The sequence below is a fragment of the Cupressus sempervirens genome, chromosome 7 (genome assembly GCF_028749045.1).
Source record: "Cupressus sempervirens isolate cs-2001-9-10 chromosome 7, ASM2874904v1, whole genome shotgun sequence".
NCBI classification, from domain to species: Eukaryota; Viridiplantae; Streptophyta; class Pinopsida; order Cupressales; family Cupressaceae; genus Cupressus; species Cupressus sempervirens.
Window position 1 is genome coordinate 713807326 of NC_143124.1, and position 144179 is coordinate 713951504.

At 35.2% G+C, this 144179-nt stretch overlaps 1 protein-coding gene and 1 long non-coding RNA gene across 2 annotated transcripts; one reads left to right on the forward strand and one right to left on the reverse strand.

Annotated features, from left to right (window-relative positions):
* Window positions 1-7199: 7199 nt before the first annotated feature.
* On the reverse strand, window positions 7200-49601 carry LOC149549222 (uncharacterized). Its single transcript, XR_016354065.1, has 3 exons — window positions 49578-49601; window positions 22549-22604; window positions 7200-7269 (listed from the first exon to the last, which is right to left on the reverse strand). It is a non-coding gene; the product is annotated as an uncharacterized LOC149549222 (long non-coding RNA).
* On the forward strand, window positions 42665-65308 carry LOC149549223 (ABC transporter B family member 3-like). The gene is made up of 12 exons (XM_089794875.1): window positions 42665-42919; window positions 57796-57850; window positions 57969-58144; window positions 58371-58592; window positions 59498-59736; window positions 59881-60406; window positions 60594-60867; window positions 60951-61638; window positions 63226-63454; window positions 63588-63854; window positions 64118-64381; window positions 64549-65308. The coding sequence occupies exons 1-12, from the start codon at window positions 42665-42667 to the stop codon at window positions 65194-65196; spliced, it is 3843 nt and encodes a 1280-aa protein (XP_089651001.1). The 3' UTR covers window positions 65197-65308.
* Window positions 65309-144179: the final 78871 nt, after the last annotated feature.

The following is a 144179-nucleotide window of genomic DNA, read 5'->3' on the forward strand; positions in this document are numbered from 1 at the left end:
GTTGGATGGGGAATGTTGCTAAGTTTTTGGCCTAGAGTTGGTAAGGACAAAGCATTCTAGATAAGTCATAAGGATAAATCATGTAGGAGAATTCAAAATTGATATCTTTGAACCTTGTTGCTCTATTGTGTCAATTTCCTTGCCAAGCTCGGTGCATTTGTCTCCCTCAGAAGCCATGTACAAATTGCTGACAAAATATAGTTTACAGTTAAGTATTTAGTCAATATTATGGAGGGAAGTATAAAATTAAATTTGTAAAAAAGAGAGGGAATAAATATAGTACAAGTGTAGGAATCTAATGCTAGTACCTTTCTATTGTTGGGATGGTTTGTTTTGATGAATCCATTGTTGTTGTCACAATAGTACTGCTTTACAATAGGATAACATGATGAAACTAGAACAAACTAATTGTGGTTATAATGTATTTAGCATTATCATTATGAAATGTTTGTAATGCACAAGATTATTATACCAAAGTGAAATGACTTGTAGTATTCATGCTTTTTTTGCTGAATCATGCAAAGGAAACAAAAAAAGAGAATATAATGTGAAAAATCTATATGTGATTCCTAGCACATAACATAATTATGAATTTGAAATTATGAGCTAAGCATTTGTATAGTGTTGAATTCATTAAGACAATAGTGAGGAATAAGATATGAAGAATAAGATGAGATGTTTGATTTTCTTACTAAGGTTATCAAGCGTATTCAAATCTAGGGGTAGCATCCTAGAGGAATTGCATGGCAGGTGGAAAATGGAATGAGTAGTTACACCACCTACATTAAAGGTTGCTTTTCCCGTGGTGGCCACAATAAGTCCTTTCAATTTGAAAGGGTCATTATCTAATCATTTATCATTGATCTGAACAATTGCTTCAAATATGACTTTAGTTGTGAAGTTTTTGCCAGTACTTGCTCCACTATTAAGGAAAAAGTAAATTGGTTTCTCAAGATGTAGTCACTTTTTCATTAACAAATATTTTAGTATGGAATGTTGTTCTTTATTCAACTTCCATCACATGTTGAAGTATGCATCATTACTTTGTCATATTTTTAGTACATAGGTTTAGTATAGTTAATGTGTTTAAGATCGACCATAATGTCATATTTATCTTGCTCACTTTCTATTTTTCGTATCTTCAAAGTTTATTGTTGTGTAGTTGTTGCAAGGTTCTATTGTAGCATCATTGATATTTCCCCACTTGTTGTCAACATGCATGGTGAACAACTTCTCAATTTTGGAAATTTGTACTCTATATGCATCAAATGTTGCACTCCATGTTTCATGGCCAAGTAGAAGTGTATCTTCACTACTTTGGAATGGTATGTATAGTAGTAATTTCTCTCTATAGTAGTTTTCATGATCAATGTGTGGAATGTATCTGAAAAAGTGTATAACAAGTGGCTTTTTCCTTTTAAGTATGTTTGTGGACTTGGTGGAGTAGAATGATGTATACTTAGCCAATGATAGGAAATAGAAATGTTTTGGTCATTCTATGTATTTAACTATTGTGGATACATACATTATGTTTTCTAAGTTATCTTGTTCTTTTGCTAGTAGTTTAGGTCTTTTTAGCATAGAAATTATATTTTCAGGTGGAGAAATATTGATGAAAAGGGTCTTTCTTGAACTTCTGCACAATGGTAATGAGAGAACAATGTGGACAACTTGGCGACTGGATATTTGGTGGTAGTTGAGAAATGCATTGCCTAGTTTTTGTATGTAGTAAATTTTTCATTGAATGCATTAGTACATTGTTCTTGTATTTGGAAAAATGCAAGGGACAAGGTCCTATCTTGCTTAGTCATGTATGAGTTGCAATAAGATGCAGTAGCATATGTATCTAATATAAACTATATGTCTGTGTTTTTATACCATAGGAAGCGGACTTCTTTAGCAAATGCATTGATCCAAATGTCAGCAAGGTCTTGTTTGAGGAGGAAAATTTTGCAAGACAATGTTGCCTATAGCATTATTATATAGTTTGGTTCTTTTATGTGGAAGTCATTGAGGAAGTTATTGAAAGTTGATTCCTTTATGTAATGTTTACTTGCTAGTTCATTGAATAATTTTCTTGCCTTATCTTTAAGTTGAGAGTTAGCAGTTGGCATGGGCTCTAATATGGTTATTCTCCTCATAGGAGGCAAGGGGAAATTAAATTGATAGCTAGATGTTTTGTATTTTTTGCAAGTCCTTTTGTGATGACGTGTTTGCATTTTTTTTTTTCAGATTTTCATCAAGCAATGCGGAATCACAGGAGATGTTAGTATCTATGAAATGCTCTATTTCATAATTGTTACATTTTCCATATATAGGTACATCTTCTATCCAAAGCATGAAATGAACATGTTCATTACCTCAATTTTGGAACTCTGTGACAAAGAAATAGTCACATACTTTTCCAAACAATGTAGGATTTTTAAGCATCGTCTTTTGGAATGCATTCACCCTATGGTTGAAGTATCAACTACATAACACTAGATTTTTTCTAATTTAAAAATTTAGGTCTTTATCTTCTATTGTTTCATTGTGTTTAGTCAGTTTTAATGTTGATTTACATTGCAATGCTTTGCATAATGGCTCCCAAAAGTGTTCAACACTAGTTTTGGAGGACCTAGTTGTCTTATCATGGCAAATGTATTTGTTTGAGAATTTTCCAAATAGTCAGGAGATGTACGTATATTCTTTAGAGATTTGAAACCTAATGGTGATTGTAATATTCTTTCTAGATTAGCAGAGCCATGAACATCTCTTGCAAATAGCTTTCTACCTTTTAACTCAACTTTTCATGTGCAAACCAATGTGAGATCAGATATTTGTTGAATAATGATTTTAATGGCCTTAAATAAAATATCAGATATATGTGTTGTGAAGTCTTGGTCCTTGTGTGTGAGTTCCCACTTTGCTATTTTTTGAAAGGTAAATTTTCTAATTATGTCATCTAGGCGTGGGAAGCCATAAAAAAGAATTGGAAAATTCATTTCTTCTGAGTATACATCTTGGAATATCCCAAGAAGCTTAAACCCTTAAGATGGTGCAATATCAATAATGGTTGTATCTAGGTCCTTGATTGAATGAGGGTCATTAAACTAGTGTATAAGTGATTTAGTAATGGGTTCTTTGTTAAGGTCATTTGAGTTGTCATCTACTTCTATTTCTGAGTCAATTTCCATTTGGCTATGTTCCATTTGGCTAGCAAATAAAGTCTCCCAATCTTTGTTAATTGAAATGTTTTATTTTCTAGATAGGGGTGTTTTGGATAGAAGAGTTAAAGCATTCATTACACAAGCAGGTCTAACATTCCCTTATACATATGTATTGTAATATTTTAACTTCCATTTTAATCTAACAACTACTATTCTTGTTTCATCAATTTGTCTGGGAAGAGCTACTTGTACTTTGTTGAAATCCATGGGCACATTGATTATTGTTCCATTCAAGCCATATTGTGCTCTTTTGTATCCTAATTGTCCAATCTATGCAAAAGAAGTATGAAGAGAGATAAGTCTTTCTTCTAAAGTAGTTAAGGAATGTACTACATCGATATGGTTATTGTGCCTAATATTCCATGGCACTGCAAAAGAGGGAACGTTGTCAGCTATAGTATCTTTGACACACTTCTTGCAAATGGGTCAGCCTATTAAAAAAAATTTATGATTCCTATCAAGGGAAGCAAAGACAAGGAGTGGACAAATGCTTCATCCACTGTTAGGTATCTCTATGGAAGTGCAACATGTCACAAAGAGCACATGCTTCTGTTGGTGTGTCCTTGATGCTTCGCATGTATTGGTTAGTGAAGTTTGTGATTTTCTTGTATTTTTTATTTTCAAGCATGTGGTTGTTTGAACCATGACTTTGTTTACCAAGTTGTGACACATGTTTCCTCTTCCTTAGTGGGTGTGAACTTGTTTTTGTATTGGTTGTACTAGCATGACCATTTCCCATGGCCTTTTGGTGAGTTTTCCCATTATGTATTGCTTGTTTCAAGCTACGCAATGATTGACTTGTATTCATATTTACACCAAACATGTCCAAAGAATTTCTAGTACATGAACTAGATGAGGGTAAATTATGTAGGTTCTTCAATGCACATGTCTTTGACATTATTTGTAGTATGAAGGGTGGCTTCATATGTGTGTCAGCTACTAGATGTGGATTTCATTGGAGTGGTTTGTAATGATAGTACCCTCTGTTGGATGTGAAGCATAGTAAGTCAATGATTTTCAATGGTTCTTTACAAATGCAAAATTCCTATACATTATGTGATGTATCTACTTGCCATACATGTATAGTAGCATGAAATATGTGTGAAAGCCATAGAAGGAAAAATTTGGAGCCCTCTAGACCACTTTTAGCATGGGGCACTACAATTATGGAAGCTAGAAATTGTATTCATCAGAGAGTATTTTTATCTACTATAGTAGCTTCTTTGAATTTCTGAAAGCATGCCAGGGAAAATTTGTTGTGCACTTTAAGTACATTTATCAATGTCTAGGCTACAAATAAGCATACAAAAATCACATCAAATCTGCTCTTGAGTAAGAAAGTTGTGGCAATAAATATGCTTTCACCACATGAACTAGAAAATGAAGGAACCCAACTAAAGCCAATCTCACTAAATGAATGGGCAATCATATGCCAACTGTTTAATGCATTACAATCCATGTTCAATAATTCTAGTTGCATTTTTTGAAGTGCAATTTCTCTGCCTATCCTTGAAAAAATAGGATCATAATAGCCAAATGTTGGATTACTATCATGGAAGAAGATATATATCATAGGGTGTGATGGATCTTTGTTAAAATGTAAGTATGGCTTCTTTTGTGTTGAACACCGAACACATATTGAGATATTTAACCAATGTGCCAGCCATTGCATACAAAATATGTCACCTCAAAGTCCAACCTCACCATGTTTGTTTACTTCAATTGCTGAAATTCTCATTCTATGAAAATATGTGGTTTTCTCATGTACCCTATGCAAATTTTATAGTATTGATGGGTGTAGCTCATGTTGAGAACAATGGATAGCTTTGATGCAACCATTGTGAAGACTATGCAAGAAATGATTGACAAGTCCATTACATAGTTCATTAGGCATGTATTGACCATTAAGAAGAACATGGATTGTGTCAAATAAGCAAACACCTACTTTGAAAGTGAATAAGTCAATTTGAAAACAATGGACTTTGTTGAGAGCCTTATCAATTGACATTATTTGTGATTGATGATGTGACCTATATGTTTCAACCATAATCAGAGCTTGAGAAGTTTGGTTTGGGTTTGAAAAGTTGTCTTGCAACATATTTTTATATTGGGTGGGCATGCAAAGTAAACTTGTTTTGCAAATGGTTAAGCTTATGGAAGTGGAAGTATGGAAACTAAGGGAACATACCAAGGCACATGAGAGAGACAAAGACAAGAGATTTGAGGTCTTCATATGTGGCCATGTGACCTGTGGAATAGTATCATGTGAGAATAATATGAGAAGGTGATTATGATATTGACTATAGACCTTTGAGCTTCATGAACAGAGCTTTTGATTTTGACTTGAATTTATGGTAGCATCTGTAGAGGAGGGAAACTATCAAAGTCTAAACAGGAATGGTTTTATCAAGGTGTGTTAGACTTTGAAAAATATATAGGAATTGAATTTTTTTGGAAAATCAAGCAATCATGGACATTGTTATCTGTTGAAATGATATCTGTTGAATATAAGAATTGAAAAACATGTCAACATAGGCATTTGAAAATTCATTTACATTTAGAATGCATCCATTGGCATTTGAATAGAAATTATTGGAACTGTCCTATTTAATCTATAAGGTTATTGTTGAGGACTAATTCATAAGATCTTAGTTTATAGTTTTTGGGAAAATTTTAAGAAGCTTGTTGAGAATTTTGTAAAGTGATCACTTTTTTTACTCCTATCTACATAAGTAAACGTATACTATTATCATAGAGGAAGTAGAACTAGAGGTCTTAGTATACCGCAAAAAGTTTTAAATTTGTAAACCATTTAATCTAATACATGAATGAGGACTAGAAGAGAATAAATTGTGGCATTTTTATCTTAAATTAAGTATAAAAGGAGAACAATATATTTTCTAGACCTGAAGATAGAGAAATTTGTTTCATGTTGTTAATATGGGCCCTGATTTTGCTGCCCTCAGAAGCCATTGCTATAGTTTCTCCTACAATATAAAGCCCATCATTAGAATCTCATGATGAGAAATAGGAAAACAAATTCTAATCTATGTTCATAGTAGAGCACAAAAATGGCAAACAATATCTTACCAAAAATAGATACGGAAAATAATAGCATGCTATAAAGAGAAAAGGAATCAACTAAAATTTCTTAAATTTACAAAGTACATCCAAAGGTGTTATGAAAGATAAAGTTTATGAATATAGATTTAATTAGCACAAATTATTTTATGAATAATATTGCCTACATTTAAGATTTTTGCCAAACCCAAACTCAGCAGCCCTGGGTCTACTCTCGTGTCAATTCCAGATCCTCTACTTGTGTGTAGAAATACAATACAATACCATACTAGTTGAGCAATTCCAAAATGACAACCCATCACATTACCAAAATGGAAGCATAAGAGACTCATGTTAAAGAATATTTTGGTAAAAATATTAAATCTCGGTCAAACTATAATCTAAATTCATGTCATTTTTGTTCTTAAATTTCTCAAACACCAACCATGCATACCTTCATTCTACATCCAATAAACTTCAAGCCGGTATATAAGTCACTTCTAGATAATGCATATTATAATAAAGTAGGAAGCTCCAACATTCAATAAAATAATCATGTCCTTTGGTTGAATTTTATTTGGGTTGATAAGACCACTCAATGATAGAAGTATAATTTTGTGGGAAAAGTAATTGTAAAATAAAACCCTAAATCAAAAGAAACAATGCATGGTACAAGGAACAAATTGTGTGCAAGCAAAGAGTAGATATTGAACTTATGTATACAAAATTTTTTCAGCAAGTTAAAAAATAGATTGAACCCTTTAATTTAAAACAGAAGAATATTATAATAAAATATCATCTTACAAAAGTTGGAGTGATTGACCAAATGCATCTTCTACTAGCTTTAAAGTGCAGGAATCACAAAAAGTATTTGATTTTTTTGTTGCAGTTGGAAGTTTATACTTTATAGGCAATTGAAATCTAAGAAACATTTATATTAAACATGAAGAATACAGGCCATGTCTATGGATGCTCAATTCCTAATAATGTAGCTACTTTCCTGCAACCAATAGAATTAAGTTGGAGTTAGAAAATTAATAAGTCATTATTAAAAAATGTATAAATATCTATAATTGATAATTTTTTCACATTTCATTAGGTTAGAAATATCAAATATGATGATGTTAATCTTCAAAATTTTGATAACAAACAAATAAATACAATAACCTTACCCTCTATAAATTAGCATGATTTGTTTGAGCATGAAGAAAAGCTGGTGCAATCATGAGTGTATAAGTTGTATGGATGGGCAAGTTCCTATCAATTTGACTAAAATTTTGAAATGAATCAACCAACCACATGCCTTCATTCCTCACTCCTAATTGAAACACTAAGTCTTATACACTTTGCAATGCTCTCTCTTGTTCCATCCACCCCAAATTTCTTGGTTAAATATTTAAATATTAGAAATTAAATATTTAATTGTCAGCTTCAAATAAAATTTCCTTTTATTAAAATAATAATTGATTTCTTAGAATTTAGAACGTATTAATATAACTTTGAAAACATCTTAAATTGTGAGATTTATTTTAATCTTGTTGGTAAATAGATTTTTCACTGTAGAAATGGCCCAAAGAAGTGTATGTGGCAAACTATTCACAACAGTTGGATAGGCCCTTGATATCTTGCCTTCCTCTGCATTTAGAAGGGCAACTCCCTTGTAAGATAAATTTTTTGATTTTTCAATAAAGATGGATAGAACTTAGAAGATAAAAAGGAAACCATTGATAGCGAATGCACCACATGACTTCAATGTTTCCATAAAAACAATGTAAACTGTTAATGAAAGCAATCAAGAACTATGCTTGAGAGCTATCACTGACACAATGCTAATCCAGTGATTCACGAATACTCACACCATATCATGAAAATATTCATATGATGAATCAACACTTTAACAATTCAGATTCATTAGAAAGATAACACCAAATGTACTTTCTTTTATTTCTTTGCACCAAGAATGTAAGAAATGACTAATTACAAGAACAACAATTGTACACACTTTCCAAAAATTGCTTTCTTATCAGAACATAAGTGTTCCCTATCTTCAAGTCCAAAAATTCCCTTATTACATTGAGTTTCAAGAATTTATAGCTATTCTAGAATAACTAACCTTTCAGGTTCGTAACTACTCAAAAAGTTAGAGTTTGGGCTACTCCGAAGAGTTCGGAACCAACTCTAACTTTCAATGCTTAACTACAGTTAGAAAATGTTAAGACATTGACCAAAGCCAAAGTTAATTCTAAAGTTGACCCTTTTTACAAAATACATAAATAAAAGCTCGAGACAACCTTGCACTTCTAACTTTTAACCATGATCATTGATATTTCCCAAGCTTGCTCTTTGATCTGTAGGTGTTGTGAGTAGCTGAGTCAAGTTTTCCTTGTACACTCTAATATTCCTTTGTTACAAACTAATATTGTTGAGTTTGATTTGATTATTTAATCATTTGGGATGCATTCGAATTGAATCTCCAAGCTGGTTATTTTGAATATAATAATAAAAAGTTATAATGAATGATTTAATAATCAGTCCATGCATTGCTAACTTTTAATGATTTGATGATATCAAATTAAATAATTCATATGCCTATCTAAAGTTCCATTTGGTGGGAACTCATAAACTAGAAGCAACTAGTTGACTTGGTGGCACTATACCAAGAGTTGCACATCTATGACCAAACTCATGCATAAAGAGTGGGAAAAGATTAATGATTTCTTGTCATAGCTACCATATCATAAATATCAGCATGCATGTGGCTTGAAATTTTAACTTGGTAAATGCTCACATAGTTTCCAATGCATTAACACATTGTATCATACATTTTGGAAAATGGTTTATGCAGATGATATTGCTGAATTTCCTCTAGGTCATAGGTCACACAAGAGAAATAGTATACGTTCCTTGACTATGTTTCCATTGGAATGTCTTGGCTTAAGTCAATTATGCTATGAAAGTAAATTGAAGTCAAGATATTTGAATAGCTTCACCAATCATTTCCACTAGAGCTTAGTATAGCTTTGTTCATGTAGATTGTCCCACCATTCTGTAGATGTAGATGCCACTTCTTAAGATTTCATGTGAAATGATTAAGTTTCAGTTCTCAGTCTTTAGGATTCCTACAAGTAAATTAAAGTCCACTTTCCAAATAATTCTCATGCCTTGTTTGGTTCTCTGGAATACCATGGCTTGCCAAGAAATGCAATGGAGTTACATGCTTTGGTTGGGTTTTAATAGTCTCTCTTCATTTCTTTATTACTTCTCATTCCCAATAGGTGGTTGTTTAACAGCTAGGTTTTGTTTTGGGAAGTTTGGGTTAGAATTAGGTTAAAAAGTTAGAATACATAGAGAGAGAGTACTTTAGTATGTGGAGAGAGAAGATGCTTAAGAAGAGAAAGAAACTCAAACTCAAACCCCAAACTTCTTTTTAGAAGTTGGAGTACAAAGAGAAAGAAAATATGGAACTAGTAGAAAATAATTATTATTTCATTTTATCTCTCCATCTCTCTATTAGTTAACTCAATACACTCTCCCCCTCTCTCATAAAATTATCTGGGCAACAGTTGGCTCTATTTAGGGACAAGGATTGTATAGGACACTAAATGAACCCAGAGCTAAGAAAGAGCAGTGCTTTATCACAAGCGCTATAGAGTCACCCCGAAAGAAGATAAATCTAGGAAAAAGGGAGTAAGCACAATAAAATTAGGAACACAACCAAATAGAAAAGAAATGAAGGCACAACAAAAACTCCTAACTAAGATATGTACAATGCTGCGGACTGCTCACCTTACTGATGATAATGCTTCAAATGTTGCCCATTGTAAGGCAAGGGTAACTGAGTACCACTAAGATATGATAAGATGAAGGAATTTTTTCCACATACCTATTTAATCTAGAATGGACCTCTTCATAAGGAGTCAAACTTTCCATGTAAACCTTTTGGCTCTCTACGCTTGTCCCAAAGTAAGACAAGATCACCTTCTTGGAAGACCCTTTGTTTAGCTTTCTTATCAAACAACTTTTTAACTCAAGACTGATGTTCTCGTATCCTATCCACAACCACTTCTCTATCCTCTTCCATCTTGGTCAAATATAATATTCTCTTTTCAAGAGAATCTCTAAATTCATGGTTTTCAATAGCATTCTGTAACTTCAAAGTAGATAATTCTAGAGGAAGTGGGAAAACTGCTTCAGTACCATATAGGATTTCAAAGGGAGGTAACCCTATTGCTCTCTTCCTAGTAGTACAATCTGCCCAAAGTGCATCATACAAGTGTTTATGCCAAAACCTCTAATTAACATCTATCAATTTCTACACAATGGACATAATATTTATATTGATTGATTCTGCCTGACCATTTCCTTGTGTGAAATAATCTAAGGAGTGAGAGAGAATGATTCCATATTGATAGCAAAAGGTTGAAATCTCCTAGGAAGAGAAGTTTGTAGCATTATCGGTAACAATCTTGGTTGGAACCCTGAACCTAACTAAAATATTTTTCTTGATGAAACTGCACACCAGTTCTGAAGTTGTTTGTTTGATTGGGATGGCCTCTACCCACTTGGTAAAATAATCAATTCCCATTAAAATGTGAGTATGTCCAATAGTGGATGAAGGATGGATAGGATTGATGAAGTCCAAACCCCATTGTTGAAAGGGTTCTTTGATCACTACTGGTTTCAAGGGTAGTGTTGCTAATTGGAATCTTCCTTTGAAATATTGACAAGAGTCACATCTCTTGACCCATTCCTTTGTGTCTGTGAACATTTTGAGCCAATAGAAATAGTTTCTCAAGATTTTATAAGCTATTACCGATGCTGAGTAATGACCTTCACATGCTTCATTATGAAACAATTGAAGTAACTCCTTCATTTGCTTAGAATCTACACATCTTAGGAAGGTACCATCTATCCCCTTCTTGTACAACATGTCACCCAAGATAATGTACTTTGCAGATTTCAATTTTAAGGTCCTCTTTTCTTTGGGTGATAAATGAATTGGGCATTCTCCATATGTTAGAAAATAGGTAATATTGGAAAACCACTCATCAACATTACCAATGAATAAAACTAATGGCAACTCTTTCTTTATCTCTTCTTCATCTCTAGAAGATCCTTCTACAATAGCTTTGCACAAACCTTTTCTTGTGACAAGTTTTGTAGGTTTGATATCAAGATCATATTCTTGTACTTTAGTTATCTATGAGGCCCTTTTGTTCACACCAATCTATTGTTGTGTTAGAAGAGTCTTCACCACCAAATTAGGAACAAATGCCTTGGAGTGAGAGTTTCAGATGTAAAACCTAAATTGTTTCACTGCTCTGACCAGAGCATATGCATTCTTCTCAATCAAAGAATATTTCAATTCATGTTTCTTAAGAGGGATACTCATGAATGCTATCAAGGCCTCCGCATTGTCTTTGTCAAGTTGGGTAAGTATAGTAGATAAAGTGTTCTTAGATGCATAACAATACAAATTAAAATCTTTAGAAAATTTTGGATAAGAAAGGGTAGGGGCATTAGCAATCACATCCTTGATTTGTTCAAAAGAAGCCTTACCTTCCTTTGTCCATTTAAAAGTTGCATTCCCTTTCATCATATCCACAATTGACTTCATAATCTCAAAGAAGTCTAGTAAAAACCTCCTTATGAAGTTTATCTACCCAAAGAAAGACTTAACCACTGTTTTACTCATGGGAAGTGATAATTGTTGGATAGCTTTTACCCTTTCAGGGTCTATTCAAATGCCCTCTTTAGAAACTAAATGACCAAGTAGTTTTCCTTCTGTCACTCCAAATATAGACTTCTTAGGATTCAACGAGATGCCAAGGGTTTGACATCGATGCAAGATAGATTTTAGATGATGCACATGGTCTCTTCTATGTATGGAAAACACTATAAGATCATCAAGATACATGACAATGATCTTGTTCTTGAGATCTACAAATAATGATCCATTACTTGTTGAAAGGTGGCTCAAGCATTTATTAAACCAAAAGGCATACGATTGTAGGAAAACGTACCCCATAGATTTTATGTTGATCTTCAAGTGCAACACTGATCTAATTATAACTGAAGAAACCATCTAGCATTGACATGAGCTCAAAACCAGATACCAGCTACAAAATATGATCCATGACAAGGAGTCCGTAATTATCCTTAAGAGATGCCTGATTCAAATTTTAGAAGTCGATTCTTATCTCACCATTCTTCTTCCTAACTGGGACGATATTGGCTACCCATGTTGAATGGTGGATATGATAGATAATTCTTTCTTTAACCATTTTATCGACTTCATTAAATATAGCATCAGTGACCTTTGAATTGAATTGCCTTTGTTTTTGCTAGAAGGGAGTTGAACCAAGTTTCAAAGGAATCTGATGTTTAAATTTACCATTCATGAATTCATTTAGATCTTCATAACCCCAAGTGAAAATGTCTCGGTAAGCTTTCAACAAATTCATGAATTCTTCTTTCTCTTCTAATGAAAAATCTTTCCCTATTAGGACCATCTTTGGGATTTCTTCAGAACCAATGTTTACTTTCTCATAACCCAAAGAATTAGAAGATTTAGTATCTTCGACTTTCTCTTTTATCTTATCTTCTTTATCAAAAAGACTCTCAAGAGTGACTAATCCTCTTGGAATAACATTACTTTGTAGTTGAATAATCTCAGGATTATCTCCTAGTATTCCATCACGATTATGTGATCCTTCAAAATTCAAATATGAAAATGGAGGTCTTCCCTCAAGAAATTCAATGATTTTCCCATCATCATTAAAAACTTGCTAGTGTTGATCATTATCAGGCACACTGGGTCTATGAATCATTCCTACTATGTAAACATCTCTGTTGAACTCGGGATGAGGAATAAGGAGAGAGGTAGAGACTACAAGACAATCTACTTTAGAATTCTATTCATGAGGAATAGAAGATAAAGAAAAAGCATCAAAATGCTCAATCTCTTCCCACAGTCTATTTCTATATGCCTTCAATCTCATATTCTTTGTTTGATATTGCCTCCACACCTGGTTCAACTAATTTTGCATCTCTCGATACCTTGAGTTGTTTGATTCCTTTTTCTCTTGCATACTTGAGGCCAAGTAGAAGAGCTTAATATTCTATAGTATTATTAGTGGTTTCAAAAGCCAACTTATAAGCTTTTGGGAATTTCTCTCCTTTTGGTGATATCAAAACTATCCCAACACTTGAACTAGAAGAAGAAGAACTTCCATCAAACTGCATTGACCACAATTCATTGGTTATATCAGATATAAGAATTTTAGTTACATCTTCTTCAGTAGATGTCATCATATATGTGCCATGTCTAGTATCAACATACAATATTTCAGCTCATGGATCATCTGATTTCAAGACTGTATATTTAGCTTTAGGTTTAGGATTGAGTTTAACCTTTTTATCTCCAATCAGGATAAGGGCATGAGACACATCCATCTTGATTTCACCATCGAGATTTTTACAAAAACTTCTACTTAATAGCATCCCATAACTGGCTGGAATATCAGTGACCAAGATATTGAATTTTAACTTCTTCTCAAGATGTGCTACAAGTGCTACTTGAGCATATTTTAATTGGCCAACTAGAAAAACTTGTTTTGCCTCCATAGAATACACCTTTCTTGATGGTTTTTTTAATGAGAGACCTAGGGAATCGACCACCTTTGAAGGCATGACATTATCAGATGCACCTGAATCAATGATACAATTGCTTAACTTGCATCCAGCTATATAAAGGGAAACATAGAAGGGATCAGGTTTATCTAACAAAGAAGCTACAAAAAATGATTCTTTCTTAGTCATGAGCCCTTGCAAATTATCTTCCTCTTCTGAATAAATTCCTAACTCATGATTGATAGTGATCTTAGGTGAGCCTTTTCCTTTACCAACACATTGAATCAACCTTTCTAATTGATGTGGGTTGGCTTTTAGGTAGTCCAACTGAGAAATTTTTACTTTGGTCTTCTTACAATGATCAATAAAATCAAAAGAGTCTTCAATAATGGGAGAAGTTTTACCTTTATCTATCTCCTTGGCTTGTGAAGGCTCTTCCAGAGTGTGCTTATGAGATAGAATTCTCTTAGTAGTCTCATCAAAAGCTTTCTCCTTTGCCTCTTTACTCCACTTCTCTTCTAATCTCTGTCTCCAATTTGGTGTATCTGCATTACAAGAATGATTCTTAATATCTTCAGCTTTCTGATCATCAAATTCATATTCTAAAAAGTTTATAGAAGAGGTCCCAGTAGTAGGTTTTGTTACATCTTTAGGAGCCACATATTCTTCTATTTTCTTCACCATCAAATGCATTTGCATGAATTTGGCCATCTCAAGATAGCTTGCACCATCATGATCTATCATTAGGTGAAAATCACACATAGTAGTCTATTTACTAGATGATGTGGAATGTTCAATGGCTAATCTTAGTGTTGGTTGGGGTAGCCATTTAGTTTATCTATTTTGTCGATATGGCATATAATTCTTCCTTGGAATGTCTTGATACACAGGCAGAGGATTGTGGTACAACTACTTTTTTGATGTGTAACACATCATTAGCCAATTTTTGATATAAAGGACTAGTGGTAGTGACAAGAGCTTGCTAACCTTTCCCTCTTTGTAGATCATGACTCCATTTTCTTGAACTAAGCAAGCTATCCTCCACCTCGATAGCCAAATTTTGCGCGACTCTGCCAAATTAGGGGGTCTCGCCCTTTGTATTTGAAAGCTTACATTAGAAGGTTGAGCACTGATGAAGAAAGTCATCCGATTTTCTTTAGTGGGTCTTTTGTTGATAGGAATTCAATTTACTATTTGGTTAAAATGAGTAATGAATTCTCGCATGGGCTCATGAATTTCCTTCTTCATTTGAGTCAACTAAGAAAGGAGAAAATGTTCTTCTTCAATAGTTTTTAATCTCCTCTCAAAAGCTTGAATCAAGGTTGCCCATGAAGTCACTGATCTAGTTGGCAACTAACCAAACCATTCAGCTGCAACTTTTGTGAGTGTTTCAACAAAAAGACAAACAGAAACATCTTCATGTTGTATTGCAAGAACCCTGCTTGCTATAAAAAATGCACTAATGTGTTGATCAGTGGTAACTTTCCCATCCCCAGAAAACTTAGGAAGATTTTTTTGGCAGCCAATGGGCATATCATGTAATTGGTTCCCTAAAGCTAATGGACTAATAGCAGCTCCCCATGGGACCAATGGTTGCGGTGCTTGTTGTGCCATAGTCAGGAGAATGATGTTCAAAGGCTACAAATTTATAGCTAGAGGTACAAGGGTACCTTGCAAAATCAAAGCTTGAAAGGCTACAGGAGAAATAGTAGCCTTGGGTGGTGAAGATGACCTACTGATAGACTTAACCTTCTTCTTCTTCTTAGGAGTAATTGGCTCAAAATCTAACTTCTGAAGGGCTTCAAAATCCTTGTCTAGCAAACCCTTTTGTTTGTCTACTTAGGTGTATGGTTTTTCAGCTAGCTTATTGGTTATTATTTATTTGCCCTTAGATGTGACCAAGATTCTGCCTATTTCTCCTCAGGATAACTAGTATTCTTTTAATGACTATGACGTCTTGACCAATAGGAGCTCTTTGCAAGATTTCCCCGAACTCTTCTTCTTCTTCAAGAACTTGATTTACTTGATGGTATTACTATGCACTTCATCTACACCTCTAGGCTAGGGTGTTCAAGTCTGAAATAATATCCTCCTGGGTGTCCTGGAAACCAAGATTTGGTTGGAGAATAGGAAAAATGTTCTCATGTGGTATCACAATTATGCTTCATTATAGGCGATTGTCAATCTTTTCTCGTTCAATATTCCCCAATGGAGTCACCAAAAATCTATTGGTAAACATATTTGTCACTGTAGAAATGGCCCAACGAAGTGTATGTGGCAAACCATTCACAAAAATTGGATAGGTCCTTGATATCCAGCCTTCCTCTATGTTTAAAGGGGCAGCTCCCTCGTAAGATAAATTTTTTTATTTTTCAATAAAGATGAATAGAACTTAGAAGATAAAAAGGAAACTATTGATAGTGAATGCACCACATGACTTCAATGTTTCCATAAAAATAATGTAAACTATTAATGAAAGCAATCAAGAACTACACTTGAGAGCTATCACTGACACAATGCTAATCCAGTGATTCATGAATACTCACACCATACCATGAAAACACTCATATGGTGAATCAACACTTCAACAATTTAGATTCATTAGAAAGAGAACACCAAATGTATTTTCTTTTATTTATTTGCACCAAGAATGTAAGAAATGACTGATTACAAGAACAACAATTGTACACACTTTCTAAAAATTTCTTTTTTATTAGAACATAAGTGTTCCCTATCTTCAAGTCCAAAAATTCCCTTATTACATTGAGTTTTAGGAATTTATAGCTATTCTAGAATAACTAACCTTTTGGGTTCGTAACTACTCAAAAAGTTAGAGTTTGGGCTACTCTAAAAAGTTTGTAACCAACTCTAACTTTCAATGCTTAACTACAATTAGAAAAGGTTAAGACATTGACCAAAACCAAAGTTAATTCTAAAGTTGACCCTTTTTACAAAATACATAAATAAAAGCTTGAGACAACCTTGCACGTCTAATTTTTAACTATGATCACTGATGTTTCCTAAGCTTTCTCTTTGATTGGTAGGTGTTGTGAGTAGCTGAGTCAATATTTCCTTGTATGCTCTAATACACTTTTGTTACAAATTGATATTGCTAAGTTTGATTTGATTATTTAATCATTTGAAATGCATTCGAACTGAATCTCCAAGCTGGCTATATTGAATATAATAATACAAAGTTATAATCAATGATTTAATAATCAATCCATGCAATGCCAACTTTCAATGATTTGATGATATCAAATTAAACAATTCATATGCCTATCTAAAGTTCCATTTGATGGGAACTCATAAACCACAAGCAACTAGTTGACTTGGCAGCACTATACTAGGATTTGCACATCTATGACCAAACTCGTGCATAAAGAATGGGAAAAGATTAATGATTTCTTGCCATATCTACCATATCATAAATATCAACACACATGTGGCTTGAAATTTTGACTTGCCAAATGCTCACATAGTTTCCAATGCATTAATGCATTGTATCATACATTTTGGAAAATGGTTTATGTAGATGATATTGTCGAATTTCCTCTAGGCCGCAGGTCACACAAGAGAAACAATATACATTCCTTGACTATGTTTCCATCGGAATTTCTTGGCTGAAGTCAATTACACTATGAAAGTAAATTGAAGTCAAGACATTTGAACAACTTCACCAATCATTTCCACTGGAGCTTAGCACAGCTTTCTTCATGTAGAATGTCCAACCATTATGCAGATGTAGATGCCACTTCTTGGGATTTCATGTGAAATGATTAAGTTTTAGTTCCCAATCTTTAGGATTCTTGCAATTAAATTGAAGTCCACTTTCCAAATAATTCTCATGCCTTGTTTGGTTCTCTGGAATGCCATAGCTTGCCAAGAGATGCAATGGAGTTACATGTTTTGGCTAGGTTTTAATGGTCTCTCTCCATTTTTTTATTACTTCTCATTCCCAATAGGTGGTTGTTTAATAGCTAGGTTTTGTGTTGGGAAGTTTGGGTTAGGATTAGGTTAAAAAGTTAGAGTACATAGAGAGAGTACTTTAGTATGTGGAGAGAGAAGATGGTTGAGAAGAGAAAGAAACTCAAACTCAAACCCTGAACTTCTCTCTAGAAGTTGGAGTACGAAGAGAAAGAAAATATGGAAATAGTAGAAAATAATTATTATTTCATTTTCTCTCCATCTCTCTATTAGTTAACTCAATTAACTCTCCCCCTCTCTCATAAAATTATCCAAGCAACACATCTCTTGATAGAAAAGAAATTATTTTTATCAATTGTTTTACTTGAACTGTTCATCTCTATAAAAAGAGCATCTGTAATACATTTTAGCAATCTTAGTTTTGAAAAGAAATGCAAGTAATTCTCTTAATAAAAAATATTAGAATGGAAAAAATGCACTACACAAACAAGTTTTTAACATTAATGTTAATTAAAAAAGCTTCAATTTGATTTTATTAATAAGAAATATGAGATTTTTTTTTAACAATTTTTTTACTTAAAACTTGATACATCTAATTTTAAGGTGAATATTTTAGTCTTGGCCTTTTGCAATCATCTAACCAACCCCTCTAGAATTGAATATTCAACATGGGATACAAGAGTTTGAGTGATGTCATAAAATTTTAGTGAATTTGAATGAGCTATTGAAGGAAGCCAAAGAGATGATAGTGAAAATAATTGCACTATGAGGAAGAAAAGGATGACTATTGCTAATGATTTGAAGAAAGAAAATCAGCATATCATTGATACCATTACGAATCCCACCCTTTTATTTTGTAAAGAACAATATAAGAAGTTGGCCAAATGGATGTTATGCTAATGTGATGTGACAATCATTGCCAAACATTTATTGTTCAAACTAAAGAGATTAAGGAACAGAAGTCATTCAGAGATACAAATATGATCATTACACCCTAAAACATACAAGGAAAACCAAATAGCTCACTTGAGAAGGAAAGTGAATGGGAAGTTCACCATAACAAAGGGTAGTCAGTTCACTAATTTTTAGGCTTTCTTTTAGCGATAGGCTAATCTTTTTTTACTACAAACTATGTAGATCATGAAGATCAAATGATGAAATTTTCAAAAAAAATCCATGATGTTTTCAAGAGGATAGCCACGTCCTTTATTTAATGCTTTAACATCATATATTCTAAACATTAATTGATGTGTATTTAAAAGACATTTGTTAGGTATGAATGAACAGTTTCATCTTGGGAAGTTGAAAAGACTATTTATATGGAAATGAATGACAATAGAAAGGATTAGTAGTTTTTGCTTTGTTTTTTGTTCCTATGTTGAATTTTTTGTGTTTAATGATGCTAAATGAATTATAATTAGATAGAATTTTTTTTTTTTACTTTATTGATGTGATTAGTAGAAGAACCCTATTTACAATTTTGTAATCAGCATTATATTTTCCATCTTTGTGTGAAAATGTTAGTAATGGAAGTTAATTTTATACATATAGAAACCTTGTTAAGATTAATTCAATTTAGTGTTAACAATTATTCTATCATGATAGATAAGTTTTAGATTCTTTCCAGTTTTCTGATTAAAAGTATACCCTTTTTGTTAGTGAGTTGAATATTTAAATTGTACCTCTTAAAACTAGGAGAGGAACTATCATAGTTTACTCCATCGATGGTTGATAGATATTGATAAGCATTAAGGATAAAGAGTGAAAGAGTTTTATCAAAACCTAATCTATTCACCAACTAGTGCTATGGGGACGCAATTGGTCCATTGAACATGGGAGCACCGAACAAATAGATAAACATACTATAGAATCTTTGCTTCCTATGGTATCTTGTGTGCACAATATCAAGATATTGTGGTAGCTTATTTGAGGAAACCCTAGTGATTGTAGGTCAATCTGAATGAGAGCATAATTTGAAACAAGGTTTAAGAGTGCATATAAAGATGAATATTACTTGCTAGCTCAATGAACACAGATTAAGAAATAAATTAATGTACGTATGAGGGAGTGTGTTGTAAGATTATTTAATAATATTGTGAACAAAATTCTTGCCAACAAGCACCCAATAGGAGACAATTATAAATGACTCAATGCTACTTGATATTAGTTTCCAGCTGAGGAGAGTAAAGATTAGCTAATTTAGTCAATGTTTAAAAAATGGCTATAGAAGTCAAAGATGAGTTTTTTCTATAGAAGGAAAATGGAAGAAGGAACTACAAGAGAACAATCAGAATGCCACTAGTACCTCTTCAGAATCCATGATCCAAGTATTAACCAAGGATATCGTTACACTTAAGAGAGAAATGCTCGAGGATAAGACCTACCAAGATAATTCAAAAAGGAAATAAGATGGAAAGTAGTTACTTCTTCCCCTACCCCAACAGAGGCTAGCTAGCTACTTAGACTCTCACCTAGTGAAACAATTGAGGTTGATCATTTTAGTAGTAGAGATTCCAGACAACTAAAAAATGCTATTAAATAGGAGTTTCTACAAAGACTTCTAGGTGAAGAAATATGAACGGAAGCATGTTCTTATACTCATAGGAAACAAGAAGGTTAAGGTGGAGCCTTAAGATAAGGCCAGATTTAAATGGTCTTAAAATTAGAAACCCCAAACGTTAGATATTGTATGAGGAAATGGAGTTCAGGACTTACAATTTATTCTCACATCATGTACCAGTTGAGGAAGAGAATGGGTTGGAAACCTTTCATCCCAACTCTAAGCCATGTTATTCAATGGGGTCTCTTCTTCTTCAAGATCTAGAGTAGGGGTGGTACTAATCTCTCTGGATGGAATAATCACTCCTTAATATTACAAGCTAGAATTAAAAAATACTAGAACAATACTATAAATACAAATAATTATTCCTAAGTATTGTTCCAAAAAAGGGAGAAGATGAATTGCTAGTGGCAAAAAGAGATGCAGAATACATTGTAAAACAAGTGAGAGTTTTATTTTCCATTAAAAATCATAAGTTGAAATATTATCAGAATAGGGTTTGGGATGAGATTGAGACTTTGGAGGCTTTCTCTATTAGAGAAATTTAGAGGGAACATAATTTTAGCATGGATTCATTGGTGACATATGCTTCCTTGTTGCTGCCCCACCTAACTTCAAAGATGAACAATAAAAAAATCAATTGATCTACAAGCCCAATGTACTTGATAATGTACAATCATGGAAAGTCATTGACAATGACGATCATCTAAATCCCTTCTTAGGGAATGTTGAAGCATCTATGGACTAGAATTCCTTGAAGAATAATTATTTTCTCCTTATTATGGACCATATTTTGCAAACAATGACTGGTTTAGAACTAGTGTCCATGTTAAATGGACTTTTAGGATATAAATAAATTGAAGTTAAAGAAGAATACCAACTGAAAATAGTTTTTACAATATCTTGGAGTACATTTATATATAATAGGATTCCATTCAGAATGATTAGTGTTGGAAGGTTGTTGGGGGCAACTTTGACCTTTACTCGAACAACTTTAAAACCTCTTGGAATAGGCCACTATTTACATAGCCCACAACCAACAAATTTGAAGCCTTACCAACAATCAATTTCATTACATTTTCAATACGTCCATTATGTACATATGCTCTATGACTATCTAAGATTGATACGAATAAACTGTAAATAATTGAACTTCTTAAACATGTCTCATGAAAATAATTCATTTTCGGGCATCTGCCTTCTGAAACAATTGCTAGGTAGAAGCACATGCATAAGACGTGCCTAAGAAGAGAATGCTTAAATAAAATTGTGATAATATGGATGTTTGCAAATTTAAAAATCAAAAGACTACCACAAATACCATAGCAACCAATGATAAAATAGAAATAAATGTAAGAAAAAAAACATTAATAGAAGAATTTTTGAAGAGCATAGGTTAAAATTGTTGGACATAGTTACCGAAACATGGATTAATAAAGAATAGGAACATGAAAACTATTTGGGTTTTACTTCAAATGCATAAACATAAGATAAGTTGATAGTACATGGTTGAGGATTATAATAAAAGCTAACAAAAAATAGTGGAAAAAACAAAGAGAGTTGCATAAACTAGCCAAAGGCAATGGACATTAACGTGTTGTTAATAGCACTATATAAAATCTCAAACACAGTCTTATCTAGTTCTGAATATAAAGTGTAACAATTTTTGTCAGGTGAGAATGATGCCAATCACCAATTTCCCAAATGGAACCTCCTTCTAGATACCCACAATGGAATTGATTTCCAAATACCCTTGATTTTGTTAATATCTTGCAACTAGGGTTTCAATTTTGTGATCAAACTCTAAATTGATATTTGTTTCCACTCCAATTCGTGCACTGACCTTGTGACCAAATTCAAGAACAAATTGGACCTTGGACACATAATTTGGGGAAAAAGACCACCAATAGAAATTTAAAATTGAAACATACATTCATGGTAGGTTTTTTTTTTTGTTTCTGACATGAAACAATAATGGTTGAAGCATAGAAACAGAAACATCATTCTGTGTAAACTAAGGCAAACCAAGGGAAACCCTTTTGCAAAAGAAAAAACCTTAACACAAATTTTTTGGGCACCATTAATCATAATAATTAGGGGGAAAAATGAACAACTAGAATAAAATTGTTGCAAAAGGTTGAAGACCAGACTCAAATTTACCTTTGATTAGAACATCGTCTTCTTCAAAGGATTACGTCCAATTTGGGTTTTGATATCTGCATGAACAATTTTTTAAAGGACACAATGAGAATATAAATAATCAAAAGTGGATTCTTCAATTTTGAGAAAATGCACTCCAATTTATGCACTATATTTCTCAACTTTCTACTACATCAATACATGCAAATAAATATATTAGAAGAATCATTCTCTCTTCATCCATTATATGGATAAGAAGTAGAAGTCAACACCTAGCTAAATTGGAAATTTCTATGCTATACATATTGGACACCTAATTCATTAAGATATGTCAAATGTTGTTAGAATAGTTTTTCTAGAATTCTTATTAACTAAAATGAAAAGACTCTTGCAAAAATAGCTTTCACCCAATGAGAAAAATACTAGTTGAAATTTATATTTCTATGAAAATACTAGAGTAATCAAGAACTTTGATATGTGCAAAAATATTAATTATTCAACACTTGTTTCAAGAATCCAACTAATGTAAAAGAGTGCAGTGAAAGCTATAGTCTCTGCCTTAATGACAGGGACTAATAAAACAAAGGTTACGAAAGTTTCTTCCTATGTGAGCTTTAGGGAAAAAAATTTAATAAATAGGAAACTCAATTTTAGAAGCTTAAATTTTTTATTAAAAGGGGGAATTTTTTTTTTAAATAAGGGATGCAATGCTAGTATAGTAGTGTAATGCATTTAGAGTTACAAATAGGTGAAGCTAGTGGAATGAAGTTTGAAAAAGATCTAAAATGTAAAGTTGAATTTATTTATAATAAAATATTATGGTATAATTTTAGTTCTTATCATCATCAAACAAAATGTGGAATCATAAGAATTTCATGGAATAGTTAAAAGTGTCAAGATTAAATGCAGGGAAAATACTTGAGAAGCTAGTTCTGCTAAACAAAATGTGACTTTTATATAGCGACACTAAATTTTAAAGAACGCAAATTCTAAAAATTCTCCATTTTTCATATCTTTAATAAACAAAACCTTGATTCTAAAACAAAAAAATCCAGGGTTATGTGAAATTTAAATATTTAAATGACAATGAGTTTATTAAAAAATTGAAAATAAAGTTAAGTAATTCAAAGATATGAGTATATATAATTAAGTTGTATCTACGAAAAATGAAATTTAAAAGTTTTTCATACTAATTACTTACACCTTGGTGTGTAATGGTTGCTACTAAGAGGTATGGATGGGAGATAAATAGAGAGGAGAATTGGAGAGATAGACAAAAAGAAGAAAAATGATTTATTTTTTATTATTAGTTTTTTTAAGTTTACTAAACAATTATTTTTTTGAAACTTCCTAAAAATTTAAAAGTTAAATTTTCTTATTTTAAAAAAATTTAACTTATAAAACTTTAGTAACTTAAAAAAAAAGTTTTAAAAATTAAAATAGAATAAGTTAAATGAAATAGAAACCAATTATTAAAATTAAAAAAATAAATATGTCCATCAATTTTAAAATTAATTTCTACAATTTATACAACTCTTATTATTTTAAAATTATTACTAATATAAAACAATAATTAAATTTTAATATATTGTAAACAAGAATTATAAATTATAAGTAAACATTAAAATCAATGAAATCAATATTTATTGATAAATTATTTAAAATAATTTATATTATTAAACATAATAATATAGCTTAAATATTGTTGTAAATATATATGAATTTAATTACAATATAATAATAATAATCGTACATATATGTAGCCAAGAAACAAAAATCTCTTCAATGTTATTGGGAAAAACTACGTGCAAGGGAGGAGATTTACTGGAGACAGAAATCTCATGAGTTGTGGTTAAAAGAGGGTAATAATAAGAACATGAAGTTTTTTCATGCCTCTGCTAAAATCAAGAAAGCTTCTTCATCTATCTTGTTCATTAAAAGTGTTTCGACGGGGGATACTTTGGTGTCACAACAAGACATTAGTAATGAGGGAGTAGGTTTTTTCAAAAACTTGCTTGCTCCTGGTGTGCTCCTGAGAGATAATAAGTGTGATAGGAATGTGTTACTACAGTCCATCCCATGTTTAGTTACAAGTGCAGATAATGATAACCTTATGAAGCCTTTTAGTGTTGATGAAATTCATCCTGTTGTTTTCTCTATGTCCCTAGAGAAAGCCCATGGTCTTGATAGTTTCACTATGCTATTCTATTAGAAGTGTTGGGATGTGGTTAGTTTTGATCTCTTAATGGTTGTAGAAGAATCTCGTAAGAAATGATATATTCTTCAAAAAATTAATAGAACAAACCTCACTTTGATTCCTAAGTCAAAATCACCTCAAATATTTGTAGATTTTAGGCTCACTTCATTATGCAATTCCATATATAAGATTATAACTAAAGCTATTTATCTTAGGCTCAATTCCCTAATCCCTAGATTAGTTTCTCCTCAGCAAGGAGGTTTGGGTAGGGATACATCTGATGGGGCTCTAGTTGCTTTAGAAGTCCTACATACTATTGAAACTTATCAGACGTCTTCTTTTGTGGCTAAGCTAGATATGATGAAAGCCTATGATAAAGTGGATTGGGCATTTTTCTTGGAAGTCCTTTCCAAGTTTGGTTTCTTAGTTGCATGGTGTAAATGGATTAAGAAGTGCCTCTCTAGGACCACTTTTGCAGTCATTATCAATGACATACTTTCTTCCTTTTTCAAGCTACCTAGGGAGTCTAGCAAGGGGATCTACTTTCTCCTTTCTTTTTTGTTATCATGGTTGAAACTCTTAGTAGATCTATACTTAGAAAAAAATTAATATCCAACTGGAAGGGTATAAATATACTGAATTTAGAGGTCTCTGTGACCCATAATTGTTTTGTTGATGATACACTTTTGTTTGGAAAATCCTCTATAAGTGAGGCTAGATGTATTAAGCATATTCTAGATATATATACTTCTAGGTATGGTCAGGTCATTAACTTGAATAAGTCAAAAGTCTTTATGCTATTTATGCCTAACTCTATTAAACAAAGAATAATTAATATTCTTGGCTTTTCGGTGGATGATTTGCCATCCACATAATTGGGAATCCCGTTCTTCATGGGACAAGTGAAAGCTTCATTTTGGGACAATGTTATTATTAGATTAAAGAGTAGAATCTCAGCCAAAGAGGTGAGGTGGTTCTCTCTCTCTCTGGTAGAATTTTATTGATCAAAGCGGTTCTCTTAGCTATCCCTAACTATTATATTTCAGTTCTCCAAGCCCCATTGTTTGTTATTAATCAAATTGAAAAAATCATTCGCACTTTCCTTTTGTCTTCTAATATGACTAATACTATAAAGATTCCCCTTGTGTTCTTGCAGAAGCTCTCCACCAGTAAACTTGCTGGAGGGGCTAGTGTGCAAAACTTATCTCTTCAAAATAAAGCTTTTGGTGGGAAATTAGTTTGGAATATGTATTCCAAACCTCAATCACATGTAAGCCAAATATTTAGATTCACCTTGTTCTTATAGAATCTTTACTATTTCTAATCCCCCACCAGGTCATCTACTTGGAATTTTATGATGTCTTCTAAAGAGGTTGTCACCAAGTTCCTATCTTAGCAGGTTCACTCTGGTTTCAATGTCTCCTTTTGGAAGGACTCTTGGAATGGATGTCCTCCATTGTGTCTCATTAATTCATTAAAGGAGGTTATGGGGGTGTCATCTTTAATTTGGGGGGACCTTTAGTGGACTATGTGGATTACGTTAACATTTTTTCGCATAAGGTATGTTGGAAAGATCCTTTCTCTCTTCCTATTGGAAGAAACTTGGCTAGGAATCGAGCTGATACTCTAGAAAATAGGTTGGTTTTTTTGTCCAGAGGATGTGATAAATTAATGTGGTGCCCTGCCAAAAGTGGTTTGTACTCTATTAAGTCTGGGTATGAAGCTCTCCTACGTTTGTCCAAGTAGCATATCACCCATTGAGTCTTTATTTTCTGTTGGGATAAATGTGTCCTACCAAAAGCTAGAGTTTTTTTCCTGGTTGGCTATTCAAAGCATAATCCTTACTAATGACAAACTAGGAAAACTTCATATAGTTGATCCCTGTAAATATGTTTTCTATAGACTATATGGGGAATCAGTTGATAATCTCTTTGTACATTGTCAATTCTCTCTGCAATATTGGCATTAGATCATGGGGAAATTATCTCTCTCTTTCCCTCTTCCTGGATCCTTATGGGAGTTGTTCCATACATGGCCCATAATTTTTACTAATTCAATCTTTGCATGTTTATGGATCATTGTTCCATCATCAGTTATATGGTCTATTTGGTGAGAGTGTAATAAGAGAATTTTTAGAAAAGAGGTGGTAGATGTGAACATAGTAATTGCCACAATTGAGCATCTTATCTCTGAATTAGTGAATAATTATGCTTCTAAACATTTTAATGGGAATGGTATTTTCTCATCTTGGGGTAGTTCAATAGTCCATTCTTGGAAGCTTATCTCACTTCCCTCCTCTCTTGTGTTTCCACATGTTAGAAATATCCCAATATGCAGAGAGTCAATTAAATTGAATCCTCTTTATTCCTCCTTTGTCAAGCTAAATTTTGATGGTTCATCCAAAGGGAATCCTAGTGAGTCAGGTATTGGGATTTCTCTAAGAAATCATCTTGGTGAAGTGTTGGCTTTTTATGTAGTGCCTATTAGTCTTGGTACTAATAATATGGTAGAAGCAACTACTTTGCTAGAAGGTTTTATTTTGGTGAAGAGAATGTCTTTCTCTTGCTTGCATATTGCAGGTGATTCTTCTATTGTTATTTATGCTTGCATTCATAGGAAGAGCAATAACTAGCATCTTTATCATGTCTTCCAACAAATTTGGGGTCCCACTGATTCTCTGGATAGATATATTGTATCCCATGTCTATAGGGAAGGTAATGCTTTGGTAGATTGTCTAGCAAATGTTTGATGTGATAGAATTATTCTAGACTCTCACTCTTCTTCTACTTTGCTAGAAAAGTTCCCCTCCATTATCTCGATTATCAAGTATGAGTCATCTTTGTCTTCCTAGTTGTGAGCTGCTAATTTTATGTTAGTATGTTTAATGCCATCATGTGTGTTTTATTTATGTATATCTGATTATATAGTTCACATGTATAAGCAGATATGGCTATAAGTATGTCATGTATGATGGTATTTTGAGAGTATTAAGCATGGTAATATAGGACTAGTAGTTGGTGGCTAGTGGGTAGTCTAAGATGATTTGTTGATGGGCTTAGTGGATAGTGGAGTTAACATGAATTAAGAGTAGGCCTGACATTGGTACTTGGCATGCTTATGTGGTGACATCTGATGTTTGGATTTTGGTTATCCTTCTATATTTCAGGCTCATGTATATATTTATTGATAGCCGCCAAAAGGCTTATCATTTATTTGACATTTTGATATGGAGGTAATTATCAATTTCATTTGATGGTTGGATTATGATTTCCTTTCCATAGCATAAATTATTTTATTTTAGAGTGGCATCGGATAGATTAAATATAGTCACTTGTGTGAAATTATGATAGCTTTATTCTCCTCTTAGGATAATGTACTTCATATGTGCATTCTACCTTTTTCATACCATGTGACAGATTTCATATCTTTCTTTGATAAAGGTTATCATTGCAAGTTAAAGTTTTTATAGTGTCATGAGAAAGAGTCAATTTGGTTTTCTGGGCTTGATGTTTTTTGTTTTTGAATTGCTAAGGGTGCTATCTCTGGCTCTATGCTCTAGTCTTCTTTGTGGTCAGCATTATGTCAAGCAACCCCAGCTCTCTGGTTGGGGTTAGCTATCTAGTCGAGCTCTACTCATCTTGTTCAGCTTTACACATGGATTATTATCCTAGAAACTACAAAGTTTTCTTGGAAACTAAAGAATGAGAAATGTCATTTCTAGGTTGTATCAAAAATGATATGTTGGAAACTATCTTCTTTTGTGATCAGCCACATATATGAAGAGGAATAAAGAGAATCATTGGGTATGACATTATTTTCCCTCCAAGAAAAAGAATAATTTATCCTTCTAATACTTTATCAGTTTTCTTATCAAATGCCCTAGATCTGTTCCAATCTTCATTTCATCTGAGTTGATAGTTACTAGATTTATCACGCCTGGTTTTTTGCAGGGAGGCAAGCTTGCTAAAACTTGCTAGAAATATGATCTCTAGAGTGGCACCACCCTCATAGGTAATTTATTTCACCACCATGCACTTCTCAGTAATCATGGTGTTTATGCTATTTTTGAGAGCATTAAAAAGGCTCTAGAGAGATAGTCTTTTCAATCGGTTAAGGTTGTTTTGCAACAATATGGTGATCACTTGTGTAGAGATTGTGTTAATAGTGTGCATCATGTTGTTTTTTTCCATATTGAATCTTTTGGAGCATGACTCTTCTCAGGCACCCATATCCTCGCTGAGTTATCCTTCCCTTCCCATTCTCGATCTTATCCTAAAGCTTGGACGCATAGATCCTATAGCAGGTGTTATGGAGGAATAAGGCATCTTATTATGTTGTAAATTTTGTCTATGTGTGTTTTGCCTTTTGTTATTTGCATAGGTTATAGTATGTGTTTTCTTCAGCATTTGGATCGAGTTCGAGGATGAAGGAGAAGCATTATTTTTGCAGCATTTTCCTTATATGCAGCTCTATAGTTTTCATCTCTGAATATATGATGTTCTAGGTGGCAAAGTATGGGCAAATGTGATTTTTGGGATATTTGTATATAGTATTCAAATGGTAGTGTTAGGCTTCTCTTTTTTCTTCTATCAATTGTAAATTGAAGGTACCAATCTTGGGATTTTATAACCTAGATTAATAGTCCTTCATTTCTTCTTTGTTTTTTCTTATTGATGGGGTTATGAACAGAGTCTTTCTTCTTGGTTCTTTTCTTCAAGAGCTCCTTATTTTAGAATTAGTGTTTATGTAAAAAAGTTGCTCGTATATATGGGTATGTGCAGGATCATGGTGTACCAAACTATGGCCTTAAGTGGCAGTGAAAAATCAAAAAATCAGGGTTATGTCAACTTGACACATAATTTTAAAGTGGTTATGAACTTTATATCAAAAATTTGTAAGAAAATAATCTGTAGGAAATTGAATTTAGTTTCTAAACTACTAGGCCTTATCAGGAGAAAAAAATAATTGATTGGTCAAAAGTTTGAATTTTAATGCAGTACTACAAAAATTTCAGGGCAAAAATAAAAAGTAGGTGTATGTCTAACCACCTTAATCAAAATCAAATGATAATATTTTTTTAATATAATTATAGATATGAAAAGTAGACTCATACCTGGATGTGACACATATTTTTTGGTATTTTTATTCCAAATAAATAATTAAATATGAATTTTCTATCAAAACTTTTTTGAAACAAAAAAGTCCCGTGTCTGACCACCTTAACTAATAGAAAATTTTACCAAATTTAATTTAATTTTTTTTCTTATACTAGGCGAAGCATAGAATGTGATGCAACTTTTAGATTTAAAAAATGTTATACCGTTTGAAAATTATAGTTATTTTTCAATCAGTATGTCAATCAACACTTTACAATAATCTTCATTGATAATTAACTAATAAATACTTATTGATCTCAGAATTTGACAAAAATTATATTGATGGAATCTCGAGAGCGATATTAAAAAGCCCTTTTCATTTCATTCAATTTCAATGAAAATAACATTGTCAGACAACTACTCGAAGTCTAAGTATCACTAAAACCCTCTTCAAACACATCTTTTGGGTTGACCGAGTAGGCTTGGTAAATACCAAGCCTAATCGGATATCAGATTTCAAATCGAATATCGGATTTGAAATCGGATATCAGATTTCAAATCGGATATCTGATATGGCTAGGTGAATTTTGGTGAGAAATTTGAAATCCCAACCCATTTTGGAGGGAAAACCGGATTTAAGACTTATAGCTTATGATTTATAAATTATTTTTGTTATATTACTATGTAAATATTTATTATAATATATTATATATACATATATAATAATGTAATGTAAAGATATAACATATAATATATTAATATATAATAATATATTATGTTATTCTCATTATAACCTATAAATATAATTTATATTATTATTATTTTTACTAAATATAATAACATAATATATATATATATATTATATATATATATAAGTATGTTATTAATTTATATATAATAACGTAATATTTTTATTAAATATAATAAAGTAATATATATATATATATATATATATATATATATATATATATATATATATATATATATATATGTGTGTGTGTGTGTGTGTTATTAATATATATGTATATTATTAATATATATGTATATTATTAATATATATATGAGTCAAAGGGGGTCATAGGTCCCTTCGACCCATTACATAACAACATATGTCCCTAGGGGTCCTAAGACCCCTAGTGACATATTAGAATCGTTCTTATGGGTCGAAGGAGGTCATAGGTTGACCTATGACCCCCTTCGACACATTACATGATGACATATGTCCCTAGGGGTCCTAGGACCCCTAAGGACATATTAGAATCGTTCTTATGGGTCAAAAGGGGTCATAGGTTGACCTATGACCCCATTCAACCCGTTAAATGATGACATATGTCCCTAAGGGTCTAGGACCCATAGGGACATATTAGAATCGTTCTTATGCGTCAAAGGGGGTCATAGGTCAATTTGACCCATTACATGACGACATATGTCCCTAAGGGTCCTAGCACCCCTAGGGACATATTAGAATCATTCATATGAGTCGAAGGGGCTCATAGGTTGACTTATGATCCCCTTAGACCCATTACACAATGACATATGTCCCTAGAGGTCCTAGGACCCCTAGGGACATATTAGAATCATTCTTATGGGTCGAAGGGGGTCATAGGTTGACCTATGACCCCCTTCGACACATTACATGATGACATATGTCCCTAGGGGTCTTGGGACCCTTAGGGACATATTAGAATCGTTCATATGGGTCAAAGGGGATCATAGGTTGACCTATGACACCCTTCGACCCATTACATGAAGACATTTGTCCCTAGGGGTCCTAGGACCCCTAGGGACATATTAGAATCGTTCATATGGGTCAAAGGGGGTCATAGGGTGACCTAGGACCCCCTTCGACCCATTAAACAATGACATATGTCTCTAGGGGTCCTAAGACCTGTAGGGACATATTAGAATTGTTCATATGGATCAAAGGAGATCATAAGTTGACCTATGAACCCCTTCGACCCATTAAATGATGACATATATCCCTAGGGGTCTTAGGACCCCTAGGGACATATTAGAATTGTTCATATGGATCAAAGGGGGTCATAGGTTGACCTATGACCCCCTTTGACCTATTTAATATTGACATATGTCCCTAGGGGTCCTAGGACGCCCAAGGACATATTAGAATTGTTCATATGGGTCAAAGGGGGTCATAAGTTGACCTATGACCCCCTTTGACCCATTACATGATGACATATGTCCTGAGGATCCCTAAGAACATATGAGAATCATTCTTATGGGTCAAAGGGGGTCATAGGTTGACCTATGACCCCTTTCGACACATTACATGATGGCATATGTCCCTAGGGGTCCTAGGTCCCCTAGGGACATTAAAATTGTTCATATGGATCGAAGGGGGTCATAGGTTGACCTATGATCCCCTTTGACCCATTAAATGATGACATATGTCCCTAAAGGTCCTAAGACTGCTAGGGACATATTAGAATTGTTCATATGAGTCAAATGGGGTCATAGGTTGACCTATGACCCCCTTTGACCCATTACATGATGACATATTTCCCTACGACCCCTAGGGACATATGAGAATTGTTCTTATGGGTCAAAGGGGATCATAGGTTGACCCATGACCCCCTTCAATGCATTACATGATGACATATGTCCCTAGAGGTCCTAGGACACTTAGAGAAATATTAGAATCGTTCTTATGGGTCAAAGGTGGTCATAGGGTGACCCATGACACCCTTCAACCAATTACATGACAACATATGTCCCTAGGGGGCCTAGGACCCCTAGGGACGTATTAGAATAATTCTTATGGGTTGAAAAGGGTCATAGGTCAACCTATGACCCCCTTTGACCCATTACATGATGACATATGTCCCTACGGGTCATAGGACACCTAGGGACATATTAGAATTGTTCATATGGATCAAAGGGGGTCATAGGTTGACCTATGACCCCCTTTGACCCATTACATGATAGGGACATATTAGAATGGTTCTTATGGGTAACCTATGACCTCCTTCGACAAATTACATAATGACATATATCCAAAGGGGTCCTAGGAACCCTAAGGACATATTAGAATTGTTCTTATGGGTCAAAGGGAGTCATAGGTTGACCTATGACCCCCTTTGACCTTTTACATGACGACATATGTCACTAGGGGTCCTAGGACCCCTAGGGACATATTAGAATCGTTCTTATGGGTCAAAGGGGGTCATAGGGTGACCTATGACACCCTTCAATCTATTACATGACAACATATGTCCCTAGGGGTCTTAGGACCCCTAGGGACATATTAGAATCATTCTTATGGGTCAAATGGGGTCATAGGTTAACCTATGACCCCCTTTGACACATTACATGATGACATATGTCCCTACGGGTCATAGGACACCTAGGGACATATTAGAAGTGTTCATATGGGTAAAAGGGGGTCATAGGTTGACCTATGACCCCATTCAACCTATTAAATGATGACATATGTCACTAGGGCTCCTAGGACCCCTAGGGACATATTAGAATTGTTCATTTGGATCAAAAGAGGTCATAGGTTGACCTATGACCCTCTTTGACCCATTAAATGATGACATATGTCCCTAGGGATATATTAGAATTGTTCATATGGGTCAAAGGGGGTCATAGCTTGACCTATGACCCCCTTTGACCCATTACATGATGACATATGTCCCTAGGACTCCTAAGGACATATGCGAATCATTCTTATGGGTCAAAGGGTGTCATAGTTTGATCTATGACCCCTTTCGACACATTACATGACGACATATGTCCCTATGGGTCCTAGGACCCCTAGGGACATATTAGAATCATTCATATGGATTGAAGGGGGTCATAAATTGACCTATGATCCCCTTCGACCCATTAAATGACAACATTTTTCCCTAAGGGTCGTAGGACCCCTAGGGACATATGAGAATCATTCTTATGGGACAAAGGGGGTCATAGGTTGACCTATGATCCCTTTCGATGCATTACATGATGACATATATCCCTAGGGGTTCTGGGACCCCTAGGGAAATATTAAAATCATTCTTATGGGTCAAAGGTGGTCATAGGTTGACCTATGACCTGCTTTGAACCATTACATGATGACATATGTCCCTAAGGGTCCTCGGAACCCTGGGGACATATTAGAATTGTTCTTATAGGTCTAAGGGGGTCATAGGTTGACCTATGACCCCCTTTGACTGATTACATGATGACACATGTCCCTAGGTGTCATACAACCCCTTAGAGACATATTAGAATGCTTCTTATGGGTCAAAGGGGGTGATAGGTTGATCTATGACCCCCTTCGACGCATTAAATGAGGACATATGTCCAAAGGGGTCCTAGGACCCCTAGAGACATATTAGAATCATTCTTATGGGTCAAAGGAGGTCATAGGTTGACCTATGATCCCCTTCGACCCATTAAATGATGGCATATGTCCCTAGGGGTCCTAGCATCCCTAGGGACATATTAGAATCATTCATATTGGTCAAAGGGCATCATAGGTTGACCTATGACCCCATTCGACCCATTACATGAGGACATATGTCTCTAGGAGTCCTAACACCCCTAGGGACATATTAGAATCATTCATATGAGTCGAAGGGGGTCATAGGTTGACTTATGATCCCCTTTGACCCATTACATAATGAAATATGTCCCTAGAGGTCCTAGGACCCTTAGGGACATATTAGAATCATTCTTATGGGTCAAAGGTGGTCAGAGGTTGACCTATGACCCGCTTCGACACATTACATGATGACATATGTCCCTAGGGGTCCTTGAAACCCTAAGGACATATTAGAATCGTTCTTATGGGTCAAAAGGGGTCATAGGTTGACAATTGACCCACTTCAACACGTTACATGATGACATATGTCCCTAGGGGTCCTAGGACCCCTAGAAACATATAAGAATGCATCATATGGATCAAAGGGTGTCATAGGTTTACCTATGATGCCCTTCGACCTATTAAATGATGACATATGTACCTAGGGGTCTTAGGACACCTAGGGACATATTGAAATCATTTTTATGGGTCAAAGGGGGTCATAGGTTGACCTATGATCCCCTTCAACCCATTAAATGATGACATATTAGAATCGTTCTTATGGGTCAAAGGGGGTCATAGGCAACCAATTACATGAACACATATGTCTCTAGGGGTCCTAGGACCCCTAGGGACATATTAGAATCGTTCTTATGAGTCAAAGGGGCTCATAGGGTGACTTATGACCCCTTTCGAACAATTAGATGATGACATATGTCCCTAGGGGTCCTAGGACCCCTAAGGACATATTAGAATCATTCTTATGGGTCAAAAGGGGTCATAGATTGATTCTAATATGTTCCTAGGGGTCCTATGTCATCATTTAATGGGTCGAAGGAGGTCAGAGATTAACCTATGGCCCCATTTGACCCATACGAAGCATTCTAATATGTCCCTAGGGGTCCTAGGACCCCTATGGACATATGTCATTACGTACTGGGTCGAAGGGGGTCATAGGTCACCCTATGACCCCTGTTGACCTATTAAAAGAATTCAAATATGTCCCTTGGGGTCTTAGGACCCCTAGGGACATATGTCGTCATGTAATGGGTCGAAGGGATCATAGCTCAACCTATGACCCCCTTTGACCCATAAGAATGATTCTAATATGTCCCTAGGGGTCCTAGGACCCCTAGGGATATATGTCATCATTTAATGGGTCGAAGGGGGTCATAGGTCAACCTATGACACCCTTTGACCCATTTAAAGCATTCTAATATGTTCGGGACATATGTCATCATTTAATGGGTCGAAGGGGGTCATAAGTCAACCTATGAACCCTTTTGACCCATATGAAGCATTCTAATATGTCTGTAGGGGTCCTAGGATCCCTAAGGACATATGTTGTTATGTAATGGTTTGAAGGGAGTCAGAGGTCACCCTATGACCCCCTTTGACCCATAAGAACAATTCTAATATGTCCTTAGGGGTCCTAGGACCCCTAGGGACATATCTTGTCATTTAATGGGTAAAAGGGGGTCATAGGTCATCATATGACCCCGTTTGACCCATATGAAGCATTTTAATATGTCCCTAAGGGTCCTAGGACCCCTAGGGACATATGTCATCATGTAATGTGTCAAAGGTGGTCATAGGTCAACCTATGACTCCCTTTGACCCATACGAACGATTCTAATATGTCCCTAGGGGTCATAAGACCCTTAAGAACATATGTCATCATTTAATAGGTCGAAGCGGGTCATAGGTCAACCTTTGACCTCCTTTGATCCATATAAACGATTCTAATATGTCCCTACGGGTCCTAGGACCCCTAAGGACATATGTCGTCATATAATGCATTGAAGACCCCTAGGGACATATGTCATCATGTAATGGGTCATGAATAATTTTAAGACATTCCTATGGATCCTAGGACCCCTAGGGAAATATGTCATCATGTAATTGGTCAAAGGGGGTCATAGGTCAACCTATGACCCCCTTTGACCCATAAGAATGATTCTAATATGTCCTTAAGGCTCCTAGGACCCCTAGGGACATATGTCATCATTTAATGGGTCGAAGGGGGTCATAGGTCAACCTCTAACCCCTTTTACCCATATGAACGAATCTAATATGTTCCTAGGGGTCCTAGGACCAATAGGGACATATGTCATCATGTAATATGTCAAAGTGGGTCAGAGGTTAACCTGTGACCCCCTTTGAGCCATAAAAATGATTCTAATATGTCCCTAGGGGTCCTAGGACCCCTAGGGAGATATGTTGTCATTTGATGGGTTGAAGGGGGTCATATGTCAACCTATGACTCGCTTTGACCCATGTGAAGCATTCTAATATGTCCCTAGGGGTCCTAGGACATCTATGGACATATATCATTAGGTAATGGGTTGAAGGGGGTCATAGGTCACCCTATGACCCCCTTTGACTGATTAGAAGGATTCTAATATGTCCCTAGGGGTCTTAGGACCCCTAGGGACATATTTTGTCATGTAATGGGTCGAAGGGGGTTATAGGTCAACCTATGACCCCCTTTGACCCATAAGAATGATTCTAATATGTCCTTAGGGGTCCTAGCACCCCTAGGGACAAATGTCATTATTTAATGGGTTGAAGGGGGTCATAAGTCAACCTATGACCCCCGTTGATCCATAAGAACAATTCTAATATGTCCCTAGGGGTCCTAGGACCGGTAGGGACATATGTCATCATTTAATGGGTCAAAGGGGGTCATTGGTAAACCTATGACACCCTTTGACCCATATGAACGATTCTAATATGTTTCAAGGGATCCTAAGACCCCTGAGGACATATGTCATCATGTAATGGGTCGAACGGGTTCATAGGTCAATCTACGACTCCCTTTAACCCATATGAATGATTCTAATATGTCCCTAGGGATCTTAGGACCCCTGAGGACATATATCGTCATGTAATGGGTCGAAGATTCTAATATGTCCCTAGGGGTCCACCCCTAAGGATATATGTTGTCATTTAATGGTTCGAAGGGGGTCATAGGTCAACCTATGACCCCCTTTGACCTATATGAAACATTCTAATATGTCCCTAGAGTTCCTAGGACCCCTAGGGACATATGTCGTCATGTAATGGGTTAGAGGGGGTTATAGGTCAACCTATGACCCCCTTTGACCCATAAGAACGATTGTAATATGTCCCTAGGGGTCCTAGGACCCCTAGCTATATATGTCATCATTTAATGAGTCGAAGGGGGTCATAGTTCAACCTATGACACCGTTTGACCCATATGAAGCATTCTAATATGTCCCTAGGTGTCCTAGAACCCCTAGGGACATATGTCGTCATGTAATGTGTCGAAGAGGGTCATAAGTCAACCTATGACCCCCTTAGACCCATAAGAATGATTCTAATATGTCTTTAGGGGTCCTAGGACCCCTAGGGACATATGTCATCATCTAATGGGTCGAAGGGGGTCATAGGTCACCCTATGAGCCCCTTTGACCGATAAGAATGATTCTAATATGTCCCTAGGGATCCTAGGACCCCTAGAGACATATGTCATCATTTAATGGGTCAAAAGGGGCCATAGGTCAACCTATGACCCCCTTTGACCCATATGAAGCATTCTAATATGTCCCTAGGTGTCTTAGGACCCCTAGGGACATATGTCGTCATGTAATGTGTCGAAGGGGGTCATAGTTCACCCTGTGACCCCCTTAAACCATATGAAAGATTCTAATATGTCCCTAGGGGTCTTAGGACCCTTAGGGACATATGTCATCGTGGAATGTGTCGAAGGTGGTCATATGTCACCCTATGATCCCCTTCGACCCATATGAATGATTCTAATATGTCCCTAAGTGTCCTAGGACCCCTAAGGACAAATGTCGTCTTGTAATATGTCAAAAGGGTTCATAGGTCATCCTGTGACCCCCTTCGACCCATATAAACTATTCTAATATGTCCCTAAGGGTCGTAGGATCCCTTAGGGACATATGTCATCATGGAATGTGTCGAAAGGGGTCATAGGTCATCCTGTGAGCCCTTTTGACCCATATAAATGACTCCACTAGAAATAATATAGTAAAAATAATAATAATATAGTATAACAATCATATATATATATATATATATATATATATATATATATATATATATATATATATATATATATATATATATATATATATATATATATATATATATATATATATAATTTATAGATTATAATAATAATAACATAATATATTATATATTATAATTTACATATGATAATAATAATAATAATAATATATTATAGATTATAATTTATATATGATAATAATAATAATATGTATTAATAACATATATATAATATATTACGTTATTACATTTAATAAAAATATAGTAAAAATAATAATAATATATTATAATAATATATATTATATTAAAGAGAACAAATTTCCACAATCCATTATATTGTACTAGTATGTTTCTGGATTCGATTGTGTTAAGATTTTTACCATCAACGTTTCGAATCACACTACGTGATCCATCATCAGGATGAAGAGCAAGAGAAGCACAAAAATATAGTATATTGCAGATAATGGATGACTCAAGAAAGATATAAAGGGAATAGGCCAAGAAAGACAGCACACACTCCGAGGTTGAAGAAAGAAAATAAATAAAATATAAATATAAATAAAAGAAACATTAAAAAGGGGGGGGGGGGGGGGGGGGGGATGGACCGAAGGACAAGGGGGTCAATAAGGGAACACTCCCGAGGACAGATTAGAAGATAAATAAAGGCGACAAAAGAATAAAGGGAAGAATGATGAGAAAAGACACGAGAAGAAATAAGAATATAGAGGAACCACCAAATATGAAATGACTAAGAGCGTGCCTCAAAAAATTTATTTTTATTTTTTTATTATTTTTATTTTTATTTATTTATTTATTTATTTTTTACTAGGACTCAATATGACGAGAATAAAAAGAAGAGAACAATTAGAATAACATAAGCAAGAGACAAGCAATGGTCGAGGAAGAAATTACGCTCTAGCTAATAACTATGCGACAAAATGTATACAGGAGAGGCCAAACCAATAGGAGTGTGTAAAATTTTTTTATGTGCCAATGTGTGTGTTTAAATATTGAAAGGGTCGAATATATATATATATATATATATATATATATATATATATATATATATATATATATATGTATATATATATATATATATATATATATGTATATATATATATATGTATGTATATATATATATATGTATATATATATATATATGTATATATGTATATATATATATGTATGTATGTATGTATGTATGTATGTATATATAAACAATGCATTATTATATAACTATGAGTGTGTGCGAAAGAGTATGTGAATATATATACATATACGAGAATCAATATAAAGCAAAAAAATAAATAAACCAACTAAAAAATATAAATGAGGAATAAATATGTGTGGGTGTGGAATAAATATTATATTTATAGATAATAATAATAATAATAATAATAACATAATATATTATTATATATTAATAGATTATATATTATATCTTTACATTACGTTATATATATATATATATATATATATATATATATAAAATATAGATTATATATTATTTTATATATAATAGTTATGTTATTATATTATATATTTATAGGTTATATATTATATCTTTACATATTTCATAACTCAAATTAGTTATATCACTTACAAATTTGTTTTTCCTCTAATTTTTGTGTCTTTTCCCTCCAATTTTTATACCGCCGATATTGGATATCGGATCTCATATCGGATATCCGATATCTGATATGAGATCCGATATCCGATCTTATATCGGATATCCGATCTCAAATCGGATATCCGATAAGGCTTGGGCCTTACTTTCCAGGTTTGGTACCTGGATAGGTAAAAAAAAGTCAGAGTGGATTTTGAAGCGCTTTTAGACGTGTTCAAACTCTATTTTTTTCACATTGCCACTTTTTGGCACACCATGATCCTGCACACACACACACACACACACACACACACACACACACACACACACACACACATAAAGTGGCTTTGCCACCTTTGTTTAGAAAATAATAATAATAATAATCACATATTGAACATATCTTTTTATCAAAATATATTTACAGTACTATCACTTCTTCACATACAACTAACAGTATTCTAGTAGACGAGTTTGTAGAGGACACAACAATCCTCCCTACAAATTGCACCATTGAGTATATTTTAAAAAAAATGAAATCATAATGAATTTTTTTTGAAATTTTCAACATTTAATCTTCATGATCTATATATTTGTAGTTGAGAACAACTAATTTTTTGAGAAAACATCTTTTTAGATAGTGAATTAATTACATTCCATAATTGCACTTATTGCATTTAACAATACTTTCTCACTTTCAAATTTATTTTTTATAAATAACATTTTTTACAATTATCAAATTATAGAATAACTTAATAGTTTTGAAAAATACTTAAACCTGATTGGTCTAAGTTTTAAGAATAATATTAGTCTACTATGGCATTTAAGGAGAGAGTTCAGCAAAAAGAAAAGATAGACTATGAGTTCTGGAAAAATTCAAATATATTAAGTCATATATTCTCAATATCTACACTATCAACCAATTCACCATAGATGCATGGAAATTAAAAATTATTTTAAACTAGTTGTGCTTGCAGCGATAAGCCGATAGGTGCTCGATGATAAAATTATTTTTAAAAATATAATCTTATGTGAACAAATTAGATTATTAATAATTTTTAATATAAATAACATAATATTTGCTAAAATATTTTAAATAGATTAATAAATATTATTTATTTAAATTCAATTTATCAAATATGAAAAAATAATCATTAAAAAAAAATTCATCAAAAAATCTATTATGAAAAATTAATAAAAGAAATACAAAAAAAGTTATGAAAAAATAACATATCTAACAAATATTCTATGGACTAAATAAATTATAGAAACTAAAAAATAACTAAACTAATATAAAAAAAAATTAAAAACTAAAACCTAAATCAATTTTAAAAATCAAAAGTTAAATAAATAGAGATTGCAACATGAGCTAATGTGGAGATCAGAAGTAATTTTTTTTAAAAAAATAAGAAAAGAAAAACAATAGTTAAAAGTAGAGATTTAAAATATAATCTTATGTAAACAAATTAGATTATTAATAATCTTTCAATTTAAATATACTAAACAAATTTAAATTGATGAATAAATATTATTTATTTAAATTCAATTTATCAAATATAAAAAAAATGAAGAAGTCAGATTCTTAAACCTTCTAACAAAAAAAAATGAAAAAAAAACCATTTAAACAAAAAAACCATCAAATAATCTATTATGAAAAATTAATAAGTGAAATAAAAAAAATAATATGAAAAAAAAGAATGTCTCTAACAACTTTTCTATTGTCTAAATAAATTATAGAAACTAAAAATAATATTTAAAGAAAAAACTAAACTAATATTTAAAAAAATTAAAAACTAAAATATAAATCAATTTTAAAAATCAAAAGTTAAATAAATAGAGATAACAACATGAGCTAATGTGAAGATCACAAGTATTTTTTAAAAAATAAATAGGAAAAGAAAAATAATAATTAAAAGTGGAGATAACAACTAATAAATGTTTAAAAGGGTTAAAAATGGAGTGAAATAAAAATTGATCGATAAATAATTAACGGAAAGGATTTACAATTTTCCAACCAATTATTTTTATGAATAACATAATTATATCTCCGCTACCACTTCATAGATACACATTGAGAAAATCTTTTCTTTTCACGAATTTTTTTGTGAATATCATAATTAAAATCCAGAATAAAAATTTAAATAATTATTTACAATTTTAAAATATATTATATATATAATAATCAGTATAAATTTTCATTAAAAAGGGATTAAAAACTTTTAAAAACAAATGGGACCCTCACGCCACTCGCATGCATTTCAGAAATTTGCATTGACAGTATTAACTTACGTACAGATATTTCTATTTATTTAAATACATTCTTTACATTTGTTAAATACAACTCCACTTGATAATGGTTTTTTTAAATTTTTTACACTCCATATTCTGCAAATTACACTTGCATGCTGACTTGAAAAGGAACAGCAGTTTACTGTGCGCATACTTAAATGTCTTTGTTTCCATGAATCACTTTATTTATATATTTTGTTTCTTGAAATCTTATCTACATATTTAGATTTCAAATAATGTCTGATTGAAGTTGCAGAGGATATTCAGAATTCAGATAATGTCTGATAGAAATTGTAGAGAGAATATACAGAATTTAGACAATGTGTGATTGAAGTTGCAGAGAGTAACTGTGGGTGGGGGAAGAAGTGAAGATGGTTAATTCAGATTTAGGCCATGTTGAACAGGGCAATACTGATGCTGTCGAAATGTCTTCCAATTCAGTGGGATTTTTCAAGCTTTTTGCATTTGCAGATAAGTTTGACTGGATGTTCATGGTTGTTGGATCTATGTCAGCCATTATTGCTGGTTTACCTCTTCCTCTTTTGACATACTTGTTCGGAGATGTATTTGATGTTCTTGGCAGCCAGGGAATCCCCAACCACGTACTTTTACATACAATCACAGTGGTATGTTATTCATCCAAATAGGATTCTTGTTCCTTTTACATACAATCAATGTGGTATGTGATTCATTCAAATAGGATTCTTGTTACTATTGTTTTCTGTTTTGTTTTGATTGAATTTAGGTCTGTATTAGGATTTAACTTAAGTTATATATATGTTAATTCTGTTAATAAATCTGTTTGGTGAATTCTGTTGATTCATAAATTTTTTAGCTATGCTAATCCTCTTGCCTCTTGCCTTTAGCTAATCCTTTTGCTGTTTCTTTAAAAAAAATTGAAAACATAAAACCTTACCGTAATAAGGGATGCTAATCCTCTCACAATATTGCTTAGATTGGGCATTTGAATGCCATCAATGTTGTCTTGATTCCAAAGACTGATATTCAAATTTCTACATACACTCTAAGAAAAATCTTTCGGATCTGTGAGTAAAGGTTAAGGGATCTTCGGTAGAATGTTTACCACAGTTGGCTAACCTCTGAAGAAAGTGATGCTCAGTAGATAATCAGGAAAGTTAATAACTGGTTCCAGAAAGTCTAACTCCAGACTTTATAATTTAAGCATTCTTATTAAGAGATAATTCAGAGGAAAAGATTAATAAGAACTTACTCTATGTGGGAAGAACATGAATCGAATGATGAAGTTTCTTTTTCAAAATTTTCCACATGAGAACGAACATTCTTGTTCTGTTGCTGAAGCCCGTCAGCACTGTAAACATTTTTCTCATCCTGTATTCATCTCATATAAAGACATGAACCTGTCAGTTGCAATTTATATTCTGATCTACTCTGGAAACTACAGCATTCTCCATATATACAGAAAACTTTAACTATGGAGGACGGCCATCTTCCTATTATATTCAAGTACTCTGTCACTTCGCTTCTCTTTGCAGATAAGTGAAAATGTAGAACAGGATTAAGCAAAGAATATACCAAATAAAATATTTGGGATTGTCACCTCATCTTGCAGAGAACTGTTGTTAATTACAGATTTTTCTGTCAGAAACCTTGAATTCATAGCGCTACATCTGATGGTCTCGTGTCACAGATGATCACAATGTTCCAATGCAATTCCATGCCTGTCGATATATCGAACCCACATGACATCGTTTAGAGGCATTCTCCCAAACAATTCAGAGGCATTGTCTACAATTGCACATTTGGAATGAATGTCAAACATAGCATTTCCAACTATAGTATTTGACAAAAAAGTCCCGAAATCCCATGACCGCTGCATTCCATGAGACGACATTTATTTTACTACACTTTGCAGAGGATTTCTGTACACAGTTCGTGCGCCCGTTCATGCTCTGACATTTTGCAGAGGATTTCTATCAAATAGTGCATATGCCTTGTTCATGCTTCCACCTTTTGCAGAGGCTTTCTGTCACACACTTCGTGTGCTGTGTTCATGCTTTGACATTTTCATATATTTCTACCAGAGCATTTCCAGCCATAATGCTTGACATAAATCTGCCTTCATCATGCCTTGATGGATGTTGGCAAAGGTTGTAACAGGGGAAAGTAGGTAGTCGACAAGGCAAATAAGAGAATCAAAGTTAACTTGCAGTTTTTGTTTCCAGCTGTTTGTATTGAATGTTTCACACCAATGGATTGGTAATTTTGTAAACTACATACAATTTTGAAATCAAGCAATGGCGATGCAACAGTGCATCATTAAATAGAATGGGGTATATTATATGCTTCACAAAACAAGGATCCAATTTAAAAGAAACTACAATCATCCTTTGCTACCATTCTCGTGAAAGACTCTTAATGATGAAACAATCCAAACACTACAACTTATTATTCCCCTCTTCTGTAAATGTTTTTACCCCAATTCACACAAACATTCTAGTAATTACTGAGTGAAAATAGTATTGAACATAAGTTTTCCTTTTACTTCAATGCTTACGTGCACATATTTGATTCGCACTTGAAATCAATTATCTTCGTATCTGTGAAAGTAGAAACTCTCTTTCAGTTAATCCCTCGATGTTCTCGAGTGAAATATCCTCATTCTTTTTCTGCAAAGAAATTAAAACCATCCCTTTAAATCCCAGGAAACTTGAACCATACTTCAAAGCACGCACGTTCAATTATCCACATTTGTGAAGACAAAACGAACACTGGCACTAATTGCAGAATCAAATTTAAACCCTAAGACCACATTTTCCTGTGGTGTGGCTTAAAACAAATCATGTGCCTGTTCTAGATTCCACATTTTGCAAGTGTGTTCACCATCGCTGCCCTTACCCTATCCAAAAGTTTCCACTAAAAACAGGCAGAAGAGAAATGAAGCAAAGGTTATGAAATTTGGCATAATGGCCACCGCATGAATATGCTGTGAAAGTTTCTTAAACCTTTTCACAAATTTATTTCAGCGCTTGTCATGAGATCATTGCAGACCATGAGACCACGTCTTTCTAAAGGATTTGATTCAATAGCTCAAGTATCACATCTATGCTTCCCATTTTTGAACATGAATTTACAAAGTAAGTGGGCGTTTGACTATACTATCTTACACATAATAAAACATGCTCCCAGGCCTGTTTCAAAACCCTTCACTTATGATAGACAGAGAGGGATAAGGCAGTGCCATTAGGAGCAGCTCTGTGTCCAAAAATTCGGTGGAGACAGCGTATACTGCCCTTACAAGCATCTCGTTGTCTATCTTCACTGCACAGTAAAAGTTTTCAGGCAAACTTTTCAACTGCTGAATGTATTCGGCACCGGAATTGGTTTCCCGACTTGGATGTGATGGTTTCACGGCTTAGGATCCCCTAGTAGATAGCCTTACCAGGTAAATAGATATAAGTTTGGTGGTGCTAATCATTTCTTCTTAATGACTAACCCAGATCAACTCAGCTATACGTTATCCTAATAGTCGCAGCAGTGGATAAACATGCAATAGTAGATAGTTAGTTGGCTTTAGTTATAATTGTGACAGACTGACATTATATAATTGCTGCTCCGGAATGTAATGAGTTGTTATTACTGTTTGCATAGCTCTTTCTCTAATCACGTTGTGTGATAGCTCAATACATGCATACATATTTTCGGTATCAGTATTTCCTCTAATACAGAGTTAACGATAATTTACACAATTGCCCCACATGAATGTTGGAATTTAGAAATTAAATCTTATTGTCTGAAGCCTCCGTCAGATTTTATTCCTAAGCAGCTCATTTACTTCCCAAGAGCTTGAGCAGCTGAACTTTGTCAGCAGGTCAATATTAATTGATGCCCAGAAATCTTATTCTCTTTTCACCGTACCTTAGCAATTAAGTTTTTGAAGGAGCTCTTTCAATTACTTAGCGGTGAAGTTTCCTGACTTATAAATAAGGGAGAATGATTCCAGCTTCAGAAGCAGAAGAAGATAGCAAAAAGAAAGAAGAAAACAGAGCAGCCTTCCTCTGTTTCTCTTCGTGTATCCACAGCAGCAGCTGTAGCTTAATGTTTTTTCTGTGTCTGTAGAGCAGTGATTGCTCCAAACTATTGTAAAGCTCATAGAAGTTTGGTTGAACTTAGTATGCAGCCATTGAGTGCTGGAGATTTTGGTTTTTGTAACAGCAGTAGTTATTTGCTATAGAAGTTTGTTTTCAGATTACTAGTTGTAATCCATTTTGAATATACACGCAAGCAAGAAATTGCACATCTCCTCTTATGATTTGATTGTCTCCATTGGAATCTTTATTCCGCTGTGCATTTTTTTGTTGGAAAAGACAGAGCAGCAATCTTTGTTCTTGTTCTGTGATTTTGGGTTTATTTTCATAGTTCACGCAGTGGGTTAACACAACTGGTTCATGGTGTTAACATTTACTCGGCATTAACTGTTTCATTTGCCGACTAACTCGGTTTTCTCTTTTGCTAAGTAAACTCGGTTTCTTCTATTGCCAAGTAGCTCAGCTATGCTTTTAGAAAGTTAACCCCTTATCCTTTCATATATTACTCTTCACATGGTATCAGAGCTATTAAGACCTTCATCCTAGTGAGTTTAGGCATTTGTGTTCGTTGGGTGTTTGAAGTTATTGTATAGAGACATGGTTGGAGATGAGAGAAAGGTTTGGCAGCAAGCACCATCCTTTAATGGACAGAACTATCATGTTTGGGCAAGAAAGATGAAGACCATCATGAGAGCAAATGATTTGTGGGATCTTCTGATAAATGGTTTCACAGTTACCACAGACCCTACTCAGTTTGCTGCCCTCACAAACAATCAGAAGAATCATTGAGAGAGACATGAAGGAAAGATGCTAAGGCAATGAGCATGATTGAAGCAACCTTGACAGAGGCCTTATTTCCAAGAATAGCAGCAGCTAGTTAGTCCAAAAAAGCTTGGGATATTCTCGAAACCACATTCAAAGGGATTGATCAAGTCTGTGTTGTGAAGTTGCAGATACTTCGAAGAGAGTTTGAGTCTCTTCTTATGAAAGAGAATGAATTGTTTCAAAGTTCAGCACTAGAGTCTCCACTTTGATAAACCAGTTGAAAGCTAATGGAGAAGAGATTGAAGAACAAATAGTTGCGGAGAAGATCTTGAGAAGTTTACCTCAAAAGTTTGATTTGCTTGTGATTTCTATTGAAGAGTCAAAAGACTTGTCCAAGTTGATTGTTATTGAGTTGATGAGATCTTTCCGTACTCATGAGCACTGTATTAATAGATTGGAAAATTCATCTCAAGAGCTCGCTTTTAGAGCTCAAGCCAATGCAAGAGGTAGGGGGAGAGGAAGAAACAACTCTAGATGGGGTTCTAGAGGAAGAGGATGTGGTAGCTCTGGACAAACAATTGTTGGACGAGAAAGCTTAGCAAGTAGTTGTCAGAATAGCCCCCAAGGAGGAAGAAGAAATAGCAGCTCTAATAAGAGCAACGTTGGATGCTATTATTGCCACAAGTTTGGGCATTATGCAAATGAATGCTGGAAGAAACAAAGTGACCAGCCACAACAACATATTAATGTTGCTGATGAAAACGTTCTAGAAAGAAAAAACAATACAACCTTCATTATGTGCAATATTGGTGAAGAAGGCAGCCCTGAAGTTTGATACTTGGACAGCGGCTGTAGTAACCACATGAGTGGTAATGAAAGTATGTTTTATTTCATTGATAAGAATTATAAGTCTGAAATTAAAATGGGGAACAATGGAACTGCTCCTGTGGTGGGCAAAGGATTAGTTATGATCTGCACCAAGCAAGGTGAAAAGAAAGAAATTCAGAATGTTTATTTTGCCCCCGATATTAAGCACAATCTAATGGGTGTTGGACAACTAATTTAGAATGGATACAAAGTGCTATTAGAAAATGACCAGTGTGTCATTCGTGAGAAGGATGAGAGAAAAAAAGTTGTTGCAGTAGTCCAAATGACAAAGAACCGAATGTTTCCATTAAAGATTGAGACATCTTTCAGCTCTCAATCTATTGTTGTGTACTGTCCCTGAGCAGTTCTAATGAATTCTATAACGTTCTGATACTAAAATTTAGCCAATGCTGTTAAATATTGGAAGTGGTAATTATAACAAATGTTTGAGAGTCTCTTGCTTCCACCAAAGAATTTATTATACTGTTCACACATGATTTCAAAGTGTTCAGCCTGTCTAAGGAATAACCAATGACATTACATCAAACAGTTGCTAACAATCCTCTAACTATTCTTCCAGCATGGTAAAATGACCTTCAAATACTATTTGTGTTACTGCATATGACTGATGTAGTATTTTATATATTGCAAACCAATAAAGATGACAGTCAATGTCACAGGGAGGTTTTAAATCCAAATTCAGAGATTATCATGTTGAATACTAATTTCCAAGTCAAATAACATTTCAAACACCATTTCACCACAATCAAACTCCTAATGGACTGATATCACTTTCAAATAGTAGCAAACGATGGAAATGGACAATCAGATTTTACTCGTCCCTGGAGCTGTCCAATGAACGCTGACAGAAGATGAATCAGGGGCTCTGTTGTATACACTTGCTTTCTCTTCCCTCCTATTTGGCTCAATTTTGAAAAAACGCCCAACTTAGCTATTTCCCATTGCGAGTTATAACCTGGGCTCACACACTCCACCCGTCGCAACACATAATGTGCACAGTCGCCTTAACAATCTCCTTGTCGTTGTGTGAAATATCCTGCTGGGTTTTCATGTGGAAAGAAATGACTAAAAAAAAATGACTCACGATACCCTATCGACCAATCAAGCAACTTGCCCAATCGAACTTCTTCTCAACAAATAATGTCAAAGGCGTCTTAGGCCACTGTCCAAATAACAACCTGGTCCATTATGTTGGGATGCCATCCCCACACTGTATATATTCTAGATGTGAACTGCTATGAGAACCGTTACCAGCTTAATATGCCAAGTTTCCTGCCTTACGTAGAAAAAGGAGGTTGTTGTTCTATTCATCCGACCCTGTATCAATTTGGCCCTCACTCTTTAGACTCCAACTTCACCCTTATAGATCTCACTTATCAGTGTAGAAAAAAAATGAACTCGACTCAGGACATAGTTCAATCCAACAAGTAAGAATACCATTGTACTCAGTCCCAGCCGTACGTAGACTTCTGGATGCCGACTTCAATCAAAAAAAACTATACTGCAAAGAAATTTCTTGTGTATAACCATTCACTCTAGAAATAATAATAATAACTAAACTTACTCGATTTTCCATACCATTGCCGACTATTACCCACACCAATGCAAATTGAAAATAGGAGAGATTGGGGCTACGTCCAACTCCTTTTGTGTTCCCAAACTCGAGGGGTTTCATCCTCAAATCTCAGACTAGTCACACTAAAGCAACTAGAACTCAGAATAATGTAGTTCATAAATTCTCTTGTGTGTTAATCCCAATGCAAACACAAGCATATATAGCCTCGGAATGAGGTTAAGTACAAAGTACAAGGAATGTGGGATTAAATGACATTTTTGTCCTATAGTCACTTAAGCTATCATAAAGTAAATAACTTTAAAAACATTAAACTGACTTAGCTCTGCTTCATTTAATAAAGTTTTGGAATAAATTAAATTAAATTTCTCATTGTGACTGGAAAACATCTTGCGTGAAATTGATATTAATCTATCCGGATGTGGAGATAGATTAATTCAGTCACCCAGAACTAAAATCGAGAAGGGGGCATGACATGTTGCACCTCCCAAGCAAGTGTGTACAGAAGTACAAAAGCAATCAGCTTTTAAAAGCAAGATTGAAAACCCTTCTAAGCTATGGCATCTAAGGTATGGACATCTTGGCTATGTTGGTTTGAATTTTTTATCAAAGAAAATAATGGTGGATGGTTTGCCAAGTGTTGGAGAGTCCAGTAGCAAGTGCCAGACTTACATTTTGGGTAAACAACATAGCCTACTCTTTAATTCTGTTAATTCCACAAGGGCTAGAGCACCATTAGAGTTGGTGCATATTGATTTGGTACGCCCTATGCAAGTTACTTCCATAGGAGGGAGTACTTATTTTATGACCTTTATTGATGATTTCAGCTGTAGAACATGGGTGTATTTTTTGAAAAATAAATCTTAAGCTTTTGATAAGTTTTTAGAGTTTAAAGCCCAAGCTGAAAAAGAAAGTGAGCATTGCGTTAAAGTCATAAGGCCAGACAGAGGAGGAGAGTATACTTCCAATATTTTTGTGAAATTCTATGGCAAAATGGCATAAGGAAGGAGCTAACAGTCAGTTATAATCCACAACAAAATGGAGTGGCTGAAAGAAAGAATAGACCTATCATTGAGATAGCAAGAAGTATGTTGAAAGCAAAAGGTCTTCCAACAGAATATTGGGGAGAGGTTGTAGCAACAACAATCTACTTGATTAACAGAAGTCCTACAAAAGTAGTCTGTGATAAGATACCTCTTGAGGCATGGGCAAGGCATAGATGGACAATTGAACACCGGAGAGTGTTTGGGTGTGTAGCATATGCACACGTACCACAGGAGCAACGAAAAAAGTTTGATGATAAAGGTGAGAAGTGTATTTTCACGGGTTATAGTTTAGAATCTAAAGCATATAGATTGTATAACCCTCTTACCAAGAAGATCGTCATTTCAAGAGATGTTGAGGTTTTAGAGAATGAGTCATGGGATGGCTTGGTGGATACATCATCTAGCACTTCAAGTAAAGTGCCTATCATTAATGAAGATTATGAGTTGGATGATCAACAAGATGAAGCAGCAATAGAAACTGATGCTATCGGAGAGCTCCAGATTGCTCTTGATAGAAATAGGCAGAAAGGGAAGCAAGCAGAGACAGCTAGACAATCGGCTCCGAATAGTTCCAGACAGCTCTGGAAACAACCTGCATAACATAGTAGCAGTAATCTTTGGGTTTGTTTTGTGATTTGGGGTTTATTTTCATCATTCATGCGGTGGGTTAACATGACTGGTTTGTGGTGTTAACATTTACTTGACATTAACAGTTTCACTGTGTTCTCTTGCTGAGTAACTCAGTTTCCTCCTTTTTCGAGTAAACTTGGTTCATTCTATTGTTGAGTAGCTCGGCTATGCTTTTAGAAAGTTAACCCCTTATCCTTTCATATATTATTCTTCACAATGAACATGTAGATTGTCCTCTATTACTTTTAGAATATTTGTTCTAAAATAGGAGTATTTTGCTATATATTTCTTATTCACTAGATCTCAACCAAGGATATGATAGATAGATAATTATAACATCCATGAGGCTAATTACAGCCTATGGGACAGCCAGTCAACCTCAATAAAGCAGTCTTTTTTCTATGCAGGTTAAGTTCTCCTCGCTGAATAAATTATGTTAAGGGTTGTCAGTAAATATATTTATTAACTTGTCCCTATTTTCCTTGTAAGCAAATCATTCAACAATAAAATGGTGTTTAGTTTCCACATTGCTAGAATTGCAAAACTAACAAACCCGCTCTTCCCATGCTTCTTTTGGTCTTTTCCAACGCCTAGTTTCAAAATGCAGCTGATGTGAGTTAGTCCTAAGTTGTGCAATAAGAATTTTTGTTTTCCATGCAATGTTGGCCCCTATGTACTTTTTGGAGTTGGTTACATGTGGGATTAAACTCGCTGATATAGTATTTTTTCTTTCTGTAAAACTTAATCCTTACCCCAATTCCTCTTGTAAAACTTATCCAAAACAAAAGCCTTTATTTCTTTGCTATTTGTGGAACGTGTGTTGGAGTGGATATTCCACTTACCCAACTACTTGATGTTTTGTTGCATCCACAACTTCTTCTTTTTGTACAACACATCATGAAAGATAACCTTATGCCATCTGTTGTCTTCCATCTACTCAACTCTTTTAAGGAAACTTAAGAGATGCACCATAGTCATTGCTTCAAGAGGGGCAGCCCCCATTTTGCTTAACATGATATCATATGGAACCGTGCCTTTAATTTTGAACTTACTTGTGATCACACACTTTTGAATTCCTTCTAATTGCTTCCATTGGGAGATGGACACATCGCTGGCCCAAACTTCACATCCATAAAGAATAGTCGATAACACTAAAAGGCCAAAAAGGGTTTGAGCTGTGTTCCAATCCCACAACTCTACCTCTTTACATATATTTTGAAGAGCATAAAGGGCCTTCCAGCCTCCTAAAGTTCTTTTCTTTCTACAACCTTCCCAACTTAGGTTCTTGTTAAAGTCAATATTGAGATATTTGTAATTTGTAACTTCTTCAAGAATGTTGCCTTCAAAGTGAAACTTATGTCGATTCTGATTTTGCAAGCAGAGAACACCATGATTTCAGTTTTGGTAATTTGAACCTGCATTCCCACCATACTACACAAATGTTCAAGTGTATGTAAGTGTTCTTGCAAACTACAGGTAGATTGTGCAATCAAAATAAGATCATCCGCATAAAGGAGCAACCTTATTACAAATTCATCCAATTGAATACCCTCAAAATTTTGCATGTTTAACCATTCTTCAAGTTTGTCAATATAGAAACCAAACAAGGTAGGCAACAAGGGACAACCTTGTTTGACCCCAATACCACTTCTAAAACACTTAGAAATGCCAAATTTTGACTTTGACCTTTTCATACATCCAATGGACAACAGCTCTAAGGTGTATAGGAATCCCAAGTTATTCCATTCTATGCCATAGCTTGTCTCTAAGGACCATGTCAAAAGCCTTTTTGAAATCAACGAAGCAGCAAAATACTTCAACCTTATTCTCCCATCCTTTTTCAATCATTTGTCTCAAAAGAATGCAATGATCAATTGTTCGATGCTTAGGTCTAAAACCAATTTGCCCTTTTGCCCATTTATGCCTCTCTTCTACCCACTTGCTCATTCTATTTCCAATCATGTTGCCAAAAAAAATTGTAAACAAAGGGTTGATCATTATCGTCCTATAATTGGAGGGGTCATTGATATCACTATTTTTTAAAAGAGGTATTTCTAAGCTAGTTGTCCAATCCCTAGGGAACCCCTATTGGCTGATCTCATTGACGAGTTTTGTAATATGTGGTGCAAGCATTTTTAAACCACACTTGAGATATTCAACTTGAAGCTCATTCAAATATTTTTCTGTACCACCGCCCAAATTTCTAATACCCATCTCAACCTTCTATATATTGAAAAGATTTGTTATACTATTGACCAAGGGTGGTGGGTCCACCTCATAATCTTGCTCATAAAGTTGTCTAGCATAATCAAAACACTGAGAAGCTGTGATATTATTTTCAGTTTGCTTCTTTCATGATTAAAGTTCCTTCCAAAATAGCTTGGGGTTATCTTTGCCTAGGAAAATTAGCTCTTCACATTATCAGCTTTTTAACTCTTCAAAGTTTGTTTGTAAGCTTTTATGCTGATGTTATCTTTATTAGACTTTCTTAAACTTTTCCTAGCCAATTTACACTCTTCATGGAACCAAGCATTGACTAGAAAACAGTTTGTTTCAGCCTTTCTTCTCTTTGCACGTTTGCATTTTGATAGGCCCCACAAATCAAATTTGTTAATTCATTACTATGGTGTCATGCAGCTACCTTATATTCTCCTTACAAAGCTTTTCAAGTGCAACCCTAAAACTATTGCCATTTTTCCAAGTCAAAAGAATTTTGCCCTCTGTGGGAGGTTGCTGAGGGCATTGAATTTTTGTTGCGCACTGCTCCCTGTCTTTCCACACAAAATTAGCATATATAGGTTTGTGATCAGACTTCAAAACCCATGTGTTCCTCAATCATAACTTCCTCAAATCTTTTTATAAAAATTATGCAAACAAATTGCATAGTCAACCATGCTTGCCCCAATGTAGGTGTTGCATGTGAAAATACCTGAATTCAGGCACTTAGCAAAACCATTGCAAATTATTAGATCAAAAGTACCACATAGAGTAAACAATTCTTGCCCAAAATGATTGTAGCCTTTAGTATCTTCAAAGACTCTTCCCTACTGATGTTTTGTATCTTTTGTGATCCAAATAGGATTACAGTTCTCTTTATAGCTGAATATATTGGCTTGCTCACTTGTTGTCCTAGCACTAAAATACCCAACAAGGAGAGTACGACCTTGCTACAAGAACATAACAACATCCTTCTTGAGAGCTACCAAAGGGTCTTTGTAGTCTAAACCACATTTTTTATATGTTTTAGAGATTTGACACGCAAAGTAACATGCTGTGATCCTAATGAAATTATTGTTTTCCAAGATCCTACCAATATAAATTGATTATTGATGTCTTCATTTTCTAATTGTATACGATGTCCTATTTTTTTCTTACTAGAACCACACTACCACCATGTCCTTTATCATTGCTTCTTTTTCCACACTGCCAAATTCAAATAACCCTCAAACAATGGAGTCTTACATCCTTCGGGATCATGTGTCTCTATGTTACATCCCAAATTTTGACCCAATTTAAAATATTCATATAGTCATTGAGGTTTCACATGAAGTCAGTTGACAGTTGAAATTTGTTATAATTATGTAAAATGGTAAGATGGTTAATCGTTATAATTTCGTATAAAGATGACATGCTAGTTAACCATTATGATGATATTTTAAAGTTATTGCGGATAGTTGGTTATTTATCATGAATTCATGGGAATTGAAAAGGCAGTTAGCTGTTACAATCATTTATGAATAATAACTTGTTATGGTAATATGATTTAACTATGGAGAATTTCCTTGTACGAAGTATGTCAAAGGGGTGGAAGCATTGTCAGAAAAGAATTGGGCACAGTGGCATCACCAACACTGGGCAAATGGGTATGAATCTTAAATCACTATGGTTGAGGACCCAGTAACTTGCATAATAGGATACAATCATTGGACATGCATGAGCTGTTGGATAATCTTTAAAACATTTTAACATTTTAACTTAATCAAAATACATACCTTTAATGGTTTATGATTGATATCCTCATCACTTTAATATAATACATATATATGTACGTGCACATAGATATAAAAATAAGGTGACACCATAGTATTGATTTATACAAGCTTATATCTATTAAAATATATATATCTAAATATGCGTACACTTGGAGAAGATATGGAGATAAATAATCTTCCAAGTGATACACGTATTTAGATATGCATACCTTCGTAGGTACAAACTTGGATAAATATTAAATATGATGCCATCATAATAATATATATATATATATATGTGCATATATATATATATATATATATATATATATATATATATGTTATCCTTTTGAATAAGTAACCTTCAAGTTCTCTTCCATATTTATTTACTTCCTTATAAGAGGCGAGAATGTACACTTGCCATTTTTATCTGTGATTCAAGAAGATGATTCTTCTTCTTTTTATAACTACTCAAGAGTCACAGCTTCTTGGAAGCTTTTATTATTTTCGAATGCCTCCTTTTATATACAGGTGGGGAGAACCAATAACTTGTGTTCTGCATTTTATACCTCTCTCTTATGTTTTCTTTTGTTGCGAATGATTGAGGACAAATTGTAGTTACTGTTTACTCTGAGCTCTGCACTTTGGATTACTCACATCAAGAGGAGTCGACTGCATAGAGTCAAGCCAAACTCACGTCTCCCTGATCAGGTTATGTGGTCAACCATTCCAAGTCGTATTTTGTTATATAAATATTTGTAATCGAATTTACAGCAATAAGATATGTGTCAATGAATTCCATGAATCATTGTTGAATTGTAAAATCGAATAGACATTCAATGAGTCCATTCTTTCCATGTTAAATCGAGATCAATAGTATATGGTATGCACAGACGTCTCTGTTATAGTCGGATTCCAAAACCAAACTATTTCCTTGAAGTCTTTAAAGAGGAGTTATCAAGTCATAAAAACTATATTATGACAGTTTCGAAAATATATTATTCTTTACACCAGCTAAGGTGTAGCAAGAGAGTTGGATTAGTCTAAGATTTGACACCTAGGTCTCACTTGGCCAGATGGCCAAGAAAGAGGGTGAAGAGGTGAAAGAAAGTTCTGCAAGAACAAGTAAAACATAATCAAAATTGATTCAACAAATTTATTACTTTTAAAGAATCATTTAATAGTTCATGCATAACCAGTTCATTCTCTATTGTCAAGACGAGGGTGTGATTAAGTACCAGGATGCTCAGTAGCTGACAAGGTGTTCCATGTCTATTCTGGGTAGGGAGGACCTTTCAAGTTAGAGAAAATGTAAGAATAAGTTTAAGGTCCATGGTTGGAAGGTTAAGCCCCTGACAATGTTCCCCTCTCCACAAGATGTCAGGACGTGCATCAGACAAAGACAAGTTAAGCATTCAAACATTTATTGGTAACAGGTAATTTACTTTTATGATGTTTATTCAAGTAAGAAGATAAGATGGATTTGAATTATATCATCGTTTCAGTTAATTTCCTTTATTGAAAGCAACTTTTCTCGTCAATATAATTGGTAACCAGTTAAATTGGTTGATCTTCCAACTAAACATGAAATATAACTATATGTAAGAGATAGGTTTATTTGATGGATTGTTATCTCTGTCTTCATTTATTTGAATAATGATTATGAGCATATTTTCCTAACTGAATGTTATTGCCCTAATTGATACATTGGTATGTGATGCCCTAAATGATCCAATGATAATTGATGCCCTAATTGATACAGTGGTATTTGATGCCCTAGATGATATATTGGTATTCGTCATTACAATAAAGTAGTATAGCTATTTGTTCCTTAAGAGGTATTTTATGGACTAACCTAGGGTTTTGTAGAAGCATTCCAAGATGGTTTTCGGTTTTGAATTCTAAGCTATGTAGACTTTAAATTCCTTGGTAAATTCATTGATGGTATCTTCAATTGTTAGTTATGAGATTTCCGTTTAAGTGATTGTAACCGTTAATCTCATTCACATGAACATAACTGATATAATTGTCTTCCTATGAATATGAAGTAATAACTGTATTTCTTTGATATGTTAGTTGTTAGTTAAGACCTAGGAAAAGAGGTTCTTACACTCTAGAAGGCAAATAATGTCTCTACCTTCCACAATAGGCCCTAACCTAGGCCCACATCTTAAAGAATAACCACTAGTTCCAACAAACTAAAGGAATGGGGAAATAACAAATTCTATTCTGTTCTTTTTGTTACTATTATTTTCTGTTTTGTATTGACTGAATTTAGGTCTGTATTAGGATATTGTTATTCCTTTCTTGTTTTAGCTTGGTTGGGTTTTGTCTAGATTTAATTGGTGTGGTGATCACTTAATGTTTACTCAAATTGGTGTGGTGATCACTTAATGTTTACTCAAATTTCGAAAAAAAATTGTCTGCTTTATACCAGTTTATAGGGGTTTGTATCTTAACATCATAATAGGCCTTTGTTGTGGATGAAAGCATCCATTTTCTCTTTTCTATGAGCACAAAATTATAGGCGTGGCATTTAACAGATTCTTATATGTTCTACAGGTCATGCTAAAGTCTATTTTTGTTGCTGGTGTCACCAGTATTGCACTTTTCATAGGTAAGACAAAACATTATTAAGATTTAGTTTTCCTTATGGTTGTTGTTGGCCCATGTTCGTTATATAGCTGAGGCATGATCTTTTTTGAACTGTAATTTTCTGTCTGATATGATTTCAGATGTAGCATGTTGGAGGGTAACAGCAGAGAGACAGACAGCTAGGATGCGGCATATATATCTAAGTTCCCTATTACACCAAGACATATCTTTCTTTGACACACAAATTTCAAGCGGGGAGATGATAGAAACCATATCGGCTGACATTCTAAATATTCGTGAAGTCATTGGAACAAAAGTAGGTGGCTGAGGGGCTAATTACGTATCTGTTTAATTTTGGAAAATAATAGGAGTTATTGGATTCTTAAAGGTCAAATAGTTACAGATATTGTATTTATAACAGAATGCTACAAATTAGTTAGGTTGTCAAGCTTTGATCCTTTGCCCATCATTAATGCAGGGTTTTGTTATGACTTTGTTTATCCCTTTCTATTTATGGACATTGACATAGATATATAATGCAGGCTGGTAAAATGATCCAACTATGTGCAACATTTCTTAGTGGATTTGTGATAGCTTTTATAAGGGGATGGAGGCTTACCGTGGTGGTAGTGGCAGCAGTGCCTTTAATAGTTGCAGCAGCTGCCACAGGGCCAATATTGTGCTTAAGAATTTCAAAGAAATTGAATGCCTCCAACACAGAAGTGGGAAATATTTTTGGCCAAGCTATCAGCGCTATCAGAACGGTATGTATAAATAATTAACTTTTATGCCCAAATGTACAAAACCTAAATCCCCCAACATCGTTATTTATTGGACATGTTTTCTGCAGTTTACCTTTGCATACCCTTTAAACATTTTATATATATATATATATATATATAGTTCATTACAGGCCCATTCCCCCCCACCTGCAACATACACATAAGACTATTGTTAATTGTCATAAGAGTGGGATTTTGTTATGCTAAAGGAATTGTTTGTCCTTGTTACATTGCTGGTATACTATAAATGTGCTGTATTTCTAGAAAAAGCTTGTAGTGAGAATTCCAATGTAACATGTAGTTCCAAGACTTAATACAGAAGAACTCAATTTATCTTGTCAATGACTTTTAGCTAATGGTGGTTATTTTCTGGGAGATGACATGATCAGTCACGTGACATGATTATCTTTAAGCATGTAAAGCAGATTCTAACCAGAAGTGATGTGGTATTCTTCTAATTTTCTTAAAAAAATTGACAATGAACCAGATGTATTGAAATATATGTTTTTTGTTTTGCACTAGAGTCTTGATTCAGAAGGATGGGGAATGAAGTTATGAACAATACTGTTAGACCAGATGAGCCACTAAAGGTGGAACTAGAATATTGTTCTGCTGACCAGAAAGTCTTTCTAGATCAAAATTATACATTTCTTCACAAAAAAAAAGATCATATATCTGTACTATAATGAATTACAATTCCACTCCTTTACTTAGCCATTGCACTTCAACTCTAAATGTCTATTCTTTTTTAGTTCACTGTAGATGCATTCTTAGCAGGACCTCAGGTTTGCATCATTTAGTTAGCCATTAATCTTTACCCATGAACCTCTTTTTTTCTCTTTCCTTCCACTTCAGATGCTCTTTTAACAGGAACCTTCCCATTTCAGGTTGCATCCTTTGGTGGTGAAAAGAAAGCTGTAGAATCCTCTAAAACAGCTATGACAAAGTTATACAAAGTTTCTCTTCAACTTGGTATGGCATCTGGATTTGGTCATGGTTTGATGTTAGGTGTTACATTTAGTGTTTATGCCTTCACTTTATGGTATGGGGCACGGATCGTAATTCATGATGACTATTCTGGTGGCAAAGTTATTACAGTTCTATTTGCAATTCTTGCAGGAGGCGGGTAAGCTACTAATTAATGTTTTGTTTATATTATTCAAATTGTTGATGTTATTGTTTAAATATTTCAAGAACATGTGCTTCCATGAATATAACATTCTACTCAACCAGCAGTGTTTGTGTTTTGCATTCTTTACTTGATTTGCAGGGCATTAGGTCAAGCTTTTCCATGTTTTAATGCATTTGCAGCTGCTAAAACTGAAGCAGCCAGGGTATTCAAGGTTATTGAATGTGTGCCTGAAACGAACAGAAGCAAGGAAAAGAGTGTAGTTCCTGAGCATGTAACAGGAAATATTGAATTTCAAAATGTATCATTCTGGTATCCTTCGAGACCAGATGTGAAGATTCTGGAGAGCTTTTCCTTAGTAATTCAGCCTAACGAGACTGTAGCCCTTGTTGGGGAGAGTGGGAGTGGTAAATCTACATTGGTCAGCTTACTTGAGAGATTCTATGACCCTCAGATAGGAAATATTTTCTTGGACAATGTAGAGATCAAAAACATTCAGATACAATGGCTGCGCCAACAGATCGGACTGGTAAGCCAAGAGCCTGTTCTTTTTGGAGCTTCCATAAAGGACAACATAGGATTTGGGGACCGCACAGCAACATTGCAAGAAATTCAGGAAGCAGCAAAGCTCGCAAATGTTAAAGAGTTTATAGAAAGCTTGCCAGAGGTAATTATCAGAACCTTACAGTGTGATAAAACTTCTATATCAACATTTTGTAGAGAAAATATGACTTGCAATGAAAATTTATATCAATCTTCACTAGAAATCTGTAGGGACAAGTGACTAGAAAATTACACACAATTTAACCATAATATTTATCTAAATGATTAAATTTATGCCTCTTTTTTTTCAGGGATATGATACAATGGTGGGGGATCGAGGTGCCCAGCTTTCAGGAGGTCAGAAGCAGAGAATTGTAATAGCAAGAGCTATCCTAAAGAATCCACGAATTTTACTGCTGGATGAAGCAACAAGCGCATTAGACTCTGGTTCAGAAAGAGCTGTCCAGGAAGCCCTGCAGCAAGTGATGGTGGAGAGGACTACTGTTGTGATTGCTCACAGACTAAGCACCGTAAGAAATGCACAATCTATTTGTGTTCTTAAGAAAGGAAAGTTGATAGAACAAGGTACTTCCTATTCAACTTCTCTTGTCTAGAAGTAGATTGAATTGTGTTTTTGAAAAGGCATAAACAGTGTTATGTGTCTGCAGGCACCCATTCAGAGCTGATACAGAGGAGAGATGGTGCATATACCCGTATGGTCAAGCAACAAGAATTACAAGAAGAAGAGGAAATAGATTTATCTGATAGTGATAGAGAGTATATTGTTATGGATTTTCATGACACTGATATTTTTGGCAAAGACGAAAGTTTTATAGGAAGTAGTTCAAGGCATTCATCTTTTAGAAGTCAAATTAGAATTAGCAGATGTGAAAGTTTTATAGAAAGGAATTCAAGACATTCATCTTTCAAAAGACTAGGTAGTGTCCGTCTTACTGAAGAAGATTATTTTAAGAGTTTAGAAGTTTCCATGAACTTACAAACCAGCATGCAAAGATCAATATTCACACTAGCTCCTCTCAACAGACAAGAACTTCCTGTGCTATTGTTTGGGTCCTTGGCTGCAGGTGCAAATGGCACCATCTTACCACTGTTTGGTCTTCTTCTAGCAAATGTGATCACCAGCTTCTATGAGCAAAAGTCTAAACTTAAGAAAGACAGTATTTTTTGGTCAGGCATGTTCTTGCTTTTAGCATTTGCAGCTTTTATTGTAAATCCAGTACAGATATCCTGCTTCACGCACAGTGGCAGCAAGCTTGTTCACCGTCTTCACGTAAAGACTCTTCAACATGTTATGCAACAGGAGATGGCATGGTTTGATAAGCATGAAACTTCCAGGTGAGAGCTTATGTTAGGGCTGGCAAGTGCTGTTTACAGAATGGGCTATAACACCAGAAGTAAAATGTTCCCAATTTTTCTACTCCTTTCTATTGGGTTGGTAATGCGACTAGGAAGAAGAGCTTAAGATGCAATGACCAAATGAATAGAACAGTGGGTGACCTAAAACTACCGCACTTTATGGGAAAAGGGGTAGAAAGACTGCTTTGAAACTGAATATTAATTGAGGTTCCTCCAAAACTGATTGGTGGCAGCAATAAAACCTTCAATGAGATGGAAAGCTGTACCTTTTAAAAGTGCAAATCAGATGGTAAATTGGTTGGAAACAAATAAACTTCTCACCCTTATGCTACTGTAAATGTCCTTGTTATTGGTATCCCTGAGTTTTGTGCGTCAATGCAAGCCTGATTTTTCACTGATCCTTTGTGGCCTTATGATTAGACATATTCTGCATGGAAACCCCTCATCTTCACCTCTAAAGTTCTAAACAGTTAACAGGGCACTTTTAAGTTATGTCATTGGTTTCAAATTGACAAGGGCACTGGCATTGCCATTGGCAGCTTAATGCTCTGTTCCTTCTTCATGACTGCACATTGTCATTGGCGTCTTACTTTCAGGTTTCTTGGTGAGTCTGTTGTCATACTGTCATATCTTTGCTCATCCTTCCTTTGTGAAACCCTTGTCATCATTGTTTTATCTGTCTTGTTCTGCATCTGGAAGTCCCTCTCTACTGTTTCTGACAGTATATCTTTTGTTTCTTATGTATGTGACTGTTTTAAGTCTTTTATCCCTTGTCATCATTATAATCTTTATCTTCAAACTGATATTCCTCCTTATGTAAACCCACTTTTTTTACTTGAGCTGAAGCTTGCATGAGTAATGACGGGCATGATGAGGGTTCTTTAGCAAAGACAAACCAAACTCCATACCAAAAACTCAAGTCAACTCAACTGCAGTTAGTTATCAGTCATACATGGAGGTAATAACAAAAGTTTGACTTTGTTTCCCTCCAATCCTTAGTTTGAATACTTAGATCCTATTTGGAGGGCTTTAAGTTGCTGTAATTACTTTTTTACATTAGGGAGGGTTTTTGACACACTTCACATGTTGAACTTCAATTCTTTTTTCACCTATGGCTCTTTCAAAAACCTTCAAAAACCTCCATATGTAACCCAGGAACCCTGATAAAGCTATTTTTGGGCCTTGAAGCTGAAAAATAGATAACTATACCAATATATCACAGAAAAAATGATTCTTCTATTTTAACATTAACATACAAGTTTACACTACTGTTCATTTAGACTTAAGATAGAGAAACCTTGCAAAACACCTTCTTATGAACACAAATGCAATACTAATAGGCAATGGAACTGAAAAGCTGTTATTTCACACTTCAATTACCCTTGCATTTTTTCATTGTTTCATTAAATCTCTTGCCATTGTAAATGAGAGCTCCCGTATCCTTTTGTCTTTAGTTGTTAACGCCCATTCCTTACACACTTATTAATATATGGCATCTTCTTGATTCTTGTTCATAGACATTGCATATCACTGACCAATTTTGTTTGTTTATTTTTATTGTGACAGTAGCATAATAAGTTCAAGAATTTCAGCACACTGTGCATCAATCAAAAGCCTGGTTAAAGATGGACTGTCTCTTATAATACAAAATGCAGCTACCATAACTTCGGGACTTTTGATTGCATTTTTATCCAGCTGGCACATGGCTTTTGTGTTGATTGCTCTGCTTGTTCTGATAGTGCTCCAATCATGGGGACAACTCAAGATGGTGAAGAAATTCAGTGTCAAATCTCAGGTACTTTTGAACATAGCTGTTGATCGTTCTTTTCTTTATGCAAGGGTCCATAAGAGATCAATCCAGTTCACTGTTCAACTATAAAAAATAATACCGATATTAATAGGTTTCTTCTTGATCTTAACTAATGCAGATGGCAGAGAGTAAACCTGTGCATGTGGCAATAGATGCACTAAGCAACATTCGCACCATAGCTTCATTCTGTGCTGAGGATCATGTTCTTCAAATTCATGCTCAACAATGCAAAGAACCAATGAGTTATGCAACTCAACTAGCCATCGTTGATGGCATTGGTTTTGGCGTTATGAATTTTGTCCTCTTTGCTACCTATGGTTTCAGCTTCTGGGTGGGAGCTCAACTGGTTATCCACAGATTGACAAGCCATGCCCAAATATTCAGAGTATTATAACTTTTTCAACTCAAAACATGTTACAAAGATTTGAAGGGTTTATTAGTATTCCTAGAAAACAATTAGCATGCGTGATAGAACCAAACTTCCTGTTGTTGCTATTATTAAATAAAGGTTACCACAACCAGGGTAAAAACTTAATATTCCCCCAAAAAAATTGGTTGAAGAAAAGATTTTTAAAAATTCCTCAAACAGTCTTTGTGCACCTAGTAACTATCAAAAGGCTGAAACTTCGAATTGTTTACATGCAACAGGTTTTCTTTGCTTTCACTTTGAGTGCAATTAGCATATCAGAGGCGGTTCAAATGTTGCCCGACATCTCGAGAGTAAAAGTGGCAGTGGATTCCTTGTTCTCCATAATAGAAAGAAAGTCCCAGATAGACCCGGAAGATCTCACAGGCAAAACCTTGCATGAAACGAAAGGAGAGATAACATTCAAGCATGTGTGTTTCAAATATCCAACCAGACCTTGTGTCCAGATTCTTAAAGATTTTAATTTGCACCTGGAGCCTGGAAAGGTCAGCTTAATTGATTCACAAATCCTGTCTTATATTTTTTATAGTTCTGAATTTGGATTGATTTGAGATATTAAGATTATGACTTAGTATTCGATGTTCATATATATTCAGTACATTCTTCTATCTTGATTTTAAGACTGCTGACATGCCCACCCTGTAAAAAACAGAGCATAGCCCTGGTAGGAGAAAGTGGAAGCGGCAAGTCCACAGTTTTATCCCTGCTAGAACGCTTCTACGATCCCGACGGGGGACTTATCCTGCTAGACAAAATTGACATCAAAAGCCTGCAACTGAGATGGCTTCGTCAGCAGATGGCCTTAGTGGGACAGGAGCCCATTCTCTTCGATGAATCCATTCGCGAGAACATTGCCTACGGACAACAAGGAGAAGAATGTGCCATCTCTGAGCAAGAAATCATAACCGCTGCCAAAATCTCCAATGCCCACAATTTCATATCCAGTCTGCCGGATGGCTACAATTCACGGGTTGGAGAACGAGGTACCCAGCTTTCCGGCGGGCAGAAGCAGAGAATATCAATAGCAAGAGCCATGGTGAGAAACCCACAGATTCTTTTGCTGGACGAAGCCACAAGCGCTCTGGACATTGAGTCAGAACACCTGGTGCAGGAAGCACTTAACAGGGCTATTGGCGGGAGATCCACCATTATGGTGGCTCATCGCCTCTCCACCATTCGAGGTGCAGACTCAATAGCTGTTATCAAAGGCGGCAGGGTTGTTGAACAGGGCAGCCATGGTCATCTGCTTGACATACCCAATGGCATTTATGCTGCTCTTGTCAAATCATCCTTATCTTGATTGTGTAGTATGTAATATCATATGAGGAAATTTTTGTTGGGATGTTACTGTATTTTAAATTGTTTTTATTAGTATTTGGAGGGAGCTATATTTTTTGGGAATAAAAAATGAATAGAGGATTGATATTTAAAACCATTTGTTTACTGTAACCGATAATTATCTTCTTTTTGGGGTTAAAAACATAAACACAGAAAGACAATATATTTAATATGAAAAACTGAATTGAACTGCTATATAAAATTCTCTCATTTTTGTTTAAGTTTGAAACATGTATTCCTTAATTAATTTAAGACTTCTTTGTATATGAAGTCAAAGGAAATGATGCATAAAATTCATTTAAGGTTCAGTATAAGAAGGTTGGTTGTACTTATTGACGAATGCCTATTTCCTTACAAGACCAAGCAGACAAAGTGTGCAATAGAATTCCATTTCACCCTACAATTATGGCAAATTCATTTGGTTAAATGGTAAAATGCTCTCCATGTTCATATTGGCTAAGTGATAGTGTTGCTTGGTACCATACCTCACAACTAAAGCTCATTTCCTTTATCCGGCTAAAGGTACTATTCAGTATAGACCATGGATTTGTAACATGTGCTTAATCACCTCCCATGGATCCTTGTCCCTGTGACGTTCATTGACAGCTCGAACTTTTGGTGTAACAACAACAGTGATTCCAACAAGTAGTATCAGAGCACTGGGTTACGGGTTCAAATCCCTCAGGTCATGCTAAAAAGGGGATTGTTGGGAGGTTGGTGCCTTCGTCCCCTCTAGATGAAAGTACCATTCAACATAGGCTGATGGATTTGTGACATGTGCTTAACCGCCTCCTGTGGATCCCTGTCCCTAACTATTGTGACATTCATTAACAGTTCGAGCTTTTGGTATAATGGGAGTAGTGGTTCCAACACTCCAACCATCCATCTATTTAACGTGTCTCAATACTACTCAAGACCTTGATTCAAATGTGGGAAATGTAATCTCCATTTATTTATAAAACTTTCTTAGCCTTCTTCTGCTATCTTCTAGTTCATAGTTATTCATTCCAATTACTGTGATTTTGAAATATTGAACAAGAGAAGAAGAAACTCTTAGACACAGAGACTGAATTCTCAAATCAATCACATGAACTCTTTTTGTTTGCCCCACGACATGAATAGTAGCTTGAATGAGCAACATTTATTTAGAGAATACACTTCATGGTTCAAGTTCATGAAAAATGACACTTTACAAAGTTTCGTCAGTTTCGTGTCAGATGTCACAATCAATAAATCTAGACTACCCTGCAAATAAATTGATTGTTGATAATAAGTGCGCTCGGGCTGGAGTAGTACTGGGATGGGTGACCTCCCAGGAAGTCCCGGTGTTTCACCCCTATGAGCATCACCTAGATCCAATGAGTGCCAAGTGTTCCATTTATTCTCATGAGAGATGGATTCATGTTGAATCACTACTCATGAAACATGGGTCAATGAGTTTGACTCAAAATCACATAGTTAAATCCTGATAGCAATATCACAATTTGACTTGCTGTGGAAATTATCTCCTACTTATCAATTGATGAGCTTAAGGGGATTTCTAATGAATTGTTCATAAGGAACAACACTTGGTGAAGGTTTTGCAAAAGGGGTTGAAAGCTTTGGGTTTAACCATGGAGGAAACTCTGTAGTTAAGTGCACTTAGGCTAGAGTGGTACTAGGATGTGTGACCTCCCAAGAAGTCCCGATGCTTCACCCCTGTGAGCATCACCTAGATCCAATGAGTGCCAAGTGTTCCATTTATTCTCATGAGACATGGATTCATGTTGAATCACTACTCATGAAACATGGGTCAATGAGTTTGACTCAAAATTACACAGTTAAATCCTGATAGCAATATCACAATAGAGTTTTATCTAAACTTTTCAAGCACACATATGAGGCACTGACTAAATAGCTGAAGATTTGCACCTCGGTGAGTGCCCCCATTCGTCGTGCGCTACCCATCTGTTTTGACAATCCAATCCTTCCTTTCTGCCAGCTTCCGTCCAATCAATGTGTCGAATCAAATTTGTACAACATTGTATTAAAATGTAATTTTTTAGCAAAAATTTTATATGATAAGTTATTAATATATAATTTTTTTAATTAATTGATTAAAATGATAAAATGTTCTATTTTATGTTAAATGATTGTATGTTCAATTTTAAAAGTGTATACAATTTGGTTTATAAATTAAGAAATATTATTAGATTTTTTTATAATTATTTCAGTAATTTTATGAAAAAATCAATCCAAAAAACAAACTTTTGTAGAGTATTTTATGATTCTGAATTGACTTTTACTCAATAATGGTAGAACAGTAAATGTTCTAATTATATTGTTGTATTTTTTAAACAAATGAATAATAATAATGTTTATAAGTTATGTTTTATAAGAAATTATTTTAAAATTATTTAAAATCTTTGTTATAATTGTATATTTTTATATTTCAAATATGTTGAAACAATTTTTATTATCTTTTTAGACCATTTTAAAATCCTTTTCTTATTTTACAGTAATATATTATAATTTATTTTACAATGTTTCATTCACTAATATATATATATATATATATATATATATATATAACATAGTAAAAATCTATTATAAATATTAGTGTAAAAATGTGCAAAAATATGTAAATATGTATTATGAATACGAAGAGATAACATTCTTCTAATATAGTTTATACTTTTAATAAGAATAAAATATTAAATATAAACTTATATTTTATATTAAAAAATTAAAAAGATATAGTTTTTAAAAATTCAAATCATTTCATTTGTTTCATAGAAAATCAAATCAGAAACATTATTAATTAGTATTATAAATATAAATATAAAATGTTTAAATATATTTACTTTTAGAGAACTTCAAACCTTCTTGATTTTCTTTGGTTCTTTTAGTGAGTAACATTCTTCCTCCATTTTATATCTTATAATACTCATATATTTTCTCTAAAATTAATAAGATGTTATTACAAAATTTAACTCATTTCATTTGTTTCATACTTTTAAAAAAGCATCATAAATATAAATTAAAAAACTCTTTGACTTAATATTAAAAATACTTCTAATTTTTCACTTATTCAATATAAGTCAATGGAAAATCATAAAATCTTCTTCCAACAATATATTTATAGTTTGTAATAGATTTAAAATTAAAGACATCTGAAAATTCAAAAAAATTGAGATTATTTTCTCATTATATTTATTTTATGGACAAAAGTAATAATCTTTCATAATCTATAAAGTAGATTTTATAATTAAAATGTGTATATACAATAATTTGAAATCAAAATAGAAGAACAATTTGTTATTTTATTTTAAATTATTAACTATATAATGGTCATATTAAATATTTGCTAAAACTATCATATCTTAATACAGTGTGGTACCGAATTGATTAGATAAAGTGATTGGACGAAATCATGCTGAAAAGGAGGACTGAGTTGTCAAAACAGACAGGTAGCACAAGTGAATTGGGGGCATTCGCCGAGGTATAAATCTTCGGTTATTTAGCCAGTGGCCACGTAAGATAGTTGCAAACTTAGATAATAGAAAGATGAAATCGTTGGTTTGTTTGCAGGCATTGCTAGCTAAATGAGATAAGAGTAGGAAAAAACCAATAGAGGATCATAATGAAGAACCACCTAAATATTCAAACAGTAAACATATCGATCACATGCCTGATGCAAGGGAAATATTTGAAATAATTGTTTGTCACTGGTAACAATTCTAATCTAGCATATATGAGTAAGTTAAGATGGTAATTGATGCAAAGCACCTACTAAAACATAACCCTTCAAGAACCCCCAAATCACTCATGGAGTTCCAATCATCAACATAATCTCTTCAATATGCTAGAGGCATTAATACATGTTTTCCAATACCATCATCAATCAAATCACCATTATCATATATTCTTCATATATATAAATAAAGTATACCTTTATATCCATCGCTTCTTCATTCAATATGCAAAATTTAAAGTCTTGATCTATCCATTACTTGCAAAAGAAATTCAAGAATTGTCCAATTGTAAAATAAACTCTACTCTGGTCATGAAAATACAGTCATAAATAGTCATTCATAACTCTTAAAATATTAATAATTATACCAATTGCACCATTCATATTGTAGAATGGGTAATCATATATCATTTATCCAATTTATATCAAGGTCCAACGGTGCAATAAAAAGTTATGATGGTTTTTTTCCCAAAACTGGTCACCATGTATCAAAGTTTTGGGCAGTTACAAATGGTTTTCACCAAAACTTCGATAACTTTCTCAATGCTGCATGAAATCATCTCAAACCAAAATCAATGGAAATATTATTCAATGTATTAAACTACCATAATATAAATACACTTTTTTCTAGGTTGTGCATGACCAAAACTGAAAACAAGAGGAAAAACTTTCAAAACAACAAAACAATAGATTGAAACAATGGAAATATTCCAAACACATTAGAATGGAATGATAATGTCTTTTATCATCATTTTATCCTTTCAGAGGTACTTTATACAAATTTTACCAAATAACTAATTCAAGACCATATTAGGACAACTCATTACAATAGGCTCTTTTAGCTTACATAGTGATTCATATTGACTCAAAATGACATAAAAAATGCAAATGTAATTGAATTTACTTGTGAATTGAGTTTTATTCCACTATAGACTCCATCTATGCCTTTTTCTAGGTGCTTCTACACCATACTCCCAACCTTGAAAAGTTTCCAAGTCCCTTGGAAACATGGTTGAAAACAACCTGCAAGAATTTTTTTGAGTGGGATCTTCAACTTTGTCTTAATTCATCTTTGTCACTTCATGCCTCTTCATTATTATTTCATTATCTATATGTTGCTACAATATTCCTTCAAGTAATTTTCTTGTGACTCCTATCAGTGGAGTGTATATGGATGCCATCCATGGTGCTTCACCAACCTCATGTCCCCCTCTTGATGTTGCATCAACTCACCAACAACCTCTTTGCCTCAACTAGGAGTTCTCCTCTTTTCCTCTCTCCCTAGTCTCTTGGCAACTAATAGACCATCTCCTATGGCCTTGGACCATCTCTTTGGCTCTTGACAAACCTTCTATGTCTACCTTCTTGCAGCTATATGGAGAAATACATGCAACCATAATCATTAGCAAAAACCAAATAGCAAATCCTTCGTGGGCTAGGTCCTGGTGTGGATTGCCTCCTTCAGGGCTCTACCCACACACTCAAGATCTTCTAGATCTGATACTAGTAATGATGCATATAATCATGGAAATTAAAAGAACCCCCAAATCAATCATGGAGTTCCAATCATCAACATAATCTCTTCAATATGCTAGAGGCATTAATAGATGTTTTCCAATACCATCATCAATCAAATCACCATTACCATATATTAACCATAGATATAAACACATTATACCTTTATATCCATCTCTTCGTCATTTAATATGAAAAATTTAAACCCTTGATCTATCCATTACATGCAAAAGAAAATCAAGAATTGTCCAATTGTAAAATAAACTCTATTCTAGTTATGAAAATATAGTCATAAACAATCATCTATAACTCTTAAAATATTAGTAACCATGCCAATCCCACAATTCATATTGTACAATAGGTAATTATAATCATTTCTCCACTTTATATCAAGATCCAATGGTGCAATAACAAGTTATTATTATTTTCCCAAAACTAGTCAGTGTAAATCGGAGTTTTGAGCAGTTACAAATGGTTTTCACCAGAACTTCGATAACTTTTTCAATACTGGATGAAATAATCTCAAACAAAAATAAATGGAAAGATTATTCAATTTAGTAAACTATCATAATAGAAATACACTTGTTTCCAGGGTGTACATGACCATACAAGACCTGAAATCAAGAGGAAAAACTTTTAAAACAACAAAACAATAGATTGAAATAATGAAAATATGATACCAAAATGCTTCCAATTCTTTCCAATCCTTCTCCAACTTTATATCATGACTATGAATGACCATTACAAAGGTTTTAATATCCTTTACAGCTTCATGTGTAAGTTACAACTACTCAACTTCCTCTTATGACCATCAAACTTCCCATTTTGTCTTTTTACAACTTTTGAAAAGTTGCATTTTACAACTTTTACAATGTTTGAGTCAAATGACTTTACAACTTCACAAGAATATTCCAAACATATTAGAATGAAATAATAATGTCTTTTATCATCATTTTATCCTTTTATAGGTATTTTATACAAATTTTACCAAATAACTAATTCAAGAATATATTAGGACAACTCATTACAATAGGCTCTTTTAGCCTTACATAGTGATTCATATTGACTCAAAATGACATTAAAAATGCAAATGTAATTGAATTTACTTATGAATTAAGTTTTATTCCACTATAGACTCCTTTTATGCTTTTTTCTAGGTGCTCCTGCACCAATAATTGATACTTTATCCATGTATTTTTTATCCAATATAAGCAAAGAGAAAACTATATGAAAGCTTTATATTGAGTAAGGTCAAGTTCATAGAAAGTGTAAGTTCGAAATATCTAAAGTAGTTTTCTTATAGAGAAAAACTTTAAAATGTTAATATTAAAGAAACCTTTATTGTGGCTCCATCTTAAATCCAAATCCTCATAAAAAACTTAATTCTAATCATGATTTTAAATTTAAATTCAAAACCTTGATCCTAACCCTCTCTAAGGTTAATCATAATACTAACCATGATTTAAACACTAATCCTAATTCTATAAACTAAATGATAATCCTAATTCTTGTTAAGATTACTTAGATAGAAAATAATAGTTACATGCAAATGTAACCAATATCACAAAGGAATACAACACACATAAAGGAATAAAAGACAAAAATTTAACATGGTTCACCCAATCGAGGGCTACGTCCACCAAACAGAGAGTTCAATATTATTATCTAGTAACTTCAACCTGTTACAATCTTCAATCTCCCTTAAAACTTAATATCATTACAAGAAGTTGTCTATCCACTTTAGAAAACCTAACCCTAAGTCAATATTACATGACTTATGCTAGCTTAACAAGTTAACCCTAAACATACTTGACGAGTCAACCTTTAAAAATAGTTGACAAGTCACCTAAAAAATGTTTGACGAGTTAACAAAAAAATGGCTTATGATGAGTGTACAATACTTGTCTCATCAACCACCACAAATCAACAACTATAACCCTAATCAAAACCTTAAGTTTGATCATAATGTTAATCATCCAAGTTAACCTTCTTGTGACCTTTTATAGTGTAAAAGGGTAAGAAAATTAGTCATTGTTTATTTTAAATTACCTAGGGCAAGTAGAAATTTGATACTCTAAATGATTGAGGTTGGGAAACTTTAAGCTAATACATTTAAGGGGTAGTTTAGAATAGTAGGCTTGCAATCTTGGTTAATATGTATCAAATCTTGAAGTTGGGAGTAAGACTAGAATAACATAGTATCAAATCTCAAGGTAGTGTGGTTTTTTAAAAAAAAATTGATAAACCAAATCTTTTCATTTAGAAAATTTTAGAACATTCATATATTGATTTATTACATTAAATTATTAACTTTGATTAGCAAAATTAATTTAAAAAATAAATAGTAAGTTTTCTAAAATAAAATCTCGTCATTACCTAGTTATGAGCTAAACCATTTTTTTTTTATAGATATGAGTTGAACTCATTTTTATTCAATATAATTTTATACTTATAATTCTTTGCATGTGTAATAAGTTTATATCAGCAATGTTTAAATATTTAAAAGTTTTGAATGACTAATGAAAGGATTTCTAAAGATGCATATGATAGCATGGAAACAAAATATGATAATACAAAGCATTAGAATGGTTCCAACTATGATAATATGTACTCGCTATCATTAGTGGTTGTTCTTGGTGAGAGATAACTAATTATTATTTTCTTGATATGTTCTCAATTATCTAGTATTTATAAACATGCAAATTATAAAAAATAAAGATATTATGTTTCTATATAGTAGTGAAAGGACTCAATTGTATTTACCATTTAGCTCACTATCGTGATAATAGATCATGGAACATGATCCAAAAACTTTCAATACTCATTATAAAAATAAAAAAATGTCAATAATGATTTAAAAATATATTTAATTAGTATATAATATTTGCCACACTTAATAGAAAAGAAAAATAATAAATATTATTGAAATATTCAACAAATCAATCTCTAAGATAGTTTGTATCCATCAATATATGAAATCCCTAATTATTAAGATACTAATTATTTTGGATCATCAGTTGTAATTGGGGATTTCAATAGTTTTATTTTGGATCATTCTTTTTTGTATGAGGTTCTTATTTATTTTCTCCACATGGCTTATCTAGATGGTCATATCATTTGAGTTGTCATTTGTTGTAATTTCTTTATTAAAGTCCACTAGCAGTGATATAGATGTTGTTATGCTAAAAGGAAACTAGAATGTGATCCCCAAGCCACAAGAGGGGGGTTCTTGAATTGAGTGGTCGTGTGCCACCTTGAAATAATGTATTGAGTTCCTTCAATCTTTTGGGAAGAGTTTGGATTAGAAATGGAAGTGTAACGAAAAATCTCTTCATGCGAAGCTTGGGCATACTAAGAAACAATTAAACCTTGATCCACATAATAAAAATTGCAATATTGTCCTTGAAACACAACTAATAAAGTTAGACAATTATAAAGGCCAAGGTGCTAAAATAAGAGCTAAAATCCATTGGATCAAACAAGGAAATAAAGGATCTTTTTTTTTCTTTTGAATATCTTAATTTAAAATATAAAAAGAGAGCATTGGTGCCATATTTGATGACTAGGGACTTCTATTGTATCCAAAAGCATTGAGAGGTTTGGGGGGGGGGGATTAGTGCAAATAGACAACCTAACAGTTCAACCACTAACGCAATTAACCTTAACAACAACTTCCAAAACATGCAACATATAATTGCAAATACTAAATAAAGGTAAATAACATCAAAAATCCACACATGCATTACACATAACACAATATTTTTTTCTAGAAACTTTTAGTTAGAGGGAGAAAACCAATGTGGAGATGCCACCCACAAGCCCTTCACTATAATAAATAGGTCTGTCATGTTAGGAGCTACAAATGTCCTTTTTGACGATTCACCCTATAAAATCTTAAATTAGAAGCACTTAAATTTAATGATGGTTTAGCACTTATTTAATGATATTTAAAACTAGGCTTGCTTTTAATTTGCATTCTCCTCTTTCTTCTCATCTGTGTTTATTTCTTCTAGGGAAATTGGGGTAGGACTTGGTAGATCCTCCTTAGAATTCCTATATCATGGCATAAAGCTAGAGGTATGACATATTTACTTAGGTCCTCCCTTTCATTCCTTGAATCACTCAAAATCTCTTTCTACCCTGAAACTAGGGTTTCTTGGAATATGTACCTAATTTTTCAAAATCCAAACCTATTCATGTACCCCAAGGGATTTGTAGAGGTTTTGGGACCTAGTTAGAAGGGACATGCTGCATCTCTGCCAAGGACCCATTTTTGGGTCTCCTCCTCAGGCTCCGTATAGGGATTGATATGAGGCATTAATTGTAAATCGAGTTGGTTGGTGGGAGAAAGTTTATTCTGAGCCCCTTATAGACCCATCCATTTGTCTCATTTTGCATCCATGATTTGTACACACATTTCATCATTTGTATGCTCATGATCTCAAGCACTCAAGCATTCTTCAAGCATTCAAGAAAGTTCTCCATTGAAGATCAAGGATTCAAGAGTTCAAGAAATTGAAGGAGCTTATATAAGATCTAAAATTTTCAACATTCATGATCTCTCTTCATACATTTGAAGTCCTTTGTTGCATCTTCTACATTCATTCTTCCATCCATTCCTAAGAAAATTTTTAAGCACATTCATTCATCAAGGTTTTGGCTTTACTTTGATTTCCTTTCTTATGGTTTTTGAAGTTGATTCAAGGCTATTACATCATCATACTTGATTACATTCTAAATTCAAGATTATATTCATAGATTTACATTGCTTCATGTTCGATATACTTCTACTAATTTCTAGCATTCCCTATTTTCTATCTCAATTCAAGGTTAATTCCTAAATTGGGGTTTGACCAAGGAAAACCCCAAAAAAACTCTTTTCTTGTAGATTATGGATTTTAGAACACATAATAGAGCACAAATTCATATACCCTTTTCACATAACTTTAGAGATTCAAAAACTATTTCACATTTGGACACTACTAAGTAGGGATGAACTAAATCCTTGCTAGGTCATCCCTATTGCCTTAGATCATCCATGTTGCCTTAGGTTGACCCTATTGCCTTAGGTCAACCCTACCAAAAGGAAAAAATATTTCTAGGTTTTGGAGATCTCATTGTTCCAATTTTAGCATCCAAATTTCAACACTTTTTGACTACATTTGATGACTCATTTATAGGTTTGTATTTTGCAAGGTGAGTCTTCTTCCCTCCTCTATTTCAAATACGCTTTTCCCTTCTTCTATATTTCAATTTTATATTGTATAGCCATCTTCATAAAACCTTCTCTTTTGCGTTAGGTCATAAATTGACACTTGATCTTTTGTTAAATTGGGCCTACATTAGGAGGTGAATCTTGATTTTCACTCTTCATTTTTTGTTAGAGTATACTACACATATTAGTGAGCCCAAGTATGTTAACTTTTTTTTTTTGTGGTGTTAGATTCCCCTTTGCATTCTATTGTGTGTTCACCTTCATTACACATATTAGTGAACTCGAGTAGCCCTCTCTATCTTTTTTATTTTGGAGTTAGATTACACATGAAATTATTATTATGAATATCTTTATGATGCTTTGGAGTATGGTCATCTTTCTTAATATTCTCTTTCTTGCATCTCTTTGTAATACTTATGAGGTATATGAGAGTTTCTTGTATTTCATAGTATTTAAGACTCCTTATGTTTTCCTTGCTTATTCTATTATGAGGTTGACAAACACATCATTTCCTTATTTCAAGTCTATGCTTAGGTCTTTATGTGGTTGGCTTATTTCTTCTTTGGATTATATGAGAACCTTAGTTGATGATTCTTTTCCTTATCCTCCTAATCCTCTTCCTAATAATCCTTTGTCCAACCCTCGTCCTTATTCTCCTTCATCTCCTATCATTTCTCAAACATAATTCATGATGAGGATGTTCCAAAGTTGTTTGATGCACATTTTCCTCCTACTCATGATGATATTAAGGGGAAGAAAAAGGTTACTTTTCCTCCTCCTCCTATTGTTCTACCTTACACTACTTTTTCTCATTATTATTGTGAAAATTTTCCTCATATTGAAGCTTTGCAAGATATGTACACTACTAGATATAACATGGTTTCTAAATAGGTTATAAATGCTTAGGGCTTGACATTAATGAACAAGGTATTAAATATCATAATAATATACATCCTAAGGATATCAAACATGGCATAGGTTTCACATATCTACTAGATTATACGATTATATCCTTGTGCTAAAGTAAACTTTCAACAATTTAATGAAACATGGGATGAGCATTGGCCTGCTGGTATGCCATATTAAGGATCAACCTCCGTTATAAAGGGTTGGCTTCCCTTGAACCACCTAATGAAACTTAAACTTTGTAAGAAAAGGGTAAGAGAAGAAAAAATAACATAAACTCAACTTGAGACAGAGGTGATTAATCAAAATTATGAATATCGTACAATCTTGAAAGGAAAACCCACAACTGGAATTGAACACAACATCTTGATCATATGATGCTCCTAGTAACTTTAGATGCATATAATGTAACAAGATGTGGGGTTTAAAAGAAGGAAATTGGTTTACAACTTTTCAACTTGGCTACACACAAATCACACTAACTTATTTTATGAAACTAACTTGCACATGCCTTCTTCAACATTAAACTTTAAGCCAAGGACCACAAAAATCACACTTAGAGTTGAAAACACTTAGAAGATAATGATAGGTTAAAATAGGGCCAAAAAGGATCACTATTTTATTACATTCGGAAGGAGCAAATGCTCAAAAATGCATCAAAAAGTAGAACTTGAGCTACAAATAGTACTAACTCTCTAAGGAGAAAAAAAACCAACTCCAAGGAGGTAGAATGCAAGAACTAATTGAAAAACATCAAAGAAGTGGGAATATATAGGCCTCAATCCAAAATTTGTATCCTTCCCAAAATTTGGAATCACATCCACCATCACCATCAAATCTGAGAATGAAAAAGGAAATTGGGACCCACTAAAATTTGGAAATCTATATAAGAGTCTCAACCTATTAATCATGCTAGAAAAAAAAAAAGAGTGTTAGCTACATCCTCTACCAGCTAACAATATATGGAAAACATAGAAAATCCATATTTCCTTTTAAAACCTCACTCATATCTCCTAAGATCCCTTAATTTTTTTCATTTGAAACAACATTTAAATAAAATGATTTATTGACATCATTTAATTAAATGATTTACAATAATGGTGTAAAATGCAAAATAAATACCCCCTACACATCATGACTAAGGGTGCTCCACTTAATACCATGACAAACAATAGAAACAAAGAACAACAAAAAATTAAGAGAACAAAAAATGAGCTTCGTATTATCGCCACAAATGTGGAATTAGAGAATTACTATATGCAAACCCACATGGGCACTTTCCTTACAATAATATGCAAGGTAGAGTTACGATTATCACCCAAAATTGTCTTAGACAACATATTGGTCTTCCTTATATAGGCACTTTTAACCACCCAGGAAGGTTTTAGACACTAAACCCTAACCTTTAAGGACAACCAACCTCATATTATATCATTTCATTACACTTTATCACATAAGATCAACTCAAGAGAATTTACAAATTACATTTTCGGATGGGTCCACTTCTGGAGATCATAACTAGAAAATTGTTGACCCAATGGTTTATTATAAGCTCATTCTAAAATCCTCAGCTAGTGATCTATAGTGGCTAATCATGCAAGTGTTTATTAGTTAAGGTTTCACCTTGTTTTGGAGCCATTTAGGCCTTCATTGTTGGACCTGAGGTTTGGATAATCAAAATTCATACTAAAAATATGCAACGACTACAACAATACATATGATGTGAAAATAAAACTCAACTAGCAGGATAATATGTCTAAGATAAACCTCCACATATGAGATTAGAACAATCTGAGCACATAATACTAACTTACTAAAATTAGGAAGATCCCTCAAATATAAACTTTGAATAGGAATAGCCCTTAATAAAAACACAAAAACTTGAAAAGTGGAAAATAGAAATATTTTTGGGTGATGCAAGATTGCCCTTACACCCAAGATGTTCCTGCATCAAACACCCAAGGTAATTTAAGAAGTGACCTTGTCAAGTCTCATATAGTCAGAGGAAAACCAAGATGATCAACCTCCTCCTATGCTATCCATGATGAATCCTCTACTAGTCTCCCTTTCCATTTGACTAGATACTTTTAATATGTTTTGTTCCTTGTGCTTCTTCCCTTATGACTGTCCAATATCTCCTCAATCTCATGTTTAGCTAAAGTAGATACCAAAATAATCCACTGTACTTCAAAAACTTCATCTCCATCACCTCCCTCATAATATTCTATCAAATCTGAAATGTTAAACACTAGTGAAATATTTAGTGCAACTAACAACTCTACTTTTTAGGCATTTCAAGAACCATGACTTTTCAATATCTTGCATGGTCCAAACTTCTTCATTTTTAGTTTATTATATGCACCCACTAGAAATATCTCCTTCCTCAAATGACCCATGACTTCATCTCCAATCTAGAATTCTTTATACTACCTTTTCACATCTACCTTAGCCTTATACTATGTATTCATCTTTGTAATGTGTTTTCTCACCTCCTCATGGATGTTCTTCAAATGTTTAGAAAAATCTTCTACTTCAGCACTACTTATGTCTCCTTTATCTAACTCCCTTAATTCATAAGAATTTATGGGACTAATCCCATACACAATCTAGAATGGTGATTTACCAGTATTCTTGTTGATAGAATTATTGTGTGCAAATTCTACTTGTGGTAAAATTAGATCACAACCTTTTGGCTTATCTCTAACCAAGCATCTCAGCAAATTCCCTAAACTTTGGTTCACAACTTTTTTTCTATTCATTAGTCTGTGGATGATGGGATGAACTGAACTTCAAATTTGTCTTCAATTTCTTCCACAATGTATGCCAGAAATACCCAATAAACTTGGTATCATTATAAAAACTATACTCTTTGGCAGACCATGTGTAGACACCTAAATTTGATTAATCACTAGGTAATCTTATTCAATCATCTCCTAGGAAATTATTCATTAAATATTTATTATTTAATTAATTAATCATCATCCCCTAGTTAATTAATTAATTTAATTAACTATGGTCCAATTGATAAAATCAAATGATAACCCAAAATCAAATTATCAATTAAATCCCTATTCCTCTATTAAATTAAATAAATTCTCAAATCTATTTAATTTAATCACTTATCCCCATTTTATTAAATAAGTCATTTAATAAAATATCCAAACCCCTAAAACATCCCTAAGACCTAACTTTATCCCTAGTCCAACCCATTCACCCATACTAACCTCACTCAGACTCCTAACTAATCCATCCCATCAAAGCTAAGCCACTTGCCGCCTAACCCCCTTCCTAAGCTAAGTCTAATTCCCCTCCTAAACATGTGCACAACTTTAAGCAAGGGTTAAGACTTGCTAACCCAAGCCAAAGTTAACAAAGTCTCCCTTATCCTCTTCCATCCCTATCTAAGAGAATTAATGGCTCTTACATCCCTCTTAATGGCTCTTACATCTCTCTTACACACTCATCCTCCCTCATTACTCCCTTTGGCCAACCATTATCCCATCCTCTCACAACCATACTCCTTGTGACAAGTGTCACTCCCTGATTGGCTCTAAACAAGCACAATCTATGTGCTTCCCTTTGAAAGCATCTTAGCCCTCCCTCACCATTCTTCCATCCTTGCATCCTGACCCTCCATTTCACTACCACTTAGCCTATAAATAAAGCCCTTCTCTCTCACGATCCATGAATCCACTTTTATGTAAACTTATAATGCTTCACTAAATACTCCATCGTAGCCATTTTACACCATCATAATGCTGAAATCCATCCATATCCCCCATTGTTGAAACCCTTATCCATGTACACACTTGGTAAAAACCTCTCACCCTTTGGAAGCTTGAGCACAATATGAACATACATCTGCTATCCATTAGGGACATAGCTTAGTCATCATAGGTTATGTCCAAGGAGCTTACCATTCTTGGTTTGCCTTCCTTCCGGTGATAACTTCATCCTATCATAAATGTTTACTTATTTGGTTATTATGAATGCTTTTGTTAGTCTTAGTATTCATTTTATGCTAACTAAATTAGGTGATACACCATGTAGTCTCACCATTTCTCTAAAAAACAACTATGCCACATGAACAACATCACTAGTCTTCTCTTAGGGAATGAAATGTGCCATTTTAAAAAATATATCATCCACCAAAACTATTGAATCATGCCCTCATTGTGTCCTCGTAAACCAATAACACAATCCATGCTAACATCTTCCCATGGCTTCTTCGGTACAAGTAATGGTTGATATAACCCCATATTTTTCTTTACTCCTTTTTCCATTTGATATACTATGTACCTCTATAAAAACTTACTTCACATCTTGCTGAAACTGTGGCTAGTAATTATTCTCATCAACCAAAGCAATGGTTTTATCCCTACCAAAGTGTCTGGCCAATCCTCCATTGTGCTTCTCCTTGATAAGATTCTCTCTCATGGAACTTCTAGGAATGCACAATTGAATTCCTTTGAACAACATCCCATATTGGATTATGAAATCCAACCACTTTATCATGTCAAGTGTAATAGGTTATGTACAAGCTTTCTAAGCTTCAACAAAATCAGGACCCCCTGGATACAAACTCTTGAGTTCTTTGAACCCAACCACCTCAATCTGCATTTATGTCATCAAAACTTGTCTTCCACTAAGAGCTACTACAACTCCGTTAGACTTCCCACTTCTGTGTTTCAAAATAAATGTGTAACTTTGCAAAAATTCAATCCATTTCAAATACCTTTGATTCAATTTTCCTTAACTATTCAAATATTGTAAAGCTTGATGATCGATATACAAAACAAACTCCTTAGGAAGAAGATATTGTCTCCACTTCTTCAATGCCTAAACTATAGCATAAAATTCTTGATCATAAACATAATATTTTCTTTTGGCATCATTCATTTTCTCACTAAAATAAGAAACAAGTCTACCTTCTTGGCTCAAAATAACTCCTATTGTAGTACCACTAGCATTACAATCTACTTGAAGCACCTTATTAAAATATGGAAGTACTAAAATAGGTTTCTCTATAACTTTCTATTTCAAAAAATTGAATTTCTTATCTTCTCCTATAGTCTACTTAAATTATTTTCTATCTCCTCTCATTATTTCAGTCAAAGGTCCACAAATACTACTAAAAGCTTTGATAAACTTTCTTTAAAAACTAGCCAATCCATGAAAATATCTTACCTCTGTTGCACTTCTTGGAGTAGGCCATTCAAGGATATCCTTCACTTTCTCAAGGTCCATTTTAAGACTTTTTGCTGATACTAAAAATCCCAAGTACACCAACTCCTTCTTCACAAAAATGCACTTCTTCAAATTTATCAACAACTTTTCATCCCTCAACTTATCAAACACCTTAAGAATGTGCATCAAATGCTCCTCCAATATCTTACTAAAGATCAAAATATCATCTAGGTAAACAATGACAAACTTACCCAAAAACTCCTTTAGTACCTTATTCATGAGCCTCATGAAAGTTCTCAGTGCATTGGTTAGCCCAAAAGGCATGACTAACCACTAGTATAGTCCTTCCCTCATCTTCAAAGTAGTCTTCCACTCATCTCCTTCTCTAATGTGAATTTGATGGTACCTAATCTTTAAATCTATCTTTGTGAAATACACAAGTCCACTCAAATAGTCCATAATATCATCCATCCGTGATAATAGAAATTTGTACTTGATTGTGATCTTGTTGATAACTCAAGAATCTGTGCACATCCTCCATTATCCATTCTTCAAGGGGCCAATACTGCTGGTACAAAAAATGGACTTAGACACTCTTGAATCAACTCCTTTTGTAATAACTCATGAACTTGTCTATTCAACTCTTCATTTTCTGCTGGTGTCATACCATGCAATACCTTTTTTGGAAAATTGGCTCCTAGAATCAAGTCCATTTGGTGACTGATCTTCTTCACTAGGGGTAATCCATCAGGTACATTATCTAACACAATATTTGGGAACTCCTCCAACAAATCTACCACTTCTGTAGGTACCTCCTCTACTTCACCTTTACCATCTTTTAGAATTACAACAAAATACATATGATCATGCCTCATATCCTTGAGTAACTCTTTTCCATCAACAAAATATATTATGATAGCACTACATACCTCTTCTTCTTTCTCCTTCAATGGCTTCAGCTTATGTTTCACTCCATCCTTTTTTAGAGTGTAGGTATTTGCACACCCATCATGTACACCATGCCTATCAAACCACCACAACCTACCCAACAACATATGGCATATTTCCATAGGTATGATATCACAAAGAACCTCCTTCTGGGAGCTTCCAATCTTGAACTTCACTAGACACTATTCATTGACCATGACCTTGTGGTCATCTTGCACCCAGGCAATACAATATGGACTTAGGTGTTTCTGCCTCTTCAACATTAACTTTGTGGCCATGTTTTCTGATGCTAGATTATCAATACTTCCACCATTGATCATCACATCACATCACTTATCTTCACATTTGTACCTTGTGTGACATGAAATCCTCCTTTGATGAGGTTCATTCTTACCATTTGTTGGGCTGTCATTTTGCACGATGCTTAATGATAGGAATCCTTTCGAACTCCTCTCTTGAAAAGCTAATCCAAGGATTAACTCCAAGGTTTCGAGTGATCTTGCGACCTACTAAAATTCATTTAGTTGAAGATAAATGTGATTGTTCACAAGGAGGCCTTTACTGGTTCATTTTTATTTCAGATGAGATGAATAATCTGCACTCTGCTTCAAAATAAAACACGCGAAAATAACTATGTTTTTGTATTTTTATGTTTTTTATGAATGCAATCTAACAATGCAACTAGTATGGAAATCCTATTCTAACCATGGGGTTAATAAAGCAAATAACAAGAACTTTAAAGTAAATAACATGAAATTGAAATCCTAATGAACATAAGCTATAGAAAACAACACGTCTGGGAGTTAAGCTTTCAAACAAATTGGTGGGTAACCAATGAAAGTAGGATCAGTACTTCCTCTATTCTAGTAATGCAATTGTTGGTGAGAAACTTAGTAATTGTATGATATTTCACTCTTCATCAAATCGTGAGGCCATGGAAAGTGCGCTCATGTGAGACAAAAAGTTATGTAGGCACAATTTGATGATTTCTTCTCAAGCTATGTTAGTGGAATTCATCAAAATCATAACAAACACCAAAACTAATAAATTGCACAACCAGAAACAAAGCAATAAAACTTTGTCTCAATCACAATTCCATGAACAAAATTCACAAAAATATGACACATTCAGGCAAGAATCACTACACTCCAAATGCGAGCACCAAAAGCATAATTTTATTGCAAAATAATGGCAGCCTCAATTACATATTACAATGGAGTATTTATAAGAATTCATCTCCTCAATTTGTGTTGAGAGTGAGAGATATCTTCATGCAATAAAATGCTTTTAATTTAATAAAACAAACTAATTATATAGAAACTAACAATCTAACTGGTGCTAAGCAGGACTCCATCCATTTTTATTCATTAATTAGATGCATGAGCCTTTACATGTTAAAAAAAAAAGAATTATGAGAGGAGAAAGAATGAGAAAGCCTTTAGTGGAAGTGGAAGTGTCTAGAAGTGCTAAAAATGGAAACTAATCCTTGACTAGGTGTCTGTCAGAGTTAAACTGCCGTCAAAATCCATTTTTGATGCATGGAAAGCTCTATTTTTAGAACTGGCAGTTAACTATCAGCGAAACTTCTAAAAATTTGCACCTGAAAACCTATAGAGTTGCAGAATTGTGCACCTCAAAATGGTCCAAAATCTCAAAATTTTACTAAGTGTTAAAATTGAAATTCTGGCATCTGGGTCTTGTTCCCCTTCATCCCAAAGCTATGCTTGGATGCTTGCCCTTGAATTTCACTATGATCTCAGTGATTTTTGCCACATTTGATAAATCTAGAGCCTCATATTTATTGTTGACCTTTTGTTTGTAATTTTCTACCTCAATTCGAGTCTCAACAAAATCGTCGAATTTGGTATCCAATTCTAACAAGGCTTCTTCTATTTTGAAAGCCTGCCAGATATTTTCATCATTAGCAACTTCCTCAAAAATCTTCTTAAAAATCTCTACTACTACCTCTATAGGCAAAAACTTCTCCCATTTTTCATCTTCAAAAATATCTAAACATGCATTGCTATAATGCCTCTCTGCTTCCAAAATTCACTCTTAGGCTTGGTCCTTGGGCCTATGAATCTCCACGTGTAATGTTTCCATTAATTTACTGCTATTTGCAATTTTCTCTATCCAATCATCAATCAAATCTAATTCCACTGATGTGTACACATATACCAAAATTCTATATCTTTTCCCCTTTATGGCTTGCAAAACTTGTAAGTCCTTACTTCATCTAGTATGCTGAAATCTTGCTTCAAAATTACCAGCATTTTATTCACATTCTCTTGTGTGGCATGCAGTAACTTTAGGTTCCCCTGGATAATCAAAATTCATTTCTCTTCAAAACTTTCCTGCCATTGTTGATAGGGTTTCAAAAATGGATCTACATGTAGAGCTCCTCCTTCTCTAAGTATAATGTTCAAGGTCTCCTCAGGATGCTTAGGATCTAGAGGACCAACCACTTCAGCTAAATATCCTTTTGGGATCTCATTTTGCCTTCAAAGTGTTCAATGTTTGACCTCTTCCTATTTCATGCTCCTAAAAACTTCCTTAATCCCCATGGTTACCATCAATCAGGTTGTATCTCATGTGGTCTTTCCAAGCATAACCTCTTTGATTTGATAATCTTGAGGACCGAGGCTTTCTGCATCTATATCATCAGAAGGAACAACCACTTGGGCAAATAAATCCTGATCCTGGGTATTGTTGACAAATGCCAGTGGTCTTGCTTCATTAATGGAGACTTAGGTTTGTTCAAAATCTTAGCCGACTCAAAAATGTCTTCCTCATCAGCACAAAATTGTGGCTTCATGCTCCTCATTATCTCTTTCCTAAGCCATCTTGGAATGCACTTAGCTAAAGACCTGCCTTTCAAGGATGAAGGAGTATGTTTTGCTACATCCTTTACTTTATCACTCCTCCTCGAAGTTGTTTCCCTTTGCAAGGGCTCTTCTTCTATGGCCTCGGTCTCTATAGACCCTGCAGTTTGCACCTCAATATCTTGGGAGGCTGGTTGAGAATATTCTACTATTTGTCTCTCCTTTAACACTTCATTGGTTTCCATTTGTTGTGGCTCTTCCTCTTGTAAAGGTTCCTTTTGAACCTTTTCTTCTTCTTAACTTGGGGGTGGAGGAGTAATCGAGCCTCTGTCTACCACCAAGACTTGTGGTAGAGATGGGGGAGTAAGATCGGGACCCTATGAATCTGGCGGCATCTGCGTCTAGTCTTCTTGTTGGGGTTCACCTATAGGGGTATCCCTGATCTTATTCTCAACCAATTTTGATCCCATGGGCATGAAATCAAAATCTAACATTTTAAATATGTCATCACCCTCTTCACTCTACTCATCCACCCACTATTGCACTTCATCTTCCAAAGAAGAGACTTCTAAGGGTTCCTCTAGGGTGTATGGTAGTGTTATTGTGGAACTTCTTCTCCTTTGTTGTTCTGCAGCTCTAGCTAACTGGGTTCTTCCCTATAAAGGCACCTATTCCTATTCATCTTCCTCTTCTTCCTCTTCTTCTCCCTTTGGAATGGTTTCAGGGATAGATGGGCAAGGCACCATTCTTTTAGTCACCCTTTGCCTCTTCTGCATATGGATCTTAATCCCTTTATGTTTCGTGGAGACAAAAGGGGATGTTGGCTCTACTTATGGAGGAGGGATAGAGACCTGTTGGATTTCTTCCTCTTTAGATGGGCTGGGCACAAATGGAGGCTATTAAGGGTCGGGTTGGTCTTGAGAAGTCCCAATGTCCTATAAACCTTGTACATTTTCTTCCTATTGCTAGGGAGGTGCTTGTACTTGATCCTCTTCTATATTGACCCTTTGAGGAGAGCTTCTTTTCCTCTTGTTCTTTCCTTTCCTCTCTAGAGGGTGATAGTATCCAACTGGGCGATCACGTTGGTGTACTATTTCTGGCCTGATGGGAGACTGGGCCGCAAAGGTAGGAATTGTAACTTTCTTCCCTCTACCTCTCTCTGGGTGGGCTTGCATGTGAAATATCACCGTATCAAGTATTGGATCAAGTTGAAAGGATTTATTGATCCAATCCTTTGTCATTTTGATTATATGGCTTGCCTAATGATTAATATAATTGCCATCCTCCTTGTCAACCTTGGCATTCATGATGGGTCTCTCTCCAATTTTGTCCGAGTTGAACAAGGGGTCCATTAGCTCCCCAGAATCTTGCTACAGTATTTCCTCTAGAATGCTTATTTTGAGAGCATTCTCTGCCAAATACAAAGTCATCCTACAATAGTTCCTAATATGGACATCATAGTCATTTGTTGCATTCATCTAGTGGTCTTCAATGGCCTCCTCATGGTGGAATTCTTTGCCAGTTGGACTCTCACCTTTCCTAATATTATCAAAATAGGGCCTAGGAGAATTGTACTCCTCAAGGGGATAATTCTCCCACTCCCACTCAAAAGATGAAATATCTTGCTTCCACTTTACCTGATATGGTCCTATGACTAGGGGCCATGTCCAACATGGTCTTCACTATCTTCTTACCCTATCATACATAGACTCAATCTATTGTGCAATCTCCAATATCACTAGTTTATCACTTAGATATCTAGGGAACTTCTTAGGATTGACAGAGGTACCAGCTACCCATAGATACATGAATGTCTTAAGCTAGAAGTAGTACACCCCAAGAGTTGTTATCTGCATAATTGCATCATCAGATAACCTTTTCGCATAGTCTCCCTCTATGAATAAGATGATTGCGAATATGAACGTATCATTCACGATTCTATATTCCTTGCTTTGTGCCAAGAGCTTCTTCCTCACCAATTAATGGTAGACAATGTAAGGCCAGTCATTGGGATCCTACATGTTGCCTCTTTTGTACAATCTGGGGTAGTTTGTGGTCCTCACTACTAGCAAATATACCATGTAGGAAGTCATATAGAACTTCTTATCCTTGACTACCCCCAATTGTTCACACAAGTTCTCATTTAATGTGGTGGCCTAGTCAAGTGGCATCTTTGCCATCTTGATAGTCTCAATAAAGTTCACCATAAAAACATTCAAGTGTTTGGCTGCTGGTAGACCCATGACTTTGCTCAAAAGAATGAAGGAGTAGCCAATATCCTCTTTCATATATCCCCTTGTCATGTCAACCTTCCCTGTCACCTTTCCTAGAGGAGTCTTTTCAATAAGATAAGATGATTGAATGATACCCATCGCCTCTTTTAGGTGCTCTCTATACCACCTTTCTACTGCCTCATAAGAGAGTCTTATGAATTGATCTACCCTCGAGAGATGAAAGACTCTTTCAATGTTGTCAGGTTGGAGGTCTAGTAAAACTTCTCCTATCACACTCTTCACCACCCTTTCCTCAGGAAAAAAGTGTTGTGCCAGTGTCATGATTAACTCTACTAATTGTATTGACATTGGGTGTGAAGCTGCACTCACCAACCTTGATCAGATCAAAGTAGATACCAGAGCTGATCTCTCTATAGGCTTGTTGCAAATTTTGAGGAACTCTCCCAAGTCGGTGTGTCCCAAATTAGTATCCTTAATTTCTACATAGTCATCTTGGAATATAGACTTGGATGGGACCCCTTGGAATTTGAAAACCATGAGCTTAGGTGCCATCTGCTCGCTAGATGTGGATGCCATTATATTTTCACAAAGAAAAGATGTTTATTAGTTCATCATAATAAGGTTTATTAATACATAGAAACATCCAATTACCCCCCTCCCCCTTGTTATTTATCAAGGAAAAATAAAAGATAAGGTGCACGCCTGCGCACTAGATCGGGTGTGTAGTTGCACACCTCATTTGCTTTGTTTTCCAATTTTTAAAGATTTTTTGTTTTTTAACATTTTTAATTTTGTGGAGGTATGCACTAGCACACTTGTCTGGGTACGGAAGTGTGCACCTCACTTTAGGGAATCACATGGAGTTGGGGGTTTATTGTATAAGGGGGTGCGTGACAGCAGGTGCAACTATGGGTTTGCAGAGGAGAGCGTGCAAAGGTGAAGATGAGTTGCAGTGGGCATGGTGTGTGGTGGTGGGATGCCTAGCAGTGCATCCACATGGCAACATGGTGTGCATTTTATGGTGCACGACAATGTGGTGCATACGATGGGTGCACATGATGATGTGCACGATAGTGGGTGGGCAATGCATGATGTGCACGATAGCGAGCATGTAGCAGTGAGGTGCGTAGAGTAGTGAGCATGACAGTGAGCACAGAACAGTGTGGTGCATGACACGTAGTGCACGTTTATGTGTTTTGTGAACGAGAGGGTTGTGAAGCTTTATGCATGCATAAGTATGCACCTAGTCAGGTGCATAATTGTGCATGGCTTTTTTTTTTGTGTTTATGGCAGATGTCATGTGCACCTCAATGATGGTGCAGAGCACATTGAGGGCGAAGTGTGTCGCGTAGGAGTTATGAAGGGTGCAAGATGTCGGAGCTTGAAGGTTTACAAAGGGAAAAAGGTGAGGTTGCAAGGAAAAACCACAATAATGAAAAAGGTGAGGAGGTTGGAGGGTGGTCGGGGCTTATATAGCCCCACCCACCCTTGGTGGTGCACAGTGCGCTCTGCGCAGGTGCACATTGTGCACCACCAAGGGTGGGGTGCACTCCCATGGCCCCACCAAAGGTGGGATGCACTCCTGCAGCCCTTGTGAGGTGTATGGGTGCACACTTAGTTAATATTATTATTATTATTTGATTTTTCCACTTTTTGGCTTTTTCAATTTTTATGATTTTTTAGTTGTTTCAATTTTTTGACTTTTTATGACCTTCTTTGATTTTTCACTTTTCACTTTTCTAACTCTTTGACATCGAGACATGAACTTAGGGCCTTAGAATTGGCTCAAATCTAAAAAAAAGTAGGGGATCCCCATTTTCTAATCGAAATGGGGTGTGCATTGTGGAATCACAACACGACTTAGCAAGAATCTTATGTTAACTAGGAATTCACCTCTTTCAGAATCTTCATAATGTGATTATTTGGAATCTTCATCAACATGCACAACTTTGGCTTGGCCTTTAGACCTTCTATAAGTTCTTCCTTGGTGTTGGGAACACTCAAATGCTCTATTCCCTTCTTCTCTACAGTGAAAATATTTTCCACAAAAACCTCCTCTTCCATATCTTTGTTCTCTTCCTCTTCCTCTCTTATCTCTATCATTTTGATCATAGAAATGATTGGAATTGTTTCCCCTTTGGTTCTGACTACTACTAATAGCTTTATCCTTGTTCTTCAGATCATAATTTTAGCCTCCATAAGACTATTTGCTAGATCTTCCACAATGACCTCTTCAACTTATTTTTTTATCAAACTTCTTGTTCAACTTTTCCTCAACTCTTAGGGCGAAATGGTATGCTTCTTCAATATAACATGAAAATTTCTCCTTGTCATCTTTTGCATGGCCTATTTTGATGAGAAATTGATAGAACTCTTCAATATACTCTTGAAAAAATCTTCCCACTTGATTAAACCCTTGCATTTTATTTAATAGATCAAGCTCATAATCCACAGGAATGAATTGTCACTTCAATTTATCTATCACATAATCCCATATTATGAGTTAGTCATTCCCTCTTCTATTTTGCTCCAATTGAGTCTCCTGCAACCAAATCTTTACACGACCCTTATGTTTGGCCTTTGCAAATTTTACCCTATCTAGATCTTTAATATCTTTATACTCAAATTATTCCTCTAGTTCCTTGATCCAATTGATCAATTCCTTCGAGTTAAGATTTCTCAAAAATATGGGAAGCTCAAACTTAGGCCTTTTTCCAATCTTGGAAATGGCCCTAAAAAGCCTCTCTTCTTCTAAGTTCATTTGCTTCTTCTTCATCCTCACTTTCATCTCTAATGACATGATTTATTCCTCTGCACATTTTTTCTTCCAATGCTTGCATTTGTCTCTAAAGGGTTCTAAAAACCTCAGGTGTAACTCCTATAACTCTTCCACCATGGTCTCTTCGTGGACATACTTTCATACTTCCACTAAAACCCTAGTGCAAACTACCTCAAAATCAATGATCTCTCTACAAACTCAGCCTAAACCATGGTCCTAGTGCAAATTGTCTCCCAATTGGCGATATGTTTACACACTCAGGAACTCCCACTCTAATACCACCTTATGAAGGGTTCTCCCTTTAATACCATGACAAACAACAAAAACAAAGAACAACACAAATTGAGAGAACAAAATTGTTGAAAACTACAATGGGAGCCATTGTTATGTTGTCATTGATGTCAAACCTATTAGTCAGATAGAGTATCAAACCTACTGGAGAGACATTTTAGTAATAGTGTAGAGTACCATATGATTTGATTGATGAAGAAAATTTGAAAAGAAGAGATCATAAGATGACCTAGTGAAAGGTTGAGTTGAGATGTGTTAATTATCAATGAAATGCAATGGGCACTTGATAAGTTAGTCCTTGATAAGATAATGTGTTGTTCAATGAATGCATGAAATAAAGAATACAACTAGATGAAGCTAAGAGTTGAAACAACTCATGAGGATAAGCTTGACTGAGTATCAATATTACATAGTCAATGAAGGAGTTGAAGCAAAAGATTAAGGAACTTAAGTAGAAGTAGAAAAAAATAGTTCAAGTTGAGTGTTAGTTATTACTGAGAAAATATATGTAGAAGTGTAGTAATGACCGAGCATAGTATTGGCTGAGTGAGTATGTTGATGTCGAGTGATTAGTATAGTGATTTTTGAGATATGCAATGATGACTGAGCAAAAGAACACAATGATTTTCGAGTGACAAAAAAAGTTATAGTTTGAGAAAGATTTGATTTTGAGGCTGACACAGTTGGAGTTTTGTATTATTCAAAGCATATGGAAGATAATGATTGATGAGTTGGCATATTTAATGCACAAGGAGAGTTTGTTATGCAATCAAAGGAAAGGATTTGACCAAAAGTTTCTAGAAGGAGAAGGAGAAAAAAATGATGGAAGGATTCAATGAATTTGACCTAATCCTAAGATCAATGGTGATGTTTAAGCATAAACTAATCAAAATTACCTATTTAAGGAGGTATAAGGAATGAATTTTAAGGTTGGTTTAATTTTTATTGGTGATGTTAAGGAGAATTTGTGAAGAGGAGAGCAATAGAGGTGAAGTGTGAAGAGTTTTTGAAGAAGTGATTACTTGAGGAGATGCCAAGAAGATCAGTAACGAAGATGTCAATGAAGACCAATCAATGGACAAACATATGAGCAAATGGAGATCTAAATTTGCAAAGCGAGTTGTAATTTACAGATCAAATCTACTATTACATTCTAACCATTGTATTAGACCAAAATCCTTTAATCAAATTTGACCTAATAGTCATTTTGTAAATCCTTTAATCAAGGTGAAATTCTAATGGAATGTTCTAAAGTCCTCTAACAAGACCACTCCTAATAGGGTGATTAAATTCTTTTAGAGGGTCACATTAACAATGTGTTGTATAACAATTAACAGGGTTGGCTCTTAACCAAGCTCACTTCATATGAATGAAAAATAGGTAGCATGTTACTTGGTGATATTTCCCAAATTGGGTTTCCACATTAAATCCTGGTGTCAAAGTGTTATTTTCATGTGTGGATGTTATTGTTTTGCATGCTATATTTTTTCAGCAGTTTATTTATTGGTTGATGACATATATAGAGACATCATGTTAAGATATTGCATGAAATGTTAAATTGTTGATGATATGCTATAGAGACCGAGTGGATATTTGAGATTGATAAATATGTTTAAAGTGTTTAAAAGTTGAATTGGTATATCTAGACCTAAGAATAATTGACTCACCCCCCCTCTTAGTTATTCTAATAATTATAACACAAAATATGGGCATCTTATTATCCCCACAAATGTGGAATTATAGAATTAAAATATGAAAACCCACATGGGCACCTTCCTTTTAACAGTCTACAAGACATAGCTATGACTATCACCCAAAACTTCCCTATACAACTTATGTACCTTCCTTATATAGGCACTTTTAACCACTTGAGAAGGTTCCAGACACTAATACCTATCCCTTGAGGCCGACCAACCTCATATTATATCATTTCATTACACTTTATTACATAAGATCAACTTAAAACAATTTATAAATAACATTTTTAGATGGTCCACTTTTGGACACCATAACTAGCAAAACATTGACCCCATGGGCTATTATAACCCCATTATGGAATCCTCAACTAGCGATCTACAGTGATTGATTGTGCAAGTTTTTATTAGTTGAGGTTTCTCCTTGTTTTAGACCTAATTAGGCCTTCATCAATGGACCTAAATTTTGGATAGTCAAAATTCATACAAAAAATCTAGAATGACTACACCAATACATATGATATAACAATAAAACTCAACTGGCAAGTTGATGTATCTAAGACGAACTTCCACATATGAGATTAGAAAAATATGAGCACTTAATACCAACATACTAAACTTAGTAAGCTTCCTCAAATAACAACTTTGAATAGGAATAACCCTTATTAAAAACACAAAAACTTAAAAAGTAGAAAATATAAACATTTTTGGTTGATCTAGATTGCCCTTACACCTAGGATGCTCCTACGTCACATCATTTTTCTTCATACCCCACTAAGTGGAAACAAACCCACCTAGAACTAATGCACTCTTAGCATTTTAAAACATTCCTTATTTACATTTAAAAATATCGCTTTATTACTATAATGATACTGAATTTTAAACATTTTAACTCATCCTCTTATGTTAAAATATCTTCCTCATACTAAATGGAATCATAAATATGAAAAAACAATTCATAAAGGATAAAATATGTTTCCCATACACTCAAAACCTTCAAAACGATGCCCAAGTTTGAAATAGAAAAGTTTTTGGAAAGTTTTCATGGTTGAAAGTGCTGTTTGCATAGACTTCCTATAGCTTGAAAATTAGAAACAACAACATTCAATGTATAAGATGGAATTTTGATTTTGATTTTTCTATTTTCTCATTCTATTTGTTGTGAACACCTAATGAAGACTGTTACACATTTTTATTTTTGCATGTTTTAAGATTCATGGATGTTTTATATTTGATTTCATGCTTTTATAACCCCACAACATGTGCCATTTTTACCATATGGCATTTGATGCATTGGACAAGGGTTTTGTTTCTGAAGGTTTACAACTTGAATAAGATCTCTATGCTTTGTTTCATGCAATGTTGTTGTAGGCCATTTCATGGAGGCCACAACTGCATTATTTGAATCCATCCCTTTTGCTACAAGGATGAAGACTTGTTCATGTTGCTTATGAATGTTTTGCTTGAAGGGAATCACTTTGATGTGATTATTGCTAGTGTAAATAATTAATTATTATTAAACTTTACTTAAGTTTACTTAGGTTAAATGTATTATTTTATTATTTATCATATAGACACCTAAGAGTATGTGTAGTTATATGAGTTTTCTTGTTGACAACATAGGAGATTTCATATTCATCTGAATTTTCATGTAAACAACACAGTTGTTCACACTCTAATTAAGCACATGGTGTCTACAACATCTCTTTATGAGATACACCTTGGTATTCTTATCCTCTCATCATCGCACTAACTTTTGTGCTCAATGGAGGATAATCCACTCTTCGTGGACATGTGCTTAGTTGTGAGGCTTATCACTTTGCTAACTCCTAGTTAGTCTAGAGGCCTTTATATACAGGCACTTCTAGTGTGTATGAATACATATGATATTCTCATTATTGTTATTATGATCATTCATTATCAGTCCATATTGTGCTAGTGTTTGAGCTTCTTGATTTTGGTGTTATTTTTTCCTAAGGAAAATTCTTACATGGTATCAAAGCTGAGGGAGCATCATTTCATAGCCATTGGAGACCATTTTTGCTTCACCTCTCAAAGGACCATGAATAAGATCCAAAGCATTTGTAGCTATTGGGAGCATCTAGAGCCAAAGTAGACCTCACCATTATATCCAAAGCATCAATTTGGTGAATTTTGACTATAAATTTGCCTACCATAGGCCATAGTCAAAATTGAGGCAAATTTTTTTTGCAAATTGAAACTTGAAGGCCCAATTTTTGGAATTGGTATGATTTTTTTAGATCTGTACTTTTAATTTTTGGATCTACATTTTTTATATTAGCATCTCTACAATTTTTTTTCAAATTTGCTATATTTTTTTTTGGAATTTTTTTGGCCTATTAGGCCTATAGAGAAGCATTTTTTTGTAGGCAAATCAGGTGGTCAAATCCCCATGCTCGTAGAATATTCTTCTAGCATAATCCATTTAAAAACAATAGACTTCATCACATAACTGACAACCACAACATATTGAAGAATCTCCCCATAAATCAAAATATTCCTCAATCAACGTTTTCAACATCTACCATACCGACAAACCACATAATCTGACAGAACCAACAAACTATGACAAATCTCACATATCGACAGCCTCCAAGACTACTTCAACCTCTGCGGTCTACATCTTTTATTCATTGCGGCAATCAAAAATAGGGTGCATGTAGGACTAAAGTCCCACACACCACCTGTTAGCTTTCCTCCCACTGACATCAACTTTCCTGCTGGTGATGATATCGATGATGTTGGCCATCACACTTGCCGCCCGCCAAACTCTGACTACCTACTTCTCTCTTGTTGGCCAAAACTCCCGTCAGCCAAAAAATTTAGGTGCCCCATCCACTTTTGATTGTCCATGTTAGTGGCCACATCAACACTTACACAGATTGACATGCAGATTCTAGTTAGTTAGACACATCAACTACTGTACAAGCCACACACCAATCCACGTCTGCCAACTCAACCCATCCACATTGAGTGCCACATAAGTAGTTCATACCATAAAGATTTGGCATGTCAGTCGTATAGACTGCTATGTCATTTGACATCATCTTTTTTATGAGCCTAAATTTGATAATCGTCTAACCATCACAAGTAGGCCATTTTTGCCATAATGACTATTTGGATGTCAATTTTAACATAGTGTTTTGTTGAGCAAACTCCTTACCATATACAGTTTTGATTTGATAGTCCAACTTTGGGAGGCCATATCTTAGTCATTTGGACTCCAAATCAATTGCATTCTTTTTTTATTTTAGCTAGAATTTCCTAAAATTTTTAGTGGTGCTATTATTTTTTGGTTTTGGTGCACAGATTTCTCAAAAAAATTGGTGACTATACCTATCCAATCCTACCTTTTGCAACTTCAAATGCTCTGTACAGGCTCATCTGGACACATTTTCAAGTTCTATTTTTATTTTTTGAAAGTGTATAATTTTTTGTCTACTTTCTAGATCTACAATCACATTATAGGCTTGTGTGGACAGAAATACCACTTTCAAAAATAGGTCCTTTTTTTTTGCATTGTATTGCTTTGACTGAACTTTAAAATTGTTGTAAATATGAGCTACATTGCTAAGTACCATATTTGAACTCCAAAATGAGGTTGTAAACATCAAAATAAAAAGTCCACTTAGGCCTAAATTGGCAAGTGGCTATTGTAAATGCACTAAGTATAACATGCCAAAATCATCATTTGGGGGGGGGGAGATGTTTCGATTGAGAGAAAGGGGGGGTGTCTCTTGGTGTTGTGTTCCTCTTTTCTTGTTGTTATCTTTCTTTCCTTGCATTATGAGAAACCTTAAGGTTCCAAAATTAATACCACATAACTATGCTACATGGTTAGTTAAAAAATGGTGTGAATTGATGAATGAAGAAGTTTCTCAATATGCAGATGGATCTTTTCCTAAACCAATAGGTGATCAAATATCTCAAAGTGAAATTTGTGCTTAGGAAACAACACATAGGAAAGCCCCAAGACTTATTGGGTTGGGGGTTGATGACAAGATCTTCTATTAGATCATAAAATATAATACATCCAAGGAAACTTGTGATGCCCTTAAAAACCTATATGGGAACATGACTGAGGAGGATGTCTACAAAAGTGAAGATGAGCTTATCTCCCTAGATCCTAAGAGCTTTGATTTTATCTAGGATTTTATCATTAAGGTGAATGAGTTGAGAATAAAACTTTATGATTGTGGTAGTCCCATTAAAGATGATAGGTCAATTTATCTAATTCACAATAAGCTGCCATCTGAATACTCCACATTTGTCTCTTCTTTCAACACCACAAAGAATACCTTAGGGGCTTCCTATAAGAAAATTTATTTTGATGATTATGCTCAGTTGTTAGAGGATGAACAAGCTAAGTTGATAACAATGGGGATTCTCAAATCTTCAAAGTCTAAGGCATTGGTGGCTAATAATGAGAGTTCTAAAAATTCAGCTAGTTAAAGTTCAAACAAAGGAAATGACAAAAAGAAAAAGTGGAAAGATAACAAACCAGGGGACACAAAAAAGCCAACATCAAATCAACAACAAGGCATGTCTTCTCCTAATACCAAGACAAAGGGGGACACTAATCAGGAAAAGAAGAAGTGTGGCTATTGCAAAAGAATTGGTCATGATGAACATTAGTGTTATCACAAGCAAATTGATGAATTGAAAAACATCATGAAGAAACGCAATGTTCCATTGCCTAATGCTTATAAGGAGAAAGGGTCTTCATCTTTAGATTCTAAGAGCAAAGGGAAAGCTTTACTCATAAACAATGTCAGTCAGGGAGAATGGATTATTGACTTAGGTGCCACACATCACATGGGTGCTTCAAAGAGAGATTTTTCTTCCATGACACCTTCTGAGGCACCTCACGTCTTTGTAGGAGATGATACTAAAGATGAAGTTGAAGGAAAAGGTGAAGTTAAGATGGAAAGTGGAGCATTCAAGGATGTCCTCTATGTTCCTAATCTTACCTCCAACCTTATTTCAGTCTACCAAATCACTCACTATGGAGGTGGAAATAAGGTTGAATTTCTTCTAGATTTAGTGGTAGTGAAAAGCATCAAAGATGACTCAATGGATGCAATAGATGAAGCCACTCATGATTAAAGGCTTTACACTTTCTCTTCCTTTGTGCCTAAATCTAATGCACAAGCCTTGTTAATGCATTCAAATACAGAAAGAAAACTGCGGCATGAGAGATTTGGACATCTTAACTATAGGTATCTTCAATGGCTTAGCAGCAAGAACATGGTTCATGGTCTACCTCAAGTCCAATTTTTAAAAGGTTTTTGTTCAGGTTGCATACTCTGGAAGCATCCAGAAAAAATGTTTGACAAGGGGAAGTGTTGGAGAGCACAATGTGTTCTTGAACTAGATCATAGTGATGTGGTGGGCCCATTTCTAGTGCCAACATTTGGAAAGTCTTGCTATGCACTCACCTTCATTGATGACTACTCTTGCTATACTTGGGTATTCTTCATGGATCATAAAAGTGAAGTGTTTGAATGATTTCTTAGCTTCAAGGCTCAAGTGGAAAAGCAATGAGAGAAAGCCATCAAAGTCCTTCGAATAGATAATGGTGGGGAGTATGTGAACTCAAGACTTATAGAATTTTGTACTCAATAGGGAATTTACCTTCAACATTTAGTACCATACATGCCACAATAGAATGGTGATTCTAAAAGGAAAAACAAAACCCTCAAGGAGATGACCACTTTCATCCTACTTCATAAGTCTCTTGATCAAGTTTTTTGGGCTAAAGTAATGAATTTGTGCAAATTACATCCAAAATAGGAGTCCTTATAAAGCTTTGGATGGTGTAACTCTTTTGAAGCTTGGATTGGTAGGAAACCTTCAATAAAGAACTTTAGAGTCTTTGGTTGTCCAACATGGGCATGAATACCTCCACATAAATGCAAGGCCTTGGAACCTCAAAGAAAACCTTGCATTTTTGTTGGTTATGTAGACTCTCATAAAGCCTACAAGTTGATGGATCCAGAGACACATGACATTTTCTATGAGAGGCATGTACACTTTGAAGAAAGTTGTCCAAGATTTACTTCTTTAACTCTTCCTTCTTCTTCCTTCATTGAAGAGAGTGACAATGATGATAGTGACTTGGAAGATGTTTTTCCATGACCCAAATATAGGCATCAACCATATGAAGTTGAGGATATCCCTTCTACATCTTCTTCCACTAGACCTAAATGAGATCAATAGACATTGGATGTGGTGGGTCCATTGGTAGGGAATCCTTTAGATACTAGGAGGACAAGATCACAACACAACTCACTCCCTCATGCTTATATAATAGTTACTTTTGATCCTTAAATATTCAAAGAAGTTGTAGGAATTCCAGAATGGGATAGAGCAATAGAGGAAGAATATGATTCTCTTATGAGAAATGATACATGAGACTTAGTCTCTCTTCCTAAGGGAAGAAAATTGGTTTGGTGTAAGTGGATCTGTCGAACCAAGTTTGCAGTGGATGGAAGTATTGATAAGCATAAGACTAGACTTGTTGCAAAAGGTTTGTCTCAAGTACCTAGTATTGACTACACTAAGATCTTTGCACTAGTTGCAAAAATGAATTCCATTCATTTGACACTAGCTATAACTACAACTCAGAGATGGGTTGTTCATTAGATGGATGTGAAGAGTGCATTCTTGAATGTTGATCTTTATAAGGAGATTTATATGGAGTAGCCACAGGGATTCATTCAGGATTCTACCTTGGTTTGCAAATTGAAAAAGTCTATCTATGGACTAAAACAAGCTCCAAGAGATTGGTATGCCAAGATGGATTCTTTCCTTCTCTTAGTAGGGTTCACCATATGTCATTCCAATCTGAATGTCTACATTCTTCAGAGGGATGATTCTCACTTGCTACTTGTGCTTTATGTTGATGACTTGATCATTACAAGGAGTACAACATCCATCATTGATAGTGTCAAGGCTACTTTGCAGGATATATTTTCGATGATAGACTTGGGTCTACTTCATTGTTTCCTTAGTATCAAGATACATCAATCTTCATTAGGGTCACATTATCACAACCCAAGTATGCTCTTGATCCACTTGCTTGATTTCACATGAGTGACTGTAAGGATGCATCTACTCCATTTCTTTTAGGTGTTAAGTTAGAGGCAAAGTGTTTCACTCCACTTGTTGATGCTACTTTTTAAATATGGTTGGAAGTCTCATCTACTTGACACATACACACCCTAACATATCCTTTGTAGTTGGCATGGTTTCTCACTTCATGCAAGAGCCACATGAACTTCACTAGAAGGTATCCTTCACTATATCCGGGGTACACATACATATGATATATGCTATGTAGTTGGTACTGGACTATAATTAGTGGGTTATATAGACTCCGACTATGCAAGAGATATTGATTCTTGCAAATGCACTTTAGGATATATGTTTCATCTTGGTTCTATCCCCATTTGTTAGCAGAGTAAAAAGTAGAATACTATTGCTCTTTCATCGACTGAGGCTGAGTATCAAGGAGCTGTCAATGTGGCTACAAAGGTTATTTGGTTATAGTAAATTCTAAAGGAGTTTGGTTTTGACATACCTAGATCTATAGTCATACATTGTGATAATCAGAGTGCCATTGAAATCTCAAACATCTAGTGTAACATCAATGCATAAAACACATTGAGGTTAATATGCATTACATCAGAGAGCTGATTCATGAGTAGGTTATTGCATTGTAGTATTGTCCTACAGAGCAACAGATTGCTGACATCTTCATTAAACCCTTCATTAATGTCAAGTATCTTCATTTGTGAGATCTCTTGTGGGTGCAAGATTTTTCACCAAGGGGGTCACATGACTCTTCTCTTCTTTATTGTACTTATCTCTCTTTTTGGGGGAGGGTTTTTGTGCTAGTGTTTGAGCTTCTTGATCTTGGTGTTATTTTGCCCTAAGGCAAATTCTTACAATTGTAAGTTTGAGAAATTATGTATTTGGATTCCTTTTTGTTATGATATGTGCATGAAAAAATGTATTATGTACCTTTTCATTAATGCATGTTGAAATTCATGAATGGGTACCCAAATGCTCACCATGTATTTATCATATTGCTTGCATCAATATCTATTTTGTTGATCTATGAACACTTGCAATTGTAACATACTCCATTAATTCTTTCAGGGGATTTCTTTGTTGCATCTAAGGTTATGAAATATGCATGTTCAAATGACTTAGTATTTCTAATATTTTCTTGCTTCTTCTACCTCCTGTAGAAGTTGATTATCCTATAGCATGTGTCAGCAATGTTGAATGTGTCTCATTGGCTGAACTTTCTCATGCAATTACAATCACTTTCATGTTGAATAATTAGGATTGAATGGTACCAAATCTATACTTGTACTTTTGCATGTAGGATTCTAATTTCTTCTTGTAGCACTTAGCTCAAGATGATGCACTTCCTATCACTTCTACATGTTTTTTTGGTTGATATTACATTTGCACTTTCTAAGCCATTTAGCTTGTTGTGCTTGCACATGGAACAAACAAGTTAGATAAAATATAAGCTTCTCTTAATTTGCATAATCTTTTTGAGCCTTTTGTGCATGTCTTAAGCGTAACCACTTGAGTATTTCTTGATTCTCCATTTGATGAGTATATGCATGCATGAGATTCAAACTATTTACAAGATATATGACATTTCTTAAATCAATCTAGATCTAACTCCCCACCTTCTCTTCTTGTAACCCTTGTAGAGTCTAAGACAATTCAGGTGTTGGAAGTAAGTTGGAGCTAAAGGAACCAACCATCTACATATTCAACTCAGGAAATGTATGATACCTTGTATTTTGTGCTTTATTGTTTATGTATACATGCATTCATTTTTCAACATGCTCTATGTCTTGGCTATGCTCACGACCTGTGCGAGCCCATGCATTTTATTTGATAATTGTCACATGCACTTTTTCCTATATATACTTGATATTTCATTGAATGATTTTCAAAGTTGCACATATGATGTTGTACTTTACTTTTTAGCTTGTAATTTCATTTCAACTCCTTTATATATGAAAATGTACTTTGATTTCTCTTATTATGAAAATGAACTCAAAATTAATCAAGATCACATATTAGCCAAAAACGAGGGTATTACATAAGAAACTTCACCTAGTAATTAGGCTTTTAATTGTCACCAATGTGAATAACATGAAAAATTATAATATTTTTGGCAACTTCCACTGATTTCTTGCCTACTAAGCATCACTTGATCAATTTTCTTAACTTGTCTATTGGGCATGGAGTCTCCCTCAAACAAAAAAAACAACAAAAAACTAAAACTAAAACAAACTAACCATCTGAGGTTTATTGATGTGGCCTTCTAGATTTCTCTCAAGTGGATGCCAATGATTTGGATGAGTGGGAGCTTCACTTACTAATATCAATCATTGTAATTTGCTTAAGTGTGCTTGAAGAATAACATCAATAAGTTCTAGACTTATTACAAACCAACAATAGCTAAAATCACTGAAACTAAAACTTTGCTCCAACACTTAGGGTAAACTAAAAATTGAACCACACCCCTAACCTATCCTAAGCTAATCAATCATCAAAAATCCTCAAATATACCCATATACAAATTTATTTAAATAGTTTTCTTTTTCGACCAACATAGGGTAGATTTCATGCATCCATAGAACTTAAAGGGTACACCATATGACTAAAATAGTCAATTGCACTTGACATATAACATGAAAGTAATAAATCATCTCACACACCTCTTTAATTTTATTGAAATCATTACCAAGATGGGGTGTACACAGAGATAGGAGATGCTCTTTAATGTGAGGAGCTTCCTCCTTAAAGTCCATCCTAGAAAAGTGCATGATTGGGCAACCCCTTGTAGGGAAATTTTTTGTCTTCTCAACTTCATCAATTGTCCTTTCAACCATAACATTAAACTTATCAAGGAGTATTAAGTTCAAGAGAATCAAGAGTTGTGGCATCATTTTATGTTCATGAATTTTTGATGAAAGCTTGACAATTTTTTTATTCTTCCTATACTTTCATTATTACAAATAACAAAAATTTCAAGCATTAAACTCTCTTGAATCTGCATGTTCATAATAGTCTTCTCAAAAATAACCCCATGCATTTGATTCATCCATTTTGATGATATGTGAGGGATGTCTAATTCCATAATGGATGCTTCCAAATCATCATAAAAAAAGCCTTTATCAATATCATTTTTAATCTTGATAGAAATAGGAATCTTACATACCTCTCAAGGATAATCTTGAATGACCCAAGCAATTAAACCATCATTCCCTTCCCTTTGACTAAGTGATGTTCCATCTTGTTGTGATTCTTTAGGCTCTTTCTTCTCTATTTTAATACAAGTTTTGATTAATCTCACACACTCACCAAAATGGGGGCTAAATATAATATCTTAAATTGGAAGCACTTCAATTTAATGACAAATTAGCACTCATTTAGTGAGATTCAATGCTAGGCTTGCATTTAATTCACTCTCTCCTCTTTCTTCTCAAATCTCTTTATTTATTCTAGGCAGATTTGGGGTAGGACCTAGTAGATCCTCCTTGGCATTTCTATTTCATGGCACAAAGATCAAGGTGGTACCTATTCACTTGGGTCCTCCCTTTCTTTCCTTCAATCACTTACAATCTCTTTTCTACCCTAAAATTAGGTTTTCTTGGAATCTGTACTTGATTTCCCAAATCTGAGACCTATTTTGTGATCCCAAGTGATTCCAAAATATTTTGAGACCTAGTTAGTGTTACAATATATAGTCCACCAATATAACTGAGAGGGGGAGGGGGTGAATCATTTATCTAACTAATATCACAATTATCAACCTTATTAAACTTTAACCATATGAGCAATATAATCAAAAACCATAATAACACTACATATGTTAACTATGAAAACCCTTGATTAGAGGGAAAACCCCAGTGAGGATGGTACCCACAAGATGATGTACTAATATAAATATTCCTTTTTAGAGGATGGACCCTATTAGGAGTCTATAACAACATTCAGTACATATTAGTACCTGTTAGGAGACTTTGAATCCCTGTTAGGAGTTGTGCCAACCCTATTAGTATTTGTGGAAGATAGATGGACCCACTACCCAAATAGCTGCAAGGTCAAGACCAATGAACCCACTGTCCAAATGATCTATGTATTATTCCTTGCAAAATAATAGAAATGAATAGTACTTCCTTCCTCTGGCCTATCAACCAAACCTTTTCTCCTTTTGATCTTGTAACCAGATCACAAAATTTGCATCCAATAATCCCTTGGATTGCTTACTCGCATTTAGTAAACACTCTGCTCCTTTTCACACTTCACACTTCATAAAATGATCACACCATATTACAAACAAGGAAAACATCTATCCTTTAAACCATATCTTCAAAACAATTCCTTGAGTCAGCCTTGAGGCTTTTCCAATTAATTATAATTAAAGATAATTAATTAATTATAATTACAATAGCACTTTTAGCTCATAGTCTATACAAAAATTCACACGTGTGATACTAAGGCTTGCACATCAGCTAATGTCATATATCATTTCAGTGTCCTCTATCACTGTTTGATTGTACATCTTATTACATCTCAAATGAAAGATATAATACAAACATCAGAAACCACTTTCCAAGCACTCTATTTTTGAACTAATCTCTATAAATTTGGTACAACTTCTGTACATCTTTCATGAACCACATCATCAAAATATTGTACTGAACATGTCCATCATCGTGCATCACTAGACAAGAAAAACCTTGTCTATACAACTAAGATTTCTCTTTGTTACTTTGCTAGTCTTCATAGACTTATTGCTATGTTGACATCAATGACAAACACAGTCATGAATGCAACATTTCAATACTCTCCAATGCTTAGGATACTCCCCCAATGCAGTATCATCAAAATTTATGCTAACAATCTCCCCCTTTGGCATTAATGGTAACATAGATGAAAATATCTAAGTTTCACAAATACCAAAACAATACTCTACTACTATTTTTGTTGTACTCATCTTCTCAAATCCTCTTAATTAATCAAATCTAAAATCCTATGGAACACTGCTATGTTCTTCTTATTCTTTAGGATCAATAACATTTCTTCATAGTAAAACAACTCACAATACATATCTCCCCCATAGAGATATTTCTCCTTCTTTCTTACATGAATCTTTCTAAATCTCCCTAATAACAATCTCTCCCCCATTCATGTACATATATCCCCTATTCATACTTAGGAGATGTTTTTCATGCACATTCTCTCCCCTATTAACATCAATGAAAAAGTCCTCATTATGTCAATTAATTGCTCCAAGTCTTCAACCAACTCAAATGTCCAAAGACACTATTCAAGACCAAATACCAAGAGTCCTTAATGACTCATCTCATCACAGATACCCCCCCATATGAGAAGCATCAACATTCAGTCTAGTCTAACAATAGTGCTTTGTACTATTGGATTGATGCACTTATTGCATCATCTACTTAAAAGTAGGTAGGGGCATAATGCCAAGCATACCTCTCAAGTACTCAAATTTATCTTTAGGTAAAGGCTTTGTAAAGATATCTGCAATTAGATCTCATTTTCTATTGCTTTCTCTCTTAACACATGAAACTTAATAGATATATTCTTAGTCTTAGAATGCAATATAGGATTCTTAAACATACTTACTATACTAATGTTATCACAATAAATGATAAAATTTTCTACAAACTCAATTCTAATATCCTTCAACATCTGTCTCATCCACATAACTTAATTACATTTATTTAATGCTGCAACATACTCTTCCTCAATTGTACTATGAGAAATACAATCTTGTTTCTTTCTTAGCCAAGAAACTAATCTTCCTCCAAGGAAAAATGCTCCACCACTGGTGCTCTTTCTATCATCCATACTTCCTACCTAATTTTCATTAGTATATGCACATAGTGTGAAATCATTCAATCCATCATACCAAATTCTATAGTCAAATGTTCCTTTCAAATATATGAATATCCTCTTTATTGCTGCATAATGATACTCCTTAGGATTAGCTTGAAATATAGCTACAATCCCAACTACATTTGCTATATCTGGTCTAGTGTGAGTCAAATATTGCAAACCTCTAATCATGGATCTATACTTCTTCTACTCAACTATGGGTGTTTCATCCTTGCTAGATAACTTGTGACTAGTTATCATAGGTGTACCAATAAGCTTACAACTTTCAATCCAAATCTCTTCAACAAGTCTTTCAAGTGCTTAGCTTGTGAAATGAAAATACCATCACTGTTCTACACAATTCGCAATCCTAGGAAAAACTTCATTTCTCCTATCACACTCATTTCAAACTCATTCTTCATCTCTTCCAAAAATTTATCACTTACTTCATCATTACCTCCAAATATGATGTCATTGAAAAATATTACTATTATTAGCAAACCATTCTCAATTTCTTTCAAATATAAGTTAGTATCTATCATACCTTTAACAAATTCAAGTTTTTCCAAATAGCTATCCAACCTTACATACTAGGTTATAGGTGCTTACTTTAGTCCATATAGAGCTTTCTTTAGTCTGTATACCATATCTTTGTCTTCTGTTAAAGGAAAACCATCAAGTTGCTCAATATATACCTCTTCTTCAAGTTCTCCATTCAGGAAGGCTGATTTAACATCTGTTTGATATACATTGAACTTCTTATTCACTGCATAAGCCAAGAACATTCTTACTGCTTCCATTTTGGCTATAGGGGCATATGTCTCTTCATAGGTTATTCCTTCTTGTTGTGAGTAACCTTTGCATACAAGTTTGACCTTGTTTCTCACAACTTCTCCTTGCCCATTCATATTATTTCTGAATACCCATTTGGTTCCTATTAAATTCTTGTCTTTAGGTCTAGGAACTAACTCTGATTTTTCATTCTTCACAATTTGATCTAATTCTTACTTTATTGCTTAAATCCAATGATCATCTTTCCATGCTTCATCTACACTCTTAGGTTTGTTTGTGTAAATAAGTATTTACTTATTACACTTAAGTTTACTTAGGTCAACACATTATTTTATTATTTATTAGGTTGATACTTAGGATTTTGCATACTTTTATGAGTTGTCATGTTGACAACACAAAAGTAAGCAGCTCTAATTCAGCACATGGTATCTACAACATTGGAGTTTGCATAATTAATTGATTTTTCATGTTGACAACACAGTTATTTGCACTCTTAATTAAGCACATGGTGTCTACAACATTATTTTTTGTGCTACACCTTTGTAGGCTTATCCTCTCATCATCTCACTTACTCCTATGTTTAATGGAGGATAATCCACTCTTGGTGGACATGTGCCTTGTTGTAAAACTTATTAGTGTGTTGACTCCTAGGCATTCTAGAAGCATTCTAGAGGCCTTTATATTCAAGCACTCATAGTGTGTATGTATAGAACATTGAAAACAATAAATCAATTTTGGAATTTTTCATTCTGATCATACCTTGTTGGTCTACTATTGTGCTTGTGCTTGAGCTCCTTGATCTTGGGTTATTTTACCTAGTAGAAGGAAAAATATTACAAGGTTCAACTTGAGAAAAAAAACATAATTCACACACTTTTTCATTTACCTAATTACCATTTCTACTCCCAATGTTCTATCTAGGAGGATGATTCTTTGATATTCTTCTACTAGGAGTTGTCAACTCGACTCTTTCTTCTTCTCTAGGCTTAAATCTATACTCTTCAATCTGATTCTCATTTTGCAAATCATTGTTACTCTCAATGTTAACTTCCACATTTTCATGTTTAGCCTTTGGATCATCAATAGTTACCAAAGCTATCAATTCTACTACTTCCTTAACCAAATTAGGCTCATTATCTTTATCATCATAGCCATTCAAGAATCTTTCCATAATTGCTTTAAATTCTTCATCTTCATCAGAATGTGAACTCTTTCTAGGTTTTTTTACTCTCCTAGGACATCTAGATGAAAAATGACCAAACTCTTTACATGTCCAACAAACAAAAATTTCCATACCTTCTATCTCTCTTTCCATAAGTAGATCAATACCTTCTTTGATCTTCATGTCTTCTTTAGATCTAGATCTATCTTTACTTGTGCTTCTATTATTTTGTATGCAAAAAAAGCATTTTAGATCAAGAAACTCAATGTTCAGATCTTTACACATATTTGATAACTCACCAAGAATCTCCATCTTTGGTGTGTTAAAATTTCCTCTATTTGACTTGGGACTATCTTTTCTAAAATGACTCGCCAATGATCTCCCAAAGTTCTTAAGCTTTCTCTTCAAGGACTTGAGGCTCTGATACCAATTGTTAGAATATATGGTCTACCAATATAACTGAGAGGGGGGGGGGGGGGGGGTGAATTTTTTATCCAACTAATATCACAATTATCAACCTTATTAAACTTTAACCATATGATCAATATAATCAAACACCACAGCAAGATACTCATACACAATAACACTAGATATGTTAACTAGGAAAACCTTTGATTAGAGGGAAAACCCCAGTGGGGATGGTGCCCACAAGATGATGTACTAATATAACTATTCCTTGTTAGAGGATGGACCCTGTAAGGAGTCTATAACAACATTCAATACATATCAGTCCCTAATAGGAGACTTTGAATCCTTGTTAGGAATTGTGCCAACCCTGTTAGGAGTTGTGGAAGATAGCTGGACCCACTGCCCAGAGAGCTTCAAGGTTAAGACCAATTGACCCATTGTCCAAATCATCTCTGTATTATTCCTTGTAGAATAGTAGAAATTAATTTTACTTCCTTCCTCTATCTTGTCAACTAGACCTCTACTCCTTTTGATCTTGTAACCAGATCACAAAACTTGCATCCAATAATCCCTTAGATCGCTTAGTCAAATTTAGTAAACACTCTAATCCTCTTTGCACTTCACACTTCATACAATGATCACACCATATTACAAATAGGGAAAACATCTTTCCTTTATACTATATCTTCAAAATAATTCCTTGAGTTGGCCTTGAGTCTTTCCCTATTAATTATAATAAGATAATAACTAATTACAATTACAATAGCACTATCGGCTCACAGTTTATACAAAACTTCACACATGCGATACTAGGGCTTTGGCATCTGTTGATGTCATCATCTGACTATCTAATCACACATCTTATTATTCCATCTCAGATGAAAGATATAATACAAATATTAGAAAATTCTTTCCAAGCACTCTGTCTCTAAATTGCTCTTAGTAAATCAGGTATAACTTTTGTACATCTTTGACTTATGTGCTGCACATTGAACCACATCATTAGGACATTTTATTGAACATTTCTATGACCATGTGAGCATGTAAATAATGAGATGTGTGTATGAATCATGGATTCAAGATGATACAAATGAATAGATTTACAAATGAATTAGAATAAACTTTTTCTCATCGGCTGACAAGACTTCTAATTAATGCCTCAAATTAATTTTGATACAAAGCCTAAGTAGGAGACCCAAAAATGGGTCCCTAAAAAAGATGCAGTGAACCCCTACTAACTATTAGCATAAATGATGATGATACTACATTGGGGGAGTATCTTAAGCATTGGAGAGTATTGCCATGTTGCATTCATGACAATGTTTTTCGTTAACGTCAACATAGCCATAAGAATGTGCAAACTAGCAAAGTAATAGAGAGGGATCTTAGTTGTATGGACAAGGTTTTGCTTTTCTACCCTCAAGCATTCTTTAAGCATTGAAGGCATTGAACAAAATTCTCCATTAAAGATCAAAGATTCAAGCATTCAAGAAATTGAAAGAGCATATATAAGATCTAGCATTTTCAACATGAAAGATCTCCCTTCATGCATTTGAATTCTTTTGTTGCATCTTCTATATTCATTCTTCCATCCATTCCTAAGGATAATTTCAATCACATCCATTCATGAAGGTTTTGGTTTTACTTTGATTTCCTTTCTTATGGTTTCTAAAGTTGATTCAAGGCTATTACATCAACATACTTGATTGCATTCTAAATTTAAGGGTATATTTATAGATTTACATTGATTCATGCTATATCTACTTCTACTAATTTCTAGCATTCCCTATTGTATATCTCATTTCAAGGTTAATCCTAAACTAGGGTTTGTCCAAGGAAAAACTATCATCGACAAAACAAACTCTATTTTTTTTATAGATTTTGGATTTTGGAAGACTAAACAAAGTGCAGATTTGGATACCCTTTTTGTAGAACTTCAGAGACCTAAAAACCATTTCTCATTCAAACACTACTAAGTAGGAACACACTGCATCCTTACAAGGTCATCCCTATTGCCTTAAGTTGACCTTGTTGCTTGAGGTTGACTCTGCCAAGAGACAAAATGATTTTTGGGTTTTGGAGATCTCGTTGTTCCAAGCCCATAATATATATTTCAACACTTTTTGACTACATTTAACACATCATTTATGGGTTTGTATTCCATATTTAAGTATTCTTTCCTCTATTTCAAATATGTGTTTCTCTTCTATATTTCAATTTTATATTGTATATCCATCTTCATAAAATGCTCTCTTTGTGGAGGTGAGGGAGAAGTAAATCCAAGAAATTAACTCTTTTTAATTAAGTCATGAATTAACACTTGATCTTTTGTTAAATCAAGCCTAAAATAGGAGGTGAATCTTGGTTTTCACCCTCCATTTTTAGTTAGGGTGGTTGATCCATTTCTCCCCTACACACATCCTATTAGGAATGACAAGTACACTCGTAAGAGTACAATGAGATTTATTAAGATGTACTTCACTAGAGTCTTTTAGAACTCCTACTTAGAGCCCACCCTATTAAAAGAATCACACTAGAAGATTGGTTATAGTTCACCCAATTAATGGATTTCACTTGCTACAACTATTAGAGGGAAACAAGTTGTATGATTTGGATGTAGCACTCCTTGCCTATTAGATCCAATCTACCCTATGCACTATGGTATTGCTCTCTACTCTATCTCTTCTCAATGCCTTGATCACAACCCTAGCACCAAATTATACTTCATAAATTCATAAAACAACAACAATAACATCAACTCTAAGAGTAGTTCCATACAAGAACATCACTTTTGTTGTTTAATATCCACCGTTAATTAAACTTTCAACCTAGGTGCTCAATTACCACATTCAATTTACATATCTTGATGTCATAATACATTTTTGTTCACCCCCTCAATCCATATTAGGGTTATATTTTATTCATTAAGAGTAGTCAAAACATGTTTGACCAACTTGAAGATAACTTTCTTCTAGATTATCCTCTTCACACTTGCTTTGATTGTATAACTTCCACCTTAGCATATTATCATCAATTGAGACATGTCACCATAACCTTGCTTTTCAAATATTTTAGACTGGTAGCTCAACAACATGATTTTTCAATTTTTCAATTCCATTTGTTAGTAAAATTTTTGACTACTTATCATCCTTATGAGCTATGATCATAACCATAACCTCTAATAGTCACATTCATACTTTTTCTATGACCGCTCCATTCAATTCTCATCACATCATGGACTCCAAAATAATCTTATGTTATTGTGCTTCATATATATCAATTATCATACTTAATGATTTTCTTATTTATGAATCTAGTTAGCTACTTATCAATCACTCACTTATCTTACTAATTGATCCACTTAATTGTTATGGCTAAGTTTCCATCAATGACAACCCATAATACTACTTATAACATCTTAATCAAAATCCATCACAATGACAATAATCTCCCCCTTTGGAATTCATAGAAAAATCTATGTGAAAATAGGTAACCTAACAACACTTCACTAAAAATTTTCTTTACCACTATTTAGAGAAAAACATAAACCATATTGGATAACTCCCCCTAACATTGCACATCACTATAATTATCTTATTATCTTCCTTTATCTTACTGTCCCCCTCCGACTAGAATTATTTCTTACATATCCTTGTTCTCCACCTTTTGTAAAAAATGATAAAGGTTATAAGTAATCAAATATGCATTGTTGAAGTTGATAATATCAACCCCACAACTCCCAAGAATCACTTGCATGCAAAGATCTGTCACAGAAAGAGAGAAGCAAAAGCTATGGAGGCTGCAATTCCCAGATCCATAGATGAGACATTCTTGATGAGAAAACATATATTTATATTATCAGAAGTGAATGAATAAGATTACAAAGACATATCATCCTTATAAAGGAGATCAAAAACCCTAAAAGGTAAAACATAGCTTTCATGATAATAATTAATAAAAGAATTAATTATTATATGCCTAAAGCTTAGCTTAAGTAAACTAGAGATAATAAGTGACTTAATAATTTATCAATAATTATTTAATTAATAAGAAATTATATTATTACTCTAACATGTACAAACTTAGATATTATCTTATACTTACATTCTGTCAAAGACCTCTTTGAAGTTTTTCTTTATTGATTCCAATGAAATCTCCCATGACCTCTTCAAGTGCTTCATGGAAATGTTTTTCTGATGTAGGTCCACTTATAATTTTTTTGTTCATTCCAAAGTGTTCATATCTGGTAAACAAAATAGAGATTTTTTATTCTTGATATTTTGTTGTATAACTTCCATATTAGGGGGTAAGTATGACTGTAGTTCAAGTAAAATTATAACCCTCTTTTCTTGAAGTTGTCTCACCTTGTGTGTGATCATCTTCACCTTTATACCTTTTTTTAATCTTATAAGAATTCATATGTTTCATTTAGTGAAAAAATTTTGGTCTATGAGCATTGAAGAGATTGGTTAGTGAACATAGTTACCGAGCCATAGTATAATGATCAAACGCGAGAAGATACTGCATGAAGTATGATCATGTACAGTTGTTACCGAGTGTTATAAACACTAAGTAGTTATGTATTAACTGAGTGAAGGTTTAACTAAGCACATAAAGTATGTTAACCAAGCTATGTTATTATTGAGGATAACATCTTTACTGAGCAACAATATGGAATTTACCAAGCTACATAGGATAGACCTAAAAGTTTGTGAATTCACATAAGTCAATGCATTTTTATTCTACCAAGTGGTAAATATATATTTTCAAGATTGAGGAGAATATTTGGAGAGATTTATTATGAAGAGAGATTTGACTATTCATGATCCTAAGGCATAATGCAAATCAATGAAATAAAAGGAAAGTAAATGAGATGATAAGGATGAATTTTGATTTTAGATCTTGATCATATGAAAACTTCATAAGTTTCCAAAACCCTAATTAGGTCATGCATAAAATAGGTGAAAATTTTCCATATAAGGACCTATGTAGAATAGATCAAAAAATTTGGTCAGTTGAGATGTTGGGAGGTTTATAGCAATGGAATGAAAAAGTGAAAAATCTACTATAGAGCAGAGTCATTGAGAAGCATCAAAGGAAGGAATTATTGTCATCAATCACAAGAGGTGATACATTATTAATGAGTAGAAATGGGATCTAGATTAGGAAAAGTAAGTTTCATTTTATCAGATCAATTACTTGTTACTTTCTTACCATTGTAGAAGAAAAATCCTTTAGCAAGGTAGACCTAACAATCTTTAGTGTAAATATCATCAAGTGCACATTTTATGAATGTTACGAAATCCTTGATAAAGGTGGATTTTGAAAAATCATATTGTATTACTCCTAATAGAATAAGTCACTAGAAGTGATACCATTGTATGCCCTAACACACAAACCTCTTGCTGTAGTAGTGAAGGATTTGTGGGTGTCAACCCCACTATAGTTTTCCCTCTAACCAAGGATTTGTTAGAGTAATTAGATATTTCCTAATTAACTCTAGTTTCTTAAGCTAAACTTTAGGCATCTAATAATTAATTCTTTTATTAATTATTTTGATGAAACCTAGGTTAGACCTTTTTAGGGTTTCGATCTAATTTATAAGGACAATCTCTCATTGTAAATTTGTTCACTTTTGATAATAACAATTTCTCTTTTTGCTCATAAAAAATGTCTCATTTATGAATTCGATAATTCCTACCTCTGTAGTTTTTTTATCTCTCTTCTGTAATAGGTGTTTGCATGTAGGTGATTCTTGGGAGCTATAAGGTTGATCATTGATCAACTTCAACATGGTATTAGAGCTCCAGATCTTCATGCCCCTATTCTATTTGTGAGAGCTTTGGCATTGGATCTGACATTGGTTCTCAGATCTAAGCTTTCAACATTTTTTATTGGATCTGGGGGTCATTGATTTTTGAGGCACTTTGAGCAAAAATAGACATCACTGTTGAGCTCATAGCACTTGAAAATCCCCATTTCCATATAAAATATGTCTAGTTTGGACGCTATTGAAATCTAAGGCAATTGTTTTTGCACCCAGGCCATTTTGACCTGGGCACACAAATTGAGGGTTTTTAATTTATTAAAAAAAAATATATTTTTATTAGTGTTGTTACTTTTCCCTCTATTTCTTGGTGGCTTTTTGAATTATGTTGTGGTTTTGTGCTTTGGTAGAATTCAAACTTCTTGGCTTGGGTACCATTTACAATTGGTGGTATTATGTTAGTGCTCCCTCCAATGCACCAAACCCACTCTTCATGTGCATGTGATTGATACTATGCTTTGAAAGCATGAAATTCATCACTTTCTAGATGTCATCCTTGCTATTGTTCTGGCAGATTTTTGTTATGAATGGATTTTTTGAGAAATTGGTAGAGGAGTCTTCAAAACTTGTCAAATACATTAGAGGGACACTCTTTCCTCTCAAGGAGGTGCAGATAGCTGTGAAATTGTATCTTCCTAGTGAGTTTTCCAAGCGCATGATTTCTAAGGGTACCAAGGTTATTCCTCTTCAAATAAAAACATGGAACATGAGGATTTCATTCTCACTAATTTCAATAAAGAATTAGAAGCTCCTTACATGGTGGCTGTCAAGGCTCTATTGAAAAGGAGGACTTATCTTTTGTTTGAAGGTGTTGGATCTGAGATATGAAGGGTGTACATACTCCCAATCAACTCTACCTATGAAAAGATCTTTTTTCAGTAGATCTATGCACATTTTTTAGGTTTTTCTATGGGGAGAATCACACATTATGGAGCTTCACTTCACCTGCAATCACCTCCAATCAATGATTTCTGCATTGAAATAAGGCAGTATTCGATGGGGATGGCATTGTTTAGATATTTCATCCACATACAAATTTTTTGGAGGTGTCTCTTTCAATTTAGCCACCTCATACCCTTTGGATTCTTTGGAGTGCTTTCTTCCTTGGAAATAATGCCTCAGTTTGGGTACTGAGTCCACATGCATGGATTATGGGGAGACGGTTGAGAGGAATGATCTCTAGTTTGAAAACATGTTATTACTTTCTCCTGCTATGTGGCTCAAGGACCACTGACATGCCCTATGATAGCGTACATTCTCTTGGAAGCCACTTTGAAGGCCCATTTCAATGGCTCCAATCACAACGTCTTCTTTGGGAAGATTCAACATGCATAGGAGTTACTACACTTTGGTAGTGATTTACTTGGATGGTTTTGGGAGGTTGTAGACATTGGTTTTCCAACTATTCCATTACTTTTTAGGCTGGCGGCTTTGTTTTGCCATCATTTTGTTTTGGAATGTGCAGATGTCTTGTTATAATTTGTAGACCATTATTTGAGCCAGTGAACCACTCCTTGACACACATAATCAATGCCATAGTTTTTGGCATTTGAATGGTGGTTTTTCATTTTTTTGGCAATATTTTTTTCCATCAAATAGATGCCTTGTAATATGGCCACAGGACTTTGTTTTTTGGCACCAACCTCTTTTTTTTTTGAGTGTTTTGATAAATTTTTGGCACTTTTTTCTGATGAAGAGGACTTATTTGGAATAGTCATTTATTTTCCAACAAATCTCTTTATGACACATCATAGTACTTCTTTGGCCACCAATTTTTTATTCTGGCATCGACCCTTTGATCTGGCAACATTATTTTTCATGCATTGTCTTATTTTTGGTGGTTGGATATTTTGTCTACCAAGGGTCATTTTTATGGCATTTTTTTGCCTCAATGGCCATTTGACCATCAAATTTGGGCTCGTCACTTGCTAACATCAGCACTAGATCAACATTGCATCAACATTCATGTCACCTCCTTAGCCTCTGTTTGGACCTACCTTCACTTTTTTGCTCATATCTTAGGCATATGGACTCTAGTTTTTGTAAATGAGATATTGCCAAAAAGCATGTTCTAAACCCATCATAGTGGTATAGTTCATTTTTAGTTTCGATGTTTTTTATGACATTTCCTATTATCAAAGGTAGGAGTACAATTTTGCACTCTAGGAGACATATCTTGAGCATCTGATCTGCGATTTGGGAATTCTTTATATCATTGAAAAGGTCTTTTCGACCTCTTTTTAGTGATGCTAGTTGTTTTTCCAGATTCTACTCCAAGCACATTCTCTTCAGTCTTTTTGCATTTTGGTGGACAACTTGGTTATTTTAGGTCCAAGGTCAATTTCTTTGGTTTAGATGATTTGTCATGACTTGTATTATCTTTTTTATTAGTCTTATGTCTTTTCTAGTCTATTTAGACATCATTTGTATGCATTCTTGCAAATACACTAAGATAAAGTGCCATATTGCATTTGTATTTTCATTTCAATTGTTTTCCTTATTTTGCCTTCTCATTCGAGTAGTGTCATCTAGGGACACTCATGCAGATTACTGTATTCTTGGTATTCACCATTTCTCGTGCCTTATTTTACATGCACTACTTTAATAAATTTCCATGGGAGGTTGATGTTTTTCCTTTGTTTTCCATCTTCCTTTGTCTAATGAGTGTCCCTTTTGTGACATTAGCTTCATGTCATGTGTGAGATTGATCACCTCACTACAAACATATGTACTCTTGTGCATCTTGATCGTGGTTCCTTGAAATGCCATTTGTTTGGCCCACTTTTCCAATTGCTTTTCACCTCACCCTTGTCTGCATTAGGTGGGGTTCTTCTACTATTTCTCATGCTTCCTTGGTTCAATTGTTCAACTCTTCAGGCTTTGGTGTTTCATACCTTTTGGTAAACAGATTTGTTCTTTCAGATTATTACTCTTTAATGCCCAATTTGAAACAATATTTGGTCACAAATAGTTGGAAGTTCTTTCTAGATGTATTAGCTTTCCTCTGAACTAGTAGGTATAGCTCCCTGAAATAAATTTGCAATGAATTTTTTTTTCTTCCTAAACTACTTTGGGGTATGTTCTTAACTTGAGAATAGTAGATGGATAACTAAGCTAGACCTAAATAAAATCCAACTTAGGAAGATAAAAACTTCTCAACATTGGAACAGATTCATGTACCCACACATCTTATGAATCCATAAATCTCATCCGCATAATTAACTGATGTTGAACCAAGAAAATTCAAAATTGAACTATAACTAATAAATTGGAAATATTAACAGAATCTCTTCGTCGAATGAACTGTAACAATACTTATCACATTCATCTATTGTCTTGAAATAGGGAAGGTAAAACTTTGTTCTTCCCTGATTCCAATTCAAGATAGAAGAGAAAACATAAACTAAAAATAATAGTAACTGGAATAGAAAATGATTGACATAAAATACCATTCAATTGTCTCTACAACAAACAGTACTTCAAACAAAAATTTTTGCCGACCCTTTATTAATCTTTTCAATTAATACATATAGAGTTTTGAGATGACTATTACAAAGAAAGTTTAATTAGTTCATCTTCTAAGGGTGACAAATGGCAACGTGCCAGTTTGTCATATTACAAAATTACAAAAGAAAACAAAAAGAGGGTATAATGTAAATCATTTAGATTTCTTCCCCTTTTCTATATTCACTCTATGTGACTTGGCAGCAACCATTATTGGGATCAATTCTTCATGATTGGGCACGTGTATATTGGTGAATCTCAAAAGCAATTTTGCATGTTTTGTTGCCAACTCTTTTATGACATTCAACTAATCTGGCAACTCTTCTACGGCCACATGTATCCATCCACTGAGTGCCTCAAGTTCTATAGTTCTGTTCTAGCTACTAGAAGCTATTGCAAACAAATTATCTAAAAAAGTAGAGAAATTACTTTTCATCACTTCTATTTTGATGAAGTCCTTTCCTTGGCCACTAGTGTGAGAGTTAGTGTGTAACCCTCTCATCAACTCAAATCCTCTATCTTGAGTCTTCTTTATTTTTCCCTCTGTCTCCTTGAGTCCTTTCTTAGCTTCTTGGATCATCTCTAGTTTGAACTGCATACTTTGGAACCACTCAAACAAAAGTTCATTCCCTTTCTTTAGAATCTTGGCTTCGACTACTTCTTTGGCTTTCATCTGCATGATCATCTTTAAGAGGGAGAGGCATTCATCAAACTTGAATCTTTCTCTGGCCAGAGTGTTACTATTAGATAATATGTCATCCTTTTCTGTTTCCAATCTAAGGATAACATTTCCAATTTGATCTATGAGAGAAACTCCTTTTGATTTGAGTCTCTCAATCCACTCTCTACTGATCTGGCCATAATGCCTATCTTCCTAGAGCTACAAAATGAGAGCTTGCACTTCGGCTACACTAGGAGTTTGAGTCACAAACATACTAGAAATAGTTGCTAGTGGAGTGACTAGCTACCTAATAAACTTATTCAACTCTTCTATTTCTGCCTTCATCTTGATCTTGGACAATTTGAGATTCTCTAATTGTCCTTCTATCACTTCATTGTTCAATCTCCACAAGCCAACCTTTGTTTCATGCCTGGCTTCCCCAAGGTCAATGAATGCAAAGTACAATCATTAGGAGTCATATCCTCAATTCTCCCTCCTTTGTTTGGCTTTTCTATCTCCATTTCCAAGTACCTTGTTTTTGGATCTTGTCCAAGTATGGATAGAGTGTTCTATTTATTGACCTTTGTCAATTGAATACCAGAATGAACCATGAGGGATACAATTTATTTTGCAGAAACACCCTCATATTTTCTCTTTCTTTTCTTTTCCAAAGTATCTTCTAGCCAAGAATTAGTTCCTATCACCTTGGAAGCTGTTTCAAGTGATTTAATGTCGAACATCTTCTTTTTCACTGGAGTTATGGCTACAGTGGTTGAAGAGAAATAATTCTTTGAGTCCTTAGAGATGAGTCTAGAAGAAGCCTAGCCCTTCTCCATCTCTGAAGTCTTTCTTGTCTCTTCATCTGATTCAGTTGACTCATTGGTGCTATGTTTTCCATTCCCTAGGTCCACTATTTGTATGGGGGAACGAACTGGTCTCAAAAGGGAAGCACTTGTTGATGGCATGGGGCTATGATGAGGGGATGGGATTTGAGTGGTATGAGGAGAAGGAAAAAGGGTTGTGTGTGGAGATGGAATAGGAGTAGTATGTGGGGAAGATATGCGAGTAGGAACACTGTCTTTTGGCTCTTTTTCTTTCTTCTCTTCAGTGTTGTCTGGGTTCCTATTGTAGAACCAGAATCAGTATGCAAAGAACATTAACAAATGAAGTAAACATTCACAAACCAAAAACTAAATTCACATATATGCTTAGACTAAGAAAGAAAATAAGAAGTGCAAACCTCACAAGAGAAAACACTCCATGCTTTCTTGATTCTGTAGATGTGTCCTTTTGCTGTGGATGTATGCTCAAGATGCTCAAAAGTTGCTTCAATGGAGATGGGTAATGGCAAATTGGTAGCTTTGTGAGCTCTCAATTTGGCATTATAAGGGTATGGTTGATGGCTTTGGTTCTCAAAATAGCATGGTAACTTTAGCTCAAAGATTGTTGATGAAATGGCTTGGGATGGGATTCAATTTATAGGCTAAGGGGTAGAGGGATGGAGGGCTTAGATGCAAGGATGGATGAAGGCTTAAGGAGGGCTAAGATGCACTCAAAGGGGAGCACATGGATTGTGCTTGTTTAGCACCAAGGGGAAGGTGACACTTGTCACAAGGAGGATGAGTGTGAGAGGGTAGGGTTAAGGGTTGGTTAAAGTCATGATGAGTGGGGTTGAGTATGTAAGAGGGATGTAAGAGGAATGAGTGTGGAAGAGGGAAGAGTGTGTAAGATGGGTGTAAGAGTCATGAGTGGGTTTGTAAGAGTCTTTTATGTTTTGTAAGAGCACTCATGACTTAGTGGTTGGGTTTTTTGAGGGGAGACTTTGTTTTGGATTAGGAAAGTCTTAAACTTGTTTAAGGAATGTGACAACATTAGGGGGTGGATTAGGCTTGGGTTTAGGATTAGATTAGGGATGTTAGAGATGTGCAAGTGGATGGCATTAATGAGGGTGGGTGAGTTAGTGGCTAAGCTTGGTTAGTATGGGTGGATGGGGTGGATTAGGCTAAATGGAGGATTAGAGATAGGTTAGGGTTTTTTTGAATTTGAGGATTTCATTTATCAAATAGATTTATTTAATAAATGGGGATTTTTGGAATTAGATAGAAGAATAGGATTTAATTGATAAATAATAGATTATTTGATTTATCAATTAGGACTATAGATGATTAATTAAATTAATCAACTAGGGGATGACAAAGGATTAATTAAATAGAAATTTAATTAATAATGCCTTTTTAGATAACTAAATAGGATTACTAAAATAGTGTAATCAAATTTAGGTGTCTACATTTTGCCCCTCTTTGACATAGTATTGAGACAACACTATTTCAAAGAAGTTCGAATGAAGACGACACGAAGAAGATGTTTTAGCAACAATGTTGCCCCAGTCTCGGATAGGAAGAGGAGAGACTAGACTTAGATGATGCCCCCTCAAGAAGGCGGCGGGGAGAGAAATGAGGCTTGACAACTTCTTGAAAAGTACAAGAAATTGAGATGAGCTGAGACGCTGGTTGGCGAAGAGAAGGGGCTGAATTAGCTCAAACTCTCACTACGGGAGAATGATAAAGGGAAATCAGAGGCACAATAGTAAAGCAAGCTTAAGACTTTCCAAGATTGGGGGGGGGGAGATGGAGGAGCGGAGTGCTATAAAAGGAATCCATTGAAGCTTTTTGAGCGGGGGGATACTTCAAAGAGAAGTACCACCATGTAGTTGAGCACTAGATTTTCTATAGGACTGTTGGTTAATTTCCAAGGTTACCAAGAAAATCAAGGCCTTTTCACCAACCGTCCAGAGGACTGACGAACTGACTCAAAACAAACACACAAGGATTGCCCCAGTATCACACATGAATCCCAGAGGAAGCAGCGTGGAAACGACACTAGGTAACCCACAAGCAGAAAAAGAAAACAAGAAAAAGACCTAATCAAGACCTTACACTCTAATTGCCCCATTCGCAGCATACCATGATATGGAAGATCATGGCAACCTTGAGGAGGGAACAAGGAGATTGCTTGGAAAAGATATTTCAAGACCCAAAAGGGAAGATCCCAAATCAAAAGAAAGTGAAAATCCAAAAGAGAACTGTTTGCCAACGAGATGGGTAGGATGAGGTACTAACGGACCAAGATCAGACATGAGGAAAGCTATATCCTGTAAAAATCTATCAGAGAGCACCTAAGCTGATGGATCTGGATGAGTGATGCGTCTGGCAAGCTGAACTAAGAAGGATAGCACTTTGGTGACATGAGATCTAGCTAAAGGATGCATTGGAATAGCTAACCAAGGTGTGCGATGTGTGCAAGATGTTGACCAAGGACAAACTGACACGAATGCTGGATAGATACAATGATACTAAGCTAAAGAGGATATACAAGCTGATAGACCAAGATATGTTACAAATGTACAAGTTTGTTCATGTTTTGGTTTTTTGTGAGATGGAAATGTTTGTGAAGGATGGGATGTCTATAATAGTTGATAGGTGGATAGGTAGATGGTTTATGAAAAGATTAAGGAAAATGGGATTCTGTGTGTGCATGTGATAGGATACAAGCTAGGATACAAGATCATTTACAAGATGGAATATGGTACAAGCTTTGGACAAGATTTGGATATATACAAGGTATGGTACAAGATTTACAAGGTATAATACAAGCTTTGGTACAAGATTTACAAGCTGTATAGGAGGTATTGACAAGCTCCATCAGATTTTGGATATTTGATTGGAACACCAAGGGAACAAGCAGGTGTTTTATGGGATGGTGGGTGGATGGATGAGGGATAGGATAGTGATAGATAATGGATTAGTCTTTAGCACACAAGGCGCCTGAATTACCAGGTTTTCACCAAGGTACCTATCCAAGGCGCTTGAATTGCCAAGTTTTCACCATTGGACGCTTATTTCTCTTTACTATTTTTTTCTTGTATTTTTCAAAAGCTGGGTATACCAAGGATCTTCAAGCATAGAACTTCTTGAGATGAATGATGTTAGTGGGATCATTTAAGAGTTCTCCTTCTGGTGTAGATAATTGATAGGCTCCGGAGCCAAAGGAGGCAGTAACCACATAGGGACCAAGCCATGTAGGTTCAAACTTGCCTTTCTTTTCTCGATCTGCTTGGACTTTCATATTTTCTTTGAGGACCATGTCACCTGGCTGAAAGTGTCGTGGGAGCACCTTCTTGTTGAAATTCCTTTTGAGACGAGTTTGATAGACTGTGAGATGGTCATAGGCTTGTTGTCTCTTCTCGTCTAAGAGATCTAGCTGGGTGAGTCGAGCTACTCTGTATTCTTCATCTGAGATTTGCCCTCGCAAAGATATGCGTAGTGAGGGAAGTTCAACTTCTATAGGTAATACCGCTTCGGCACCATAGACTAGGGAGTATGGAGTTGTGCCTGTGGATGTACAGAAGGAAGTTCGATAGGCCCATAGAGCCGGATTTATTTGAAGGTGCCAATCGCGGCTGGAATCATTGACAACTTTCTTTAGGATTTTGAGGAGGGTTTTATTAGTTGCCTCTGCCTGGCCATTACCTTGTGGGAAATATGGGCTAGAAAAGCGGTGATGGATGCGGAGGGAAGTGCATAATTCTTCCATGTTGAGATTTTCAAAGTTACCTCCGTGGTCAGTGAAGATGGTGGATGGGATGCCGAAGCGGCAAACAATGTGGTACAAGATGAACTTGGAGACTTGAACTCCTGTAGCTGAGACTAGGGGGACTGCTTCCACCCACTTAGTGAAATAGTCTGTAGCTGTTATTATCCATTTATGTCCATCAGATGAGAGAGGGGTGATAGTTCTAACTAGATCAAGGCCCCAACAAGCGAAAGGCCAAGGTGGTGCAATAGGTTGTAGATCCTGTGCTGGAGCGTGCACAAGATTTGCATGCTGCTGACATGGGAGACACTTTCTAACAAAGTCACAAGAGTCTTCTTCAATGGTAGGCCAATAGTAGCCTGCTCTAAGGATTTGTCATGCTAGGACAATACCACTCGTGTGGGCACCGCAAAGTCTGGAATGTACTTCTTTTAATGCCATCACGGCCTCATTTTCATCTAAACATCGAGAGAGAGTATCGTGATAACCTCGACGATATAGGGTATTGGCTATGATAACATAGCGGGATGATTTTCGAATGAGGTTCTGGCGTTGGGTACGTGTGAGGTGAGGGGATATGATACCATCGTTAAGGTAAGCATGAATTTCATGGTACCAAGGGGATTGGGGACCAACCAAGATACAAACACGGTTTGAATCCTCATTCGCATAGGTAGGTGTGAGGAGCTGCTCAACTAAAAACTCATACTGTGTAGCTTCTTGGGGAATTTCCAAGAGCGAGCCGATAGTGGCCATGGCATCTGCTGCCTTGTTCTGCATTCGAGGCACTTGTGTAAACTGAAGCTTTGTAAAATGCTGGGTCAGCTGATCAACTAGCTCTTTGTAGGGTAATAGCTTTTCATCTTTGGTTTGATATTCATTTAAGACTTGTTTGATGATGAGTTGGGAATCACCAAAGACTTGTAACTCGGTGATATTCCATTCTGCAGCTATCTTTAATCCTGCTACAAGAGCTTCATATTCTGCTATATTGTTGGTGCTAGGGAATTGTAGCTTGAAGGCTTTTGGAATGTAATCTCCTTGAGGTGTAACTAATAATATTCCTGCCCCTGATCCATGAGAGGTGTATGAGCCATCAAAATAAAGCTTCCATGGGGGCTGTTCTTCAATTAGGCAAATATGCTCATCTGGAAATTCTGTGAGCAAAGGATATGCATCTACTAGAGGTGCATCAGCTAGGTGATCTGCTATAGCTTGCCCTTTGATTGCCTTTCTATCCACATACTGGATGTCAAACTCACTTAGTAGCATAACCCATTTGGCCAAACGGCCTGTAAGTGCTGTTCTGGAGAGCATATACTTGAGAGGGTCAATCTTGGAGACTAGTTGGATGGTATGACTTAGCATGTAGTGGCGAAGCTTTTGAGTTGAGAAAACAACTGCCAAACAAGCTTTTTCCATAGGATTGTAATTGATTTCATAACCAACTAGGGTTCTACTGATATAGTAGATGGCTCTCTCTCTGCTATAATCATCATGTTGTGCTAAAAGTGCCCCTAGAGCAGTAGGTGTTGCTGATATATACAAGATCAAGGGACGACCAGGAACTGGTGGAACCAAGATAGGGGGATTGGTGAGATACTGCTTGAGCTGATCGAAGCTGCGCTGACATAAAAGATCCCACTTGAAGTTCTCATTCTTCTTTAGCAAGTGTGAAAATGGTGTACACTTATCTGCAAGTTGGGAGATGAAGCGCTGGACAGATTGAAGTTTTCCCTGAAGAGAGCAAAGCTGTTGCAGTGTCTGGGGAGGAGGCATGTTTAAGATAGCCTTGACCTTTTTGGGGTCGATCTCTATACCTCGTTTAGAAACTATGAAGCCTAGAAGCTTGCCAGATGTGACCCCAAAGACACACTTCTTGGGATTTAGCATGAGATGATATTGGGCCAACCTATCAAAGACTTTCTCCAGGTCAGCAAGATGATCCATGAAGGTGTGAGATTTGACTAGGATATCGTCCACATAATCCTCCAAAATGCTATGGATAAGATCATGGAAAATGGCTGTCATAGCTCTTTGATAGGTAGCCCCAGCATTCTTTAGGCCAAAAGGCATCATGGTGTAGCAAAAGGTTCCCCAAGGGGTAGTGAATGCTGTCTTATGCTGGTCCTCTTCTGCAATCTTGATCTGATTATACCCAGAAAATCCATCCATAAGGGACAGGATTTCATGTCCAGCTGTAAGATCTACAATCATATCTATGTTGGGCAAGGGAAAATCATCCTTTGGACAAGCTTTGTTAAGATCTCTAAAATCAGTGCAGATTCTGATGTCACCGGAAGGCTTAGTGACAGGGACCATGTTGGAGATCCATTCTGAGTAGTCAATAGGTCAGATAACCTTAGCAGCTAACATTCTTTCTAGTTTAGCTTTGACTAGTAATGCCACCTTGGGGTGCATTTTTCTAAGCTTTTGTCTGACGGGTTTGATCTTTGGATCAACTGCAAGATGATGAACTACAAGCTTTGAATCAAGTCCTGGCATGTCCTGATATGACCATGCAAATCGGCCAATGTTCTCTTGTAAAACCTCAAAGAGGAGGTCAGCTTGGTCTTGTGATAGGGATGCAGCAATGTGAACAATTCTAGGGATCTCTGAAGAACCAATGTTGACTTCTCTAGTATCCTCTATTAGAATAGAAGACACCTCTGGTTGATTATCTTGAGGAGGCAATACTAAATCCTCATGTTCTGCTTGTGGCTCTGGATTTTCTTGCTGAGGGGTTCTCTTTGCTACCTTAGCTAGTCCCGATTTTACCTTAGTTCCAGTTTTGTGTGTATCGAAACTAGGTTGGGGATTTTCTCCAAAATACCCCTTGGGATCTAGCTTGTAGATGTAGGCAGAATCTGGCTTTGTCTTCTTATGAGGAGTTTCAGCTCCCATGAATCTTAGAAGCACTTCCTCTGATGCGAACTCATCAATATGTATGACACTTGGTTGGTCCCAATCTATGAGTTGTGGATGAGCAAGTGGTAGGTCAATGAGATGGATGGATAGTTCTCGGAGAACAGAGTCTCCTAGGAAGATTTGGTCTGGGATATCATCGTAGGCTCTCTTTTCAACTTCCTCAGGAATGTCTTCGATTTCGACAAGGTCGCGGTGGATGTTCGAAAAAGCGTGACCATTCTCATTGGTGCCCCTAGTTGTGGGTATGCCAAAGCCAAGACCTGACTTTATCTCCCAATCATGTGCTTCGATGGGACATTGCATGCCCCTTTCTTCTGGTCCTAGTCCACCTCCTTGATAGTTCCATTTTTCAGTGACAAGCTTATGTTGTTGGGGATACTTCTGGCTGAAGTGATCAAGGCGCGCTTGATTTCTTGGAGGTGCATCCTTATGTAGCCAATTGTTGATATCTGGAGTGAGCTCCTCATGAAGAGGGGTTTTTGAGGACACAAAGGTGGTTGGGCCAAACTGTTTGTATCGAGGAGGTGGAATCTCCTTAGCTTTGTGATATGTTGGCCGTCCATGGGTATGTGGATCAAGTGGGATTGCTCCGACAGCAAATGCATCTGATAGACTATATTCTCCACATCCTTTGTTGTTGATCTTTACAGTAGATAGGGTGGAGGCAAGGATGGTTTCTGCGTCATTACAAGTGTGGGATGAGCTGGCGATGGCTGTGCCGATGTCTATTCCAGGGCAATGGTTTGTATATGAAGCTTCAACCGCATTGCAGTAAGCAAAGGGTTCTGGATCGGCATGGATGGTTACCTCAGTGCCTTGATGCGGAAATTTGATGCACTGATGGTAGGTGGATGGAATGGCCTTCATAGCATGAATCCATGGGCGACCGAGGAGGATGTTAAATGGTAGGTTTAGATCAACAACATGGCAAACTATCTCTTGAATGACTGGCCCAACCTTGATTGGTAGCAAAATAGTCCCTTCTGTGGTCCTTTCCAAGTTGTCATAAGCTTTGATGGTGATAACCTCACTGATCATATCTACCTCAGTATACCCAGCTTGTTTTATGAATTTTAGGGTGCAAATGTTCAAGGCTGATCCATTATCTATCATTACTCTTTTCACGGCAAAATTAGATACCATGATGGCTATGCGAAGCGGAAGGGTGTGATCTGGCTCAACCGTGGGTATGTCGGTGGGTTTGAAAGATAGGGCACATGAGGATGAAAGGTGTCCAACAAGATTACGAAAATCAGTAGCATTGATATCAGAAGGGACACGGGATTCTATGAGAGCACTGTCAAGGATGTCTTTGTACACAGGACTAGTGCGGAGAAGGTATAAAATGGATATTTGGGCTGGCATGTTCCCAAGGTGTTCCAAGATATTGTACCAGCTTTTTGATGGAGCTGATGGTGTTGATGAAACTGGTGGGCCTGCGATGTTAAATCGTGCTCTTCGAGTGGTGACCGCACACTCATTGTCTGGTCCTCGGATATTGATAACATTGATAGAAGGCTCTTTCTCCGATATACAACCTATAAGGCTACCATAGTCTATATAGGATGAAGTGTGGTCATTTTTCTTCCCATGCTGTTGGTTTGGCTGGCGGTTGTTGGTGTTGTTTTGGATAGGTGCTTTTCCAAGATTTTGGTTGTTGTGTGGAGGAAAAGCATTTTGATAAATTTGTAAGCCTGCATTGGGAGAGTTTTGGGCACCAACAGTGATTTCCTTCTGATCAATGAGGTCTTGCACATAGTCTTTCAGTTTCATGCATCTGAGGGTGGTGTGACCATTTACCCTATGGAACTTGCAATACTCATTGTCCTTGTACCATGCAGCTTTGGATTGGCTTGGATCAATTTGCTGGGTAGGAGGAAATTTGATAAGGTTTTCCTTAGCCAATTTCTCAAAAATAACATCCAATGGCTCACCAAGTGGTGTATAGTTTCTAGGTGCAGGTTGGAATCTGGGCTTTTGCCCTGCAGCTACATTGATGGCATTAGCTTGATTGTTAGACCCTTGAAAGTTGGGTCTTGTATTGTGGTTTTGATAGCTTTGGTTATTTCGTTGTTGGTAATTGGTAGCTTGTTGGTTGTTTGTTTGATATGGTGGGTTAGACTGATTTCGAGAAGGACCAATGATATTCACATGTCTGGTGTCAGTAACCCCATCTGTTGCAACATGCTTGTTTTTGTTCCAATACCTAGACTTGTCATTGGAATGTGATTGATTTTGGTTGGCCTCTTTGTAAATCTTTACCACACCATCTTTGATGAGTCCTTGCTCAAGGATCATTCCTTTCTCTTTGATATCCTTATAGGTCTGCAAATAGTTCATGGTCATGTGGTGAGCCAAGGTAGGATGTGCATTATCAATAAACATTTTCACCACATGGCGTTCTGGCAAGGTGCAGGATATGCGAGTGGTAAGGGTTTGCCATCTTTGCAGGTATTCGGCAAGACTTTCTCCACCTTTTTGCTTGGTGTGGACAAGATCAACTATTGATAGCTCTGTTTCAACAAGATGGGCATATTGGGCTACAAATGCCTCAGATAATTCAAAAAAGTTCTTAATTGTGCCATAGGGGATTCTATAAAACCATTCAAGAGCTGGTCCAGCCAAGCTTTTGGGAAAAAGGCGCAAGAGGAAGACATCATTGTATGCCATGTCCTGGCAATGCATGTAAAATTCTTTGATATGTGTGACAGGGTCTCCTTTTCCTCTGAATTTGTCAAATTTAGGTACCTCAAAGTGTTTGGGAAATGGTGTTGTGGTAATGGCTCTGTCAAATGGGTAAGGACACACATTCTCAAACTTGAATGTCTTTGGATCATTCCCTTCTTGGATGGCTTTTAGGGCTGTCTTCATTTGCTCCCAATCTGAATTGATAGGTGATGGTTGGGGTGCCCCCAATGTAGGAGTGCCTTGAGGTAGGTATATGCTGGATGGGGCCACTGAATATGGATGGCTGTGAGGGATTTGCTGATAGGGATTGTACATTGTTTGGGCAGCTGCATGGTGGATGATGGGTTGTTGAGGGGGAGGTGGCGCATATTGCTGCATGTGCTGCGAGGCTTGCTGTTGATATGGGATTTGAGGTTGGGATTGAGGAACATAAGCTGGCTGTGGGATAAATGGATTGCTTTGTGGAGGTAAGGTATAAGGTGGTTGTGAGGCTTGGGGAAAGGATCGGAGGGCTTGTGGGGTTTGACCAATGTATGTGGGTTGTGCCCCCATTTGGGATGGCATCTGCAAATAATTGGTGGTTGGCTGGGGTGGTGGATTACCTCCTAGAATTGGCATTGAAAAGTAGTTGGTAATTGGAGGTAATGGATTAGTTGGTGGTGGAGGTGGTGGGAATTGAAAACTTGGGAATGGAACTGATGGGGTTTGATAGCTTTGTGGCTGGATTTGGAAGCTTGGTAGAGTGGTGGTGGGAGCTAGGGTCACTTGGGAGCTTGGTAGAAGGTTGGCAGTAGCTTGTGGGTCTTGATAGCTTTGTGGAGTGAAGGTAGTAGCTTGTGGATTTGTGGCTGGTGGTATTGAGCTCCCAAGACCTAATGGAAATGATGGGATTGTGCTTTCGGCTATGGTGAACAAGTTGGGGGCGATGAAAGGTTGATTACTTGGCCCCATGGGTGGCATCCCTGTTGCATATTGCTGAGGTTGGCCAAAGATGCTAGCAGTGATTTGGGAGATGGGTGGATTGGGAAGGCTAGGTTGGGGAGCAGCAGCAATAGTGAAGGGGGTGAATGGTGAGGTGTTTTGGGTAAAGGGGGTTTGGAGCGGAGAGGTATGAACCAAGGATGGAGTGGTGGTGGCTGGGTTGGCTTGCGGCATGGAGATTTCAACTTGGGTGGATGATGGTATGTTTGGGTCTGTTGGGTCATATGGATTGGCTGGAGGCTCTTCTTTTGGAATAAATTGAGGATAATTTGGATCATAAGAGCCTATGGGTGGTGGCAGCTACCCAAACAATGGGTGAGATGGATCTGATAATGGAGGGGGTCTTCCAAAGTCAAAGGTTCCTACATTGTCCCTTCGAAAATTAGCCATGATTGTCTCTTTGTTTTTGTCTATAATGGCGTTTACCAATACTGCATTTCCTGGTTGGTTCATGAAAGCTTCAATGTCAGTAGGTGATGGCATAGCTGGCTCTGGGCTGAAGGATGGCTGAGTGCTCAAGGGGGGTGAGGCTGTTCGATCTAAATGATAGGGCTCCATTGCTTCTTTCTTCTTGGCTAAGCGAGTGACGGGTGGCATGAAAAATGCTCCTAGGGATGAGATGCAATAATGCTGATGGATGCTAAAAGGGGGAAGGCTTTTCTATGCAAATGATTTCCTAGGTTGAGGCAAAACTATATGACAAAACCTAAGGAGGATTGGGTTGGGGATTCTAACTTCAAAGATATGTTGTCAAAGTACAAAAGGTCTGCTTTCCTATGTGCAAGCTTGGTGGTGATTGTGTCAACTTAAGGATAGACTGATCCTTTAGGAAGAACACGAGATTGACCACTTGCGAATCCCAACCTTTAGCTCAAGGTGATGAGGGATAACAAGTGACAAAGCTAGATTACCCTAGACAAAGCTCTGTCAAAGGGATAACTTTGGTGAGATTGGTGGATTTGGAAGATTTTAGGATTGGCAAACTTTTAGCAAGGTGACAACAATTTTGAAAGCTTAGATGTGTAGATTTCTAATTACTAGCTAGATGGTATGATTCTAAATGAGATGGATGAGCTAATAATGCTTAAGGGGATAACCTAAGATGGCTGGCTTTTCTACAAAGATGACTCTAAAGTGAAGCTTATCCAAGAAGATGGGGAGAAACAAGGGTGTCTAATCATAGAAATCATGCCTAGTTGGTAAGGCATAAGCAGGATTAACTCCTGGATGTTGGCTAAATTTGATGGTGCGCTCTAACCAGGCCTCTTGAAGTGCTTCGTCGGTAGCTTTGTCTTCTGCTTTGTGGAGTTTGGAAATTCGTGGGCTTGGTGTTATTGCTTTTCTCTTGGCTGAAAGTTCTTGGTATGCTAGAGATGGCTTGAGTTTAACCTTGTGAAACTTCTGTTTGGGTTTGGGTTGTTCTGACATAAATTCCTGAATCTGCTTGGCTTTGGGAAAAATCTCAGTTGTTTTGCTTCAACTTGTTCAACTTCCAAAATAGGCAGTGACTACGCTAAGTGTGCCCTAAGCTAGGATTGACCAAGTTTGGCAAACATTCATTCAACAAGTAAAAATAAAAACAAGCAATAGATAGGAACACCCAGATAGAAGTTTGTGGTTCTCAGAATGTGGTACTTGCGCCAAGGAGTGTGTATGTTCTACAAATGTTTCGATCAGTCACTCCAAACACATTAACATCCTAGATGGTTTTCTGCAAGGCAGACAATTGGTTTAGCTAGGGAGTCCTCGATATACGCAAGGTACGTGAGGCCCAAATCCGTAGATGAGACCAAAAGGATGTCACACAGCTGAGAGGAGCGGTAACCCACTTCTCCTCTTTCACTTCTCAAGGGTATAAAGTTTCTTGAGGCTTAGTCCGAATGACAAAATCTTGATCCCAAGAGAGGTGTCTTTCGATTCACCTCCTGATTCTTATACTCCGCCGGAACGCTGGAGTTGAGGTCGTCCAAGGGGTGATGAAATCCCCAAGCAGGCCTCCTAAAAAAGAAACAAGGTTTTGAATCCTAATCTTATGCACCCAAGATGGCCTCGAAAGACGACAAGGGGAGAGAAGACTCGGATGACCTTGGGCTAAAAAAAACACGCTTGTTCTTTTATCAACTGAATCTTATGTGTGCTAGTCTAGACTTTGCAAGCACTCATGTTTAAGAGACAATGTTCAATTCCAACTTGAAGCGCCAACAAAAGTAAATCGATCGAAGAATGCACACAATAAGAAGAGTTAGGGTCAACAAAAGCAAACTCGCGCGCCCGGAGGCCCTCCACGTCAAGTATCGATTAATTTTCTTTAAGGCATTCAAGATTGAGTGTGAGTTTGTTTTAAGCCCAAAACAAAAGTGTGTGAGATTCAATTTCAAGCGCACGCCCGGAGGCTCTCCACGTCAGTTTTTGTTCAATTTTAGTGCCCAAACTTGAAGTGTGATCGATTTAATCTAGAGTTTTGACCATTTAAGAATTTTGATAAAGTTAAAGCAAACGTTCAAAGACCAAGTGAGTGAGTTAGATTGTGGAACATTTAACACCTTTTTCAAGTAGACCCATCCCCATAAATGGCGCTGAGATTGCAACCAATGGTTAATATTTGATGGGTGATTAGAAAAGAGGTGAGTCCAAGGAACTACTCAAATTGATTTTTGTAAATTTGTATTTTAACTTAACAAAGTTTCTTAAATGTCCAAAAATCCAACTTTACCTTGGCATTCAAGATTGAATTTTTTTGTTTTAAGCATGCATTCCAAAGAAAGTTGATTTTAATCCATGACATTCAAAAGTGTGTTTTTGAGCAACATTCATTCAATGAAAAATGTGTTTAACCATTCAAGTTCATTTTTTTTTTTTAGCAAGATGCATTCAAAGACAGATGGTTAAACATTCAAGTTCATTTTTTTAGCAACATGAAAACCTGCAAGAAGCATGGTTAGTGGTTCCATATGTGCTCCAACCTGCAATGAGACAAAAAAAAGCAATTTAGTTAGTTAGCCAAAATCTTCAAAAATGAGAGCTTAACTATGGAAAAATTTTTTTTAACTTTTTTTGTTGTTTTTTCTACGCGTAAAAATGCTTAAAACGGTCTGCCAAAATACGAAGATGCTGAACTATAGAGGCGCCAAAATATGAAGAGGACAAAATAGATTTGCAGCACAGAACCCAGGTGACAAGCAGAGATGTCGATTTTCGTAGACGCAAATTTTTGCAGACGTCGATTTTTGCAGACGCGGATTTTCGCAGATGTTGATTTGCGCAGACGCGGATTTTCACAGAAGTCGATTTTCGCAGACAGAACAGGTTGCAGACGCCAAAACCGCGCCAAAAAAAGCTGAAAAATGCGAATTTTTTTTTTTTTTTAAGATGGTATTTCTTCTTCCTAAGTGCGTTCTTTAACCTGCAAAAACAAGCAAAACACCCTCACGACACACTCAAACAACAGCAAACATTAGATGGTTAGAAAAATGACATATAGATGAAAATAGATGATTAAATGACCCATAGTGGGGTCCCACCGGGCGTGCCAAAATGTAGAACCAGAATCAGTATGCAAAGAACATTAACAAATGAAGTAAGCATTCACAAACCAAAAACTAAATTCACATATATGCTTAGACTAAGAAAGAAAATAAGAAGTGCAAACCTCACAAGAGAAAACACTCCATGCTTTCTTGATTCTGTAGATATGTCCTTTTGCTGTGGATGTATGCTCAAGATGCTCAAAAGTTGCTTCAATGGAGATGGGTAATGGCAAATTGGTAGCTTTGTGAGCTCTCAATTTGGCATTATAAGGGTATGGTTGATGGCTTTGGTTCTCAAAATAGCATGGTAACTTTAGCTCAAAGATTGTTGATGAAATGGCTTGGGATGGGATTCAATTTATAGGCTAAGGGGTAGAGGGATGGAGGGCTTAGATGCAAGGATGGATGAAGGCTTAAGGAGGCCTAAGATGCACTCAAAGGGGAGCACGTGGATTGTGCTTGTTTAGCACCAAGGGGAAGGTGACACTTGTCACAAGGAGGATGAGTGTGAGAGGGTAGGGTTAAGGGTTGGTTAAAGTCATGATGAGTGGGGTTGAGTATGTAAGAGGGATGTAAGAGGAATGAGTGTGGAAGAGGGAAGAGTGTGTAAGATGGGTGTAAGAGTCATGAGTGGGTTTGTAAGAGTCTTTTATGTTTTGTAAGAGCACTCATGACTTAGTGGTTGGGTTTTTTGAGGGGAGACTTTGTTTTGGATTAGGAAAGTCTTAAACTTGTTTAAGGAATGTGACAACATTAGGGGGTGGATTAGGCTTGGGTTTAGGATTAGATTAGGGATGTTAGAGATGTGCAAGTGGATGGCATTAATGAGGGTGGGTGAGTTAGTGGCTAAGCTTGGTTAGTATGGGTGGATGGGGTGGATTAGGCTAAATGGAGGATTAGAGATAGGTTAGGGTTTTTTTGAATTTGAGGATTTCATTTATCAAATAGATTTATTTAATAAATGGGGATTTTTGGAATTAGATAGAAGAATAGGATTTAATTGATAAATAATAGATTATTTGATTTATCAATTAGGACTATAGATGATTAATTAAATTAATCAACTAGGGGATGACAAAGGATTAATTAAATAGAAATTTAATTAATAATGCCTTTTTAGATAACTAAATAGGATTACTAAAATAGTGTAATCAAATTTAGGTGTCTACACCTATAACTAGAAAGGATCCATCATGACATGTTGGGCCTATAGGAAAATTATTGTCTGGGGGTTTATCACCTCTACCCATAGGTGGAGCTAGTCCTTGGTTGGAACCTATGGTCACACCCACTATGACACTCTGAGATGAGGTAGGCATTACAGCTGCTAGAGAGGCTTGAGCGGTTGTACCCTTATTTTGGCTCTTTTTGGCTGTCCACTCAACCCACTTCCCAATTCTTTTGATTATCCTTGCCATCATAATATCGAGACTCTCCTCCACATCCACATATGACTTAGAATTGATAGGAATTCCTCTTAATTTAGTAAGATATGTATTGCTATACATATTTTGACCATCATCCTTTAATCCCTCTACATTGAGATCAATTCCATATGTCTTTATTTGTTCCATTATGAGTATTGAAAACGCACGATCATGGCTCTCCAACTCATCTATGCAATCTACCCAATAATCCTCTAGAGTGGTGACATGTTTGATCACACTCCCAATCTGAAGCACCTCCCTTGCATAACCATTTGGCTTGAACATGGGCCTCATAACTTCATATTCCTCCAATGTATACTTACTCTCAAATAACTTGAGCACATTTTTAGTATCAGATTGAGAATAACAATTGTAAGCCCCAAAATTAATGGGGAACTCATATCCCTGCTTCCTTAGACTGGCACTCAACAAGTTCACTTGGATAGCTTGTCTTATGATCTCTATGAGCATGATCATGTCACTTGGGTATCTAGGAAGCTCCAGAGGAACTCTGTTGAAAGTTGCAAGATGCAAATATGAGAAGGATGCAAATTGAATGAAATAGCTACCAAACTAGCTAATGGTTGCCATCACTGCTGGGCTAAACCTCCTCTTTGGGCATCCCTATAGAGCCCTACAAATCCTCATTGTAAAAGAGTCATTAACCTTGACATAATCTACATAACTATTTTGTAACTGCAAGCACAAATAAAATTCATAACTTTTTACATCATCTAGAAAATCCTCTATTCTAGGAAGGCCCAGCCACAATTGTAAAGAAGCCAACATATAAATTAGGAAAGAGGACATGTAGAAAATATGTAGAACTTTGCAACACTCAAAGCTATAGAGAGATGTTCACTCACCTCATAGGTCCAATCAACATAATGTGTGTTTGAACAGATGATATGCACTAAAAAGAAATATTATTCTACAAAATTGAGTGCTTCTACCTCACCTTTCAATTGATGTAAAAGAACTAGGATGTCCATAATTTCGAGCTTAAGATCAGTGCTGAAAAGAGTCTTAGGAAGCTTAATCTTAGGTCCTCGTGGTTTTTGGAACCAAGATCTCATGATTTCCTTCCACCACACCATCTTCTTCAAGGAGAACTTGGACATGGCTCCTCCCATGGTCAATTCAGAAAATTCTTCCCATTCTAGAATCTAAAGGTAATTGACTATAGTTTGCCGATCAATTGAGATTAAAACTGTATGATCCGACAATAGAATTTGTTTAATATCTAGATTGTAATGGTTAATGCATTCAATGATCATCTCGAGGGATTGAATTGCTACTGGGAACCTAGCTGCTTTCACTAACCTGCTTCCTTGAAGTTTCTCTGTTATTGGGTGGATTGGCTCCATCTTCAACCTTCTTTGGAAATCTTGCATGTTGAAGAAGTAGAGTGAAGTATCTATAACATTTTGCAATGTCGACTTAATCCCACTCAGTCCATTGAAACTAGTGAATCTTGTTGCCATCTTAATTGAGATAGAGATGAACTATAAATCTTAAAATTGAAAATAGTACAGAGAGTAGGGCCTTGTAATTGTGAGAATTCTGAAATCACTTTCTGATTCAGCAACATAATAGTTTAAATAAGAAAGTGGAAGTTTAAAAATCAGTTATGTTCATCTCTATATAAAACTCTCAATCCACCCATTAATCTTCAAGATCTGCACCACATGAGTGAATTAAAGGACAAGTCCATTAGATCAGTAAATGTGGGTGTTTCTAATAGATTTTTACATGTCATTTCATTGTTCCCATTGACCCAATGCTTACTTTCCTTTATTATAGACTTACTTTCCCATTTTTCACCAAGTTGCAGAGAATTAAGAACAGAGTACTCCATGGGGAAAAATCTGCCCAGCTAGATCTTACTCAATATTTCTTCCCAAATGTGATCAACTAGCTTCCATTATCCTTTTTAAGCATCCTGCAATTGATCTATGGGCTCAACATGCTTGTAGAAGTGATTTTTCAATGGATGTGGAAAATCATTTCAAAGGGTTGAAAACTTGCTGCAAAGAAGGTAATTTCTATTTTTCTACCCTTGTTTTTATTTTCACTTAACTTTTAAGTTAATATGTCTCTAGACTTTGGAAAGTCTCAAAAGAGCTATGAAAATGGAAAAAAGGAAACCATTTACTTGCTTCTCTCTCTCACAAATGCCTTTGTCAAAAAATTGACTTCCTAGGTTGAAAACCTGTAGGGGAGAAGATGCTATAGATTTTTTTGGTAGATGCTATTCTAATAATTATGATGACTTTTGAGTCATTCCCGAGGTAGAATAATACAACATAGGAATGATCCATCCATAAAATAGCTCATTTCCTCCTTGTTCTAGCTAGTATTCCTCTTTTGTTGAACTCTACAGAAAATCACCCTTGCAGTTCAAAATTTTGTCGAGGAGAAGCCGATGCTAGGTTTTCTATAGACTTCATTTTCTTTATGTGTAAACTATAATAAGTCACGAGAAGGTTCATTCTTGGAAATGATTTTTTGAAGACCATGATAAAAACTAAGAATCTCCATCGAAAAGGATCTTAGATTACCCACAAAACTCATGACAACAAGGGGAAACCCACCCAGTTATGTAATGTGGGAGAGCAAGGAAGATGAAAATCTGATGGAGAGACTTTTCACTTGTGGAAAAGAAATAGACTTAGACATACCTAAACCTAATTGAGACACAAGACCATTTTCCACTTTGCATAATGGGCATAGGGTGAAAATTTGGGCAACAACTAGCTCTGACTAGGGACTTGGGTTGAATAAACCCAAGCAAGGAACTCAAAATCTCTAGTTTCGCAAAGAAGGTAAAAAAATGTGGCAACACAAAAAAACACAACGAAACAAAGAACAAGAAAATAAAAGCAAAGGGAAAGAACTATTTAGGAAACACAAGGAGATACTAAGCCTAACTATAATACAAATATAGGGGTCACCTATTTTTAGAATGCAATTTGATAGAGCTTCAGATCCTGACCATTATAGGTCAGGGGTTGTACTTTTCCATCTTCATATGCCAATTTGAAAGAATTGTTTTCAAATGCCTAATGAATCTTGAATGGGCCTTTCCATAAGGTATCAAACTTCTTATACATTCCTTTCAGAGCACTTCACTTATCCTAGAGCAACATACTATCTCCCACCATGAATTTTTGTGATCTTGTTCTCTTATCAAAGAGATCCTTCACTCGTATCTAGTGTTGCGTGACGTGGTCTACGATTTCCTCCCTTTATTCTTCAATTTTACTCAAGCACAAGATCCTCTTTTCTAAACCATTCTTGAAAAAATCATCTTCGATCACCATTCTTAGTTTATTTGTGGCTAATTCTAGAGGTAAGGGAAGATTAGCTTCGGTTTCATAAACCAATTCAAAGGGAGAAATGTCGATTTCCCTTTTAGGTGTCACTCTATCTACCCACAACGCCTCATGAATCTTTTTGTGCCAATTCTTTTGATTAATCGAAACCAAATTTCTTAAAAATATTTATCAGATTCTTATTACTTTACTCAGCTTGGTCATTTCCTTGGGGAAAATAGTTAGATGAATGACCCACGGTGATCCCATACTCAAAGCAAAAATCAGTAATTTCAATCGAAGAAAAATAAGATGCATTGTCCCTCACCAGTTTAATAGAAACACCAAATCTGATCAATATGCTCTCCTTTATGAATTCACACACCACTTCAAAAGTAGTTTTCTTAGTAGCTTTAGCTTCCACCCACTTGGTGAAGTAGTGAGTTGCAATTATCACATATTGGTGACCAACACCAGATATAGGACTAATCAGACCAATGAAGTTGAGACCCCATCATTGAAAAGGTCCTTTGATGATAATAGGTCTCAATGGTAGAGTGGCTAATTGAGGATGTCCAGAGAACATCTTGCACTTCTCACATTTCACTACCCAGGCATATGCATCTTTAAACATCCCAGGCCGGTAATAACACTGCATTAGTATCTTAAAAGGTGTGACTGAAGATGAGAAATGACCTCCACAAGCCTCATCATGAAATGTTTTCAACATTTTTTCTTGCTGTTGTTTGTCTACACACCTAAGGAAAGTTCCATCAATGGCCTTTTTGAATATCTTACCATCCCAAATCATATACTTGGCTACTTTCAATTTGAGATCTTGCCTTTGTTTTGCATTTAAGCCTTTTGGGCATTCACCATATGTCAAAAAATAGTAAATATTCTCAAACCATGAATCATAGAGGCCTACAGCCAACACCAATTGCTTCTCCCCCAATTCTTTTGATTCTTTGGTTATCTTGTTTTTTGCAATCGCTTTGCACAAAGTATTTCTCCTTATTAGCCTAGAAGGTTTTATTCCTATATCGTACTCTTGTATCTTTGCCACCCATGCTCCTTTGACATTATAGCGCACATCCTACTATGTCAATACACTCTTTACTACTACATCCAAGATAAAGACCAGAGAATGTGAATGCAAGATATAAAATCAAAAATTTTAAAGGGCTTTAACTACTACAAATGCGTTCTTTTGAATTTGTGAATAATTCAATTCATGATTCTTCAAAGGTATGCTCATGGAAGCTATTGGGGCTTGTACACCCTCATCATTTTCTTGCATAAGTATGGCTGATAGGGTGTGTTCAAAAGCATAACAATAGATAATGAAATCTCATTTATAATTCAGATGACACAACACCAAGGCATTAGCAATAGCAGTCTTTATATCTTGAAAGGCTCACTTTCCCACCTCATTCCATTTGAAACTTGAATTTCCTTTCATCATATCTATTATGTGTTTAGTTGTTTTAGTGAAATTAGGCACAAACCTTCTAAGGAAATTCACCTACCCAAAGAAAGATTTAACTCCTGTCTTATTCGAAGGCAAGCTCAATCGTTGAATAGCCTCTACCCATTCAAGGTTGATCGTAATGCCTTCCTGGGAAACTATATGACCTAGGAGTTTCCCCTCTGTTACATAGAAAACTAACTTCTTGGGATTGAGAGAAATTCCATGCTCTCTGCATCTTTGCAAAACTTTCCTCAAATCTTCCATATGATCTTTCCTTTTTCTCGAGAACATAGTAAGGTCATTCATGTAAATGACTATGATTTGTTCTTTCAAATCAGTGAATGTCTTACTCATGCACCTTTGAAATGTAGCACTAGTGTTGATAAGTCCAAAAGGCATTCTGTGATACACAAATGTACCATAAGGAGTAGTGAATGCCATTTTATGTTGGTATTTCTCCTCTACTTCAACCTGATTATAACCTAAGAAGTTTTCAAGCATAGACATCATTTCAAATCCAACCACTTTTTGCAATAAATAATCCATATTAGGAAGAGAAAATTTATCTTTTAGGGATGCTTGATTAGATTGCAGAAATCAACACAAATTCTTATTTCTCCCTTCTTCTTTCAGACGGTTACTATATTGGCTATCCAGGTGGAATGATGAATATGATAAATGATTCTCACTTTTAACATCTTATCTACTTCCTAGAAGATGACCTCAATGACTTTAGGATCGTAGTTCCTTTGTTTCTATTGGAAAGGAACTACATCAGGCTTCAGTGGGATTTGGTGTTTTACCTTCCCATCTCTATAACTTTTCAAATCTTCATAGCTCCAAGAGAAAACATCTCTATATTCCATAAATAGATTTCTTGTGGCTTCTTTCTCTTCAAGTGAACAACACTTCCTAATGTTAATCATTCTAGGATTATGAATATCCCCAATATTAACTCCTTCATATTCACCCATTGGTTGCCCCTTTTCTGCTCTCTTCTACTTTATGTAAGCATCATGTCTATTAAATAATTTTTCCAAAGCCAAAAAATATGGAGGAATAATATTACCTTTCAGTTGAATTTCTCCATTTTGATTTCGTTCCCCACTCACATAAGATCTTTCATGATTACTTCCATTGGATTCATGCTCAAAACTAGACTTGTCATTTTCAAGGAACATTTGCAAACTTTTATCATCACTGAAAACTTTCCATGATTCTGTGTTATCTAGAATGGCAGATCGATACACAATTTTAATTTGATACTTTTTTCTTTTGAAATCTGGGTGAGGAAGTAATAGGGATGTAGAGACTGCTAAGGAATTAGCTTTAATATTCATCTCTCTCAAAATGACTTCAATAGAGAAGGCATCTAGGCCTTCAATTTCATCCCAGACTCTGTTTCTGTAATTCTTCAACTTATGATTTTTAACAAAATACTATCCTTTTCCTTGCTTTACAATAAGCTCTGCATCACCTTGAGCTTTTAAAATCTTTATCCCTATTTCTTTTGATGTTATTATCTGCAATAATAAGGCCTCATATTCTACAATATTATTCATGTTCCCAAATTCTAATTTGAAATCCATAAGTTTAGATTCTCCTTCTGGGGATATCAATACTACACCTACTCCAAATCCAGAGGTGGCACAACTTCCATCAAATTCAAGTGTCCATATACCCGATGCATTTTCATTTCTTTTAAAAACTTCCTTGCTTTCAATCTCATCTATTTTTTCATCCAAGCCTTCCTTAGTAAACAACATATAGTTGCTGAATTCCAGCTCTTGGTAGAGAATCTGAGCTTTATGGTCATCTGATTTCAAGATTGTGAACTTTTCTTTTTCCTTAGGTTCTAATTTGACCTTCTTATTCCTGATAGGTATCACTGCTTGTGACCAGTCCAGCTTTATTTCTCCTCCTAAGTCTTGACAAAAACTTCTACATAAAAGGAGTCCAACTAGCTAGAATATCAGCTACCAAAATAGTCAATAGGAGCTTCTTTTTTGGGTGAGAAGCTAAGGCCACCTAAGCATCTTTAATCTGCCCAAGTAAGGGAACTTGTTTAGCATCCATTGAGTAGCACCTTCCATGTACTTTTGTGGGATTGAGACCCAAGGCTTTGGCTACGAAATAAGGCATAACATTATTTGATGCATCTGAATCTATTATACTATTACGAAGTTTACATCCATTAATATACAATGAAATATAAAAAGGCGTAGGTTTTTTCCCTGGGGACATCACTAAAACTGTAGAGTCTTCTTGGCTAAACAAACTAGATGTTAAGGTTTCATCCTCTTTCTCAACCATTACATTACAATTTGCATCTGATGTACTTTCCCTACACTGGTCTACCAGTCTTTTTAACTTGGAAGGATGTGACTTTAAATAATCAATAGTAGAAATTTGAATATTTGACTCTTCACAAAATTGAATGAAGTCAAAAGATGTCTTATCCTTACCCATTTATGAAAAAGTTGTTCCTTGATCAGCATGTGTATTACTTATCAAAGGATTGGAATCATTTTTGTGAGTACGACTTGAGGATTGATTCTTCAACCTTTGTCCATGGGTAAGCACTATGTATGAAGTTCCATCGATTGTTGCATAGCACTCACCTTTTGATTCAAAATCTGATTCGTATTCCAAAAACAAATTTCTAGAGTCACCATTTGGATAGGAATTAGGCTCTGAACAAGGAGTCACAATGTTTGATTCATTAGTAGATAACAACTGCATCATACGAGAATTCTCAAGACAACTCTTGCTATCATGATCTGTGGTCAAATGAAAGACACACATATTTCCTTTTTTTGGTGTTGCCTCAATTTGCAACCTAGGTTGTGAACTTGTAAGTTGTGGAAATCTACTTTCATTGCTTCTTCCTGGTGAATTTTGATAATTCCACTGATAGTCCCTATTGAATTTGGGTAACTATTTCTTCATTGCTACTAGCTCATTAGACAACTTTTGAATCATCTCCTCTGATGACATGGTATTACTAGAACTTCCTTTAGTTTGAAGTTCTAATTTCCATTTTCTTGTAGAAATCAAATCATCCTCACATTCAATCACTTATTTTGTGCATCAGCTAGATCCATGGGATGTGCCCTCCTTAAATTATAATTGACATTTGGAGGCATTGCACTAATAAAGAAATTTTTCAAATTACCAGGTGTGGGTCTATCAAAAACTAGAATTCTGCTGATAATATTATTGAATTTGGCAACAAAATCCCTCATGCTCATGGTTGGTTGCTTCTTAATTGAAGTCAACTATGTTAGTAGGGCATGTTCATCTTCCATGATCTAAAATCTTGTCTCAAAGGCTGTCCTTAATGTATCCAAATCAGTTATTGAGCCATCAACTAGATGGTAAAACCAGTCCACTACACTATCTGTGAGGGTCTCTACAAACAACCTTATAACCACGTCTTCATGTGCCACCCCTAAGATATGAGTCGATGCGAAGAAAGCTTTAATGTGTGCATTTGTAGTGACTTTCCCATCACTTGAGAATTTAGGGAAATTCTTCCTTGAATCGGCCAAAAGTAGATGATAATCATTTAATGCTAAGGGTCTTGTTGCCGTAGCCCATGGAGCAGCCATGATCATCCTAGCAGTATATGGTAGGAAATTAACAACTGGAGGGGCAATGACTCTGTGTAGTGCTAACACTTGACAAGTGGAATGTGAAGTGCTGGTGTCTTGATTTCTAACAAGGGAAGGGGGTCTGCTCCAACTTTTACCTTCACTTTTCTACTTTGGGATGTCTAAAATAGGAAAGCTGAGCTTTGTAAGCTTATCAATGATAAGGTCTTGCCCGCCTTGTTCCTTGGTACTTTTGAGGAACCTAAATTGTTCCAAGATGCTGGGTCTAGTTTATCTTTGAGCTTCTTATCTCAATTGTCTTTCTGGTCTTTGGATATCTCTCCTTCGAATAGCTCTCTCCAAGGCTTTAGCTCTTCTTTCTTCTTCCTCTAATACTTGGCTAGCATTCTTGTAATGTTTAGTGTTCCTTCTATGTCTCCAAATGAATGTGTTAAGGGATGAAATTATATCCTCTTGGTCATCTTGTAAACCAAGGTTAGGTTGGAGCATTGGGATTATATTTTCATGAGGTAGTACAATTTTCCCTCATGACATAGGCTTTTCTAGTCAAGCAACTATTCATCTCCCCAATAGAGTCACCAAAAATCTGTTAGTAAATAGATTTGTTCTTTCAGATTATTACTCTTTAATGCCTAATTTAGAACAATATCTGGTCACAAACAGTTGGAAAGCTCTTTGTAGATGTATTAGCTTTCCTCTGAATTAGTAGGTACAACTCCTTGAAATAAATTTGCAATGATTTTTTCTTTCTTTCTAAACTACTTTGCAGTATGTTCTTAACCCGAGAATAGTAGAGGGATAATCGAGCTAGACCTAAATAAAATCCAACTCAGGAAGATAAAATCTTCTCAAGACTAGAATAGATTCATGTACCCACACATCTTATGAATCCATAAATCTCATCTACATAATTAATTGATGCTGAACCAAGCAAATTCAAACTTGAACTATAACTAATAAATTGGAAATAATAACAGAATCTCTTTGTCGAATGAACTGTAACAATACTTATCACATTCATCCATTTTCTCAAAACAAGGGAGGTAAAACTCTGTTCTTCCCTTATTCCAATTGAAGAAGAAAGAAAAAATGTAAACTAAATATAATAGTAATTGGAATAGAAAATGATTGACATAAAATACCATTCAATTGTCTTTGCAGAAAATAGTACTTCACATCAAAAATTTTGCTGACCCTTCATTAATCTTTTCAATTCATACATATTGAGTTTTGAGATGATTGTTACAAACAAAGTTTAATCACTTCATCTTCTGAGGGTGACAAATGACAACATGCTAGTTTTTCATATTACAAAATTACAAAAGAAAACAAAAAGAGGGTATAATGTGAATCATTTAGATTTCATCCCCTTTTTTATTTTTTCTCTATGTGACTTGGCAACAACCATTATTAGGGTCAGTTCTTCATGATTGGGCACATGTATATTGGTGAATCTCAAAAGCCATTTTGTGTGTTCCCTTGCCAACTCTTTTACTACATTCAACTGATATGGCAGCTCTTCTTTGGCTACATGTATCCATCCACTAAGCACATGGAGTTCTGTAGTTTTGTTCTAGCTACTGGAAGCTACTGTGGACAAATTATCTAAAAAAGTAGAGAAATTACTTTTCATCACTTCTATTCTGATGAAGTCCTTTCCTTGGCCACTAGTTTGAGAGTCAGTGTGTAACCCTCTCATCAACTCAAATCCTCTATCTTGAGTCTTCTTTATTTTTCCCTCTATCTCCTTGATTC

Excerpts from the sequence above, each read along its gene's own strand:
- LOC149549223 (XM_089794875.1), top strand. The coding sequence starts at position 42,665 with ATGGTTAATTCAGATTTAGGCCATGTTGAACAGGGCAATACTGATGCT. Across the intron at positions 42,920-57,795 it reads TTTTACATACAATCACAGTG|GTCATGCTAAAGTCTATTTT; the intron begins GTATGTTATTCA and ends TATGTTCTACAG. Across the intron at positions 57,851-57,968 it reads CAGTATTGCACTTTTCATAG|ATGTAGCATGTTGGAGGGTA; the intron begins GTAAGACAAAAC and ends ATATGATTTCAG.